Source organism: Diadema antillarum, unplaced genomic scaffold (assembly GCF_040938485.1).
Source record: "Diadema antillarum isolate AM-2024a unplaced genomic scaffold, OU_Dant_1.0 seq00000781_RagTag, whole genome shotgun sequence".
NCBI lineage: Eukaryota > Metazoa > Echinodermata > Echinoidea > Diadematoida > Diadematidae > Diadema > Diadema antillarum.
In genome coordinates, this window is record NW_027271669.1 from 799180 (window position 1) to 943358 (window position 144179).

At 38.2% G+C, this 144179-nt stretch overlaps 4 protein-coding genes and 1 pseudogene across 4 annotated transcripts; 2 read left to right on the plus strand and 3 right to left on the minus strand.

The window, feature by feature from the left end:
- Positions 1 to 4552: 4552 nt before the first annotated feature.
- Positions 4553 to 10872, plus strand: LOC139739066 (uncharacterized; annotated as a pseudogene).
- An 11017-nt stretch (positions 10873 to 21889) lies between these two features.
- Positions 21890 to 31344, minus strand: LOC139739068 (cytochrome P450 2C16-like). Its single transcript, XM_071649680.1, has 6 exons — positions 31339 to 31344; positions 27484 to 27664; positions 25911 to 26111; positions 24960 to 25681; positions 23174 to 23414; positions 21890 to 22098 (listed from the first exon to the last, which is right to left on the minus strand). Exons 1-6 carry the CDS (start codon positions 31342 to 31344, stop codon positions 21890 to 21892), a joined length of 1560 nt encoding a protein of 519 aa, XP_071505781.1.
- An 8584-nt stretch (positions 31345 to 39928) lies between these two features.
- LOC139739046 (FMR1-interacting protein NUFIP1-like) lies at positions 39929 to 89154 on the minus strand. The gene is made up of 4 exons (XM_071649659.1): positions 88961 to 89154; positions 63842 to 64018; positions 49403 to 49602; positions 39929 to 40036 (listed from the first exon to the last, which is right to left on the minus strand). Exons 1-4 carry the CDS (start codon positions 89127 to 89129, stop codon positions 39935 to 39937), a joined length of 648 nt encoding a protein of 215 aa, XP_071505760.1. The 5' UTR covers positions 89130 to 89154; the 3' UTR covers positions 39929 to 39934.
- Positions 89155 to 89824: 670 nt separating this feature from the next.
- LOC139739047 (uncharacterized) lies at positions 89825 to 95681 on the minus strand. Its single transcript, XM_071649660.1, has 5 exons — positions 95190 to 95681; positions 93358 to 93480; positions 92565 to 92707; positions 91213 to 91305; positions 89825 to 89942 (listed from the first exon to the last, which is right to left on the minus strand). The coding sequence occupies exons 1-5, from the start codon at positions 95679 to 95681 to the stop codon at positions 89825 to 89827; spliced, it is 969 nt and encodes a 322-aa protein (XP_071505761.1).
- A 352-nt stretch (positions 95682 to 96033) lies between these two features.
- On the plus strand, positions 96034 to 118702 carry LOC139739048 (homocysteine S-methyltransferase YbgG-like). Its single transcript, XM_071649661.1, has 8 exons — positions 96034 to 96150; positions 96826 to 96893; positions 97137 to 97182; positions 114186 to 114314; positions 115160 to 115261; positions 116065 to 116226; positions 117983 to 118191; positions 118555 to 118702. The coding sequence occupies exons 1-8, from the start codon at positions 96088 to 96090 to the stop codon at positions 118700 to 118702; spliced, it is 927 nt and encodes a 308-aa protein (XP_071505762.1). The 5' UTR covers positions 96034 to 96087.
- Positions 118703 to 144179: the final 25477 nt, after the last annotated feature.

Here is a 144179-nt window from a genome sequence, read left to right on the forward strand (position 1 = left end):
GTACAGAGGAAGAGAGAGAAAGAGAGAGAGAGAGAGAGTAAGGGGGAGATGTACGTCATTTCCTGTTGTTCGTATCATCTTTATTTGAATGTATATACCTGTAGCAGAGAGCGATTTCCGGTAAACGTGTTTCAAAGACTATTAAATTTTACTAGCCGTCTGAAGCCTCAGATATTTATTATGTATGACAGTTTGCCATCAGTCAATTATCTCTGCGTGCAGATTACCCATTCAAAACTTGTGTTTGTTTCAGCAATTATAATAACGTCAAATTTGACAGATTCGTAGTTCTAAAATGAGACATAATCATCAAATTGTATGTTCCTAATCGCCGAAAATGATGAATGGAAAGAAAATGTAGCAATGCTTCTTTTGAGAAAAGATTCTTTGAAGCTAAGGGGTCTACTCAGGTGCACCGAATCATTTTTGATTGAATGATGAACAAAAAGATTTTACTCAACCCTCCGTTAACAAAAAGAAAATTTGAATTAACCCTTTGTCTTCAAATTTACAAAATTGTATAATCACTGTTCCTAGTTTCAAATATTGAAATCATACGTGTTGAAAATGAAATAAAATGAAATGAGATGAACGAAATGAAAGCTCAAACTTGCTGCACTTATAATTAGCATTCTATTCATGAATATTTCAAGGCATCAGATCCACTGTTGACTGTTTTCAACATTTCTGTGCCGTTTCCATGCACACTTTCACATTCCTCATGGATGAAAATGGGAAAACCAACAAAAAACGGAAAATGGCCATCTCATGTGTACTGTTAAAAGCAGCATTCATATAAATGTGAATTTATAAGATAGAAAAAGGAGCGATTTTGTCAGGAAATAACCCATCGAATCCCACATCTATCGAGTTGATCCAAAACTCATATTTAAGACCTATGTGTCAACCTGTGTGATTTTTGTTGTGGGCCCTGCGACGCTATATATGTAAATTATGTGCGTGTATGTGTGTGTATGTGTGTGTGCAGTGTTTTTTTTTTTTAATGCTGCAAGTAAAACGAGCCTTCGTCGTTATCAAAAACAAAAGGAACTTAAGCTGTATACCAATATCGTAGAAAACAGAAATTAGAAACATGTGTTGGAAATGAACAGAATTGCTATATAGTTCTTTTGATTGGTTTATTGAAGAGCTGTTGAAATGGTTTCACTTTTTGCCGTTTTGCTCGTGCAGAGCTACTGTGGAATTATTGCTTGAGCGAAGAATCATGTCAATCGATTTTAAACCAAGTTGTCATTAAACGGAAACACCAACGCATCCCGTAGAACATTAATGGCCCTCTTATCTAATCACCAGTCAATATTGATATTTATAGTTTTTGGAATCGGGGTTTTAATTACTGCTTGACAATAACAAACACAGCAGAATGGAGTGACAACCCCCCCCCCCCACACACACACACATACGCACACTTCTCATATACACATTCATTCAAGCACACACTCCAGTCTTCACTGACACACTTTACATAATACTATGCACAAAGTGAACACACAGATCTACAAATCATGGTGCTAATGCAGATGGTAAGGAGTGAAAATCCACTTAAGCGAGATCAATACAACATTGCCCAGTCGATAGTGAAATACTTCAAAATGTATCTCTGCCTACAACACAGCACCACACAGTGATTGGCCAATTGCGCCTCACTCCGGCAAGGCCAACTCAGATGAGTCCGCAGAAATTAGGTAAAGCGATCCTTACACACGCAACCAACTCACAAGCCGCCGTTGAGAGATCTAACGAATGTAAGTTGATTTATAGGCGATATCGTTCTGACCCTTGAGTTGTTGGGGGTATACATACAGAGTGCATTTCTAGTGCCCTTATTTCATTAGCATGCAGGGATTTTGTCCATGGCGTTGCGGGTGCTTGTGTTCACGCTTCGATGCGAACGACATGTTTGACGCTGAGGTTGTGTAGTACAGCATTTTACAGGTGACAGTGTTTCTTCAGCGGCATAGCATCTTATATTTCACTCATTTAATGCGCCCTTCTGTTGGTGCAACAAAGTGACCAAGGATCAAACAAAGGAATGTCGTAATGTTGCAAGACTTGACGCGAGCTTCCAGTCGTACCATCGTGATGACTGTACATTTGTCGAGGATTGCTTTGCAGGAATAACAAATCACTGTGAAAGAGGTGGGTATTTACCAAATAGGCTTATAGATTCAACGCTTTCAGTGTTCAACAAATTCCCGCTGCATAATTATAAAACACCATTACTGTGAATGAGCCGTAAAACTTGACCTGCTCCGTCGAAAAATTTCGAAATACCCAAATAATTTGCACAGGATCCACTAGGTTCTCGCAGGAGATTGATTAACCCTGTCGGTGCCGGGGACTTTGGGCAGTGTGTACAAAGATATGGGGGTTTCTGTACTAATTGTCACTCATAGCACACAGAGGGTTAATACAGAGATTAAGTACATGACATGGACGAAGAGGCAATATATGAGTACTCTGAATGTTGCATTTACTGCACGGTTGCAGAGAACGTGGATGGGGGAGGGGGAAGGAGGGGTATAATACTAAGCTGGATTAATGTGACGCCAGATGATCAGCGGTAGATGATTAATATAGAAACCCAGAAGAAAGGGAGGATATAAGGAGGGGGAGGAGGATGTGAAGATGAGGGAGAAATAAGAGATAGAAGACGTAATGTCCTTCCAATGCAGGAAGAAGTGAATGATTTTTCACGTGGGTTGTGAAAGAACGTTTTGGCCATGGAGGCATCAGACTCTATGCGCACACACGCCTTGCACACAAACGCAGTAGCTGTATACCAGCGAAACGCCTGTACGGTGCGGTGACTGGTTACCATGACAACTGTCTGCCATTATCCTTGGTAAAGGGGAAGATCGTCTTTCCTCCGAAACGACGTCAAATTTAATTTGCCATTAGAAGTCTTTCCTGGGCAGGCCCCCGTCATGCTATCGATGCTCCAAGCTTTGTTTCGCCAGATTCCTGCCAGGAAAAGAAAGATAAAAATGAAAGAAAAAGGAAATTAAGTGTTCTATGATTACAGAGAGAGGATGCAACATGACGTTGTGTTTCTTGTTGCATTACAAATGGGCGAAATACTTTCCGTATAAAGCCACATGGCTTACATCCTCACATTCAATCTGTACACAAGTCATTTCCTAAACCAAACTACTGGCATGACTGATAAGTTTGTGTACAACTACATTCTGTTGCCACAGTACTACTGACACGACTTAGCAAATTGTTGTATGTTTGATTCTGTATACATGTGTGTATGCGTATGTGTGTGTGTCTGCGAATGTGTGTATATATGTGATTGAGTTCTTCGAGAAGTCATGTGATTATCGAACATGTCATTAACTCTTTTGACTTAAACAAACTGGACTTGCATTTAGATCATCGAACAACTGAAGAAGTTTTTGGTGACCTAAAGGCGAAAGTTCTTCATGCACAGCTAAAGGCTTTTGAATATGGCACTTTATTGGCTGTTACTGTGGTGTCGTGATATGGGTGTCCACATACAGCGTCCTATATGTTCCATCAACAGGTATATATATATATATATATATATATATATATATATATATATATATGAAGAGTTTGTTCGCAAAAACCGATAAGTCTATATTTGCCAAATGGAGATATTTGCGATTAAAGGTCAAGAAAAGTAAGGAGAATAATAATTAAATTTTTGTTTCCTTTGACCATCACTTCAAATATGTACCTTTATATGTAGTGGCCAATATCTCATTTAAAAGGTATTATTTTGTACTTTATGACAGTGACCGTACTTCAAAATCTTCAAAAATGGACTTATCGGTTTTTGCAAACAAACTCTTCATATATATATATATATATATATATATATATATATATATATGTGTGTATATATCACATATATATATATAGAGAGAGAGAGAGAGAGAGAGAGAGAGAGAGGGAGGAGAGAGATAAATAATAGTGCTTATTGTTATAATATCATGTATCCATCATATTATACCCATATTTTGTGTTTGTTCGCCTGTTGTTGTTTCATTAATTCCCTTGGTCTTGTGTTACCTTAATACTTTGTTATTAACAATGCTTGTACATGACACACTTCAAAACTCAGTTAAACCAAATCAAATCAAAGTGTCAGTTGCAAAATGATATATTCTCATTTGAGAATTTATGAAAAAGAAAGTGAATGCCTAAGTTATTGTTCAAGATATCCTTAAAGTTGTAGGTTTATTGTTTAACCTTCTTCATCATACATTTTAATGTCACTATCAGTATTTTGTTGATTACTTTATGAATTGGTGTGTTCGTAATAATGCTTTCTTATTCTGTCTTTCCACTCTTATTTTTTTATTCTTCCCAATGATTTGCAGCCAATTTGTACAAAAAAAAAAGTTTATGAAAAATATTTTGGTAGTCTCTATTAATAACTTTTATTTAGTAAAAATGAATCCATACATGAGTTTGTCCATAAGTAAAAACATTCTCTTTTCATCGCATTTTTCTTTCAGATTCTTCGTGATATCTCTGTTGGATAAGTTCACACTTGACGGGAATGTGGGGTGTACTCGAACGATGTCCATACGTCGCTTTACCCACTAGTCTGACTGTCCTTCGACGGTGCGACTAAATCTACAGACACCTCCACACGGGACAAATAGGCAGCACGCCACGGTAAAGCGAGTGCACGTACCGATATACTTGATCACTCTATAACCAGTCTTTTGACGGCGTCTTAAGATGATTATGAGTAGTCGCCAAGCGAGGTCAAGTAACATCGTTATAACGGAGAAAACAACCGGCGATCCCATCTCCACCTTCTGCGGCGAATGTCTCCAAAACGGCTTGGTTTCCCGCCTACAGGTTCTTGCGATGTTACGCGCCGATTGAAGCCAATCAGCCAAAGCCGCCTTAAAGGCTTGATTTAACGCCACAACCTTCATTAAGGATTTCTATGTTAGAGCTTGTTGGATGGCGCAAAGAATGTGTCTTCACTCACGCTCTGGCCTCTCGGAATAACTCTATTTCGTGTATGAAAAGCAGGATGTATGAACCAGTGAGCAGATATGATAAGTGTGCATTTAGATTGCATCTAGGTTGATTCTTGGACTCTGTTCTGAGCCATGGTAGCGAAGATTCACGATACGTTTCAAGTCATGTGATCATGAAAGTGGGCTTTCCTTGGACCCACGTCATCATGTTGGTATGCCATCTCGTCGCCTTACACTCCCTGCCCCTCACGAATGCCAACCTCATGTACAACCCCCAGATAGACGTCAGGTTATGTGGCCGTGGAGGGCGCCTATCTTGGATCTGCGATCCTTTCTCCGTTCTTTCAAGAACAGACGGTGAGACTCTTTGGCATAGATTTTGTTATAAGTAACTAACAGATTTTGCTCCGTTCATCTCTCTCTCTCTTTCTCTCTTCCTCTCCTAGCACTCTCTTCAACAGTCTTGCATACACGCATAATATCTTTCTCTCTCACACACACACTGCTAACTTGTTTCTGTCAGACTGTTATCATTGACAGATTGATAATGAATTATCAGTCAATTTACTGACAGTTATGACTGACTGTGTTTTTATGAAAAGGGATTTAGCCCCCTCTGCAAGGAGGTCTTCACCATCAAAAAAAAAAAAAAAGCCGTTTCGTCAGGTTCTCGTAAACAATGGTTCCATTCCGTTGTCAGTGTTTAACTGTAAGGGATCCCTCTTTGTTTCAGACAAAATAAAGCCCAGGAGGCATTGATAACTGTATATCCATCCTAACATTAAGGCTTTGTATACCCCCCCCCCCCATGCTATATGCTTGTTAATCGTCCAGGAGACACAGTGCAAGGGGTATGTGTGTCTCCACATAACACTATTTTTGTTGTTTTTAATGTGTTTTCGTTGTAGTTGTCGAAATGTTTAAAACGAGAATGAATAGTATAGGTTTTCCCGGCCAATTTCGCACTTTTGTCAGTCCATTTGATAGAAGGTTCTTTCAAGTTAGCAAAAGCACCTCGTTACCGCACAGTCTGTCATTCAAAATTGCAACTCACGCTTTCAATTTAGCATTTCGATCGATGAAATTTGCACATGCGGCTTTCAAATCCGTGAAAAGGGCATTCAAATTGGCTTGTACTCTACGTTCATTCAAATTCGCCACCATTCGCCGAAAAGGTATACTTGAGTCATTCAATTTCGCGAATGGGCAGTCAAATTCCGAACATTTTAATGCAAATCAACGTCATGTTATTTATTATTTTTTTGAATTGGTGAGAACATTTAAATGTGTGCATTTCTATGTGATTTTTTGTTTCATCCATCCCTTTTTGACCCGATATAACTCGAGTTTGTTGTTCCGTGACTCCCCTTTTCTTTCATACATATAGGCCTACATGTACCAATACTACAGATTAACTTCATCTTCTTACAGTCATGACAGCACAAGTTAGATACAGACGTATATTTCAAGAAGACAGAGAAAGAATTATAGGAACATTTGATGATCATAACCTTGACTCAATAAGCACATCGAAAAAAAAGAAGCTGTTGCCAAAACCTCCAAAATGAACACGAAAATATGAAGTGTATTATGATACTTACAAAACAATAACTATGTTTTATAAAGTAAAGAAAGAACCATAGCATAAACATGTTTGCTAAATTGACTGCAAAAGATGTTATTGGATAGAACGAGAGCAGCATATACGTGATCACGTGATCATATCATTCTAAATTTAATGAACGAATAACGAAATGGTGCTTGTTTTACGAATTTAAATCGAAAAAGTGTTAATTAGAATGAGGTTAAATGTAATTTGAATGCTCAAAAATGAATTTGAATGAAGAGATCATAAAATTGAAATACCGAACATGTCATCTACGCTAAATTTTCCTAAATTGAATAAAGAATTGGACTGACAAAAGTGCGAAATTGGCCGGGAAAACCTAGAATACATGTTGGTATCTTCCGTTTGTTGCCCGTAACTATTCTCAAACCGAGACATTTTTTCGTCTGTTTTTCTCCCCAATTTATCTGCAGCCGATAAGTTGGACCGAACACTCGAGGAGATACAGTCGGAAACACAATGTGCTTGTGACGCTGTGGAATACAAGTGTAACACCACATCAAAGGGGTACACCATATCCATCGCCATACTGCCTTACCTACCGCACTCCAGGCAGTGAGCAAACCGATAATATTTGCCTTTGTCTCTGCTTGCCCTTTCTGTGGTCTCCGTATTTAACCTACCTCCTGTCACCATCTTCACCCCCATCCCCACCCCATCCCCCACCCCATCCCCACCCCATCCCCACCCCATCCCCATCCCCACCCCATCCCCACCCCGTCCCCCACCCCAAAAATGAAAAGAGTAATAGCGAGGTGTCTTCCAATTTCTTGTTTCTCTATCATAGCCAAATTACGAAAAAAAAAATCATAAATGCATGTGTTTTTTTTTTTTCTGGAAAATGTCCAAGTGAACGATTACTTCTACTGGTATTGAATGTGAAATTTATTCTTTGCTGAAGTATATCAGTTGCAGGACAGGAAGTAAAATTAAACCAAAATAGATGGATAGATGGATATTCCACTATTAAATGATACCAGCAAAGTTTAATGAATCTTACAGTGTCCCATGTTTTAATAGTGACATCAATATCTGGCGAGACCAATATAGTGATATTTTTTACTGCCATTTTTTTGTACTTCGGATTTCCCCTATCAACTATCACGTAATAATGGCTACTTACACTATACTACAATGATCTATAATTGTGATGGATTCGATTAAGGCATTTTGATTTCATTAAAAAGAGAGATTTGATGAAAATTTTTGTATTATGCATAGACTTGTGAGCTGATAATAATCTTAATCCCTTCAAATTAACACAATTATATTGTTGTGACAGATATCATCGTGAAAACATGTACAAGTCTAAAATCCCATTACGTCTTGTGTCAGATTGTTATAAAATCTCTGTCATTTTGCCGTCTTGTTTTGCGCTCTTTGTAGCGGACATACAATGAATTTAATGTGTTGCTCTTTGAAATAACGAAATATATGCAGCCATGTAGTGTATTTTTCCTTTAGATCAGTTCCATTCTTTTTTTTTGGTCTTACTTCACCTTTATCTATCTTTGTCTGGAATGCAAACTCCACCTTAAAGCAATATCACCACCCATGTCAACGGTAATCGCGTTGTCTGTAGCGCAGGGGTAATCGTTATTTTCCTTCTCGTTCTGTTACGTGGTATGAGCATATTGGTAATTCGAGCATGGTTCCAGTGCAATCGCTGCATCCGCCCGACACGAAATGCATTCGGCTTTCTGTCGTCAGAGAAATGTCACAGCTCACAATGGACAAACTGCATAATATACCAGCCTACAGCTAGGCTTTATCTACGAATAAGTAAGGGGCCCTGGCCGGTGATTTCTTCTCTTGCTATGAAGTGAAAGTGAGGAAAAGCGCCACGCGTTGTTATGACAACGAGAAAGGCTAAGATTCTCATTATCTGCGTGGGAGAGCTAAATATCTCCGGAGTATATCTTCAAGCAGCTTAAAGGTCGGCTCGTGCAGTGATACAAGGCGGAAATGTATTTTAAAGAAAAAAGAAGAGTCACTGAAAAATCCATATTTAGAAATTAGCATATTTTTTTAAAACAGAAATTGGCATGTTTTTGAGACATTGATTCGACAGATCGTCGTGTGAGAAATAATGCCAGTTTACAAAGCTCATAACGTTTAAATCATGCACCTTAATGTTTTTGCAAACGATAATAACCAATGAGTCTGTTTTGTTTTTGTTTTTTGTTTTGTTTTTGCTGTCTTTTCTAATGAAATCGGAATTACGCAAGACCAGTTGATGGACATTAGTCACGTGGACGGTTAAGGGTAGACTGATCATTACCACCAAAAAAAAATCAACAAATATATATACACATTATTTCTTACATGAGAAACGTTTGCCTCAGAGCAAAATGTCATAATATTTACGTAGTTTGATTTGGACACTTTATAAGTCACTCTCCACTATTATAGGGTATCAGTTATCATGTGTCCAGACATTATCTTGAAGAGAGTAATATTCGCTTTGTATACCTCAGTCATGTAACTATGTGTTACACAAGTATATGCTACTGTTTATGAAAAAGAGCCTTTTAAAGCATAATTCAGAAGTATGATATCTAGTGGAGAGGTAGAGTTGAAAGGAATGTGAACTATTTTTAATCTTGTCTGATTTTGATGCTTTTTTTTCTCCCTTGCCACTTTTGTCACGTGACAGGGATCCTGTGACGGCGGAAAACTATGCGGATTATCTTCGGAGATACGTCTGGCGCTTTGGAAAGTGCGGAGATGACGTTGTCATAGTGTTATCGAAACGTGAGAAGCAGGTAGGTTATCTAAACCACTTTGGCGGAAGAATCGCCCACTTTAAACTGCACTGAGTTAGGGTTGCTGTGAATATGCCAAACAATTTTCGCCTGTCGTCTATCTTCACTCACGCAAAGACAAAATAACATTATCTTTTCTGCAGAATATAACATAAAGAAAATGTTAACAACTCTTGACTCTTGAAACAATTCGACGATTTTTCTCTAACTTTATCAGATTGTTCGCTAATATTTCTGCATTAATTGAATCCCTTAAACTTCCCCTTTAAACGGAAAATCCTAAAAAGATCTTACTCGTCATTTTAGTCCATGTGTTCTTGATTGAATGACCCGGAATTGGCTTCCATATAGACGGTTATGAATTGTTATAATTTACCTTTTTAATAAATGTACTATCGCACAACGAGACATCATAAACAAACAATTTATCTTTTTGCCTCGTATTATTATTCCGTAAATGTATGCTAAAAAATGAGATACGATTTTTGGCACCATGAGTTTTCAATGCTGACAACAGCAACGACAAAAATGATACACTAGTTCAAAGCTTGCGAGTTATTTTAATTTGTCCGAGAATAATCGGAGTTGACATTGAATCCCCGCATCTTTGCTTCACGATCTTGTTTTACTTTCCATTGAATGATCTATCTTGATAGTACATTGATAGTAAAGCTTAATCTTACATTGTAAGACAATTATTATTATCAGCCCCAAAGCTGCATTTTCCATTTACTCATCACTTGCTCATAAACCAAATCTAACTAACGAAAGCATTCACCGATACAGTCAGAAAATTTGCCGAACCTTATCATTTTGCAGCGACCTGGCGCGAATTAGACTTTGAATAAGTGTGATTGAAAAAAAAAAAGATAGAAGTCGGTCTGTCTATAACATCTATTGTGTTCATTGTGTTTGCATGATTTTCATTAGTGAGACCAGTCATGTCTAACTACTGGTTTTAGGGTCTTGTAGTGAATTGGTTAAACTGAACAAAACAGACATTCCCTCTTTCATCGTGGTGGTAGTCTTTTCAAAGTCATTGTTGAGAAATTTCGGAGATATGTTAGCATGGTTCTACGTTTTTGAGAAATAACATGTTTCAAACTGAACTGTACGTTTCTTTGTTCTATTAAATAAAATGCTGAATACATTTCCACCTGTACAGTAGCAGTTGAAGGATTTTTTTCCTGTCCACTTTGTTCACAGGTTTATGCTTCCGTGGGACCCACGGCAGCTCTCAAACTGAAGTCGCTCATCGTCAACGACATCTACTCGGGACTCGAGACAGTTTTTTTTCGACAACGGCGAGTTCTGCACGGGGTCTATCTTACATGCTGGAGAGTTTTTCAGCGAGGCTTTCGCAGCGACCTATGAAGTCACGCCAGATTTTTCCCGTGTGGGCCCGTTTGTCCAGATGGCGATAGGCGCCCCTCTTTTGTCCTCACGTGTTTTCTGCAGCATGTACCTGTGCCGGAAGCTGTATTCATAGCAAACGGCAGCCTGTCGGGTGCAGCCGGCTGGGAGGACAGCCGTCGCCTGAGCTTTTTTTTTTTCCTCCCTCATATTAATTGAAAAATGCTACGAAAGTCGTCTGACCTTTTCGTAATTGACGGGGAAAAAAACTCGACGTTGCCCTGAGCGCTGAGGCGAGAATCGTTTTTCCATCCGCGTAAAACGGTGTGTCATAGCACCGCTGTTTTCTAGCGATGCGTAAACCATGACAACGCTCCACAGCACCTGAGCTTCGCCCCCATTTCAGGGCGCTGGCACAATTACTGCAATTCCCTGTGAAACTTAAGCCAGGGAGAGAAACGTCAGTACTGATTGATTTAGATTTTGCTGTCGTTTGTTGCTTTTTTTTTTTTATTATTCTTATTTCGGCTTTCATGTCAAAAAAAGAGAGAAAAACTTGATTTTCATAATCGTCGGCATGTCAAGAATTCTCCCTACAGGTGCACGCCTACAAAAAACGCGATGATCGTGTTTTATTACTCCAATTAATTATTATGTATGGTGCCCTGCAACACAGTTTAACCGGGTTGTCGTTTATCACTGGTATACTGACGTTTTAGTTAGGCGTGAATGAGTTTCCGTGGGTGAAACTGGAGTGGTCAAGGATCGCGCCCTCTTTTCCAGGCTGTGTGTTTTGAAAACCACCTGCAATCGTGTGTGGATGAAACGTTTCCTCGACATAAAAACCCACGAACGACAGTGTCCATCGGAAGTGGTCTTCGAGCAAGACTAGTCTTCAATCAAAAAACTGGGGGCAGATATCACGTGGAAACATGTTTTACTGTGCACCGTACACAGCCTGGGTGATTAGGCTATGCAAACAGTTTTCTTAAAACAAGCAAAACAAACAAAACATTGCTTTTCCAGGCGATTGCGACGCTCATGATGATGGTGTGATATTAAAACTGATTGTTCCTGCATCTTCTCTTGTTCCTGTTTTCTCTTCCCTCGTGCTCCCTACCCCTGCTCCTCGCTCCTCCTCCTCTGTTCTCCTCATCCTGTTCCTTCTCTTCCTCCTCTTTCCTCCTCCTTTTTCCCCTCCTCCTTTTCCTCCTCCTCTTTCCCCTCCTTCATCTCCTCTTCTTTTTCTCTTTCTTTTTCCTACGTGAGGTCTATAAGTAATTGCTGCATGGAGAGGCAATGCTGTCGTTTCAAAAAGAACCGCATGTTGTGAAACTTATTACGTGGCCTTTCGAAAAAATACTTAGTATTCATTTTTACAGATCACTTCTAGAGAGAAAGAGAAAAAGACAAAAGTATTAATCATGGTCCTGGAGAAACTAACAATGATACAAGCTGACCTCTTTTCTATTTTACATTCCACACACCGTAGAGGGCCCATATCAGCACTGTAAATAAAAGTCTTACACGAGCTTTGCGTGCAATAACCATGATGTGCCGAAAATTATTCAGTGGCCGCACAAAAAAAAAAATAAAATATTTGACTTTATATACATAAAAATTGTACGTTGAAAAAGGGGCTAACGACCCTTGCGGAATGTGACCCCTACTTACATACACCATGCCATCAGTACTTTAAAAAGGTACGAATACACATTTCGAAAATATGTTTTGAATAGCGTGTTCAAGGGAAACTACCATTTTTATTGAAAACTTAATTTTAAAAAACTAACAAAAATAAGTTTCGTCAATTACCGAATGAAAATACAGATATATGGTAAACGACACAGTTATGATAACACATCACACGCAGAAACTGGCGTTGGGTATAGGAGACGTCTTTTTAGTTAACTAAAGACGTGAGCAATAGAAATCTGAAAGTGATGCTATTGTATTCTGCCAGTGAATACGCACTGTGGTTGAAAACGTTTTTCCATCTCATAACCACAGTATAGGCCCCTAAGGATTCTACCTCTGCAAGTGAGCACTCTAAAAAACAATCTCCCTTCATAGAAAAATTACAGTATTGACAATAGATCATGCGCAAAGCTCTACAAACGTGCACGCACACGCACGTGCGCAGGGGCCCCGTACGCGTCCACAACATCCGTGTCGTGCTGTTTTCTGATGCTTTGTGGTTGAGAGTCCACTATTCATTGTCTTGAGTACGACATACTAGTATGAATCGCTTTTACAAAAATCTTCCCCGCATTTGATTAGACTGTAACCTGGTTTAACAGATGGAGAAACTCGGCATTCAGCGAAGAGATCTGAAAGTGCATCCATTGATCTTTTGGGCTAATGAGAAAAATTAAGCGTAAATGCCGGTAATGGAGTTAGCAGGGGAGTTTCGAGAGAATATCGTAACTTTTCACGTATGAAAGTCCAGTACACGTTAAAAGCTGTAAGCTTATCTATCGACACTATCGCATATACATTATTCTGATCTTGAAACAACACATATATATTTAGCAAAAACATAAAACAAAGTCTTAAGAACATTTGTAATAACAGGGGACAGATTCAAATTGTGTTTTGATATAAAACACAGCAATGATGACTTTTGCGTGTATCTCGTGAGGTAGATTGTGGAAGCGTTATTAAAGAGCACCTAATTTTGTATAATACCTGCAAGTCCAAACGAGGAATAAATTAACTACAGTCATGTAGTCCTACTTTGCAGGATTAATCAACAAGAGGGAGCGAGGAGACTATGTTGAATCATGCATCGTCCTGGTACAATCCACCGCAGTACTTTACGGGGATTATTGTGTGAGAAAGGGATAGGGGAGGTTGTCAGTTACATCTTTCTTATTCTCTCTACATAGCAGAGGAACGGTTCATTTAGCCAAGACAAAAAGTTTCAATCATTCAGCACTCAAAGAACTGAGTATTGTTATGGTTTGGTTTCACGTGCTTTTTCACTGTTTTTAGAAAGCCCAAAGTGTTGGTTGTGTTGATCAATCGACGTCTGCTTTTATTTTTTTCTACTTGATGTTTCTGCAAAATGTGCAAGCACATCTATTTATTTATTTATCTATTTATTTATTACTGTTTTTGTCTTGTTTTGTTTTTTGGTGCCATGGGGAAGGAAATGTACGAGCAAGTGCATCATTGTTAACTAATTATGAGTGGCACTATGTTTAGGTCTACTTCGGCGGAACTTATGCAGTTCATTATCTGCGAATCGACTGCATTAGAGGATAAGGAAATAACTTCGTGTGAATTGAATAAGTGCTCGCAAATTCTGCCTGTTTAGTCAAGAGTAATTGAGAGCTTCATAGAAGTATAGGCTGACGTACTATGGGGTAAAATGTAAGTACGGTTATAGTGAACGGGCGAAGCAATGTGTGCTGTGTCCAGGGTTTATTTGTGTCAGATTGTGGACGACTTTCCCTGGCTAGTCAGCAATGACGACGTTAAAAGTTCGTAGCGATTTCAGAACTGACTGACTGGAGAACTTAATTTGTTTGGATCAACCGTTTATATGTACGTCATGTGCAGTTGCCTTCGGGCAGTCACATACATCGGCGATCTTCGCTTACGAGACGCAAGAGGGCGACAGACTGCTGAAGTGTTTGGCTCGCTGACTACAGTGAAGCTGGGATGTTTCGTTATCACATGATACTTATTTCACTTCATGGTTTTGACCATTTTTATTGAGCATTCTTAGTCACGATCGTTTTTAAAGTGGAAACTTTAAAGCACTGCGTTTTTAAGAGTGTTGTTTCACAGGTCGACGTGCTGAAAACGTTCCGTTTTGAAACAATGTAGGACGTCATCTTCAACACATCGACATAAAACGGACATTTTCAATTGTCGGGTAGTACATGAACACTATATCTTCCATCAATCTGGACCAAATTAGTGTAGTTACCTCGTTGGTTGTGACACATATTTTCTTTCTTTTCTGCCAACAGTCGGGAAAACAAACAGACAAACAAACAATCAAACGCACTGAGTGCTACGTTACGACTGTTTTAATGGCAAGTTGCGAAAGCGAATTTTGACTTTTACTTTTTCATATAGGCACAAAGCGCACCTAAGCTTTCAACAGTTAATACAATTGAAGGGGTCGGCGCAATATAGTGCTAATCCACACTTTTGTCAAAATTGAGTTACATGCATTTTCATAATCCTTATCCTTCACTCTTACCTCTATGAAAATATCATATTTGAATTCAACCAATAAGATGTTAAAAATGCATGCATTCATGTTTTCTTAATGTTCAATGTATAGACTTTCCAAACATTCAACAGCGATTATCTCAAAATGACTATTGTGTGGGTGAGCACTATATTGCACCGACCCCTTTAATTTTTGAACTCGAATTCATGTAGTATATATTAGAAATTATGCAGCATAATAAATTAGTGTCTGTACATTTCATTACTCATGGAAATACAACGAATTATCTTTTTTTCACGAATGTAAAGGTCTGTGTTATTTCTTCTCAACGAGATGAATGATGTCCAATTTATTAAGCACCATTGTTTTAAAAGTGGAAGAATATGTAACTGTATAATTATTATTATGTAAAGCTAACAAATGCGAATGTGAAAGAATAAGCCATGAAAGAATAAGCTAAGCACATTGAGATGTTGGTTGTTATTGTCAGAACATGGATTATGTAACATGAATGTTTTTATGAGGCGTTTTAATAATCACCAAGAAAATGGCTCATCATATTATGGCTTATAGTTGACTGTGCCATGAAAGTACCGTGTGTAAGACTGAGTTGAAATCATTCGGCAAAGCAGTTCTCGTTTGCATCATGTTTTGAAATACGTAACTGTAACTAAGCAGAGCTTGCGGATCGATGACTACGATCCACAGACTAGCATGAGGAGCTTTGTCACAAGAGGTGGTAGAAAACGAAATGACGCCACTGATTGTTAATTACTACAATCATGTCATTCCACATTGACCCCTGACCTCAAACCTTTGCGTCAAGTCGAGTCCGGTACTCCTTTTCGCGAGGGGAACAATTCGTGTCGAGACTGAAGTCGAGAACATTTTGGATTGTCTGGTACAGTCTATTGATGTGGTATAATATTTGTATCGTCATAATAATTGTGGCATTATGCCAATCTGTGGTATTAAAAAAAATTTGGATAGAACCCCGCATCCGTACATGTGTTGTCGAATATGTGTATGCCTTTTCGTTGTTTTTATTTGATTTTTGATGGTATGTTTTGAAGTTCTACAAGTTAGGTTTTTTTTTTTTCATCTCTTTCGCTGTTTGTTAGTCCGTTGATGTTGTTGCTCCTGATATAAAGACAAACGTATGACATGTAAAAAGTGCAAATGCACAAGTGAGGAAGACAGGTCATTACCAGTATTTAAACAAATTATTTGCAAATTCATCTTCGATTTTGTGGTTCCATCTGATTGTTTTATTTGTGTGCTTGTGTGTGCGGGCTAATTTTTGGCAAGGTGAAGTCTTTGTAGACTTTGAGAAGCGTTGCATAAGACGCGTACGCACAGAGCGTACATCCTCTGTCAGATTGCACTCTTTATGGTCGCAAAAAAAGCAAGCAAACCAACAAACAAATAACAGCAACATAAAAATACATATGTATTATACTATTAGAAACTCCCAGAGTCTCATACACACCGCCTGTCTGTGAACAAGTGTCTTACCATAGATAGGAAAACATGTAAAGCTACCGAGTATCAGGAGTACCGGCAGTGATATGATGGGCTCTGGATTTGTCTGTAAAGATCTTGGGTTCGAACCCCTCGTGGGTTCATCCTTGGACAAGGTCCTTCTTGACCCAGGTGTTTATACAAATGAACAGCTCTCTGGTAATGTTGGGGAATAGTAATAAAGACAGAACCCTCTGGAAGAGCAGTATTAACATCAAAGAGGCTACCACCCTGGATAAATAGGACCTTATTATTATCCTCATTACTTAGCATGACTTTTGTAACCATTGTAGAGTTCAACATTTCTACATGAAGGAGCTTACCATGTAATTTCCCAGAAGTCGCGAGTGAAATTGCAGAGAAAAAAAAATACAAACACGTGTATTGATTACTGACGGAGATAAATTGACTTTGTGTAACTTGTAGTGATTTATTTCATTCTTTTGAATTACAACGTAATGAGTTATTATACACATTTGCATTCAGTTGTAACTGGACGCGGTACAGTTTATGCAGTAGTATTCATGTCCGGCGGAAGGAAAGGAAAGCAAAGGAATACATAAGGTATCACCACTTTGGCCCCCCTCCCCACTTTTAAAAACGCTCCGCCGGCCCTGGTATATTTTGTCACGACGAAATCTGTTGTAAGCCTTTTCTGAACGAACTGATCTCTGATGCAAGAAACGTTATTCGAAGCAAGTCACACTCTAATGATTTATAGGATATTCACACTACGCACCCGATCCGTGTACTTAGTTAAATATGATTAATTTGTTGTTTCCTAATTGTTGTAATCAAATTGTTTTAAGTTTCTTCTTGTCAATATTCATGCCACTTATTGAAAAGAGGATTCAAATTATGTAGTGAATTTAATGAAGTTGGTAACGTTAAAATTCGAGACTTCTTTTTCATGATTCGGTCAGAAAACCTTTGCTCATTCTCATTATCTTTTCTCCCTCCATGTCCTATTTGCCTTCATCTTTCTTCTGTCGCCGTTTCTTCTTCTGCTCATGGTAACCTCCCTGCACAGTGGTACACTGAATAAGGTACTAGACTAATCTTTCGAATCCTGTCCGTACATTCCTGGACAAGATGCCATACGCCAAAATTAAGTGCGGATTTTGATTGGGTGCAGATAGGTGGGTTGTTGTGATGGCATGGTTCCCAAAAGATTAGTGAGATGTCATCCGAGATAAAGAATGTCACTTCATTGCAATTCTTCTGTTTTATTGTAAGTGTTATGATGTGAGATATTCGTTTAATTAACAACTCTTTCTATGCCTGCTTTTTCCCTTCCTTGATAACTTCTGCCTGTTTGTTTTACAAAGTTGTGTCAAAATAGAAAGATGACTCTATAAAGACTGTGTACTAGGACAGAATTTCACTGTGCAATCCTGAAGATATTGTATTGTCTTCTTTTTTTTTAAAGAAAAAGAATGGTCGTATTGGTAAAAACATTGCTCTGCTCAGCAAACTGAAGCGCTGCACGTAAATAATCATTCTTCGTGTGAACTAATTGTTCATCATTGTACGTTCTTTGAATATTATTGTTCTTCAGTTTGTAGTCAGAAAATATACAGATATAATTTATCTTCATTTTCATTTTATTCTTTAGATATTTTCCATTTTGATGTTTGTGATATTGTGGAAGAATGTAACTCCTTAGTTATGGGTATGACTTCTTTCTTTTTTCATTGGAAAACAGTCTCGTATTCGATTTTTACGCCATGGTCGCATGAATAAAACGATGTAAAAAATGTCACTATAAGGACATATGTTACTGGATTTTCACGTAGCAATTAAACTCATTTTTTTGTCAAACATTTTTAAGTCATGTTTTATTTTGTCGGTATTACATTAAGAGAGAGAGAGAGAGAGAGAGAGAGAGAGAGAGGCTAACTATTATACACAATTGCACACACACACACACACACACACACACACACACACACACACTCAATAAAATAAAAAGTAAAAGTCACTGTTTGTTGGATTTTAAACACTTTTTAGTCATTTGATTAATTTGCATCACTTTGATCCAGCTTATCAACTCTATCAAAGGGAAGATCCCGGGCAAAGGTCTTATCTCAATATGCCTAAGTACTTAAAGCGACACATTGCCAGCTCAGATCCTTGTTATGCATTTATTTGTCTATCAAACTAATACTTTTGTGCGAATCCGGGCAATTAGCCCCAGAGGGCAATAACCTCCCGGCTAAATACTGGTTAGTGGTAAGGTTAGAGTAAAGATTAGGGTTAGCGTTAGGTTTAGGGTTAGGAGTTTGGGTTAGGGTTAGGATTATCTTCAGGATTAGGATTAGGATTACGGCCAGGGGAAGGGTCCGGGGTAATTGTCCATGGGGTAATTGCCCTAGACCCCTTTTGTGGTATATCGCGGGGAAAAAACTCTGAAGAAATATTATTCTTTTTTATCCGTAATATCTTGTTGATAAAGATATAATAGCTTTTATTGATAAATTACATAGTAATCATTAATAACATATCAAAAAGATGCCTATCGATCCAAATAAGCAATGAATATTCGTACAGTTAGAAGATGCTGCCATGAACATACATATACACGTAAACAAACGTATTTTGTTGGTATTATGATGTCATCAATAGAAAAATAAAAAAAGACCGACCTTATGATAAATGTTCCTTGAATACAATCTAGCCTGAATATGTATGCTTTCTGAATACAAAGTAATTTGCTGCAAAGGTTTTCTAATAGATGAAATTACGCACAACTTTAAATGACATAATTAAAATTTTCATATGATATCAATGATACTTATTTGTAAGTATGGATGGGAGGGGTTTCCTCTAAAGTTTGAATACAACGATGACCGGTCGTCATTTTGATCCGTTGACTCTGTACATAACAACCACTTACAAAGAGATATTCAGGTACAATTTCCTGTCATACAACACTCTATCCCTGCATTTGGGTTGTGTGTGTACAGTTTGTGACCAATGATGCCCAATGATAAAATACCACGAGTATAAATAGAAATAATTATTTATATGATAAATAATTTTGCTTTAAAAAGCAAATGGAACCAATAGACGATGCGGCGGAGATACATGCATATTCAAATAAAACATGACACGACGGAAAGAAGAATAAATAGGTAATACGTAGCCCAGGAGCACGAAATCAAGAAAAAATCCGATGAATACACGATTTGAATATTAATGAGAAGGAACACTTCTATCTGTAGGGCCTAAAAAGCTGAGAAGTAATAGAACAGGACCGGGTACACAGTAAATGCAAAGGTAATAGTTTTCTCATGAATTAAGCAAAATGTATAGGTAAAATCTTGAAGAAAATGAAAATGTAATAACATAAAAAATGATGACAAAAGTTACTCTGGCTGACGATGAGCAATTATCAGCACCAGTCATAATTTAGCATGGGCAGTGAAAATAACTTGCGTTCATTGTGAGTACACATCATACGAGTAATAAAATATCCATAGATTGTAAAGAAAGTTTGTGCAATCTATATCCCCAGCTATAATGGGCTAGTGGAGCTCGGCATTTCACATAAGACTACAGCGTCAGGGTATCAGTATTAAGCGCTATATAAGTGTTATTCATTATAATTATTATTATAAAAATCGCCTGTAAAAACATGCTTACTGCGTTTGAAGTGTAACACTGATCATGAAAATCGATATTTTTAAAGCCGATAATTCAGGCTTTCTTACGCAATTCTCACCATCTAATGTTTATCTCTTTAAAAATCGAACATTCCAGTAAAGACATGAGGAAAGAAAACATAAACATGAATCATGGTGAAGAATACACCATCAAAGTTTGACAATCTTGTGTTTACAATAGTAGGGGTGATGTACCACCCCCCCCCCCCCTCCCTTCAGCTGGTCACTCCCCTCGCAGAGAATGTCTCATTCGCACTTTCTGTTCAATGTTGGCAACTCTGTGTGTTCTTACGTTTGCACCTGTAGCACTAAAAGAGTTAAGGCAACAGTACAAAATATGAAGAGTTTGTTCGCAAAAACCGATAAGTCCATTTTTTAAGATTTTGAAGTACGGTCTCCGCTATCATAAAGTATAAAATAGTACCTTTTAAATGATAATATTGGTCACTACATATAAAGGTACATTTCTGAACTTATGGCCAAAAGAAGTAGATATTTTCTTTTTATTCTCTTTATTTTTCTTGACCTTTAATCGCAAATATCTCCATTTCGCAAATGTGGACTTATCGGTTTTTGCGAACAAACTCTTCATATGCTAACAAAAACAATCGATGCAGCGACTCCTCGTTTAATTACACACCTTTATAAGCGGCAAAGTCGTACACCTGAAAGCATAAAACGTATACACGAATAGTAACTGGTACTTTATCTACAATGAGGTAACAATGAAAGATATCTTCTGTTTCATTTTTTTTTTTTTTTTGGGGGGGGGGATTAGGGAGGGGTTAATACGGCCGGCGAAACGGGGGGGGGGGGCATACACATAGGGTGTAACCACTTTGCCCCCTTTTTCACCCCGGAAATGGCACCGAAAAACTAGAATGTGGTTAAGTTTTTTGCCGATTGCACGTGGCGTGATACCCGGAAGTGCAGCAGAAGTTGCGCTGAAGGCCTTTTTTAATTTTGCTTGTTACAGATGAACCCAGAAGTGGCACCAGAAATATAAACTGCCCCCCCCCCCCCACACACACACACTTTGAAAACGTTATTTTTTTACGACAAACGAACAAGAACAAGCAAATATCATAATTGAGATATGATCGCATCACCTGTACGGCCTGAAATTTTATTTTTTCCTCGACTTACCATATGCGGGATGATCTTTGTCTCTGACACTGTTCATTATTATAACCTAATATTATCTTACTGAACTTTCTCCTGTAGCTAACAAGTGAAATAGTACTGATCAAAAGACTGTCTCTGAGTAATTGAATCAACACTTCATGTCAACTCTTAAACATACACTCATACACACACACACGCATACACACATACAAACACACGCATATAGACAAAAAATATAAAATTATCTTCAAATACAGTGAGAAAGAGGGGGAGAGATACAGTTTATATATCCTGCCATTTACATTTCCAACATGAAGATGATATACAGCATCCAATACGACTCTGCCACAATTTATCATTAACGCTGCTGAGGTTAATTTTTACTGTCATTTAGTCATTTATGACTGTGATAAAAAAACGGAATTTGAGTACTTAAATATCAGTCTTCAAATTTTTTTTTGACTTCCCGAAAATGTAATGAACGTGCAGAATTGACAATCTTAAATTGATGTTCGCCGTAACGAATTGACGTGGCATTTTCAGGCAGGGAAAACAGACGTGAAAAGCAAGAATTTACAGTGAGGTTTACAATTTGGGGCAAGAGGGGGGTGAGTGCATTCTTTGTTCGTTAATCATCTTCATAATAATTATCATTAAGTTTCACTGCTGAGTCGTGAGGACGATCGCTTCTTGAAGGACACTTTGTAGTGATGCGGAATTCTTGTCATGCCGCCATTTTGAGCCTCGATGGGAGGTGCCGGGGCGTCTGGAGGGAAGACTAGGTCGTAGTTCTGTAAGATGTTGGTGAAAAAAAGGAAGAGTTCCATTCTTGCAAGCCTTTCTCCCAGACAGTTGCGCTTACCTTGAAGAGAAATATAAAGAGAATTAAAGATATAGATTATGTACATCTTCACAGCACGATGTGCACATACAACACGACACGTTGTTACTCAACTTTTATTCAACATGTGTTCGATCTCATTTCACAACGTGTCCGACTATGTGTTGGCCTTTAATATAGCAAGTACAAGTCATAAACCCAAAGGCATCGACTTGACGATCACTTAATTCAATGTCGTGAGTGTCATTATCATTGAAATGCACTGTGTAATACCCGTTTCTAAGAGATTTTATCTTTCTCATCGGTCACTCGTCAGGAGCACTTTCTGCTTCCAAACACCTATCAAATTGTATCAGATCGCAGTCGGACAAATCCGACTTGTGTTGGTCGACTATCAGGTTAGTGTCAGACGAGTCGGGCTTGATCCAATGAGGCGAGATCGTCCGATGAAGGGACTAAGCCCAGCGGACGCCATTTCCAGTCGCCAGTCCAGTCAGTGTCGGATAAGTGTCGAGTCAATCCGATATGACTGTATTAGACGTGTGTTGTGCGACAACGGGCGTGTCCAGCCGACGTCCTGTGATAGCCTGTTGAGTTACCGGCGATTAAACAGTCATCAGACAGGTTTACTTTAGTCTAGATTCTAGGGCTCTTCAGGCAATGGTATAACCCTTGGTGCGAATCTCTGGAGCTTGTCGGATCAGATTTCATCGGAACTCATCTGAACGCTGACAATAAGGTATGTGCAGTTTGGGGATCGGGTGAGCCTCCGATGCTCAGTGGAATTGGGGTCTTGACACAATCGTTCGTGTTTCAGAGTCGGGCCATTTTATCAATGAGAAATAATTTCATTTAGGGATAGCGCCATCTATTGGGCACACCATAAAGTGTGCCAATTTAGGTGCGCGTCAATACAGTACGGTTAATGAAGGTCCTGCATGAGATTGTGTATCTGAAGAATGGTACAATGCACATTATCGAAATCAATTAACGTGATTAAGGTATACAGAGTTCTTTAATTGCATCTTTAAATAAAATGTACTACAAAACAGCAAACACCATTTTTCATTTCAGTATTACCATTGAAGGTGCTTACCAATACTAAAAGAAATGAGCTCCTCGCGAGGTTGGAACTCTCCTTGGCCATTGAGAAACCTTTCCGGCTTGAAAGAAAGGGGGTCAGACCATGTTTCCGGGTCAAATGAGCAGTACTCATAATTGAGCATGACCCAGGTGTCCGGCTCTATCAGATGTCCAGCTACTTTCATATCCGATGTCGAGGAGCGAATTGAAGAGATGGCGACACTAGCATAACGGATGGCCTCTTCTAAAGTTGCCTGAGGGGAGGGAGTGGGGTGGTAGGAAAATGACAAGGCATGATATTGTAAGAACAAAGTCTTTTGTTGTCGTGATTAAAGTCTGATATCTCTACTAAACTCTTCGCTAGGAAACAAATCTTAGTACCTTGTTAGCACCTGTTCAAGAATTAAAAAAAAGCACAAAAGTGCGACTGCTGTCCTTTCATTATCTGACCTTGTTGGTATAATTATGTCACTGAAGTAGATACAACAGAGATTATGAAGCTGAAGTACTCTTGCTAGTTATAACAGTACTCAGACAGCCTGAGTGTGAGCGCCTACAATCCGCCATTAAGTTTAGCATACCAAGTTTACCAAGTTCATACATGTATTCTCTTTCTTTCGGTCCGATGCGTTAACTGCCAATAAACTCAGAGCGCAGTGTTTAAACTGATTTTAATGACTTCAGGACAGAATGGTAGTGTCATTTTATGCAATGGTGCATGACTTTCATGTAATAAATGTTCTCCTTTGTCTGTTGGCGCCTTTTAATAATGGTCTCGGTAACATGACTTTGATGTTTCTTCCGTAATACTGATGACATTTATTGGAATGTAAACCCCGGGCTACTACGGTTTTCCTTAACAACTATGTTCTACACGATTCATTCACTTGAGGTCACGTTGAATAATCAAAAGACAAAGGAAACGGATTTCTAGTCATCAAAGACTTCTAAAGGAAAGGTCTTGTGGCAGTCATGTGCTTAGTCACTTGAGACACATGTTACTGTGCACGTTACTTTGAAGTTGATCACGTGATTACAGCAACTATTAAGAAAGCTTAAAAGTGTCGACGAATGACATGCAAACTACTGTATGGGTTCGAAAGCCGGATTTTGACTTAGTGTTTGAAGACCTATCATTGTGACTTTCGAATATCACCCGTTCTTTTCTTCATCAAAAAAGTTTTGTTTTTTCTTCGTTAGCAGTAATACAAAGTCTAATACAGCAAAACCTAATGATACTTGGCGTGGACGGACTTGATGTAAGAGATGTACTCGTATATCATGTATATCATCGTGAATATTGTACATCACGTGATGTGAAGGTTTGATGCATGTAGCCAAAGTTTAACCCAATATATAGCAGAAGAAGAGTGCATCTCAATAAGTATCCCACGTAGATCATTTTGGTGCCACCGAGCCTGAGACTTTTTGCATTGTACACTGTACATTACTTAAGTTTAAATAATGCAACAAACTCCTATCTTATCTTCATAAGATAGCACCGTTGAATACAGGATTGATTTGATGTTACTATTCATGGATATCTGAATTTATATTGACTGAACCATTGAGCTTTTCTTATTGACATTAGTATCATTGTTATCATAACCAATGTTCCTCTCTTTTATCTCTCGTACTGTGCAAATCAGAAAGACAATCTGTAAAAGGAAATGGAGCTTTTTATATTAACAATAAAGGAGACGGGCCGGAAAAGGGTAAAGCAGAATGTGTTTGCTTGAGTAGCTTTTTTTTTTTTTTTTCTAAAGAGAAGTGAAGAATGAAGACTGTTGTTTACTAACCATTGTATATGGCATGCTCTGTCTGTCAGACATCGCTGCGTATCCATTCTGTCCAATCACTGCATCAGCTTCCTCGTGTAGTCTCTCCTGGACTTCCGGGTGGGACGCCACCAACAGGATGGCCCAGTACAGTACGTTAGCCGTAGTCTCGAAGCCAGCCATAAACAGGTCGTTGACGACAAACTCAAGATTGGATTTAGTAAAGATGTAGTTCTCGGTTGGGTCCTTCGCAGTCCTCCTTACCTCGATCAGGTAGACGTCGATTACATCACGAGGATTCTCAGGGTCGAGAGTCTCATCATGCTCCTTAATTTGCTCTCGGAAAAACTCCATGAGCTTGTCCATCTTGGAGTAAAAACCTTTGTATGAACATCCAGGTAAATAGTGCAAGCCTGGAACGAGACTGCTAACGGCGGCGTACTCGATTGCGCGCAGGCTCCCGTGCACGAGCTGCAAAAGATGAATGAAGTGAGAGTCTTCATAGTCGTACTGCTTGGCGAAGACCACTCCATTCATGACGTTGGCGACGCTGGCCTGAAGAGTTTGCAGCGGATCACAGGGCTCCTCATCGAAGGTCTTGTGGAGGTAGTCAACCAGGTGATCGGCCTGTGATGCGACAACGCCTTCGAAGCATTGTCGATTGACGCCAAAGTGCTTCAGGGCTTGGATGACGAATGAGCGGGTTTTCTTCCAGTAGTCGGTGTATTGAGAGCCGATAACACCTGGATAGAAAGGTGTTTGAAGATGCAGTTTGTTAAACCACGTAAAACACCATTTATCACAACATAGAAGTACTGATTTGAAAGAGGAATAAACATCCTCCTAAAAAGAACACCAACAACAGTAAACACTTAAAACCAAACCAATTAATAGTAAGATTTGTTGCACGTCCTAATTTATGGCTAGAAATCAATTACCTACATGTCGAAAAACACAAACTGGAAATCTCACCCCGTCCTTTGAAGTAGTCATCGAGCGCGGGTAACGATCCCCTATTGCTGAGTAGATGACCGTCCAACAGGGCGTCTTTCATGACGGGGTAGGTGTTGAGCACCAGCACTGGTCTCGATCCCATATACATGGTAAAGGCCGTACCGTACTTCTCCACCAGACCGGCGAGGTACTTTGAGCCACTCCCCGCTAGAATCATGCCTGCGGAGTGAAGTGACGTAATAGTTGAAGTGGCGCTCAGTGGCATCATCATCACATACTCCCACTTGTTCACAGTGCAACTAGTGAGGTGTTTCTTCTCACCTCCCAACAGCACTCATATTCTGTGGAAACAGGTGGAACTTTCGTGACCCATAACTTTCCTCTTTTTACGTCCGACATCGATTAAAGAAAAAGTACCATTCCGTTCATGTCAGTCTTGATGTGGACTGGAATCGCATATAACAACAATATTGATAATTTCATGGTACTTTTATTCTTTAAAAGTTATAGCTTTTACATATTTAACACTACCTCGTATAATCTTGCAACGAATGTATTAATGACTGAGTGCAGCTACGGGAATAGTACTGTTTATACAGATAAAGTGCATATGAGAAAATAAAGATTAAGGAAAAGTATGTTGTCGTAGATGTTGAAAAACCCCTCTGTATTTGAAATAACAATTGTATTTCTTTTTGTACAAATAGAGTTTAGAATTATTCCTAGAATTAGAAAGATAGCCATTAGCTTTATAAAGTCTGTGTCTCATAGAGAATCAGAGAAATCCCAAATTATCGTGTAATTAGCGATAGACATGTTTCTTCTCATATTTCCCTTGATACATTCAAAAAACAACTACATGAATATACAAAATAATTATGAATATAGTGTGCGTAACCGGATGGAGTTTAGACCATTCTTTTTTTTTTTCACTCATCAACTCACAGTCAAAATATCTCAGCAATACCGATTTTCTTCTGTATTTGAAATTCAGTGTCACATGCCCTTATTTCTTGTTTTTTATGTCGTAATCTAAGGCCTTGTAGATATTTTTTTTTCCTTTTTCTTCTTTTGTGTCTGAAACAAGCTATCATGGTGCTTATACCTTGTTTCTGGTTCTTTGCATATTATGTGATGTATATCCTTGTCATACTGTATGTATAATGTTTATATTTTTAACCTGTATGTGTGGACCCCTCTGAAAACCAGCCTTTGGCTGACGAGGGTGTTCCACCCCATGAGTGGAAAATAAAAATTGAATTGAATTGAATTGAATTGAATAGAAATGGACAACGTTGAAGATGAAAAATAAGAAATAAGAAATAGAAACTAAGATTCAATACCAAAACACAAACTAAAAGAGCAGAAAATGACGTTCATAACTGAGAAGAAATGAAACTTAGAAATTTCCACTAAGAAAACAAAAATTAGAAATTAAATGAAAGAAAATAATAATAGTAACGAAGGAAAATAAGTACAGGAGATGAAAGGGAGGTGGTAAAAAAGAATAAGGAAAGTAAGATAAAAAAAGAATAAGAAGTAAGAAAATAGAAATGGGAATTAAGAAACAAGCCGTAAGAAATGATCTTACCGGGAATGTTTCCAAGCAGAGGCCAGCCCGGTGGGCCAGGAGGGAGTGAGTACACCGCTGACGGGTTCCCCGCGGTCTTCTTCAACGTACGCCGATTGAACACCAACGCCGCCAGGAGAGCAAGAGCCACCGCGGCAGTGCCGGCCGTAACGTAGGAGAAATCCGTACTCCCTACGGGGCTCTGAAATGCACACATAGATATACCCATCAGCATTTCCATGATAAAAGTCGATGTGAAGAAAGCAAAATCAATCAAAATCAGATTTTCCGCAGCTGCTAAGCTACAGAATGGTTTCACCTTTTTTTTTTTTTGAAAAAAATACCAATAGACATTAGTTGTGGCAATACAATTCGTATATGGAGATAGGTTAGCAATGACAGATTGCATGAGGAGGTTTGCTGTGGCCGTATCTCCTTTGATGTATCGATGGCATCACTGAAGTCAAGGGAATACTGAGGCAGGGTAAGGTATATACATTATCTATCTATCTATATACCTTTATCTCTATCAATATCTACATAATCATCTATATCCAACAATAGATGTAGATGAATAGATAGATAGCTAGATATATAGTTAAACAGATAGATAGGTAGATAAATAGATAGATAGATAGATAATTAGATATAGATGGATATATTAAAATATACGTTGTGCAGTAGGCCCTACAAAAAAAACCCACAATATGATTATAGACACATTGCATTTTTTAGATGTTCCATTGTTAGCATTATCATTAGCAATATCATTATTGCTATCATTGTTAGCAATATCATATTTTTTTAAAGCGCCAAGTCTCTGCTTTTATTTTCCGTTGTTTTTTTATCTTTCTTTAGCAAAATGTGTTTCGTATATTAAGATTAAGAGTTTTATGAGTAGATTTATAATTGGTGTTATAGATAGGGCCTCATACACATCACGCTGCGCTTATGATGACGGTCCCCTGTATTGATTTCTCCTTTGTTCATAAATACAGTATGCCTTAATATGTTGTTTTGATTCATATGTTATTACAGACTGATGTTATGAAAATGACATTACTTGTATTGATTTGTATGTTCAACTCCCTTTTTTTTCTTTGCATACTCTGTATCACGTTGTTTTCATTTGTTATTGAATTTGGAGAAAGAAAATGCAGAAATGAACCAAACAAACCAACTTTTCTATCCGTCATTATGTTTTTGCACCTTTATCTCTCTGCCTCAAAGAAGATGAAAACAAACTATAACGCCTTATATATAGATCCATTTTAACAATCATAATAATAATAACAATAACAATGCGTTCTGATTATACAGAGAATGGTACAGTAAAGTCTCTATACGCACATTATCATAAATATACCAGTGATAACAGTTGCAAAATACATGTACTACAAATGATAAAACACTGCGATAAATTACAAAAATATTGATCAAATGAATGTGTTTTGAGTCTAGTTCTGAAAGTGTCTTGAGTTAGTGCATGAATGAAGGGGTATTTGATGTGCATGAGTTGTGAATCTCTCATACAAGGTACCTCCATTTTATGTCCTATCAGAGGGACAGAGTGATTCGCCTCTTGCTAGAGGGGACGGTATGATTATACACAACATTACTCAGTCCAGGTTCGGGTTCGAACCCGGGTCCTTAGGATCGTGAGGAAGACGCGCTACCGACTGAGCCAACTCACCGCCCTAATAATTGCTGAATTGTATTGTATTGCATTTAATTCGTCTTTTTTTAACAAATCAATGAGAAGTCCGACATTCTCACCTATCTTGCAAAACAAAAACAAATCCCATTTCATTAATGTATACTTTCCTTCCATACTTTCTGAATGGCTGATGATTGAAAAGATAACACATGGAGATCCAGCATCGACTGTTATAAGGGGTACTGATCATACGTGTATTTCTTGATCCTAAAACTTTATAGTGTCATCTTCACATTAAAATAGTAATTGCATGACGAATGTCCAAAGTACAATAGCTAGGGATCATCGCCTCTGCTAGCATGGATAGCACAAACTTCAGCACGTTCACCAAAGTTGAAATCACCCAATACACTTTTCGATAATCAATGTTTAGTCTATATTTATACTCTTTAGTCTATTACTGTTTTGCTGCGAGAGGATCATTTTCTGTGCATGTGTTTTCGTCGAAGTAACTTAAAAAAGACAAACTTGTCAGTGTTTAACAGATATTTAGCCCAAGGGTGAGATGTGTGGACACAGGACGCTGCAATATGAAGTACATAAATGATAATGTACTTTATGTATTGGCCTCGCCTGTTGTCCCTCCGTGCACGTGCTCGAGAAAATACCGGTAATCGCTATCAGCTATGAATTGAAGGAAAAGCACTCACACAAACACACATCCATCGGTCTCACAGGCATACACGTGCGAATATAATTTCACAAAGGGTAAGGAATGCTAACATAAACACTAATAACATTGACAAATACGCACTTTGCCCTCTGAATTTCAACGAGCCAAGTACGGCCCGATCACTGCTGATAGTATTCCACAGCGAGCAATCAGAACAAGACCTAGTCGTGTCTGCATGGATTAGACCCAAGTGTCAAGATAGCATACTTTTGTCTCAAATGATTATATAACCGACATCACACCTATGAAAATTCAGCTTTGATACTAGCGGTATCATTGCTCTCCCCCCCCCCCCCCCCATTCTCCCGCCGCGCTTATTCATAATTAGGCCTGCGATACTATGCAATTGAGCAATTTTGTGCATCATGTAAGGTTATCAATGCCGGTGGCAATCGTGGTTGATGGTATAAAATTGAATGTTCTAAATAGATTTAGGGCTTTTATGTATGTTTATTTGCACAATATTTATTTATTTGTTATTGTACCTTGAGAAACTATACTGAAATACAACCTGACCCTTATCAACATAAAAAACGTTAGTAATGTGGACCAATGTAAAAGTATCATCCACTGATTGTGTTTATGACTTTTATCAGATTCAAAGTAATTATGACAGAGCTTTAATCAGATTCTGGAAGGCGACAATTTTGGAGAATCATCTGAAGCGAAAGAGACGTTCACTGCAAATGGACATCCTTCTCTATTGATTAATCGACAATGACAGACACCGTAGGAGCTTCTAACATCACACGTTGACAAAATATTTTTTTCTTGATCACAAATTTTCGACCATTCTTTATGTTTGCTTCGATCAACTGGTTGTGTCGTATTAAGTTGAGGTGAGTTTAGTTGTAATTATTTCCTCTTTGTTCATCTACCGCAGGAAAATCACAGTCAATAATACAAGATTTGTTACAGATAGAATAATATAATTCAAGATTTGGCTTCAAGTACGAAATTGAGAAAGTTTGTAGGTTTTAAGGAGTAAATTCAATGCAATACTATGTACGAAAATAATACTTTTTGTATCTGAAACGAAGACCAAAACGTGGTGAAACGTGATTCAAATGCGAAGATTGAAACGTTTAGGTTCCCTCTCCCGCGAAAAAGCGAACTGGAACGAAACTCTGAGTCAAATATTTTATTAAGCCAAATGAATCGTTACAACAACGAATAATCGAAGAAACAAAAATCAAAAGCTCTCTTTTAGCTTTCCGTATGCCTTCATTTAAAAATCAATGTGGATGTCAGACATAATTAAATTAGGGTTTGCGGGTATACAAGTCCTTGATGAGGTTAATGAACATTCATCTGACTAGCTTTGTATGAAATTGCGATGTGATTTACATAAACAAAATATGAGAGGATTAGTGTCTTTATCGCACAATAGTCTTCTTTGGTAATTGAATTCTTGTGAGAAAGATCTTAATTGAGTGCACGAGTGAGTATTAAAGTGAAATGATCATCTCAACAACCCAATTCTTACCTCCATTATGCCGTTTTCTGGGCGAGTTATGGACATGGATGACAGGTAATGATTCGAGAAAGGGCGAGAGAGGAAGAGCAGATCAGATCTCTTATCAATCGAATAATTGGGAGAGCCAATGTCATCTGAGTGAAGTGCTGCCAATCCACTTGGATCTCGAGGGATCAAACCCTGGATTACTCTCAATGCTCAAATTTTGGTGCGATATACCTTAATATACACGTATCACCATACATTTGGGAACGCGGTTGATTCTGTGCTACAATCATGGCTTGGATGCAATATTTTTAACAGAGCACGATGCTATTGTTCCGCTTTGTTAACGTTTTGCAACTGCCCTGCGTAATCGACCATTTGGATTGCACAACAGGGTTAGCTTGTTGAATATTCATACAGAACAGTTTGATCCTCCAGTGAATGAGTCTGGAAGCCACGCCCCTGATCGTCTGAACCAATCAGAAGTCGACTTCACGTGGGGCACTCGAAAGGTGCACAAACGCAGAATCAATAACAATCGTACTATATTCTCGTGTGATAGCATCTATTACGTGATCTTCTCAATGCCATTTGTGTTTTGGTCTCAAAAAGGTGAAAGATAAGGTCACAGACCTTTTCTTTGCTATGACGGTCGCTTGGGAGCCTTTTGCATTACGTTGAATAGAAGTTCGCTGAGCCTCGTCGGCGTACATTGTGTGCGAATCCCACATCATGTCTAAAGTTACAGACGAATCAAAAGAAAGAGGGTACAGGCATTGGGAATCAAGGGTTCATCTCACCTTTTTCATACATGCAGGCGCTATTTATAAGGATTATAAAACTACACGTACCTTGAAAAACAAATGCCATGTCTTTTGTTTGTAATAGCTAAAGTGTTAGGGACTATGACATCCCATTCCCCTTCTCATCCCCCCTCTCTCTGAATGACATAAAATCGTTCTCCCTATCAAAAAACAAACACCCAAACACACAAACAATCTAGACAATGTGCTTTAGAACAGCTCGATATTCATGACAATCAATTAAGCATCAATCGTGGACTGTAGTTTCCTCTACAGAACTGCGGAATAGACAAAAAAAAATCCCTTCCTTGTCCAGAGGGCGCTGCTAGGAGGCTGGAACCAGCTGGTGATCCCAAGACTGAGATCCGTGCATGGATGGACTTATCCTCAGAGCCACATTAGCTAATCAAGGGTGAGATCTCAAGTCGAGCTCATCAGGGAGAGACCTCATTTCTAGCTCATCTGGCAGAGACTTCATTTCCAGCCCATCAGGAAAATATCTCATCTATAGCTTGTCAGAACGAGACCTCATTTTTAGCTCATCAGGGAAGAGATATCATAGTTCATCAAGACGAGACCTCACTTCGAACTCAGAGCGAGACTTCATTTCCAGCTCATCAGGAAAATACCTCAAATCTAGCTCATCAGGGAAAGACCTCATTTCTCGCTCGTCAGGACGAGATCTCATTTCTACCTCATCACTGACGGACCTCATTTCTAGCTCATCAGGACGTGTCCTCATTTCTAACTCTTCAGAGCGTGATCTCATTTCTAGCTCACGGAGAGACCTCATTACTAGCTTATCACTGAGGGACCTCATTTCTGACTCTTCAGAGTGCGATCTCATTTCTAGCTCATCAGTACAAGTCCTCATTTATAACTTTTCAGAGTGCAATCTCATATCTAGCTCATCAGCACGAGTCCTCATTTCTTGCTTATCAGAGAGAGAGAGAGAGAGAGAGAGAGAGAACTCATTTCTACTCAGCAAGGAGAGGCCTTTTTTCCAGCCCTTCAGGAAAATACCTCATTTATAGCTCGTCAGAACGAGACCTCATTTTTAGCTCATCAGGGAAGAGACATCATAGTTCATCAAGACGAGACCTTACTTCGAACTCAGCAGGACGAGACTTCATTTCCAGCTCATCAGGAAAATATCTCAAATCTAGCTCATCAGGGAAAGACCTCATTTCAAGCTCATCAGGACGAGTCCTCATTTCTAACTCTTCAGAGTGCGATCTCATTTCTACTCATCAGGACAAGTCCTCATTTCTTGCTTATCAGAGAGAGACCTCATTTCTGTCTCATCAGTTAAAGACCTCACTTCTAGCTCCTCAGAGTGTTACGTCATTTCTAGCTCATCGGGGAGGTGGATCATTTCTAGCTCATCGGGAAAGACCTCACTTTTAGCTCATCTATAGGGAGACCTTATTTCTTGCTCATCAGAGAGAGAGGCCTCATTTCTAGCTCATCAGGACGAGTCCTCACTTCTCACTCTTCAGAACACGATCTCATTTTCAAGCTCAGCAGGGAGAGACCTCATTTCTAGCTCATTAGGGCGAATTCTCATTTTTAATTTCTCAGAGCGCGATCTCATTTCTAGCTCAGGAGGGCGAGAACTCATTTCAGCTCATCTGGGAAAGTCCTCATTTCTAGCTCCTCAGTGAGACACTTATCTAGGTCATCAGGGATCAAGACCTAATTCCTAGCCCATCAGGGAGAGAGATTATTTCTAGCTCACCAGGACGAGTTCTCATTTCTAGCTCCTCAGAGCGCGATCTCATTTCTAGCTTAGCAGGGAGAGAACTCATTTCTAGCTCAGCGGGGAGAGAATTCAATCATTTCTAGCTCAACAGGGAGAGACCTAATTTTAAGCGCATCAGGGAAAGACCTCATTTCTAGCTCATATCAGGGTGAGATCTCATTTGTAGCTCATTAGGGCCCCCATTTCATAAGAAGTTATGATAACAACTCTTGCTAGAATGGCAATTGTCATTGTCAAGAATCCAGCTTCCTGACTGGCTGTTGCTATAGGAAGATGCCATTTCAGCTAGAGTTGCTTGAAATGGGCCCAGGCAAGTCCACGGTTCTAGCTCATCAGGGAGAATTTATAGCTCCAGGGAGATACCCCATTTCTACCTTGTCAGGGGTTACCTCAAGTCTTCATCACGGAAAGACCTCATTTCTAGTTCATCACAGAGAGACCTCTTTTCTAGCTCATCAAGGTGAGATCTTATTTCTAGCTCATAAGGACAAGTCCTCTTCAGAGCACAATCTCATTTCAAGCTCATCAGGACAGGACCTCTTCTAGCTCATCACGGAGGGGCTTAAGTTATAGCTCATTAAGGAAGATATCTCATCTGTAGCAGCTGCTCAAAAGGACGAGTCCTCATTTCTAGCTCATCACGGAGGGACCTCATTTCTATCGCTTTTTTTTTAGCTCACAAAATAATGTGTTTCACTTTTTTGGCCCTTCTTTTGATCACAAATGATAGGTTTCACTTTTTTGTCTTTGTTTCGTCTCTCATGCTAAAGTGATGTGTGGCGTCGTTATGGCAAGATATCGAACTGTTTTGTTTGTTTGTTTTTTCTATGATGTTTGCACGTTCACTTTGCTTGATTTGTTACATCTTTTTGTATTTCTAGATGTTTGTTTGTTCACTTAATTTGATGACTATATTATGCAATCAATTGCATCATATGTCTCACTTTGAGATAATCACTTTTTTTTTCATTACAAGTTGATTTTGAATAGATCATGTACACTTCTTTTATGTTTAAAGCATGGTGAACGAGAAAAAAAGGACGATATTCCTAAACAAGGTGATTTATACATTTCTGGAAAGCGTAAGTCTCTAGGAATATGAATAATTAACTTTCACAAGGTAAAAACGTCTCAAGAACGATGGAGAGACGGTGTTTTGAGACCCTTTTCAGACCACCTGAACCCGATCTGGCGGCAAAATTTTGGTGACCAAAATTATGACGTCACGAAATGTGCGCTGTGCTACGCACTCCATCCACACAGTGGGCTCCGTCCATGGAGGGCCGTTGCGGACGTGGTTCGTTTGGGGCATACGTATGGAGAGGCAGTTGCATACGTATGCCCGTTTCCATGTATGTCCCAAACGAGTTGTGTCCGCGGCGGCCTTCCATATCCGTCGCCTCTCCCTCGTTTCTTCAACCACCCCAACTTTGCCACTATCACTATCAGTGTCATTGTCACTGTCATCACTCAATTCACTTTCGATATCAAACTCAGTCTTTCCGTACAATATAAGGTAAAAACTGGCCGTTTTAATGTCTCATCCGTGAAAGCAGATGCGTCTAAAGACAGGCCAGATATTGCATCCGCTCACCAAGAAATACGTGCTTTATGAATGGCGGCTTCAATGTCCCGCTGCACTCTCAAAGGGTTTTGTTAATTTCGTGACGTCATATTTTAGGGCTCGAAAAAGACGGCTGTTCCCGGAGCGAATATCGGTGAAGCAAATCAGTCAGTTTTAACTCGCGATATCTCAGTGGCGCCAATATCTTTTAATAAGCCACATTAAAAATCTGTTTTTAGGAGACATTTCCCTCTGCTTTGACACCGTCTTTTATATGATTTTCTTGATTTTAATGTCTCGTTCACCATACTTTAATGGATGGATACATGGGTATTCTGAAATGCTTATACAGAGCAAGGTTACTTCTCTAATTTCTGTCTCTGTCTATTTTCTCTTTCCTCCAACCCCCCCCCCCTCTCTCCCCCTCTCTCCCTGAGCAAGTATTGTATTTTGATGGTAACTTCAGAGTTAGAGTGTGAAGCCCTGTTTTAACAGATCTTACCCCGACAACGTCAGGGCAACGTCCAGCAAACAAAATCCCATGTCTCGAGATCTACTACATGTAAGCCCCACGCCTCAGGAGTCTTTCTCACGCTCACGTATGGCAAGCCTCTTTGTACGCCTCATATACCCCCCCCCCCCCCCCCTTCCACCCAAAAAAGACCAACAACGACAAAAAATCTTTGAAGGCTTCCGTGGTGGTAGAACGTTGGGTGGTAGAAGGCTTCTGGAGTGTGTGGGGGCCCTTTTCAGGGCCACTCACATACTCCATAAAGAATACGTGGTGCACCGTGAAGCTTTCTACCACCCAACGACAAAAAACAAACGAACACATACACAAACACACACACAAATGGATTTTTAACCATCCATAGAGTCAACTTTGGGGACAACCTTTATTTCATCAGAACAGGTGAAAATAGCAAAGTTACAACGCTGTAAACTGTGTAATTTACAGCTCCAAAATGCTAAAGCTCCTTAATGTTGGGGGGGGGGGGGGGGGGGAGACAACGTCCCTCTCACATCTCAGACTCGCTTGGTCTCTTGAATGGTGTTGATGCGCTGCACAATCTCACGCCCAGTCTGTTGCGCGCTCTATGGCCTTGACATTGCTGTAGTTGAGGCACTCTAAACCAAGGAGGTATTATAAGTGAAAGTTGTCCTAGGCTTGGTAATTCCAACTTGATCTAACCAAACAGTGCTGTGAGAGCACACACATCACACACACACACACACACACACAGAGGCATACACAAATAATCACTGGTATTATCAGCATTTGTCATCAATAACTTTTTTTATTTGACATCATGGAAAATTCTTAGAGCGTGTAATGTAACAATTTTAACAATGTCGTGCACCCATCACGTGGACTGAAAACCCATTCCCCACGTGACTGAGTTCATTTTATCAGAGCAAATATGTCATGCATATCCCATGATTCAATATCATCTTAATACAACTGTCTGCATTTGACAAACCATCAATTTCCACTCTTTTTGTTTTAATAAATATGACTGTTGCATGCAGGCGCCTTGAATATTACTAGTGGACATTCTAAGCTGAAGATATTTCTCAAAAATGACATTTTTAACTGAAGTATAGTGAACTATTTGACCTCGACCTTTGACATGCTATCATTAGGCATATCATGATCATGGAAAAAGAAAGAGAAAATTTAATGTTAATCCATTTTACCCTGTCCATCACCTCCATCAATACTGGATATTTCTCACCAAGGTAATGACTGTAACAAATAACCTTTATTTGTGTTTTTTCTTTCTTTTTTGAGAAAGTATAACAACTTTAGCACCATAGACAAAATAACTGCAGTGAAATAAATGTCTGTTCATATCTATACACTTTGTGGGAAATACAATTACCACTGGATATATGGAATTGTATACAAAATGTATGTGTGTGTGCGTGGAATACAAACATGTATACTGTAAAACAAGGAATGTTAGCATGCATTTTAATTTTGCGAGCAGCAACATTAGCGAAATTAAAATGCACACAAAAGTTCTCGCCTACATGATATGCATTGAATGCCAGTGGCAAGTCGCGAAAAATTTCATGCTATGAGAAAGGCTGTAGGCTACAATTTGCGAAATTTTCATGCCGTATGTCGTGTTTTAAAGAATATACACACACACACACATGTACATTGCATCAATTGACAAAAAAAAAAAGACTAATTATCTACTTCAAGTTTGACTTTTATGAGGTGGAGATTGTAGTTGATCTTAATTGGAAAAAAAAGTAATCTTCACAGAACATTGAGAAATTTGAAAGGCTATACGATCACTGCCTCACCTTTACAATTGAGATAATGAGCAATATCATAGTTTCCTAAAAACAGTTGAAACCTTAAAATTCCATTTTAAACATGTGAGCTGTAAAGAATAATAATAATAAAAAATCTGCATTATGTCGAAGTCTGGCAAATCTAATGCTAGTAGGTCATAAGCAGCATTAACACTAGCAAAACTTCACACAGTTTAAGTTCTTGGAAGCTTTGCCAGTGCGAAAGTATAACTGTGGGAAGTGGGAAGTAACATCTGTAAACTAGGTAAATTTCCCTATTCCCACAAATCTTCTCAAAGTTTGTGCAGTCTGGATGCAAATGACAGAAACTTTTACGGAGTTATGACCCTTTTATTGCAGTGACTCCAAAGTGTGTCTTTATTGTGATGTTTGTGTGAATATTGTTATTTCACAATCATAAGGTGTCTCAGACAGCATGACCTTTCTTCTGTGTTGCGCATGCGCACACTGACCCACACTTCATGAGCTGAAATTTCAAGAATGTTGACTGCCACAGTGAACAAACAAGCAAAGTTCCAAGGAGCTCTTGAGAAGATTTGCTAGAGTAACTGCGGCTGGTGTGAAGAACTTCATGGACTGTGCATCCATCAAAGTAAATACATTAAATTGCTAACTTTTATTTGTTTTAAAATGTAATGGTACAATCACCCCATTCTTGTCATACAAAAAGCATGGAGGACAAGCATGTACCCACATAATTTACATTAAAAATAATCAAAAGCAATAAATATGAATGGAATCTCTGTAGCATGATATTAAATGCCCTGATGCTTATTAATGACTGGGCATCAGATGTTATATTACAATCACTCCATCCTGCATTGCTCATGACTATTAAATAAATGCAACTTGAATCCTGCAATTCTTTACAGCAAGATTGAGAAAGGTCTTTTAAAGAATACCTGCCAAGACTGTCGAAGGGAAATTATCTTTCCAGCAAGTTTCACATGGCATACACGTATCACTTTCCGACTAGAAACTTTTACCAGCATAGGTAGTAATAAAAAGGATATTGGTTCAAAGTTTGCAGTTTGACAAACTGACTGTTAACAAAAAAAAAATTAAAACATAACATCATCTTTAAAGGGCCTCAATTTGCATGAAATGTCTAACATTGCTATACTTTTTTTTTCCATACTATTTCCGTAAAGTGGAAGACTAATGAAAATTTGAAGAAATAATGCCTAAGAGAGTGGTTTCCATGGCTTCTGTGAAACTGTTTGGATCAATACAGAAAAACAATAAATACTGCATTGATCCTCAAAAGTCGGTATTTCAGCTCAAGAGATGTACAGTGTATGAGAAAATGTACGTCATGTAGATGACAGAAATCTTTCAATAAAGCCAAACTCCCACTGATTTGTAAAAAGCAACACAATATTCTTTTTATTTTCTGACAAGAAATCAAATTAAACTCTGAGCTCTCATATACCTGATCAAATCACTTTATCATCTTGTATCCATGGTAACTAAAGAGGTAGGAGCAAAGTGTGTGAGGATATCTATATCTAAACTGGCATCCAATTCTTCATGCTGGTGGTTGGAGACATGGCTGTTCCCCTCACTTCTTGCTTCTCTACCATATGTCCAAAAAAAATTACAATGGGACCCTCCACAGTGATAACTTTAAAAATCGAGAATCAATCCAAATACAATTTCAGGGTATGAAACAATAACTTATTACCCACATCTTACAGACAACCCCATCCGATTTGCTTCAGTGGTCAAAGAGATATGCAAGGAGTTTGTAGAGCATATCAAGAATCCCTTCCCTCCAAGTTCTGTCCATTGTGCTCACACATTTTGCAGTTCCAAGAGCATCCAAGTGCCTAACTTGGAATAATCAGACCCGTGACATGCATTACAATGATCCACATTTCTCTGTGACCACTCAACCAATTGAACAGAGTTTTCTGCATAATAATATATAGCTGAGATGTTATACTTCAAGACAATAAAGGAGCATTTAGACGGTTAAATCATATCGGAAATTATCAATGTGAAAAATCCGATTGTATTTTTTTTTTTTTTGGGGGGGGGGGGGGGGCAGACTGTATGTACCCAAGGAGCAAACGAGACAAGGAAGTCCACATTGCTATGTGAAGCAGTACACTGATTACATCTTTACCCATCTAGCAATGGAATATGGGAGTTTTCCTCTCGTCATGTATCTGCCTTGGTGCCTTGGAAGAAGCCGTTTTTGACGATGTACCGGACACACTGGAGAATGGTGTTCCTCTCTCTACGAATCTCTGGAGCCAACAACTTAAGAGAGAGAGGAGAAATTTGTCCATCAGAAAAGAAATTTATCATTACAAATAGGTCAGACAAGAGAGGACAATAATCAGAATTAATCATACAACACCTACAAAGAATGTAGCTATCTGATTGGTTGATTGTCCATCACGTGACCTTCAATTAAAAGTACCATTGCACGCTGTCTCTGTCAGCTATGCAATTTTTGGAGGCAAAAACAGATATCCCATGGCTGATATCACCATTTTAAACTGACTCCCGTGTTAAACTCACAATTGACTCAAAGTTTTTGTTCCATCGCACGGCTCTGATGTCACCGTAAACAAACATTTGCCGCACTCTCAACATTAGTGTGCTTACAAGTGCATATTTTGTCACTTAGTTTTATGAACAACATCAACTGATCGGTTTCACATACGTGTACACAGCTAAGTGTGTGCTATTCAGTTGCCTATCAAGTAAAATGGTTGCCATTTCTGTGCTAATTATTCAAGAATCTGTGTGGACCACATCTGTTGACGTCTGAGGTGTTGCATTAAACAAATGGTGTATGGTCTTTACTCATGCAATGGAACAAGATCTCACACTTTGTTAAAGATGATGTGCACCATTCAACTCGGCTCACCTCGTGCAAATAATTTGTACCACTGAACTCATGACCATTCACTAATGTAAACAAGGCAAGTGCCATAATGTGTCTCTCCCATTTGCATACAATTTCTTGTACGCGAATGGGATATAACAGATTAAAAAAAAGAGATATAACAGATAAAAGGAGATATAAAAGGGTAAAAATTTATGACAAAAAAGAAACGTGCCATAAAAACTTAACATTGGGCCATTAAAGTTTGCTGACCCCTGCCTGTGACCTTTGACCTTGTGGTGACTGTCCACTCCCCAAGGGACATCTACCATCCAAGTTTGGTCACAAATGGAGTTATGGATCAAAAGTTATGACCCATAATAAAAATGCGCCGTAAAAACTTAACATTGGTCTCTGAAAGTTTGTTGAAACCTGCTTGTAACCTTTGACCTTGTGGTGATCATCCACTCCCCAAGGGACATCTACCATCCAAGTTTAGTCACAAATGGACCTATGGATCAAAAGTTATGACCCATAATAGAAATGCGCCATAAAAACTTAACTTTGGGCTGTAAAAGTTCATTGAAACCTGCTTGTGACCTTAGACCTCGTGGTGACCATCCACTCCCCAAGGGACATCTACCATCCAAGTTTAGTCACAAATGGAGTTATGGATCAAAAGTTATGACCCATAATAGAAACGTGCCATAAAAACTTAACATTGGGCTCTAAAATTTTGTTGACCCCTGCTTGTGACCTTTGACCTTGTGGTGATCATCCACTCCCCAAGGGACATCTACCATCCAAGTTTAGTCACAAATGGAGTTATGGATCAAAAGTTATCACCCATAATAGAAACGCGCCATAAAACTTAACATTGGGCTCTAAAAGTTCATTGAAACCTGCCTGTGACCTTTTACCTTGTGGTGACCATCCACTCCCCAAGGGACATCTACTATCCAAGTTCAGTCACAAATGGACCTATGGAACAATAGTTATGACCCATAATAGAAACGCGCCATAAAAACTTAACATTGGGCCCTAAAGTTCATTGACCCCTGCCTGTGAGCTTTGTCCTTGAGGTGACCTTCATATATAATAAAATGTGAAACTTTGCATGACCCCTCTTCCCTCGAAGTTTGATTGCAATTGAAGCCCAGAGTAAAGAGTTATTGAAGTTTTTGTAGCGTTACGGACAGACGACGGACGGACGGACGGACGACAGACGGATGGACGGACAGACGCCGCAGGCAATCCCTTTAGTCTCCCCTCACCTCCGGTGGGCTCGACAAAAAGTGGACATTTTCGCAGAACCAGAAGTCAGCGCGAAAACAATAAACAGGCAGATATTTTTGCATGTCACATGTTCCACTATTAAATGTCTTGATTCTGTATAATTTACAACATAAAAAATTTTTCTCACTAAGCCAAGCGTGAAAAATTACTGGCACGAAATAATCACTCTTACAGTATTTGTAAACTATCACATTTCCTGTGCTATAGAATTGAAAGAATGAAAATTTTGGCATTGTAAAAGGAAAGTGAATTGGTTCACTAGAAAAAGTTACACAAGATACCCTAGACTAAATGCAAATGATTTAGCATGGGAAAAATGAAACCTTATGGCCCATGTGCTTGGGTAAGTCTTCACTCAATATAACCATGGACACATACAGAGATATAATGAGTGAGACAGACAGACAGACAGACAGAATGACATACATACACACAGACAGACACAAAGAAACATGATGATTCTGGAACAGACAAATATTGAACAAATAAGGAAGGCAAACATTGTTGGTGTTTTGGTTCAGTAGGTTAGCAATGCATGCTGTTCATTATCCTATTGCCAAGCAGAAGGTTTGGTACAGACATTCAATTCTATTCAATTGTAGGGAAAATGACTTTTTATTATGTCACTGATGAGTTTGTTTTGATTTCTGTTTTTGTTTTTTGACCAGACCCTGACTCTGTTGTGTTTACTTTCCTATTGACTGCTCAACTGGAATCAAGAACACTTGAAACTTTGATTTGTTCAGTGAGTCAGTGGGAAATGCCTTTCATTAGCTCTAGGTTAAGTACGAATGAAATAACCGCAAAGTGATTGATTACCCTGCTATGTAATCATAGATTTGCTTTGCTCGAAAAAGTGACAATACATTCTAAAGTAGGGTGAGGACATTAACTGCCTCACACCGCACGTGACTGCGTCATACTCACATAATTGTCCTTGTAATGTGGCACAGTATGCGATCACGTGAGATTTTTTTTATCATTTTTCTTTTTAGTTGATCTGTGTCGCCTTGTATCATCTCTTGATTTTGTCACAATTTTTTCTTTCTTTCTTTTTTTCTTTTTATTTCTTTATGCCGCATTTTTTGTGAAGAGCATACACTTTAAGTGTCACCTTGTTTCTTAACCAGTTGAGGATGGACTGATTCTGCTACAACAGGCATTTCCCATAGACACCTGCCTGAGTATACTTGGGACTAGTCCTCAACGGGTTAAGTTGAAACTTCTGTCATTTATTGCTTTTTATGACTTCTGGATGACATGGTTACAATTTCAGTCTGGTAACTGTTGCCTGATGAACATATACGTCAGTTTGCAAAATCACGTAAGTGTGTACATCTTCATTACTAAACATAATTTTTCAATGAAACTTGGCAGGCATACGTGTTTATTTCATACAATGATTGATTATACAGTGCTCACAAAGAATTGCCCGGATGCACACCACATGTGGATACGTGCGTGTCAAAATTCAGTAACGCTCCAAATGACCTACAAATCATCTAGAATATGTTTCAGGCCTTTTTTTTTTTCTTCTTTTTTTTTTGGCACTGTAAAGATTTTGCAGGGGCATGTCATATTTGCTTTTTTACACTGACATAAAACAAAAATGAAATTTTGTGCATGTTATCAGTTTGCAGTATCACGGAAAATATAAGCACCAATTTCAAGTCTAGATCCTACTTGATACGACATCATACAGGCCTGTGAGGGTTGAAATTCCACATACATGTGCATCAATGATGACATACTGTAGAAATGTACAGAGAAAAAAAAATTGCATATACCAGAATCTAGCTGAGAATCATAGCTTCCTCAACAATTTCAGCTACAAATGTTTATAGATAATTATATGGTAAAATTGTTTGAAATTATTGAAATATCAGTTACTTGAATTACCATGGTAAAATTTTTTGAAATTATTGAAATATCAGTTACTTGAATTACCATGGTAAAAGAAATGAAATCATATGTTAAAATGCCGAGTTCTGGTTGTGAATTCTATAATGTACAATTTGAAGTCAAACATATAGGTTACTTGATGCAATGGATTGGATATTAAGAAGAATCTTTTTTTTTTTCTGGAGACAGGCCCAAAGTTCGATGATCTTCATCAAAATACAGATAAAGGGCAATGTACGCATGTCCAGCACACCAAGTGATTGCATGAAAAGTGCAAGCATCTAACTTGATTGCAGACCAGTCAAATTGGTCTGCAAATGTGTCTTTACAAATGAAGCAAAAACCATGCTTAGATGTGTAGATTATCCAATCCCAAACCCACCATTCACAGTCTAACACAAATGCATTTCCCCCCTTCTAATTTTGATGCAATAACATTTTATTGTTTATTTCTTTACTGCAATCTGTTTCCTAATACTCCTCTTTGATGCTCCTTCCAGTAAAAACACTATTCTGTTCCTAAAATTATTCAAACAAATGGTGGAGTTGATAACTCCCAAACCATCTTGCTTCTAACCTTTTCATACACCCCCTCTTCCACCCCCTCCCCCACCCCCATGGTATCATGTAATTTTCTCTAGGTCAACCAACCTTTGCAGGTATTCAACCCTGGAAAGTGGGTCACTAGTGGAGTAGTCATATTTGCTTTCTTTCTTTGTTGGTTTTTTAAACTGATTCCCTCCAAGATTCCAAAATTGCCATAGATTTTGTACAGGCCCCATCAGGCTTCTGTGGCAAAGTGGTTAAACTGGACTGCATCAGGTTTATGCCATGTCTTTGTGGCATGTGAATGTGTGGCATCTTGATTTACTGAATCTTGTGTAACTTAAATGCTAATACAAATGTACATTATCTGTATTTCCGTGATAACACATCTGACCTGTGCTTTCTTTTTTATTCTAAATCATGCAATGTTTTAACAATTTTTGCATCACATGTTGACCTGAAAACATGTGTTGTTCATTTTTATATCTTGTCAATTCTTTACTAACTGGTGTGTGTTGTTGTTCTCTATTGTTTCCAAAAACCAAAATGGTAAATAAAAGATAATGAATTACAGTTAGTCATCTGTGGTAAAATATGCCAACTTATGACAAGAATCGCCAGCCTTATCAACATATCTGGCTTATCAATGCAACTACCAGTACATGGAATTGCAATTACCCATAGCAACAACCAGACATGCTTTGATCTGGGCCCCGTTGCTAGAAACTTTGCGTTTAAACGCAACTTGCAACTGATTGTCACTGGCCAATCAAAATCATTGTTGCATGCATGCCTTCTTAATAGGGCAGACCATGAGCCAATCAGAATGGTTGTTTCAAAATTAGCAATTATTTGCAATTGATTGCAACTTTCTTGCAACGGGGCCCTGATCTCATAAAGTTGCATTGATTACATTGTTGCCAAGTTTCCCCATATGTCCTTTAAATACATTAACAAGAGCCCCAACATGAATATGTTGCAAGTTAGTGTATACCTCATGTTTTTTCCCCCTTGTACAACTGTATGATAACCTACTGAGAACGGGTCCCGAGTATACTCCGGCAAGCGTCTATAAGAAATGAATGTTGTTGCAAAATCAGTCCGTCCTCAACGGGTTAAACACACTATGACTGTTATAATGGGCTATTTCATGTAAAGATTTTGATATAGTTGATGGGGTGTGGGGTAGAAGACCTACAGGTCGTGGAAAATTAAGTTTACATTTTCCTGCCCATGGCAGCCCTGTTTCTTATGTCACATTGTAAGCTTGTTTTTCAGTTTCTGCTTTTTTGCTGTGTCATGATTTATCTTATTGTTTGTCATGCTGAATCAAATTTGATTTGTGTTTATCTATGTTGAGCCTACTCATTGTATTATGTCTGAAATGCTGAATAAATAAATAATAACAACATTCAGCTAAGAGATTAACTATCACAAACATTTAATTTCTGGTATAATCAAAATGTATTCTCTTTTTTTCTTTTTTTTTTAAGGGAGGGGGGAGGCAGTGTTGTGGCACAGAACAAATTAATTTTACCAGCTTTGCCCATATCTCTTCGAGTCTTCGCTCTGGCTCATCTATCACTACTTATTACCTAATCTTGATTTGGGGCACAGTTGCCTACAAAGTTCTCTTGTCTCTGGCATGCAGGTCGCATAACCTGTTACATGCACAAAGCAGCTCACAATTATAAAGAGATTGGCGCATTTCCAATGGCGGAACAGTTACCCGAAAATCAATTTCTATCACTCCTTTCATCGCATGACAGAGATCTCTTTCAGCCGTCATCACTGATGCCTGAACGCCAAAGGCAAGAATCTGCCGGTGTTCCGCAAGCCGTAATCCTTTCTTTGTGTGTGTATTTGAAAATATTCCCACTCATTGAGCTCAGCAAAGTTTGCTGAACGAAGTGTTTACGCCATTTACAGATCGTAAATGCGACAATGACAATGAGTAATGTGATTCAATCAGACAGGAACTACATGGAGGGGTGTCTGAGAAAGGCATGTATGAAAAACGAAAGGAATGATATCACTGAGAAAATCATCAAAAAGAGAGAATATCAAGGACCCTGGGGTAATTTGTTGGAAGAAATCTGATCACAATGTGCCTTTCCCATGGTCTTCCCTAAGGGTTTGTCATTTGCTACCTCTCTAGGGGCCCTCAAACAAATTATAATGTTTCATTCTTCACCTTTAGGGGTATCTATACATAACATAATATATTTGTTTTCGGAAAAGAGAGAGAAATGACAATCTAGAGGTTCCATTATTTCAGTCCTTAAATAGCCCTGTCCAACGGCCCCCCTTGAGGACTATACCTACAATGTATCTAATGTATCTGCATGTCAAAATCAAACATTTGTTAAAGGGTTCACAACTTGTCCTCCTTCCCACCAATGTTACCCTCTTGTAGGTCCAACAGGGCCACCTCTATCACTGCTATGTACAACTCATTAACATTTAAAAACATGTGATGCAAAAAAAGTAGCATTTGGAAATTTATACACAATTGGTCCCTGTCCCATGCCCCTGCCCCCACCCCCCCCCCCCAAACCGGGCCACCTGCGTAACTTGAACAACTTTATATCAATTTTCCCCTATGAATAATTCATCCCAAGCCAAAGGCTGATAATGCATTGCCAGAGAAGATGAAAATGTTTCTTTTCATAAAAGGCACCACCTAACTTGCCACCTTCTAAGGCACCAAAAGATGAAAATGTCTCTTTTGACAAAAGGCACCACCCTAACTTGCCACCTTCTAAGGCACCCAAAAGATGAAAATGTCTCTTTAGACAATAGGCACCACCTAACTTGCACCTTCTAAGGCACCTAAAGATGAAAATGTCTCCTTTGACAACAGGCACCACACTAACTTGTCACCTTCTAAGGTACACAAAGATCAAAATGTCTCTTTTGACAATAGGCACCACCCTAACTTGCCACCTTCTAAAGCATCCAAAGATCAAAATGTCTCTTTTGACAATAGGCACCACACTAACTTGTCACCTTCTAAGGTACACAAAGATCAAAATGTCTCTTTTGACAATAGGCACCACCCTAACTTGCCACCTTCTAAGCACACAAAAGATGAAAATGTCTCTTTTGACATTAGGCACCACGCTGACTTGCCACCTTCTAAGGTACCCAAAGATGAAAATGTTTCTTTTGACAATAGGCACCACCCTAACTTGCCACCTTCTAAGGCACCCAAAAGATGATAATGTCTCTTTTGACAATTGGCACCACGCTGACTTGCCACCTTCTAAGGTACCCAAAGATGAAAATATCTCTTTTGACATTAGGCACTGCACTTACTTGCCACCTTTAAGGCACCCAAAGATGAAAATGTTCTTTTGACTTAAGGCACCACCCTTTAGAACTTGCCACCTTCTAAACGACACCTACAGATGACAATATGTCTCTTTGGACATTATGAACCACCCTAACTTGTCACCTTCTAAGGCACCCAAAGATATGTCTCTTTTGACAATAGGCACCATACTAACTTGCCTCCTCTAAGGCACCACCACCCTAACCTGTCAACTTCTAAGGCACCCAAAGATATGTCTCTTTTAACAATAGTCACCACACTAACTTGCCTCCTGTAAGGCACCCAAAGATGAAAATGTCTCTTTTGACAATAGGCACCACACTAACTTGCCCAAAGATGAAAATGTCTCTTTTGACATAAGGCACCACCCTTTAGAACTTGCCACCTTCTAAGGCACCTAAAGATGACAATATGTCTCTTTGGACATTATGAACCACCCTAACTTGTCATCTTCTAAGGCACCCAAAGATATGTCTCTTTTGACAATAGGCACCATACTAACTTGCCTGAAGGCACCACCACCCTAACCTGTCAACTTCTAAGGCACCCAAAGATGAAAATGTCTCTTTTGACAATATGCACAACCATAACTTGCCACCTTCTAAGGCCCCAAAGATGGAAATGTCTTTTTTGATAATAGGCACCACCCTAACTTGCCACCATCTAAGGCCCAAAAGATGAAAATGTCTCTTTTGACAATTTGGCACCTCCCTAACTTGCCACCATCTGAGGTACCCAAGGATGGAAATGTCTCTTTTGACAATAGGCACCACACTAACTTGTCACCTTCTAAAGCACCCAAAGATCAAAATGTCTCTTTTGTATTCATTGCTACTAGAAAGAGGTTAAATTATTTGGAATTAGGCTTATTGTGATAAAGGTGGCACAGAACACTACAATACCAGTGCCCAGCAAAGAAAACAGCGCTTGAAAGGCATATTTAAGCTTTTAAAAGGAAAGGGCCATGGCATTTTCGAATTTGAGTTTGAAAAGCCCGCCTAGCAATGGTGAATGTGAATGAACAACAAATCGACTGGCATGGCAGTGCGGCTGAATGCGGGCAAGTGCATGAGAGACACAGCATTTTACCTTTTATTTGATAGATTGTCATTACTGTTGATGTTTTAAAGCAGATAATTCAAATGACATGGAAAAGCAATAAATTCAGTTTGCATTGGTATGGCATTTATCTCGGCTAAATATCAATACAATGCTCACCTAGGAAAATGTCACAAATATCAGGCATTTTCGGTAGGTTTCCAAAACAGAAGGGAGAATGGTGTTCTTCTTACTTTCATGTTGCAGAAATCTTTTTTTGTGAGTTTGGAAATTGTAATAATTGGGTTGGCTTAAACTATATTTATAATTTCATGAAAAATTATTCATGTTTAATATCTTTGAATGTATAGTTTAACTCCCCCTTCTCTTGGGTGGCTACTTACATCACTGTCATTGACATGCAAGCATCAACTCAGTCACAGGCCAACATCAGCTTTAATATTAATGTTTTACGTGTGGATGCATCTGATATTGTTTCTCTGTAAAAATGTGCTAAATCAAAATTCTACAGCTTTCATGTTTATCGACAGATTTTGATGAGACTTTCACCATTGTATTCATCTGATTTTAGTCTGCAAGATTCATGAAGTCCACTGATACATAGTGTGGAATGATACATTAATGAACAAAAGTAAATATTTGAACCTCTGCTTACCATCTCTAGCAGCGTTGATTTTCTTCTCTTGCTGGGAATGTGTGAAAGGGGAGCCTTTCTCCTCTTCTGGTTTCGTTGCTCCATCTTCCTTTCACTGAGGGTGTGTCCTCTGCTTTGAAGGTTATTGTGTTTATCCAAAACAACCTCCTTTGGTTTCGGCTGCTCTACGGTTTGGCTTGGGGTAACATCTGTGTTCGCTTCTAAAAAAGATAAGAACCAGGAGAAGAGAAAGGGATTAAAATGTTGTGCATATTGCCCATAAATAATTTCCTATTTTTGAAGGCTTACATGGCAGGAGAACATTAAGTGGGAGAAGGCTAGCAGTGCACCACATATTCTTCCTTGGGCTTGAGTAAATATGTGGCCCTAGTCAGGGCCACAGTATATGTGACCGTACACCTCAAAACGAACATAAAGTCGCACACATTGATTTTGCGTGAGGACTGAAAAAAAGTGAAATGGGTCAACCTAGCCGAACTTGACTTTTTCATATTTTCTGAAAGAGCAGGTCTTCTTCTACATTATGCTAAAATTTGGTATCATAAAATAGGCAGGAAAGTGTGTTTTTTAGCAGTTTATCTCGAACATTTTTGGTAGAATAGTGTGATTAGGTGTGTCTTTAGAATCCCTTTTTCATTTCTGAAAAACCTTGTCCACACTCTTCACTTTCAACTCTAATAACTTTTGAAAGGATAGTGCTACCGCTTTGAAAGTTGGCATTAATTATGGACAGAATGTGTTAATGAGGCATGCCTAATTTCAGTTTAATCTGATAATCTCTTCATTGTTGTTACTCTGGTGGTTTACTTCCTGTTTTTTGTCCCATTCATCGCGCAGCCAGCACGGTTTGGTAAAGATTAAGCGCTTGAATAGACACTGTATTTCAGAGCCTCTTTTCTCAGTTCACACTTTTCCTGAGTTTGTGCTTTCTTTCCAATATTTAGATAGGTTAGGAGAGTCCATTTGATTTGAGTTATACATCATTTTAAAGCTTAAAGTCTACTCTTTCAGAATATGGTCTTAACTAAAAATTCATGTCTGGCGACTTTTTGTTTGTTTTGAGGTGCAGGGTCACATATGTGACCGTGCATCACAAAACGAACAAAAAGTCGCACCCCTTGATTTCACGTGAGGACTCAAGAAAGGTGAAATGGGTCAACCGAGTCAATTTTGAGTTTTCCGTATTTTCTATAAGAGCTATTCTTCTTCTACATTATTCTTGAGTTTGGGATCTTAAATTGAAAGGGAAAGTGGGTTTTCAGCAGTTTTTCTACAACCCCTTTTTTGGTAGAGTATAAAATCAGGTTTTTCTTAGAGGCCCCATTAATTTCCTGAAAATCCTTTGCACCCTTTGCACTTTGAACTCTACTGTCTTTTGAAAGGATAATGCTACTGCTCTGAAAGTTGGCATTTATAATGGTCAAAATGTGGTTATAGACCATGCTCAATTTCAGCTTAATCTGATAATCCCTTAATGTTGGTGCTACAGTGGTTAGCATCATGTTTTTGTCCCATTCATGGCACAGGTAGCACAGCTTAGTAAAGATTAAGCACTTGAATAGACCCTGTACTTCAGAGCCTCTTTCTCAGTTCACCCTTTCCAGAGTGTGTGCTTTGTTTCCAATATCAATATGGGTTAGGAGAATCCATTTGAAGCGAGTTATACATCATTTTAAAGCTTAGAGTGTGCTCTTTACGAATCTGTCCTTAACTACAAATCCATGTCTGGCGACTTTTTGTTTGTTTTGTGGTGCAGGGTCACATATAACCAAGAAAGAATACTTGGTGCACCATTAGGCCTTCTCCAACTTCATTTCCCATCATTTGGTTTGCTTAGGTTCAGGACATCATCTTCGTATCAGGCCTTCCTAGTTTAGTTTAGTTTAGTTTAGTTTAGTTTAGTTTAGTTTAGTTTAGTTTAGTTTAGTTTAGTTTAGTTTAGTTTAGTTTAGTTTAGTTTAGTTTAGTTTAGTTTAGTTAAGTTTCTGTTTCTGTTCAATGCTGTCAATTATCCCATTCACACAATCAACTATTATTAGTTGCAAATATCTGGCTCTCATTTTAAATCACAATGCAAAAATCTTTTTTTGTTCTATGTGAGGAGACATAACAATTACATGAAGTTGTGAATTTTAAATGACGATCCACTAAAAATGTGCAACATTTCCTTATAATCATGATTATTTGCAGTATGAGGTGTGTATGTATGGTGGGCAAAATTGTTGCAATTTTTTTTTTATATGATGATGATGATGATCCACAGCATTTGTATGGCGCCATATATCTGTCACAGAAACATTCAAAGGCGCAGACTCCTCCAAGACAGTTAGCAATTAAATGTCTGGTGAAAAATGTGAGTCTTGAGTGAGGCTTTGAAGTGATCCAGTTTGTCAATTTCACGGAGGAAAGCTGGGAGGGAGTTCCATAGGCGAGGAGCAATAGAGGAAAACGCCCAGTCTCCGTATCCCTTGAGATGTGTGATGGGCACCTGGAGAGTGAGGCCAGATGAACGAAGGCCAGGGCGAGGCTGCCGTCGCTCAATTAGGGAAGACAGGTATCCTGGGGCCAGACCATGAATGGCCTTAAAAGTGAGAAGTAAGATCTTGAAATCAATTCTGTTCTTGATGGGAAGCCAATGCAGCTCAGCCAGGACAGAACAGGACAGCCAGGACAAAAATAAAAGGAGAGTGGGCGAGTCAGGCCAAAGTCAGATCTAACTTCCAGACTCACAAACATGCAGTTTGGCCTTACTTGCGATTCGAGCTGAGATCTTTCTTTGTGAACCAGTGCAATTTGGATCAGAAGGTTTTTCTTGCCTGTGTACAGTGTATGTGTAAACCAAAGCACTAAAAAGTGTGATTTGAATCATGATTTGACTAATGCTTCATGTGTGTGGATGGGCCTAACAATGGCATTTGGTACAAACTGGACATTGAGTAAGTTCAGACCACGGTGGCAGATTGTCGAGTACAAAGTCCCTTTTAGCCAGGGTCCACGGCCTTTTCAAGGGCATGATTATGGTTCTAGATAGATGCATCTCAACCTTTTCCAACCTGAGGCCAGCTTTGGCTCCTGCAAATCCTTTTTTTTTTTTCCCAAGGGCCAGTTATTAAATTGAATTTGAATGAAATTGAATCCAATTTTTGGCCAACTTCGTGGTCGCGCTTTGTGGTCTACTGGTTGAGAAGCACTGTTCTAGATCCTCTCTGATCTTAGCCTTATATCTTGAGACATTTGACCATAATGAATGAGCTAGCTGTATTCCAAGGAATAAATCTCCACCCCACTTTTCATGTGTATGAATATTTGCAATTTTCTTTCTTGAAGTATGTGTTTAGTTTTGGCATGGTTTTAGGCATGTTGCATGTTTTACTGGAAAGTTAAACACATCACAGCAGACAGCAAGCACATCTTTTGAACCACCATGCAAACCTCTTCAAGTGCCCAAATCCTAAATTGTGGGACTATGGACTATTGATATGAAATCCCAGTACTGATAAACAGTGCATTATGACAGCAAATCATAATAGGAAAGTGAAAACTACAGCCTTTGAAAAGTTTTAAAAAATCAGAAAAAAAAAATGAAATTAGGTTTCCTGAGAGAACACTTGCCTACATATCAAAAAGATTAAGAGCTGTATGGTGGAGATCTAGAAGCTGTAATATTTATTTCTAGAAGCTGACACAGGGACTTTAGGTCAAATGGTGACAATAACAGATTATGTAGTTACCTCTTGAAAGTAACAGCAAACTGTTTGCATACTACCAGTAAAGAACTGCATAATAAGTAGGGATTTTATTCAAGATGTGGCAAGAAAAAGATCTGTAACTTCTATGATATACGTGAGTCAACTGGTACAACACCAGCATTCAGCCGCTACAAGAGCTACAGCGGACACAGGGACTTTAGGTCAAATCCCAAATTGTGACAATAACAGATTAATGTTTGCCTCTTGAAAGTAACAGCAAACTGTTTGCTGTACTAGGAGTAAAGAACTGCATAATTAGTAGGGACTTTATTCAAGATGTGGTAGGAAAAAGATCTTTAACTTCTATGATATATATGAGTCAACTGGTACAACATCAGCATTCAGTCGCTACAAGAAGTTGTTCAACATGATTTTCCTCTTAATCATGATATTGATAACATAGTGAGAATACAAACAAACAAATGAAGCCAATTTCACATGATCTCCTGAATTCAGTTCTCAATTGAAAATTTGATGACCTAATTGTTGGCAACTAAGAAGGGTGTCTATGAAGGGTAGATGTTTAATGCTTGAAGGCTGTGAGGAAGGGGCACAGACAGAGTGATGATACTGCTTTTATTTGCTTCAATGAAATTCAAAGAATGTTTTATGTCTCCAGAGCTTTTTGCAAGATTGCATAAAAATGAGCACTTTGGCACCAATTCCTGGTCCTCTCCTACCCTCTGTCCCCCCCCCCCCCCCATCCCAAAGGGTGAGGAAAGGTACAGTGTAGGACATGAAACCTTTTCTCCAACCTGCCTCACACCATGGGTACTCTGAGTATTTGAGAAAGGTTGCTAGACCTTTGGGGAGGTTATGAAACATATTGCATGATTACTGCACACCGGAGCAGACAGACCATGGAAGAGGAGGCTGTAGGTAACCGACTTTTTTGTTCACACAGGCATTGTGTGCATTCAGGCAAATATATCCAGACTAAATCACACATCTGATCACAAAGAAAAAATTAATCAGCCTTCGGCAATTGTGAAAAAAGGGAAGCAAGGGAGATCTTGGGTTCAACACACACCTGGGCTTGACAATTTCACCTCAGGGACACTCACTACCATCAATGGCTTTATAGAATATTTCAACAACGACCAAACTTTCATGAATCAAATTTACCTTTTTACTGTATATCTGACTCTAAGTAAGGTAAAAATCACAAAGAAATGAAAAAACAAACAAACAAACAAGCAAATCATCATTTTACCAACCGTATCATATTTGTATCTTTCACTCATTTCTGCTTTGTCTCTTTTTTCTTTTCTTTTTTTTTTGGGGGGGGGGGGGGGAGGGTGGACCAAACGGGACTCATTTTGTACCACCCTTTTTAAATGGAACCTTTATTTCATTTGCCTATCAAGGCAAAAATATATGGTCCTCATGAAAGACACAATCTATCACTACATTTACAGTGTTCAAGCATGACTACATGACTGAAAACTAGAAATTTCGCTATGGCGACTGGTATGCCTCCGCCATAATGCATGATTCTCCTAATAGGTCTAGATAGTACATGTGGACAATGTGTGATTACATTTTCACAAAACTGGCAAAATATTGAAATGACAAGTTTGTCACAAATGTGTTGAATGTTCACCTTCCTTGACCTTGGTTTAATTGGATGAATAGGAGAGCATGTATCTGGGGATTTAAGGACTTTAACTTGACTTTGACCCATTCATACATTTATGCATCTCATGGAGTAATTTTCATGGTACCGGTATGGAGAAAAAGTGCAATTTCTGTACTGAATAGTAAATTGTTACCATGTTCATCTGGCCTTTGACCCTAAAATTCATAAGATAATCACTTTCAGGTAGAACATGCATAAATATGCAGTAAGTTTCACAATAAATTGAGCCACTTCCGAGATATGGAGGAAAAAGTTAGTTCAGCACTTTCACTTGATCTTTGACCTTTTGACCTTTGAGGCAAAAAGAAAAAAGAAAAAGAAAAAAAAACTCTCCAGAGAATTTCTATTAGGTTACAGACATGCATACACCAAGTGTTAAAAAAAAATAATAATCCTGCTGGCATTGCATGAACATGAGGGAAATAGTAAAATTTTGAAGTGTTGCACTTGACCTTTGACCCCTGACCTTTGACCCCATGAACCCCACATTCTCTAGATAATCACTGCCAGTCAGTACATGTATATATTATGTTCCATGAAGATACCTTGAACAATTTTCCAATTTACAGAGAAAAAAAAAGAAGTTTTAATACTTTTACTCGACCTTTTGACCTTTGACCTCATGACCCAAACTTTCACCAGAGAATCTAAATTGGGTAATACATGTATACACCAAGTTTCAAGAAAATATCTTCAGGCATTGCATAGATATGGTGGAAATAGTGAAATTTTATGTATTTGACCTTGACCTTTTGACCTTTGACCTTGAGCACGTGCACCGAAAAGTTGATAGGCACAACTTCACCCCATAATACACATACATGCCAAGTTTCATTAGGATACCTCAACAGGTTTTGATGGTTACCTTGTCCACAAAATTCATTACGGACGGATGGAAAGACGGACGGACGGACGGAAGGACGGACGGACGGACGGACGGACGGACGGACGGACGGACAACCCGAAAACATAATGCCTCCGGCACCACTTCGTGGCGGAGGCATAATGAGCTCTTTTAAAAATGTAAAAAGATCACAACTGCTGCTATATAATCAAACACACATGACAGAAAAAAGGAATCAGTGGAATTCAGACTTGTCATCCACTGCTTTCCAGGCAGCAACACTACCACCAGGTTGTCCCTGGTTACCAGCAGTGACAAGATGAACTTGGAACAAATACTCTGTTATCTACCGTCATCTACTGCCCATGCAATACATGACAGGTTGGAATCCCACTGGTTCCATTTGCTGTTGCGATCTTACAAATTAATTTGTACAGGGGTGGACAACTGATAAAAATTTCTTCTAAATAGCATATCTTCATCCCTCTGTATTCAATATTCTCTTTCCTTCGTTTCTTTTATCACAAATTACATTGACTAAGGCAATAATACTCATATGCCAACATGGGGATCAAAGTTCTTTGTGGAACTGAAGGTTCATACCACCTTTGGTTAAATCAACTAGTACTTGAACTTTAAACCGCTGAAGATGAGTCCCGATTATACTCAGGCAGGTGTCTATGGGAAATGCGTATAGTAGCAAAATCAGCCCGTCCTCAATGTTAACCTTTGCCTTTGGTTACCATATATATTTCTTCATCTAGGCACATTTGTATTAATTACAGTTAGTCATGTGAATGTTGCTGTGCTGTTGAAATCACACCTAATGCCTTATCCATAGATGTTAGCCTTTTAGGAATTTATAGCAGTGGTGGCTATTTACTCTTATTGCTTACCCTTTACTCCACTTAATATGTTAAAAGTTTATCACTCATATTATGCCTAACTCAAGATCGTTTTTTGTTTTGTTTATTCATTTTCCATCTGAGAAGATGGCTGGACAGCCCATATTCAGCTATGCTAAGCTGGTCTTCCGTAGGGTTCAATTGGACGTGAGGCGGGACCACTTCACTAGGTTAAAAATCCTGCCCTCTACGATGAATGAATGAAGCAGGATCTTTTACGTGCATGAGTTGTGACTCTCTCACACATGTTCATATGACAAAAAATGGACATTGGAAGCGTTTTACACACACCCATATCCGCATCAACATCCACACACGCACTCAATGTTTGTCTGCATATCATACTTTGGTCCAGTACAATAAGCAACAGACACACACTACAGCACACGTGCGGCATGTGAAGTGACTACAGAACGATGAAAAGGGCATGTGAACTTTATCAACAGGTTTTGCAATAAGTATGAGCTTTTTGAGCAGGTGACCTTTCAGAAGAGGTCTTCCTTTCAATACATACTATAGACTTTGAACACAAATGCACAAACACACACACATACACACACACACACATTTTAATTGTCTTTTCTTTGAAAAAGGATTCTCAGTGTCATCTTCCATTCACAGGCTATTCTGCCTGCTGGCATGTCAAGTCTCTGCCATTCAATTTTCTCTTCCTGTCGCTATTTTCCACTTTCAATCAAAGAGTACCACCAGGCACCAAGTTTGTTTGGGCTGTATGACAGATTATATACCACACATAAACAGAATATTCAACAACAACATCAACAACAATAATAACTACAACAACTACAACAACAACAACAACAACAACAACAATAGATCCTTACTGTCTCCACAAAACAACAAGAATTATGTGCAATCTTTTGCCAGCTTATGCTCTGTAATCGGTCCATGCAATCATGCCATCTAAATCGCTATATTGTGGCTGTCCTCTGTATGTACCCAGTCGTATCCATAGAGCATGAATGTCTGGTATCACAGCTAGTTTATACAGTACTGTATGATCATGTGCGTGATAGTCATGGTCAATGCCTTTTGCAGATGAAACCAACACTCTGCATTAGTGCTTCAAAATAGTTCTAAAATGTGAGCTAGGGATAGAAATAACTATTAAGAATGTCAAGATTTGAACAAGTAAAATCAATGTTTAGTAATGTTAGATATATAAAATGTGAACAATAGGCCTACAGTGTAGTTATGAAAAAATATTTCCAGACAAAACCATCTACAGTTACAGTTTAATGAGAAAAATATAGATATCTCCTTAATATATTTCAGGCTTTATTGCAAAATGTTATATGGTAGAATGTTTTGTGATAAAATTGAACTACACATATGCATCAAAGGTTATATCTTGAACATTTTTCAAATCACTCCTCCCACAGGTAAACAGGACCTTTAAAGCATTAAGTGTAACATTGTGCTGCCTGTCTTCCCTGTGTTACTTTAAGTACATAAACTCACAAGCGATAACTTCCATTCAAAACATCCTCTGATGAGAGTAATTTTTCACATCTTATTATCTAGAACTAGAGTACCAAGGTCTCTGATCAGTAGCTTCCGAGAAATGTTTAGATGTCAAACCCTGATTCTGAGTTCTGACTTTAAACTTTGTTCATCACCGTGTCAAATAATTACCGGTAGTAAACTTACTGAGAAGTTCCATGTTTTATTTGAAGTTTGTTCAAGAATTAGAACAACCAGAATTGCTTTTATCATAGACATCACCAAAATCAACAGTTTAGATGGAGTGACAAAATGGTACACCTGGCTTAATTCATGTAAATAAAGTGCATATCTTCCACAAATGAATATCTGAAGAAGGACAAACATGGTAGAATAGGCGTAAACTTTTTTTCTACCTCATTTTGTATTCTGTTGTGGGTACAAAGCACAATCATGATGAAATGTCAGGTTTTGTGAGTAGTTGTTCAACTCTCCGTCTTTAATACAGCACTCGTCTTGTCTTCCATCCTGAAACATGGCTAGTGGGCTCTAGCCATTTTAGTGGCCCTCAAAATAAATTAGAAGCAATAGGCCTTGGATGTACACGTATTATGAACCCATTGAAGACTAATTATACATGTAGTCCTGAGTTTCAGGCAGGTGTCTATGGGAAATGTGTGTTAAAGCAAAATCAGCGGATCCTCAAAGGGTTATTAAACATGCATTCAGATGAAAGTGCAGTCACAGAATCTATGCACCTTTCGTTGTAACATGCTTCAACTCGTAACAGCCAAAATTTATGTTCATGTTACGTGATTACTCAACATGGAGATACGGAACCACAGCACTTATTATTCGCAGAATCTCATTGTAAAATCAGCTTCATAACACTGAATTCTCTTTGTTTGTTACTGCAGTCGATCATTGAGAAGCCTTGAGTGCTCTCAGCAGTTTGAAGTCTGGAAGGGGAAGGACGAACTATAGGTGACAAGACCTTTGTGGTACAACACATCGCACACAGGCCCGTCAATGGATAGAGATTAACCAATCAGTATCACCATTGGTTGGAAGGAACAAAAATTGTTCTCAGTGAAAATGTATTAAAGTTGACAAACGCAAATTTAACACTGGAGGTCTGCGAGCATTTTAGTGAAATAAAGAAGTGGCTCGTGAATTTAGTGTATTTGCGCTGTAAAATACCTTCTGCAAGGATTTTAAGACATTATTACCTCCGCCAAGGGAAGGAGGTTATGTTTTTGTTACCGTTGGTTTGTTTGTTAGTTAGTTTGTTTGTTTGTCCATGTGCAAAATAACTCAAAAAGTTGTGCACGGATTTGGATGAAACTTGCAGCAAAGGTTGAGAATGACACAAGGAACAGATGATTAAATTTTGGTAGTGATCCAGAAATTTTTATGTATTTTATGAAGGATTTGCAATATTTTGGCAGGAAGGGTCAATGAACTTGGGAGTACAAGCTGCGCATTTTTGAGGTTTTCATACGCGCACTGAAGTGCATGCTCTAGCTTCTGAAAGGGCGAGGCCCGCGCGCAGCTGAGGGTTTATGACGTAACAAAGGCTTCTATATATTGGGAAATCAGATGATTTTTCAGCACGCATACGTATGGAAGAGCAAGATCATCATTGGAAAGTAGCTGCTTGGCGGAGGTCTGCGCTCTCAGAGTGCTTTTCTAGTATTTACCATTTGCAATTGAAACAAAAACCCAGTTTCAACACTTCAAAATAGTTCTAAAATGTGAGTTAGGGATAGAAACAACCAATGTAAAAATACTAGTCAGTATAATTGACGTTAAATATTGTTCAACAATATACAAAATGTGATCAACAGATACTATTTCTAGACAAAAACGTCTACAGTTATGGTTAATTGAGAAAAATTGTGACATCTCCTTATATTTTAAGCTTTACTGGGAAAATTCTATAGAGTAAAATGTTTTGTGTTAAATACTAATGACCTACACATGCATCAATTGTGACAATGCAATTTTTTTTTTTTAATCATTGCTCCCTAAACAGTACCTTTAACATATAATTGTGATGACAAACTTTGCAAAGTTCTTACTTGAACCTTCCTGTGCTTTGTTCACCAATATTGGCAGGCACGCTGGAGTGTTTTCCTTGTTAATAGACACAGATATCTCAATTCTTCAATGAAAAGAGATTACCCAATCTCTATTGTATTATCACGGCCTCCATGTTAGACTATCATGGCACATTGCTATACCTGAGTTGGCTTTACAACTACCGTACACAGTAAGTCAAGCTTTGATGGGTTCCTGAATAAAGATGAAAGAGCAAGCATGTAGAGCTATGTGACTGGCACATTAACCCGTAGAAGTCTGGTCCAGAGTATACTTGGGCAAGTGTCTATGGGAAGTGCGTGTTGTTAGCAAAATCAGTCTGTCTTCAACAGGTTAACGGTTAAATGGTGAAGCAGTTCTGTGTCCTAGCCTGTGTCGTCAAAGGGATAGTGTACTTTTGGTTGAGATGAGGCTTCAGGTTGTCAACTTTTTTTTTGTCAGATAATGGGAAACTTCTTATGAAATATGAAACAGCATGTAAAGAGCAATTCATTTTGTTAATAAAAATTGACTTTGAAATAGTTGTGACTTCCAAAAACAGAGAAATTGTGATTAAATCGTGGGAACCATGTTTCATTAGGACCACTTTGTTTCACTTTGTTTGGGAGATTTTTGAATTCCTCTTTAAATTGCTTGCTCTTTGATATTTCATAAATTGTTTCTAATCATTTCACAAAAAGTTAAAATTTGAATTCCCCATCTCAACCAAAACTATATGATCCCTTTTAACCCATTGAGGATGGACTGATTTTGCTACAACACGTATTTCCCATAGACACTTGCCCGAGTATACTCGGGACTCCTCCTCAATGAACTGAAATAAGCTTGGGGGTGTTTTACAGTGCAAAGTAGTTCTTGTCTGTGAGTTGGGTCACAAGGAAGGTTGACAGACCTTTGCAAAAGATAAATGGCAGGCATCACAGAATATGAGATGACCAATCACAGAAGTCAACAACAGATATGGCTAGTTAAGCATACCATCGAAAAGCAGGCAATAAATGCCACAGTACACTCTATGGCAAATCACGAATTACAATGAATGGACGGCTGTCTTTCTTCAGAGTTAAGTAATCCCTCATTTCAGTTTGGGGGAAAAAAGGGGGTTGGAAAGGTTGCAGGACCTTTTTCACAGGGTGAACTCTTCTTTCACAGCCACCATAAGGTCATCGCAGTCTGCCTACTCAACTAACTCCTACCCCATTTCTCTTCCCAGACTCCGCCCACAAAAAAAAAAATCCCAACAACAACAGCTCTCCTACTAAGCCACTCCCACTTGGTGTGGAGAATTAAGCTCCACCTCCCAAGCCTTTGCACTGGAGTATTCTGCCGACACCACACAGATATTAAGGTTTACCTCTGATATATGGCGTCAGCTGAATGGGTGCACTTTAATTTCATGCAGTAAAAAAAAACTTTTCATAAACATTCAATGCAGGCATTGTAGACAAGAACTTTTATGTGCATCTTAATTTTGTGAATCTTAATTTTGTGAATCTTGGCTCTCGCGAAACTAAAATGTACACGTACATTCCTCATTCTATGGTACAATGTATACACTTTACCAATTTACTAATTAGTATGATTAGATGCATGGCATTGTCATGTTTCACACTTCATATGATAGGAAACAGAACAAAATAAAAGTAAAATATTCCTTCATGTTCCTTCATGCATTTCTTTTTATTGATATAGACTTACAATGAGATCAATAAATTAATGCAACTTGTCGAATACTGCTGCTGCATTGTACCGTAAGCACTGCTGTGCACTCAGTGCCAGTGACAAGCGCAGCGCCGGCCAATGACATAATCATCTCTGGACCTGACTTAAAAGTTACAGTTCGCTGCAATGATGTCTCATAATGGTTGAAGGTGTTTTTGTTTTGAGTGAGGTTTGGCACTGAAAATACATGAAAACATTAAAAGACAAATGTAAGCCAGTCAGTGTCCAGATAACAGAGAATCCAGATAGTCAAAGTACTATTTTAATACAGATAACAAAATATATTTTCAGGGAAACATACAAGTTGTGTATTATACCTTCAAAAAGGTGCATTGATCTACGTATGATATCCTGGACATCACTTTTTATACATATATGGCTAAAAAAAAAATATATGAATATGTTCCATTATTCTATAATAATTCATCTATTTTTTTTTTCAGATTACCTGTAAAAATACCCCCAAAACCCTTCAAAACCAAGATTCTGTCAATGATATCATCTGTCAATTACTGGTAAAATTTAATAAAAGACAGTTGGTATTAAAATGCACCTTCCCATAGACTGACATGCAGTTACTTCTCAGCAATGTCTTTTGTTTATCATAATTATTAGTGTACACAACACTGCATAAAGAATGAGTAACAGCTTTTCTTGCTAATGCCTAATGGGAATTTGCATGCATGAACATTATCAGGTTGTTCAGCACACTAAAAAATCACTGTAAAACTGGGACATTTTCAGTAGGTGCATAAAACTTTTGCAAATCCAGGAGCCAAGTGAGAGTAAACTGCACATGAAAGTTTTATCTACATAATGCAATGAATGTCAGGCGCTAACTACATTGTAGCACAAGTTTCATGCCTCGAAAAAGCCGTCAAGTCCAATTTGCAATTAGCATCATGCCCATAATGCTACTGGTTTTACAGTATCCCACAATGGTACAGCGATATCAAATCGTAATGCATTTCACGAGTCTGAATTTTCACTGGCGAAACATCGTGACATGAAAAAAAGGGTCAGAGCATCATTTTGAACCGTGATAACTAATCACCTTTCCATGTGAGTCTGAATGCTCGCTGACCATAAAACAGTTTGATTATTTGGGTGGGCTAAGCGTGAGCGCATAAAAAAGTTTACCTTATATTTCACTTGAGTTGCTTGTCAAAAAGTCATATTGCGCATTCTCCATGGATAATATGAGGGCCTGGCAGGGGTTAGCAGTAACCATATAGCAGTTTGTGTTGCGGAAAACTGTGCATCTATACATTTTTTTTTTTTGAAATTGGTTGAGATATGTGTCTGACCCATCTGTAGGCTATACAATAAACATTTCACATTTCTTTATCAAGTTTTGGTATAAACATTTTGTGTCTGAAAAGAAGGCACTATACATATATGTCAACATCATTTTGCTTGGCCTAGAAAACATATATCACACAATGTACAAATTCAATGAATATCCATTTTTACAAACAGTTTCCCTTCAGTGTTCTGACAGATTTTAAGTCTAGTTCTATTTTTGTTTGTCGTTAAGATAGCGTATTGTTCAAAATAAGTGGCAAAAAAATATCAACAAATTGACTCTGTGGATCTCATGATTCTTTGAAGAAAGTAATTATTACATCCTCGTCCATCAACTATGGTCTACAGCAAAATTTGATCATGAATATTATTCATACAAAATGCATGACATGTTATGATACCAAGGGTGTGTTTCATAAAGCTGTTCTTCAAGTTACGAATGACTTATGAACGACTGGTGATCAGTTCTTGTGCTGAATTATTGAAATTCTGATGAGTACAACACATCAGAACTGATGACCAGTTGTTCTCAAGTTGTTCGCAACTCTAAGAAAAGTTTTGTAAAACACCCCCAGGGCCCTGTTTTATGAATAGTTATAATTGATAATATTGATTTCTATCATAAGTCTATGGCAGCCTGTGTGGTAAGGAAACTTTCAATTGATTATATCTTTTGATAAAGCAGGACCCTGAACAGGTAGACCAACTCACCTTTGCCTGTACTCTCTGTATCACTGTCCTCACTGCTGTCTGAGTTGTAAGACATGGCTAGGCTTCCCAGGGCTCCTACTGTACCCTTTGGGGCCACCTCAATGGCAGGATTGACAGCATTCTGGTTCTCACGACAGACACCTTGGCTCAAAGTGGGATCTTCATCACCAGAACCTTCTGAGAAACATTGTTGAAAAGAACATAGAGACATTTTTGTCATTTGGGGTATGATTATCTAACAATTATTTACGAAAATGAGAATAGTGGTATAATAGTAACTTTATTGTGCAATAGTAAATATTTTAAATATATTTTTGTGTATATGTTAATGCATTCATGCTGATTTATGTAAATTGTTATATAATATGCACTTTGCTTATTTTTTTTTATTTTGTATTGTCATTGTAAATAATGTAAATATAGTGCTATGTAGTATTGCTGTATTACTTTCCTAGTTCTGTTATCTTTTTTTCAAAAAGCAAATTATCCATGCAATCAGAGACTCCAACCCCAAGCACATTCTGGAGATTCTTCCGCCTGAAACCCCTAGCAAATGGGAGACTCCAACTTGATGTGCACAAAGCGCACATCAAGTTGTGTGTAGTCCCTTGCGGTCTCGAGGGTTCCAGATGCTCTCTTGCGCTATCTAAGGCTTATTTTTCAAACTACAATGAAATTAATTAAGAAATCATTTCAAGTGGGAGAAACTGAATCTCAAGTGGGAGAACGAAAGATTCTGCAAAAATGGGCTTTCAGCGGGAGATCTCCCATCGAAAGTGGGAGTCGGAGTCTCTGTGCAATTATAGCTCTTTTTTCACTGCTTTCCTGGGTTGGGCTGATTTCAAGGAAACTTTCTTTCTTCTTTGAATTGGCTGTTTCAATTCAGCTTTACTCATACACCATGACTTCTATATTCACTATAAATACTCTGTACTTTGTCATGATAGTGTTTATCATTTCCATTTTTGATATACTCATGTAAAACAAATTCAAGACATCAATTCAAAATTTGAAGCATATCACATCAATGACGTATCTGTAGTTTGTGATGTAAAGTACATTATAGTTTTGTATAGCAAGAGATCCTACAGCACAGTATACATCTGTCTAGTTTCTGGAAATAAATACATATATGTAGTGTTTGAAATTTGAGTGCAATTATCATTAGCATTATTGTTGTCAGCTTAGCAGACTAACAAGTTCATGGCAACTTATGTGATGCCACGTAGGACTAATATTTACACAGTATACACACAGAAAGACACACTTGACCTACACAGCAAGTTTTATGTGATCAATGGTAAACCACAAAGTTTTTTCTAAAAAGAAAAATCTTTTGTTAAATTTTTCATGCAGTGCAGGAGGCCCAGTAAAGAGGAAGCGTGTTACGGATGATGGAATCCTCATCAAAGTCACAGATCCATTGGCGCAGCCGACACAAAAGATACCTCTGGTATAATGGCATAGTTTTTCACTTGAGTTGTGTTCGGCGCTCTGCCCGCACAATACAAGATATAAATGGGGCTGCCACAATATCACACTGCCTCCGATCAGTCCCTTTGTACCAAGCCAGACCAATGGAGCAATCGATGACATAAGACTTGAACAGAGCCATAAAGCATTCAACTGCTCCATTCTAGGGACAGCTCCAAAGGTGAAAGAAAGGATAATACTAAAAAAAAAGGGTCTTTCTAAAGAAATACTACGAATTGCTCAATGCTTATAATGCCATAAAATCATACACAAACACACACACACACACACACATACATAAACACCAAGCTTTATCATATTTTTGCACACTGTGAACTCTTGGTTGTTTTCGGGGTCAGAGAAGTCACAGAGATGGCATACATTTATTGGAAGGAAAAAAGGGTGAAAAGGAAATATTGGCATCATATGAACCAAGAGCTTCAATATTGCTAGTTGGCTATCCCTCATAATGCATTATCCTTTACCTAGTGATTTTTTTTCTCTCCCTTCAAAAGTTAACCAAAGAAACTGTAGAGAGAGGATCAACACATACGATGACGTTTTCATCAACTAAAAAGCCAGCATGGTAACTCCAACAATCACCTGTGCAATCTGGTGCTTTGATGCCCCTTTCTGCAACCGCAGTCCTATGTAGTACAAGCAATGGCAGACGCATAGCATTGCGATTATGGCTGTACTGCAAAGCGAGGCACTCGTGCGGACAAATGGCACAATAGAAACTACCTAGCATGAAGCCCGCGAAAATATTCCTGAATACATTTCCACGCAAAACACACTGTTCTCAACGGGTACACACCCTGAACATGTCCAGCAACGCATATGATAGTTAGCTTCCAATAGGATGTTAAATAACAAATTTATGTTCCCAATGTGCTTTATAAAGTGCTTTATAACTAGACAAATACAGTGTACATCTACAACAAATAGAATGGGAGGGCTATATCTACGGTAATAACTTCCAGATGAATATCTCTGGAATAAATGAACTGAGCAAATATCTGTGCAACATAAAATATGACACCTAACACCCTAAACAAAATATGTTTCAGGACAAATATCACCCAGACATACTAAACAGGATAGTTATCCCTACTGCAAAGAAACTAGGTGTTAAGTCTATATCTAGGTGCAAAGAAAAAAACAGATGACATACTGGACAATTAGACAACAAACACAGAATCATTCTAACTACTGTATATTTATCCGGTGTTATTTGACCTAGGAACATATGTCCAGTCTATGGCCCTAATATTTCTATGACAACTTTTTCTACGGATACTTGTTTGAAATAATGTATTCACACAGTTTCAGGAATATTCTTTCGATTTCATTTTCCCCAGGGATGTTTTCCCGGTTGGTTGTATTTCAGTGTTTTTAATTTTATGCATTGAATAGAAATAGTTTTTCCCTGGCTCTAAAATGGATGACAATGATGATATATGAACTATCTGAGTCTTTTTTTTTTCTTTTTAAAGAATGCATTTCAACAAACCTAGCAAAATCTAGGTTTAGGCAGGTCAAGTGTTGCACATCATCATCGACAACATAGTTTAGTTTCATGTCTTTCAATATATACACTGCTCAACAGCATAACACATATCATACAATACCTAATTAGAATGTAGCTATTCGATTGGTCGATTGCCCATCATGTGACTTAAAGTTAAAAGTTCCATCGCACGCTGTGGCTATCAGCCGCGCAATTTTGTTTGAGCAAAAATGGATAGCGCATGGCTGACATCACCCATTCCCATTGACTCCAGTGTTAAACTCACGATTGAGACGAAGTTTTTGTTCCATAGCATGGCTCTGATGTCACAATAAACAAACATTTGCCATGCGCACTCAACAATTACAAGCACGCTTACAAGCGCATACTTTTGTCACTCATTTTGTGAACAACTTCAACCGATCAGCTTCGCTTACGTACGTATGTACACGGTGACTGTTACTGCGCAGCTTCTCATTCGTCTTTTGCGGAAAATGGTTGCCATTTCTGTGCTAAATTCAAGAATCTGTGTGGACCACATAATTCTGTTGACGTTAGAGGTGTTGTATACTGTAAAAGTGGAAATTTTCGTGGTGTTGAAATTTTCACACATTTCGCGCAACCAGAAACTGCGAAAAAAAAGCACACGAATATTTTTGCTAGCCATTATGTTCCTAGGTGCGTGATGTCTTGATTCCACGGAATTAAAAACACACGAAACTCTTCTTACCCTGTCAAGCGCGAAAAATTAGTCGCGCGAAAATATCCACTTCTACAGTATAGCAAATAGCGTATGGTCTTTACTCGTGCAATGGAACAAGATTTCGCACTCGTTGAAAGATGAGGCGCACTATTCAACTCGGCTTCGCCTCGTTGAATAGAGCGCCTCTATCTTTCACCTCGTGCAAAATCTTGTACCATTGCACTGGTGACCATTCACTATTTGTATACTGCGAAATTGTTAACATATTGAATGAGTATTTTACAACTTACAATGACTTCTAATCAAAATCCTCATGATACATTTAAAAAAATGTAGAATGTATATTCAATACCTAATCTATAAGCATGTTTACTTTTGTTAGTGTTGAAGGGTGTCAAAGTGTGTGAAACATGATATCTGAAAATAAACTCTATATGATCGTATGTCAGTGTTCCTTGCTCAATACATTACAATGGACAAAAGAGCTATATCAGATCCTTATTTGTAGACACAGTAGTGACACATGTAAATATAGTTGGTCTTTAAAAAAAATCCGCATTTTAAACTTCCCCTAATCTGATTTATCATCATGGCACCTGCGGCTGTACAAGCTAAATGCTTTTATGCAGACCCCATCATATTTTTCGCATCATGAGCACAGTTTAATTCGCATGTATACAGACCTTGTGTTTATACCAAATCAAACTTCTGTACATTCCGATGAAGTCTCATCTAAATTATGTTTTGTATAATTTTCATATTCATATACTTTATTGTGATCTATGTGAGAAATATGAAAATAAATTGAAATGAAAAAAATGAAACGAAATGAGGAGAATTTAATATATGGTAAGAAGTGACAAAAGAGCCATGGAAACATGTTTTGCTTCAGGTGTGCCCCAACGTTGTATGCCCGTGCCTTGGAGACCAATTTGATGCATTTTAATATCAAGACAAGCTTGAAGATGACCAACATAAATTCACTAGTGCAATGTGTTGTAGACTTTTGACCACATCTTTTGTCATTTCTGCCAACTGAAGGTTCATTTCTGTCGACAGAATGTACTCCTCAGATGCAAAGTTTTGTAGAGAGCTGTTTCAAAGCATGACTAAAACATGGAGGGAAAATGGAAGCGATCGACAACACTGCGAGAATTTTCATTACACGCACCAAGACACGTGTACGTATCCTTAACATGCTCTTTGTCTGTGCATACTGCAGTTTGCGAAAAGGGGCCCGACAGCCTATGCTTACAACACGTCACCACATCCAATGCATTCACACAAAAGAGTGAACATTTACATATTTCCTGCTCTTGTACTGGTCACAAGCATTCATAATACATCTGTTCTTTGATTGGACAGTTCCACACCAAATACATATGGATGTGCATGCAGTAGAGAGTAAATGCCTCTTGCTGAAAAGGGCACCAGTGAAAAAAAAAAGAAAAAAAAATGGGCTGGGATCTGGCAGATGGCCTGCTTTTTAGAATGTGGCCTGCTTTTTAGAATGTGGCCGGCTTTTTAGAATGTCGCCTTGCATAGTTTGCATAGTATGAAGTTGTTTCTCTAGAGTGTACAGTGTACATGGAATGATACACTAACATTGCATTCTACATCAAATTGAAGCTCAGAGTGCCACAAATCCACAACTAAATATAATAAAAATATAATTTTTCATGACTTTTGACTAATTTCGACAAAGTGTGGCACATACAAGTATCAGGTAGTGAATGTGATAATATGTGCTTTGTGTAATATATATGTGGAATTTGTGGCACATGTTGTACAATGCAGTTTGTGCGATATATGTGGCAGACGAAGGATGGAAAGATATGAAAACTCTTTCATCAAATTTTGTAAACTAGAAATCACTTTGAGAGCGCAGACCTCCGCCAAGCATGCAGCTCACTTCCACCACTGTCTTGTTCTTCCATAGAGATATCAGCAATTTCCACCCATACATACAAGTGTACTTATAGCATTGTGTGCTGAAAGTCGCCCGATTTCCCAATATAGCAGCCTTTGTTACGTCATAAACCCTCAGCTGCACGGCGCGCCTCGCCCTTGCAGAAACTAGAGCACGCACTTTAGTGCAGGCATGCAAACCTCAAATACGCGCAGCCTGAACTCCCAAGTTCATTGACCCTACCTGCCAAAATATAAAAAATCCTTCATAAATTCCCCCAAAATTCTCAGATCACTACCAAAATGTAATCATCTGTTACTTGTATCATTCTAAACCATTCCTGCAAGTATCATTTAAATCCGTTCACTACTTCTAGAGTTATTTTGCACACGGACAAACTAACTAACTAACTACACAAAAAAACCAACGGTAATGAAAACATATCCTCCTCCCTTGGCGGAGGTAACTAGTAAAGACTGCAATGTGGACACCTTGCATTTTAAGGCAGTGGTCTTTAACTCTTTATGTGCCAAGTTTGCATGTTCGACTCAGTCGACGGCGTGCCAAGTTTGCATATTCTGCTCAAACCCACAAACCCATCCAAACCAATCGATAAATAGCCAAATGCCACAGTACCGTATGTCCCCCAAAAAATTACAACGTAGCACTAAGTAGCACTTAGACAGGTCGATCATATTGGGTGTTATCAATTTGAAAATCTGATTGTAATTTTTGGGGCGACTTACTGCAGTATGTCCCCCAAAAATTACAATCAAATTTTTGCATTGATAACACCCAATATGATTAATTCTTTTAAATGCTACTTCAGGGTCTTAAAATATAACATTTTAGCTCTACTTTGCAGAAAACCCCATTCAATTTGGTTAAGCTGTCACAGAGAAATGTGGATTGTTGTAAAGCATGTCACGAGTCTGATTCTTCCAATTTTAGCAATTCAATGCTCTTGTGTGTGAATAATAGACAGAATTTGGACGGAAGAGATTCCCAACATCCTCTACAAAATTCCTCATTTCTCTTTGACCACTAAAGCAAATCGAATGGGGTTTTCTGTAAGATGTGGGCAATGAGTTATAGTTTCATACCCTGAATTTGTATTTAGATTGATTCACTATTTGTAAAGATATCATTGCGGAGGGCCCCGTTGTAATTTTCTTGGGGGACATAGTGTATGACAGCGTTTCTCGCAATTCCGTTCCTGTCACATGTAGCTTGCATTTTACATGGTGATTGACTATCAAGCCATGTTTCCCACTGGATTTGTGAGTAAATTCTAAGTTTCTGCCACTGTTTTGTGTGCAAAAGTCATGCCTCTACAATAATGTAGCTACTGGTCATTTGAATGAAAAGCAATCAAAGATTTGTCAGACAATTTATATCAGAGCAAAGCTTGGCATTCACTCTAGGCCTACAACTTTGCTCACTACATGTCCAGGTTAACAAAAGTCAATAAGAGTTACAAATACTTGAAAAAAAAAAGAATGTTTTCGAACCTACAGCATGACTACATTGCTGTCTCAGAATAAAGTGGCACACAGGGGGTTTCCACAATGGCACATACAGAGTTGGTGGATTAGATAGGATAGGGTAGGCCTAGTTTGACTTGAAGTGGGGTATAGATAGGATAGGGTAGGCCTAGTTTGACTTGAGCTGGGGTATAGCTAGGCTAGGGTAGGCCTAGTTTGATGTGAGATGGGGTATAGATAGGATAGGGTAGGTCTAGTTTGACTTGAAGTGGGGTATAGATAGGATAGGGTAGGCCTAGTTTGACTTAAAGTGGGGTATAGATAGGATAGGGTATAGATAGGATAGGGTAGGCCTAGTTTGACTTGAGGTGGGTATAGATAGGATAGGGTAGGCCTGGTTTGACTTCAGGCGGGGTATACAGATAGGATAGGGAAGGGAGGTAGAATGAGGCTTGAGGTTAAGCAGAAAAGATGTCTTTAAATCACTTTTTTATATATATATTTCTGGTATCAATGCTTGCAACAGCAGTGTAATATGCAATTCTCCCTCCCCCTCCCCCCCCCCCCCCACACACAAATGCACAAAAATAATTTGTCAAACAACATGATACAAGCAAGCATCAACTGTATGATATCAAACTACAGAGAATGCAGCCTAAAATCATCTGCCAAACATTCCTGAAATTAATAATGTTTTCACAATTATAGCAATTTGGTATTGAATGAGAATGCCCCTTCTGTTTTCTTGAATTCTTCGTCCATATCTACGTGATATTATAAAAATCTCTTGCAAGATAATCAGAAAAATGGCAAGAAACTAATCTAGATGAAATGCTGCCTGATGAGCCCAAATTCACAGCACAATCAGAAATTCTAGCCATTCATTGGCATAATGCATATGAGCATACAGCATTTTGCGGTATGTGGTAAACATGGGTTTTAACCTTCGCATCGTGGTGGATGCCTCAAACTACGGCCTGTAATCTACTCTTTACTGCATTTGTGCAAATTGCAGCTTGCAGCTTGTACACTGTGTACAACTGTATGTCAACTTATTGGCTCACAATTCGACCAACCAATAAGCGGCAAATTTAATGGACATGCAAATTTATGCAATACAAAGGTACTGTACAGTACATACACATTTTTAACTCGTCAATATATATGGCAAAAGAAAGATGATGTCTGCCGGAAGATAAGCCAGAGCTATGAGTACTCCTAAACAGCAAAGGTGGTGCCATAGTCTGCACTTTTTTTAGCCTCTTTTCATAATTCTCCACTTTATGTAAGCATTTATAAAACGCATACAATTTTTGCTCTCAGCGTGCCTCGGTAGATGCATATCTACAGAAATGTAGACATTTATATACAATGTGTCATGACACAAACAGTCAACTCTGCATAAACCAACGGCACGTGTGTCAAATATTCGGGCTTCAGTACTGTCAAGATCTATCGACATGGAGTTGACCGTATATGAATAATGTCTGCCATTACAAAGACATTCCTTCAGGAGATCTTTAATGTTGTTTGACCCATTGAGGACGGACTGATTTTGCTACAACATGCATTTCACATACTTAGACACTTGCCCAAGTATACTCGTGTGAGTATACTTGGGACTCGTCCTCAACAGTTTTGATATTTTTGTGTCCTCATAATTTTACACCCAGTAGAGAAATGTCCAAATATTTTAGGCTATGTGCACAGATTCAAAACAGCGACAGAACAGATGAAGTAAACTTAAGGTAGTTTCTGAACAAAGTACTGTAAATGTACATGTAGAAATTTTTGTGGTACATTAATTTTCACATATTTCAAGCTACTTTTGGCTAGGACAAATTCTTAATCCAGTGAAAATGTCTTCACAATTTTATCTGCACATTTTAAATGGGTTGAAAAATGCACAGCATAAATTCAAGGACCTGCGAAAATGTTTTGAGCTGACCAGCGCCAATAATCAATGAGCGTGTTTCTACTGAGCGACGAAAATTCGAGGTGATACCAGCCGATGTGTGGTGATACCGGCTGATGCCGGCCGATACCGGCCGATGCGTGGTGACACCTCGAATTTTTCCTCAGTAGAAACAGATCGGGTAGTGGCCGATGCCGGCTGATGCGAGGTGCTCCGTCGTCCATCTATTGAGGTGGTCGATGCGTGGTGACGCGAAGGACGATTCTCAGTAGAAACACACCGGGTAGCGAAATTCGTGGTGTATCGGACGTCTAGAATTTCTCCCCGCGCTTTTCAATCGATTTATCACACACACTCCTTCGACACGTGTACAAAATACATGTGTACACACAGCCACCGTGTTCGCATCATGCTTTGTTTGTACCAACTCGCTTGTGTACGTGTTATAGGCCCTATACATTACGTTACATGTGAATTGTGGCATTCATCGTCTATTGTTCGCGTGATTAACGGCCTAACTTATTGCATTACTAAGCCCTCATCACTTACTTTGATTTGCTTTGATTTAACACCGCGTTATTTCGTTTTATATTGTCTCGAATCGCGAGAGTACCACATTAGTATGTCGCAGCCTTGAGAAAATCTCAACAGCCCCCTCGATCGCGCGTGACCCAGTCTGTGACTTAAAAATACCTGACTTCCGGAATCGCCGCATTTGCATGTCACCTTTGCATCACCTCGTATTTTATCGCTCAGTAGAAACAGCTCGAGTGGTCGTAAAATACGAGGTGCTGCATTGGACAAAATTCCTGGCGATGCCAGGGATGTGAGGTGCTCTCAGTAGAAACACGCTCAATCGCGCGAAAATATTGATGTTTACAGTAAATGCTAGAACTCTACAAGCTCTTCCTGTGTTTTATGGTAATATGTACCGTCTCTGGGTCATTCCATGGGGTTGGGTCTTCTCTAGATTTTCATGTTGTGTAGGGAATAAAAGTCATATTCTGAAAAATTTATCAAACAATTGTCCGTGGTTTGCAGTTATTCTTGGAGAGAAATGTGTGAAGAATTATTTGATGAAAAAAAAAACAAGCCTGTGTACAAATGTATTTTGTCTATGACTGTTTTACTAATGATGTCCCATGGTTTTTTGTGGTTTATGTTGTGACATAAATATATGCCATTTTCATGGCAATGTAAAACAGGAATATACAACCTTTCAGCATTATGCCTATCATAATTAAGAGAGGCAAGGTGACTTCTACAAAGACTATAAGGCACATAAACATTTGTAACAAAATAAGAACACCAGAGCATCTTCAAGCAACCTCATACCTATGTTACAAACGATGTCCATGGCAATTTTTGTTGTAACATAGGTATAGCATGGTTTTACATAGTTTACACTTCCAATCATAATATGATTAGAAACTTTATTTCTATAATGAGATTTATATTTCAGGAGTATTCTTATCCAAAAATTAGCATCAAAATCCTCCAAATAAACGAGAAAATACGGAACGTATCACTGTACTTCAGTGCGATGTCCGGCCTCTTCGTGTAACGTAGGTAAGGAAAGACGCGTCTCGCGATAAAAAGAAGAGCTACTAACATCAGCAATCATATTCATGTCACTGGCAGTCCTCCCCCAATGGCAGAAAAACTACTCACAGCCAATATACACCTACCTGGACAGCACAAGATCTGTTTTTCTGCCGTTGTCCATGTAACGTAGGTACAGGAGTTTTAATGTTTCTGATGTCAATTGGTAAGCTTTTACGCTATTTTACGAAAATAATAACATTTGTCATATTCTGTAATTCTATTAGAGGAAAAAAAACGACATCTAAACCTCTGAACTGGCCAAAAATACTGTGGACGATGATACTGTAGTCCCACATACTGAGATATTTGTTACAGGTTCATGTTCATAATTTTGATTGCCAAATTTTCCGTCCATGCCGGTCTCTGCAAAAGGAGCATACAACTGTATATTCCTCTCTTAGAAAACCATACAAAAGTATATCAGTGTATCTTCACTGCAATATTAAATTGTTTTACCTCCCGATTATTGTGAATTTTTGGACCCTTTTGTCATTAGGTATCTACCAAGGTAGACGTGCTAGAGTTAGTATTAATCACTATATACTAGTTGGAAAACGTAGATGTCCAGACTGCATCTGAACTAGAGAAATAGAGTTTGCCTTATTTTGCTGGTGATATTGAGGGAACTAGGAGCTGTGAAATTCTTTCTCTTTAACAGATTTACTTCGAAAATGTCAATGTTTTCCTTCCAAGATTTCACCGACTTGTTAGATGCTCTGATGAAGTTGTTAACATTTCACAAGGATTCACCATTTCCATTCCATGTTCACCCACTGTGAAGTCTCAAAGCTAAAATGCCAGTGTCCTATTTAGTTTGGGTGGGTAGTGGGTAGGAAAGGCTTCAATAAAATTATGAACCCCAATCAAAATTGGACTATTATTGCTCTACACTATCATTCAAAAAGAGGGCGACAATTTCGATGGGGGATGAATATAAAATAGGGCCTAGTATTATTTTGGGAGTCTATTAAGGACCATAACCGTAAACGTAACCCTGACCCTAGCCCTAACCTTAGCTAGGACACTGAAGGCAGCGACCTGCCCTTCCTACAGTGTAGCTTGCATCTGAAAACAAGTTTTTAGCATAGAGTATGAAAATGATATTTTCCTATGTTTTACATGCTATATTATTATTATTAATATTTACATCATTTTAAGCATAACCCATTTTTTTTTTCAATTTTGGTGGGAGGTACACATGGAACTCTAGCTAATGGGTATGCCAAGAGGTAGAAATGTAAGCAAAATTGTTAAAATTATTTAATTTCATTCATAAACACACAGACACATCAACAGGAATATATAGTCAACCCCGACAAAAATTTTCTTTTAATTTTTTAGTTCTATTTCTCTTTACACCTTTTGTTCAGTTTTTTGATGAATCTGCCATGGCTCCTCCTCTACCACCGCTACGTGTTAAACTACATGAAAGAGTGAAAAGGACACATCCACAGCACTCCACAAACAGAGAGGAAGCCGACAAAGCAACACCCAAGAAGAGCGAATGTAACAAACTAGACAAGAAGAAAACTGCACAGAGGGAAAATGGACTGAAGAAAAACAAAAATCGAGGGCTAAATGGACATTGGACAAAAGAGCAGAAATTAATTTCAAACAAAGAACATGGAAAAGACAAGAAGACTTGTCTGATTTCTCTTTATTAGTTTTCTTAGTTAGTTGACAACTAGTTGATGATGTTGTTAGTGTATATTAGGTCAAATTGTGTAAAGCTTCACTTTCTTCTCCTTCTTCTCATGAAGTCTGCCTTCTTTCATATCAGAGTTACAAAGAATTGAAGTCTGTGTAACATAGGTATTGTTCCACAGGTGTGCAGTAGATATAATTCCAAAGAACTGTTACAATAGTGTTATTTGTGGGAACATACATAAAGTCTATATGTGTAGGTTTTAACATCTCACACCACAATAAAGGAAATCAGTTGATATGTCGTAGTGTACCTATGTTACAAAGACATACTGTCCGTGTAACATAGGTAGTACACCGTGGGCGAGGTTGTTGTCTGAAAACCCCTGATTATAACAATAAAATCATGTTTTCACTTGAATACCCATACAAATCACTTGCTTCAATTGTGGTGCTTTTAAGAATATTGTCATTGTATCACTCTTGATGAAAAAGTTAAACCTTTGATTGAAATTGTTAATGGTTTGTAGAAAAAAACATGTTAATAAAAGTGGCTTGCAGTTGACATCAGAACATACAATCTTACTAATAATGATCTCATGCGCCTGTTACATAACATGTTGATGTGCTATGGACGAAAAAAACGTGGATATGTTCATTGTTATCATTTCAGAACACAAAATGATGAAGGATGTCAACAAATGAAGTCCGTGTAACATAGGTATTTTGCCATACCTGTTTACCCATGCTGACTGAAAGTGTGCGAAGTAATAAACAGATTTCTAGTGGAATATGTTGAAGAATGGGAGTAACAAATCAGGGGGGAAAAGGAAATTTCAATTTGCCCAACTTGAATTTTCAACTCGTATGTCACAATTTCAGTCCCAACCCCATGGAATTGCCCCTCTCTCTGTATCAGCATATTGCTAACCATCTACACAGCTTTGCTTCTAAATCTAATGTGAAGACTAACGCATTGATATCTAGGTCTTTTTCAAGTTGCCAGATCTCTCATTCTTACAACTACAGTTCAAAATCCCTGCCCTGAAAGCAACAAGAATGAAAATAAACAAAAAAGTACACATTACGCCAAACCTCCTACACATGACAAACAGAATCACTTGCTCAAGAAAGAAAAATGAAAAGAAAAATGAAAAGAAAAAAGTGACATTTTTGCATTTTCACTTGACCTTCAACCCCATGGCCTAAAATTTCCCCGAGAGAATCTTCATCTATTACTACATGTTTACAGATTAGTTTCTTAGAAAATACTTTCACACATTGCAGAGATTTACTACATGGGAAAATTGCGAAATTTTACGGATGTAAACTCAACATTTGACCTTTTGAGCATGCGCACCCAAAAGTTGATACGCACAGCTCTGTCTACTCAATATGCCATGTTTCATTTGGACACCTAAATTAGTTATTTAGTTACACCATACACAAAATCGATTACGGATGGACAAAAGGACTCAGACTTACAACCCGAAAACACAACACGTACGGTAACACTTCCTGGCGGAGGCATAAAAAAGACTGGCACAATGAGACAGACAAACATCAACAAAAATACATTCCTAACATTCCAAACCTGGAAAAAAAATCCTTGACAACATGGTTACACAGTTCCTAGAAAATTGTGATTTACGCTATTATGCCAATCCCTGAACTAGCAATAGGTACATTGCACTTTGGGGAGTACCCCATTGTTTACTCCCACAATGTCATTTGTACCCCCACAGTGCCTGACTAAATGAGGCAAAAGATGGAACTCCCACAATGTACCCCTTGCTCATCCAGCTCCACTAACATGGTGCCCATATCCATGACTCTGATACAATATGCCTGATGTGTGTCAACATCAAGTACAATGTACCAAGGTCTAAACTACATTATATACCTCATATATAGAATCCTCTCATCTGATTGGTTAAAAGGGGAGTCATGAAAATAGCTGTGCCCCATTCTTGATCAAAATGACGTCATGATTTACTGTGCCCAGGGCACAGTTAATCAACTGTACCCTGTAAATACGTTTGGAGACAGTCGCAACCAAACTCTTTGGTCGCAACCCCGTACACATAGATCACTCATATGTACGCACCAATAATACGACCGCCGCGCTGTCGATCAGCATTGATTACGAATGCTACGGTATCTATATTTCGGAATCTATATTTTCGGTATATAAAACAAATAATGACAGCTTGATATTCGGGGCACAGTTTAAATTATGTAGGCCCTCGGTGATGTGAAAACCATAACTATAACCTTAGCTTCGCTTCGGGCATAGTTACAAATGTATGGTTTTCACATCACCTTGGGCCCATAATTTTAACTGTGCCCCTCATAGCAGTCATTATTTGTATACTATTAGTCTATGTCACAGATCACTGCTTGATGTACACGTAAGAATGTTAGAGATGCTACAGGGTGGGGGGGGGGGGGGGGGGGGGACAGGGGGAGGAGCATTCCAAATTCCTGAAATCTATGTGCTAGTGCAGCAAGCGAGGGGAAAGGTGTGTCCCCTCCCCCCCCCCCCCCCCCCCACATCTGTGAGGAGCTTTCCTTCTTCTTCTTGGAATTGCAATGTAGAACTGTGTGTTCTGCTGCATACTTCAAATGGTATTTTTACACAGTTCTGCAGATGTTTTTTTCTATGTTGGAGTATTGGGTACTCATTGCCATAATGCCTTTGCTTTTTATACAAGATATATTATGACAGGACGAATAAAAGGTGAAATTAATAGAAAATCCTTTGGTCTAACTCGCAAGCATCAGGCTTTGTAAAAGTATCAATTACTGTATTCGCCCGCAAGAAGGCCCCAGTGCCGGATAAGCCACATCCCGACTTTGGTGATGAAAAATAAAACAAAACAAAATCAAAGGGGTTTTGTTGTGATCAAGACTTTATTACTTTTTTACATTATATTTCTGAGAATTTTTTCCATTCTCCATCTTTCCAAGGCCTTTCTAATTATGTTTGTCTTATACTAAGTTTTTTTACGGTTGATGCAAACTTTGTGTCAGGATTTTGAATGATATTTCTGGGTGTAGGACTCTAATGTGAGGAATGACCGAGAGTGTGTACACTCACACACACTTTTCAATAGCCTGGTGTCTTCATTCACACACACTGTAGTATTAAATAGCAGATTAATGCACAACTAGTGCCGTCGTGTGTGATATGTGCAGGATTGCAATTGCTACAGTGGTTATGCACACCATCATGCAATCGTGCTGTGCTTTCATTTTTACACTTTGGAAAGACTGTCATTTGCTTGTGTAGGCGTATAGACCTTACCCCGACTTTACTGCCTTTTTTTTTTGTGTCTGCGAAAAATAGTGCGGCCTTATTGCCAGCGAATACGGTATACACTGTAACATATATCATGTATACACCATATCTATCTTTAACCCATTGAGGACAAGTCCTGAGTATGCTCAGGCAAATGTCTACGGAAAATGCGTGCTGTAGCAAAATCAAACCGTCTTCAACAGGTTAATAGTACTATCTCAATCTGTGAAGTCTGGTCTCCTGTCCTTCTATAGAGTGGACACAGGCGAAACTCAAATAACAAAATCCAGGCAATATTACACAGATGTGTTCCAGTACTATGAGCAAGTACAAAAGACATCTGAAGCGTGAATGGAATTTTAAAAAAAGGAAGAAAAGAAGAAAGGACTGCACCTGGGATGCAATACCACAAAAGAATCAAATATCAAAGGATTTTTTTTTTTTTTTTTAATATGATTTTTCCTTTCCATCATTGGAATTTTTTTCACTGTTTTGGCTTGATGCTTTTTCACAAAGGCTATTCTTCTATTGATAACAGATGAGAAAAATGCTTGTGCAATACTTGCCCTCTTCAACAAAGAAAATTATGTCATCGAAAAGATTGTCAGCACAAAGCAGACATTATCAATTTATTACACTCACCTCCTAGTCGAGGATAAAGCAAGGCGGCGCGTAAAGTAAGCAGACCGCCTTTCCATGCAGCACAGAAATGCATACCAAGTATACACAATTCTCGGCATCACCAGTACCTAGGTGCCGTGCGCAGAGCTCCATTTCAGATGCATTATGGGATAGCTCAGGGGACAAACTTGCCCCAGTTTTGGCTGCAAATGCACTCTGGTCACGTTCTGTCTTTATCCAGGGGTATTCTTCGTTGAAGATTTCTTCACTTTCTATCATGTGACCAGCACATTGAAGCCTTGCAGTTGTGAACCACGACTCTATTGACTGCAAATCAGTAAAATTTAGAAACTTTTAACTATTTTTAAGCTGAATTATAGCGAGGAAAAAAGGAGTAACAACGTAACAGCAGATAGATAACTTCACTGAATCGTATGGGAACTGTGACGCACGCAAGATAACCAGAAGCGACAATGGCACTGAGGAATATCCCACAGTGCATCTGTGACACCGCTCTTTAGCGTGCACAGAAGTTTTCTGTGCATTGGCACTACTGAGAATTATGATAACAGCGACAAAACGTTTCGAGGAAAAAGCTGGAAAATTTTTTTGTCGAAGTTTCATCGATAAAACATTATGTACCACTCCAAAACGAATCTCTCTCTTCATTTGGTTGACTGGGTTAAAACCTTCTGTGGTATTGGTTGTGCAGTAAAAAGGACTGTTCCAACCATACAAACCATGTTGAAAACTCGTACAAAGTAGATGTTGATGCACAGTGTACTACACACAGCACAGAATAAGCCCCCAAAAAAAAAACAAAACAAAACAAAACAAAACAAAACAAAACTGGAACTCGTAAAGAGTCACTAAAAACAGGGTAGGTTAGAAAAAAAAAAAGAATAAATTGCTGTATTGGAGTTACGGGTCACTGAAAAATAGGGTAGGTAAGACTGATTCTATTCTTCTTTTAAATGAGCATGATGAGCTACAAGTATGCATGGGTTTCAGCTATACACGATAACCAGCAATGCGGGTGTGGATATCATCCAAACAGGTAGCACTGTGTGTATGCTCACCAAAATAATAATAGAAAAGGAAATTAACCCATTAACCCTAAAAAGGCTGGGGGGGGGGGGGGAGGTTGAATCAACCCCCCTCGACATTTTTCCGCTGTGCAAAATTTTTTGATCGCGCCGTTCGCTGACTTTTTACTTTCAAGTCTTGCACATCATTTGACACCATTTTTACGAAAATTGCGCATACCGTTAAGACACTGCATGACCTTTTATACATGCCTGTCAGTCCAAAAATGGTTCAAAAACATGATTTTGTGTATAAAGTCTAGGTGAATGGTGCTCTCTCACCTTATTCATAAAGATACCATGATTATTTTCACTTTCATAGGCTGAAATCAATTAATTTTAGCATAATCATGCTTGAAATAGGTTCTGTCATAAATTTTACGAAAAAAAAAGATAAAAGGTTGAAAAACAAACAAATACATAAGAATTTCATAAAACAATAATATACATAAGAAATAAATTTTGATACCAGATTTTTTTTCTCGAGTACATTGTTAGGAAATCAGTGCTACAAAGAATGTTATCACCAAAAATTAGGATTCTAGGAGCTCTACTTTCTGATTTAGAGCAAAATGTATGATTTTATGCATATATTAGCATAATCAATTAATATATTAGTAAAAATTTCCATCTCTTTTTGTATAGTTTGGTAGATTATATCACAGGTAACGCATGTGCCAATTTTCCTATGGCGATTGTGCGATCGACAGCCGAGATCTCGGGGGTGGGGGTTAAATCAACCCTCCCCATGTCACAGAACACCCCCAAAATTCCTGCCTGGTTAGGGTTAAGGATGAACTGATTTTGCTCCAACATGTCCATGTATTCCCCATAGACATCTGCCAGAGTATACTCGACACTTGTCCTCAACGAGTTATGGTCTTGTCAAGAGTGCTCATGCACATGTATTTTATGGCAGGAAAATAGCTGACAGTTCTGTATGCAACACTTCAAAGTCAGCAACGGATCAAGGGGGAGCGCACCGGGTGCACCCCCCCCCCCTTTATTTTTTGGATAAAACAAAAGAAATAAAAAGAAAAAAATATGGGGAAGGGGTGCGTGCACCCCCCTCTCTTTAATTTTGCAAAGGTGCCCCCTCTTTATGGAAATCCTGGATCTGCCCGTGAAGGTAGTGTACAAGCATGTTTGATTGTAAAGGCAGCATGATCACATGAGATATCAATAGCAAAAAAAAAACAAAAACAAAACAAGAGATCCAGGGGTCTTGCGCTCACCTGTATTGAAAATTCATCTTCCACACATTCTTGCAGACTATTACCCAAGAAGAACATCGCAAACCTGGGGAGCTTTGGGGGATCTCCAGGAGGGCATGGTGTCTATTTGTATTTTCTATCATACTGGCAATAACACCTGCCAAGTATGTAGAAAATTTGATCATGCATTTCAAAAAGAAGATCAAAATGTGACAACTGGCTTCCAATTTGGTCCCAGCCCCAAAGGGGCCATCCCTGGATCCATGCAAAAGCTTGAAAATGCATTCACTTATATACATTGTACTTTTAGCAGAGTATTAGAAAATGTTCTCAAACATTCTAAATTTGGGGTGGGGGGGGGTGGTGGTACCCATTATTTTTGAGCAAATTAGGACCCCCTCACCCTAGGAATATAACTTGCGAAGTTTGTTGAATATCCATCATGGAGTTTTCAAGACGAGGCTGGAAGTGTGACAATTAGGCCCCGATTTGCTCACCCCCCCCCCCCCCCCCCATCCTGAGGAGGGTGCCAATCAGACCAATCGCAAACAAACTTGAAGTTGCAGTCACAAATCTACTTACCCATAGCACTAAACTCAGCTTTATTACTTATGGTTCTGGAGAATAAGATTTTTAACAGTTCCTTTGGTCGCTTTGGGCCCAGCCTAGGGGTGTCCACAGGAGGGCATAGTGCTCTTTGAAAAAGAAAAAAGATCCTATTTATCATGTTTTTTTATTCAATTTCATTGTCTCGTTTTAATGCTACAATTGTACTTAGAAATGGCAGTAATACATATGTGTTTATTCTATTGATATTATTATCATCACCATCATCATCCCAGGAATGCTACTTGCCATATCTGGTGAAAATCTGTCTCAGGGTTTTTCCAAATAACAGACGAATGATTTCAATAACTATATAAAGGCCAAAAAGAAAAAAGAAATATATATATATATATATATATATATATATATTTATTTTTTTTTCTTTTGGGGGGGGGGGGTGCAGCTACTTTTTAGATTATACTACTATAAACTTGCTAGACTGCGTCACAAAGCCGCTGTAACCATCCCACAGTGTCACGGCCTGGGTTGTCAATGGGAGGAGGGTCCCCAGGAAGTCCAAGTCTGGATGGGGTCCTCAGTCTGCTCTGCAGGGTGTTTCATAAAGATGTTCTTAAAAGTTACAAACGACTTAAAGAACGACTGGTGATCAATTCTGATGTGCTATACTTATCAGAATTTCAATAATTCAGCACAAGAAGTGATCACCAGACGTTCTTAAGTCATTCGTAACTTTAAGATCAGCTTTATGAAACAGCCCCCTGAATCATTATGCATGCAAGCTGCTGACAGAGGCAGGCCCCATCGGTGCATGTTGGCGACAAAATGGCCGACTCCAGTGCGAAAGCGATTTAGGGTTACCCACTCTCTGCGAGGGAGATCAGCTCCTAATGGGGTGTTTGTGCTAGGATGGACTGTGAGCTGTACAGACTTAGCTGTCTCTTGCTGTCTGTTGAACTCGGAGCTATATGTGACCCGCTCCAACAAAAGGATCCTAAAGTCGCTGACGGGTAAGCCAAGAACATCAAGTTCGAAATCAGATCATCAAAATCCGTTAAAAAGTTCAGATTTCTGTTTTTGACATAATTTTGTAGTCCAGTGTATCTTCTATCATCTGCTGAAATTTTGAAGCTAAATGATCAAAGGAAAAGCAAGAAAATAGCATTTTTCTGGGCCATGAATTTTTGACTTTCGACGGAACAGAAACGTGTCCAAAGATTTTGGATTTAGCGCCGCAGCAAGACTCCGCCCCTAGCAACGAGGGAATGATCTCATTGGTCAGTGCATGGAACCCTGGTTACTGATTGGTCATGCGTAGACCGCTGGCGCTAAGCTTGAATGAACATCGCCGAGGTTGCTTGGAGCGTACCTTCAATTGTCAAACGATGAAAACTGTCTTGCTTCCCCTTGATCACGATAGCGTCGGAAGGAAAACTTTAAAGGCGGTTTTCTCGAAACGCTGATTTCTTAAACCCCTTGACATGCGCTAATAAAATCACCAATATCTCCGCAACCAAGTACTTTTATGTGTCATGTTGTACATGACATTAAAGTGGAAGAGTAAGGGAATAATGTCATGTCATTTTCAGAAAATTGTCTTCCTCCGACTTTCGGATCCTTTTGTTGCAGCGAGTTACATATATCATCTTCCACTTGATAAATAGCTTTCTTACATCGTAGTTGTGGACTCAAGTGTCTAATGTCCACATGGTGAGCCCTGGTAACTGCACCAACAGACCTCTGATGACCCAGGTGAATGACAACACCACAGACTACTGCTACTATTAATCTTCTAATAGAATGATGCAATAACTCTTTGCGGGCTGTTTCTTTTTGTTTTTTGGTTGTGACATCAACAAGCTGTGGATGAATTCCTGCAAATCTCAGAATTTAATTGACTGAAAAATTTGTTAGTTACTTCAGTTTGTGTTTATATCTGTGTCTAAATGAATGTACATTGTATGTCTACATAAATATGAGTTTAAATAGCTTTGTGTGTGTCTACATCTGTGTGCTTTTGCATGTTTGTGTCTGTTTTAAATTGCTTAAATTGCTTGGACACTATTGATGATTGCGATGCCTATACAGGCTTGTCTGCCCAGACCAACACAACCACCATCAAGCCATACCTGAGTGGTGCCTTGTTGAGTTCCCTATCAGCCACAAGTCAACTTCAGCTCAAAACTAGAGAAACTCACGGCACCCAGGCAGGGACTTAATGAAAGACCCGGGCTCTCCTACCAGCTATTGACCTATTTTAAGATATCACTATGGGGAAAAAAAAAGAAAACTTGATGAAAGGAGCATGCTGAGCAGCACCTCGTATACTGTAAAATTGGAATTTTTTGTGGAGTTGAAATTTCGAGCATTTCGCGCCACCAGAAACTAGTGGGAAAATGAAAGCGCACAAATATTTTTGCTTGCCATATGTTCCTGTAGTTGATGTCTTGATGATGCGGAATTTTAAAAATGCAAAACTCATCTTACCTGGCCAAGCGTGAAAAATCAGTCAAACAAAAATATCAAATTTTACATCAATCAGTGGTCGCCAGGCAAATTAAGACACAGCATGAAACTAAGCAGACGCTGCCCTTAACCAGCCAATTTTGAACGGTCTATACGGTGATTGACCAATTTCCCAGCAGAGACGGGGCAGCAACCATTCATCAGGCTTTACTGTAGTGGTTTTGACTTTTTTGGCCTTATAGATTGCTCCATGACCACTGCTTGAATTGGTCAGTGTCTACAGTGTGTCTCTAAAAAAAGTAAACCCAAATTGAACGGCAAATTTTCAGAAAACTATGAAATATTTACACATTATTTTTTCATGGTTAGATAGTCCAATAAGTCCTCTGTCCAATGATACCACGTAGGTTATGTAACTCTCATGCATGACTGAGCATGATTCAACTTAGTGAATGGGTGTGAAATCATCACTGTGGCAAGTTCCGTGATCAGTCATACTTTCTCACGTTGTACCAGATGGCTCTTTTTGTTGTAGGCTGCCTGTCGGGGAACTGCACCCGAAAAGCCTCTTGAACTTCCACGAAACTTCTTGTTTCCTGGTATCGAGTTACCAGGAATACTCTCTGCTCAATTGTCAATTGTACCATGTTTGGAAAGCATGTGAAGTGTGAATGTGTCAGGAACAACCTTTGCTGAAGTTGTCATGTAATCATAGGCCTAACATGTGACAAAATTTAACTTCAAATATGCCCTGAATGCATGACAATGGCAAGAAATAACTTGCCACAGTGATGATTTCACACCCATTCACTAAGTTGAATCATGCTCAGTCATGCATGAGAATTACATAACCTACGTGGTATCATTGGATAGAGGACTTATTGGACTATCTAACCATGAAAAGATAATGTGCAAATATTTTATAGTTTTCTGAAAATTTGCTGTTGAAGTTGGGTTTACTTTTTTTAGAGACACACTGTACATGGCACATGGGGAGGGGGTTAATTCTAGTTTGGGCATCAAAAAGTTTTGGAGGCAGTGGGTAGGTATCCCAGAATCCAAGAATAGAAGCAAAACTTCAGCAGCAATCAAGCAATGCCCTAAACACCAGTGGTGCGGACAGATATTGGCCAAACACTCACCACCTGGTTGCTGAATGGGCTAATTTGGGCAGTTGTGACCATAGCTAAACCAAGGCTCAACAGAAGCAGTGGCCTGGTGGTCCAGGGCCACCAAAAATAGATGTAGGGCCACCAGAAATAGATGTTGGGCCACCGCTTTTTTAAGAAGAGATATGTTTTGGTGGCCAAATCGGGCCACTCAATTTCATTGTCAGGCCACCAAAAGAAAATGTTAGTATCAGGCCTTGGCTAAAACATTGAGTTTCCAAGTCATAAAACAAAATGATGTGAAATGAGTAGTATCTACTGAGACTAGCAGTGAGCTATGTCTGAAAAATTCTGGACTTATTGATGTTGTTTCACTATTTCAGCCATCTCACCAGGGGAATATATCCATACAAACTGTGCAATATACTGCGCCTATGAAGGCTTTTAACAACAGGCAGTGTTCATAGAGACACTGCTGACAGTCTGCTCTGTATGTTTAGATTCTGCAGAATGGTCAACTAAAACATATAGTGGCATTGACAAGATCATAGAGCTAATTCCATGTTGTTAAACTAGAAATGTCGCTATGGCGACTGGTATGCCTCCGCCGTACTGCATGATTCTCCTAATAGGTCTATAGTACATGTGGACAATGTGTGATTACATTTTCACAAAATTGGCAAAATATTAAAATGACATGTTTGTCACAAATGTATCGAATGTTTACCTTCCTTGACCTATGTTTAATTGGATGAATAGGAGAGCATGTACTTTAACTTCGACTTTGACCCTTTTATAAGTTTACGCACTTGAGTAATTTTCAAGGTATGGAGAAAAAGTGCAATTTCTGTATTGAACAGTAAATTGTTACCATTTTCATCTGGCCTTTGATTCATAAGAGAATCACTGTCAGGCAGAACATACATAAATATGTACTAAGCTTAATAGATTACTTGAGCCGCTTCCGAGATATGGAGAAAGTAGTAAGTTCAGCACTTTCACTTGATATTTGACCTTTTGACCTTTGACCTTCTTGGCAAAAAAAAATCCCAGAGAATCTCTAGTGGGTAATTGTATGCATACATTAAGTTTAAAAAAAATAATCCTGCTGGCATTGCATAAATATAAGGAAAATAGTAAAATTTCGAAGTATTGCCCTTGACCTTTGACCCCTGACTTTTGACCCAATGAACCCCAAATTCCCTAGCTAACTACTGCCAGTCAGTACATGCATGCATACTTTGTTCCATAAAGATACTTTGAACAATTTCCAAGATACAGAGAAAAAAGTGAAATTTTCACATTTTACTTGACCTTTTGACCTTTGACCTTTTGACCTCACGACCCCAAACTTTCACCAAAGAATCTTAATTGGGTAATACATGTATACACTAAGTTTCAAGAAAATATCTTCATGCATTTCATAGATATGGGGGAAATAGTGCAATTTTAAGCATTTGACCTTGACCTTTTGACCTTTGACCTTGAGCATATGCACCCAAAAGTTGATAGGCACAACTTCACCCCCTAATACACATACATGCCAAGTTTCATTAGGATACCTCAAAAGGTTTTGATAGTTACCCTGTCCACAAAATTCATTACGGACGGACGGAAGGACGGACGGACGGACGGACGGACAACCCGAAAACATAATGCCTCCGGCACCACTTCGTGGCGGAGGCATAAAAAGAAGGTAACTGATCTGTCAGGACTTGGCTATTAATGAGGAAGACCTCTGTTGTTTCTGTGTTTTCACAGGTGAGGTAAATTACTGAAAAGGTACCATGTCTAGAGGGCAGCAGATAGAATCCATTAAACACACACACACACACACACATCCACACTTCTTGAATGTATTGTCTGATTTCCGAAATCAAGTTTGCATTTGTTCAACCCACATTGTTGTTTAGAGACAACAATGTGGGTTGCCTGGGGTGTTTGCCTATTTCAAAAGAAAACAGGCACAGATGATCCAAACTCATATTGGTCTACAAACTGTTGAGATACTGTAAATGCAGCAGGTCACTTTGTGCCATACTTCTTGTTGGCCACTTTTTGTGTGTGAGTGTAAATCAGTTACTCCTCCACTACACATTTTTTCCATATATTCTTTGCTATAATCAGTTTTTAAGGGGATGCCAAGCCATATTCTCCTCTGCCCCTAGTAACAAGAATTGTATTCATTTGGTGGAAACTGACTAATTTCAAAATCTGTCAAACCTGACTGATATCAGCAAATATAACTTACTTGATTTCAAACATCAAAAACCCTTTTTGTACCAGGTGTTCTTTACAAAGTTTCCACAAAAAACAGAGCTTTGCTAAAAGCAAGTGGACATCCTGCTCTTCTGTTATCACCAACATTTCTTTCTGTGGCTAAATGTTCCTTTATACAGGTTCCTACAACTAGTCAGTACTTGGAAGCACTTTACATCTCACACAAATTTGGTTTTTTTTTATAGAAGTCATCTTTCATCTGACAGACAAAGAATGAGTCTGACCCAACAAATTACCATTTTCGGCCAGAAGTGAGAGGGGATCGCAGTCCGGATGGTCATCATTGTCCTTGGTGTGCTGGTCAGCAGGTCTGACCTGGTCATCTCTTGTCTCATCCGTGCCATCCCTGGCTGAGGACGTCTTGGTATCAGACAAGGATGAGGTGTGATGACTTGTGTCCTCCATCTTCCACTTTTTGGTAGGAATCTCATCTTCCATCTCCACTTGGTTTGAGGACTGGATGGGTACCTGGTAGTAATAAGAATAGAGACTGCTGGTTGATGATTCAAAAGCTGCACTTGGGGAATGAAAACAAGACTCTACCCCAAATACTAGTCCACTAACACTTGAATAATTGAAATAATTGAAGCTTTATGAGTTCCTTATGCTGAGTTTCTGATATAACTTAAACACAAAAAACATTGCAGATAACATTACACTATGACAACAAATTTTGTGTCATAACACTGATGTTAAATATGTTGAACATATCTGAAAAAAGAGAGTCATTTACAATGAAATATTTTAAAATCATCAGAACATAGTGAGGCATTTACCATTCTGCATTTATTGGAAGCAATAAGTTATGACAAAAGTGCTTCATCAAGGTGGGTGGTGTTTGATTAATAACAATAATGTCTATATATGATAAGTTCCTTAAAGCCTCCTCCTCCTCCTCCTTTGCCAACTTCTCAACTTGCCCTTGCTAGTTGTTGTTGTTGTTAATGTGTGTATATGAGTCTTGTTGATAGTTCATCTGTACTCTAGTTTTAACCCGTTGAGGACGAGTCCCGAGTATACTTGGGCAGGTGTCTATGGGAAATGCGTGTTGGAGCAAAATCAGTCCGTCCTCAACGGATTAAAGTTGTTGTTGGATTTTTTCACATTACCTCAGAGCTGACCCGTCCAGGATGTTGCCTCTGACCCCAATGTTGACCTCTGCCCCTTCCTCGACCCCTCTGACCTCGACCCCTCTGTCCTCGTCCCCTCTTCATTTTGCTGAACAGAATCAGACATTGTGAAGCACTTGAGCGGTTGAAATAATATTGGAGATTCCATTTCCAAAGACAAACTGGAGGGACTTATAACCTCCAAATATAGCTTTTATAATTCTGACTTTAGAACATTCTGAATATTTCTAACAATAAAAATCATCATCTGTTCTATCACATACAGTTGTAGGTACAACTGTAAGTCATTGAAAGTAAATCAACTTCAAGTTTTTCATGGAGGATAAATTACACAGCATCACCATCAAGCTGGACAAGATGCGAAACAACACGAGACTCAGTGAGCACAGACTTCTGCCAAGCTGGCAACTCATTTCCACCCATACACCCATACAATTTCCAAATATAGAAGCTTTTTGCTTACATCATCAGCTTCCAACTGTACACTGCCTTGCCCAAGCAGAGCACACGCTTAAGTGCATGTACGTATGTAAACCTCCAGTACACCCAGCTAGAACTCCAAAGTTCATTGACCATTAGTAATACATGTAGTGTATATGCCAAAAGACAAAAAAATCCTTCAGAAACCCATAAAGAATTCCCGGATCACTACTAAAATCTAATAATCTGTTCTTTGTGTCATTATCAACATTTCCTGCAAGTTTAATTCAAATCTGTTCTCAACTTTCTGAGTAATTTTGCAAACAGACAAACCAACGTTGATGATCACTTAATGTTTTCCTTTCTTGGCCGAGGTACATAGTAATTGTATATGCATCTCAATACATTTGCAATCTCATGCTTGCAGTACAGTACTTATCCAATTGCATGCCCTAATTTATCACATATGGCTTCCATCAGATACCATTTCTTGAAACCAAAGAATTCTTCCACAGGAAAACTTCTACAAGAATGACCTGCTAATTAGAGAACATGTATTACAATATGCCATCGTGCAATCACATCTATCAAACCATTGACTGATATTTGACTAGCCCCACAAAGTATTCTTCCATGTCATTTTGGTTTACTGCTAATAGACAAAGCATTGTTGTTTACATTAATTTATGAATGCTGTTCAAGCTCTGGTCTGGCAAGTGAGCTGCAGTCCATACCAGATCCAACCCTGCTACCGAGTCATCCCACAATGCATCTAAAATAAGGCTGGATAGGAAGGCGTTCGTGTACTGGTAGTACCCTGAATTCTAAGAATTTGCCCGTCTCTGCATATGGCAATTCAGACCTTTGTTTTCTAGTGGCTTGTCAATAAATATACATGCAGGAATCAGTCCAAAATGAAATTCTTTTTTGTGGCTCACCCAAACTCTTTCGTCTCCAAGACATCACCTCGCGCCCTCTTCTCTTCCTCTTGCTCTCGCTTTCTGGCAATGTTGGCAGCTGTTGGAAAATTCCTTGTGGAGAGGGTAAAAAATCATTTAAATTAAACATGAAGTAACGCAAGTACATCTTACACGATTTGTAAGTTGCTTTTCATATTTTTCATATTTTTTCATATTCATTCATAATATTTCTCAGTAACTTGCTTTTCACATTTTTCATCAAGAGCAGCAAGATGGCTCAGTAGGCAGTGCATATACACGTATGTGCCTTGCAATCGAATGGCTCGGGTTTGGGTGCTGGTTTGAATCCAAGTGAGTCTTACTGAGCAATGTTGTGTGTTATCATGCCTCCCCCTGTCATTAGCAGAGGCTAAAATCTCTGTCCCTTGGATAGGACATAAAAGAAGGTCCCATGTGTGAGAAAGTCACAACTCATACTCATAAAGAATCCTGCTCCATTCATTCATCGCAAAGAGCAGGGTGCTTAACCCGGGGAAGTGGTCCATCCCATGTACTCACAACTGGACCATTTGGAATACCAGCTAGTGCAGCTGAATATGAGCTATCCAGCCATCTTGTCAGATGGAAAATGAAAACAAAAAAGAATCATATTTACAAGCTTTTTGGACATTGACAGTGAGATCAAAGACATCATAAGCTATACTAATTCCTAAAATGAATGAATACTATCAAACTCTTGGGAGAATGGAATAATTCAACCAACTTGACTCTATCATGACACTGAGTCACACCTCATAATCTGTATGCAAACAGAAAATTATTTTGGTCATTGTGTTTGGATGTTATGCATACTAAAGCACACAGTTACTGTACCAGTACAAATTTTTGAGGTCTGCTTGTACATACCCATTTTTACTCCTCTTTAATAATAATAATAATAATAATAATAATAATAATAATAATAATAATAATAATAATAATAATAATAATGATAATGAAAATAATAATAATCTCTGTGGAAGAACATTATAATAATAATGAAAATAATAATAACAATAATAATAATAATAATAATGATAATAATATTAATAATTAACATTTATATAGTGCTTAATACAGTTTCTAAGCACCATACATATATTACTCCCAAAACATAATCTTATATTCAACGTAACTACAAAAACTCTACAATAATTTACATTACATAATATACTTCAGCAATAATGAAGTACTAAAATTAGCATACGTAATAGACATAAAAAAAGAAATGTCTTTAAAAAGACATTTGGTTGCATTACATTGCAGAAGGCGAGATGATGATCTTTATATTCTCATAATTACAAAGGAATGAACAAGATGTAATGTCTTACCTTTTTCTATCTTCTCTCCATTTCTTGATATCTTCTGGTGTATCCAACCACTTGACAGTCTTAGCACCAGGACCATGCTGCATTTTGAAGTGTACCTTCACAACCTTGGGGTGACCGAAAAATCTGCAGTCTTTTGCCTTGCACTGTAACAATATGTTGATGAAACGATGATAAAAGATGGGTAAATCAAGCAACACAACAGTGAGGTTTGTTTAATCTGACAGAAATTTGTTGTGAAGTGTGAAAGTTTTATATCTTTGCATTTGCAATTATAATCTCAATATGTTCTCCGCCTTGATGTAGGCTTTTAAAATTGTAATTAACCTTAAAGCCATGTAAACTTTTAGTTGTAAAATCATATCTGTAATATTAACTGACAGTTGTAAATTTGTATTCATATCAGTAAAGCCCCTCTAACATCCAATTCTAGACCTGTGAAATCCTGTTTCATGATGAAAATTGTCGCATCCAGCCACTTTTAAAGGCAGACTCTCATTCAAACACACTTGAGACAAGAATGCTACAATCCATGAATATGGTAGATGTGAATATACACATATCTGCATATATTTGTTTTTAAATTTTCTTTTTGAAGTTAAAGTCTTATCATGAATCAAATCAATTTACATGTATTGATCTGTTCTAACTGTACAACTCTACCTCCCCCCCCCCCCCCCCCCCTCTCTCTCTCTCTCTCAAGCAGTCTCTCACAAACTATTGTTTTTTAAAATCATTTGTAAGTACATCTCCTAGGAAGAAGAGTTTATCCTGGAAGAGAAAGTGAGTTACATACTTGGACATGTTCTGCCACATGGGCCTGAAACTGCTCTTCAGATTTGAAGCCTCTGTCACAGACATCACAGTAATGGGAGTAGTCAACTTCTTTTGGCTCTTTGGTCGTCTTCTGCTTGCCATTCTGTGTGGGGTGGGAAAAGTCTAGATGGTAGTATTGGGCCATCACATTAGAAATCCAGCATTAACATGTTTTGGCTCAGTCACAAATACCATCAAGAACTGCTACGAACGCTGCACAGTTTGTATGTACATGATTTTTAGACAATTTCATAAGATCTTCTTAAGAAGGCCATACGAAACCAGCATTTGTAGACCGCACTTACATGTAGATCATTCGTGTTTGTAGCCTGGGAGATGGTCTTGTCCAAGATCTTTTGAACTTCGTATGAAACCCTCTCTTCATAAGGCGGCCGAAAGAACTCCAGAATTTGTACGAATAGTGACATTCATACGAACGCATCATTTGTGCAAACCTTTGTGATTGTAGCTTTTCAGAATGTTCCTCCATCAACAAAGCCATTAGAAATAGGAACTTAGTAGACTAATTTCTGCTAAACAGTTCTTGTACAGAGAGTTCACATGTGCATATGAGTTAGCTACCCATGTCAGAACCTCACAATTTTCCATTGATCATGTGAAAAAAATGAAGAAAATTCAATGTTTCTGTCATTGAATTCTGAAATATGATGTCATTCTTGGTAGAATAACTTCAGAATAGTAATCAGTTAGATATACCGTAGTTATGGGTAAACTCGGCCTAGCGGATAAAGTCGGCCCCCAGCGCGCGCAGTACAACTACTTGTACTGCGCGCGCTGGGGGCCGACTTTACCCGCTAGGTTGAGTTTACCCATAACTACATTACCAGGATTTAAGCCTCGGGCAAAACTGCTTAAATGGTTGAATGAAAAACTGGAAATTTCAAAATCTTACGTACAAACTACAAGGCAAGTTGTGAGGGGATGACATGCTCCCTTTGCTATTTGCATTCATATATTGAACAAATAAATTGAATTGAATTGAATTGAATTGAATTGAATTGAATTGAATTGAATTGAAATTGAATTGAATTGAATTGAATTGAAATATTGACTGTTCAAGAACTGTTTCATGATAAATAAGCAAAACTTCAAAAATGTCCTAACTTCCTTATACTTTTCACACAATTTTCACTGCTGAACTCGTAATACTTTACTCTTTCTTATCAGACTAACTTATATTTGGACTGGATTTCCCCTTTGATAGAAAACATCAGTAAAAATTTAAAAATTGAAAAACCTATTTAAAAAAAATTTATAAAAGTTTTGGTGCCATCATTTAGTATTTACTGAATAAGGAGACTAGTAATTGTATTTAGTGTACACTTCATGACATCATTCACACACAATACAATACAAAGAAAATGTCTTTTTACTTTTCTAGCCGCATGGTGAAATGGCACTTGACTTAAACTCTTTCACTAACCAGAGGAAAGCAGGAGGAATAATACAATGTCAATAACAAGTCACTGGAATATGTATCTTTCATGAAAAATGAAATTTTGTGGAATCTAGTTGTTGCCCATAACTGATCACTTCATAAGACATAGACTAGTCTAAGTAAAGTAGTGTGTACTAGAAGTGACCCTATCCGCCCCGGCGTCATATCCAGAGATGACGGCACCCAAAATATAAAATTTTAAAAATCCATGGTGAACAAATTATTGAATTGTCAGAGTTTTCCCAAACTTTCACTGACGTGTTCTAGTATACTCTACTGTACGATATTGCTGCCTTCACTCAATCCAGATTTTGGTTTGGGTTTCCTTTTTTAGACTATTGAACTCAGCTCACCTGCTTCTTCTGAACTTGAGATTTAGGAAAAGGATGCTGCTGATTATGAGGGCGGTTGGGTCCTTCAAATCTCTGACGTCTCTGAATGCCGTCATGTTCTCCATGCAGTGGACCACCATGGGGAAATCGTGGCCCGTTCATGTGCAATGGTTGATTATTATAGTTCTGGTGGTGGTGGTATATTATATTTGGTGGAGCGCCTCCACAAGATCCACCGCGGGCACCGGCACCTCTCGTTCGTAGCGGTTGCCCATGATGTATGCCCGGGCTCGGTCCCCGACGATGCGATGGCGGTCCCCCGTAAGGAGGCTGCTGTTGTTGCGGCGGCATGCTTCCTCGAGGCCCGATGATGTGCCTTGGAGGGGACGCATGAAAATGGTGACCTGGAGGCCTTAGAAAATCCCGTGGCCCTTGAGGATACTGGCCATCATTGCCTGGAAACCTTGGGTGGAAGTGTCGAGGAGGAGGGTGAAAGTTATGTGGAAAGCGCATCGTGGACGATTGACATTACAAGTGTATCACAGAAACATGTGTTCAATGTTGATCCACGCGCCGATCTGCGATATGATTGAATGGTTGTAATTCAGTATGGTATCTGCAAAACAAAAATTTAACGAAAAAACAAAACAAGTGTAGACTACTAGTAAAGATCTTCCCATCTATAATTATGCCCTTCTAATTGCTTTTTTACGCCATGGTTCAGTTGCAAGTGAAGAAATTAATTGAGCGGTCAGATGGGCAAAAGAGACTGAATATCGTCGGGGATTTTTTTTTTCTTCTTTTTTTTTCTTGCCACCACCATATCGCAATAGGGTTCGCAATACAACACAGGCCCAAAGAACTCTTACACAGGCCTCGGCGCCTATTTTTGCCTACAAAAGTGCCGCGAATACCTAAGATGAAGGTTATAGATGGTGGGCTCAGCACTGAGCTCGAGCGGATAGGATACCCTCTTGATTGGGTAAGACGTGAAAACTTTCCATGCATCACGGAGCTTATCAAGTCAAGCTGTGACCGTTTTGGTACGGCAGGCCAACACTACAGTATAAATGCCTCTTTCGAGGGTGCCACACCCCCGTCATGTCCCCAGCGCTTCCCCGCATGTCCGGTGTGAATCTCCGTTGGTTCACTCTGGCACGTGCACGATGCCGTATTTCAGGCCATGGGCTGCGAAAAGTTTTTTCAGGGTGGGGAGGGGGGGGGGGGGGGGATGCTTGCCTGCGCTGCGGGATGGGGGACAAGGTCAATGCTGTATAATTCTGTTTCTGTATCATTTTTGTCAAGTTCGATGCGAGTGCTAGTGCTGAGATAGCACTGCGAGCGAGCTGCACTAGCTAGCACTATAGCAGTTAATACTTGTAGCACGGAAATCAGTCCGATGTAATACACCTAGAACTAGAAGTAGAATTAACTGACAGTGACGTGTCTATAGGATTTATTGTTCATCATTATGTTATATATTCATAGACAACCCTGGTTCATACTAAATTTAAATCCTATGAATCATTAAGTCATATACATGCAGGTTCTACTTGATAATAGTAAGTTCATATCCACAGGCCACAGCACAGACGTTGGTACATGAATTAATGAATTCTATTAATTTAATCATTCATAATTTTACATTTTATTTCAGGATGACCCACTCTGGACAAGTAGGTCGTTGTTGACCGACCCTGATATCCTCAAGAAAGCTCACCTGAGGTAAATATCTTATGTTATAAAATCCTCTGTGTCAACTTTTGTCTGAATGCCTTCACATGATTGATGGAAAGTTAATTACTGGTAGTAGATAATAGATTACAATGATTTTTGCCATTTTGTAAATTATCATACAAATGTGTTTTATGCTTTGGATTATTTGCTAGATTTATATGATGTATCTTTATCTCAAAATAGGCTCTGAATTTTTCACATTTTGTCTAATCAACTCTTTTGTTATGTCAGTTTTCTAGAGCATGGTGCAGACATCATTTTGACAGCCACATATCAGGTGAATATCAGAAAATGTTGTTTATTGTTAAAGCTCCTGTCTAATCTTTTGTTTCTTTTTTTAATACCTTTGAATGTTTTTTAAACAGGTAAAATGGTGACATAAAAATGCAGTGAATCACCATTATACTAGTCACCCATCATTCATGATGACTCAGACAATTATATTTCAACCAGCAAAAAGACAGATTATTCTTCCTTTGAAAGACTATTTAATTTTGTATTGGAAAATCCTTAAAGCCTGATATCTAATCTTCTGAACAATGCATTTTATTTGTGAATTATGTATGTCATGATGATTAACTTTGCAATGTGCAGTAGAGTATTATTACATGCTAGAAGCTGCGCAATATAAATGTCCTTTATTATTATTTATTATTTGGATCTGCTATTACTATTATCAAATTTTTATTGTTATTATTATTGTTATTATCATTATTATCATTATTATTATTATCTTGGGATCTGTGAGGGATGAAGAACTAAATTGTGGCAATGTCATCACCATTTTTTTTTTATGATGACTTCGATTTTTCTTTCCCTTTGGGCTATTTTGTTCATATAAAAAGGTAGTGCTATTGTTTGTCCACATTAACCAAATATATTCTCTCTCAACTCCAGTACATAGCAAATTTCATTAAAAAATATGTTTATCTTTATGTCATCTTTACTCAAAAGAACTTGCAAGCTAGATTGAGCCTATCATTTCATTACATGGAAGGGCTGACTAATTTCATGTTGTAATATGTGACCGTGCACCTCAAAACAAACAAAAAGTCGACAGACATGAATTTTTAGTTAATACCATATTCTGTTTTGTTCATATAGAAAGGTAGTGCTATTGTTTGTGCACATTAACCAAATACATGTAATATATTCTCTCTCAACTCCAGTACATAGCAAATTTCATTAAAAATATGTTTATCTTTATGTCATCTTTACTCAAACGAACTTGCAAGCTAGATTGAGCCTATCATTTCATTACATGGAAGGGCTGACTAATTTCATGTTGTAATATGTGACCATGCACCTCAAAACAAACAAAAAGTCGACAGACATGAATTTTTAGTTAATACCATATTCTGAAACAGCAGACTCTAAGCTTTAAAATGATGTATAACTCAAATCAAATGGACTCTCCTAACCTATCTAAATATTGGAAAGAAAGCACAAACTCAGGAAAAGTGTGAACTCAGAAAAGAGGCTCTAAAGTACAGTGTCTATTCAAGCGTTTAATCTTTACCAAACCGTGCTGGCTGTGCGATGAATAGGACAAAAAACAGGAAGTAAACCACCAGAGTAACAACAATGAAGGGATTATCAGATTAAACTGAAATTAAGCATGCCTCATTAACACATTCTGTCCATAATTAATGCCAACTTTCAAAGCAGTAGCACTATCCTTTCAAAAGTTATTAGAGTTGAAAGTGAAGAGTGTGGACAAGGTTTTTCAGAAATGAAAAAGGGATTCTAAAGACACACCTAATCACACTTATCTACCAAAAATGTTCGAGATAAACTGCTAAAAAACACACTTTCCTGCCCATTTTATGATACCAAATTTTAGCATAATGTAAAAGAAGACCCGCTCTTTCAGAAAATATGAAAAAGTCAAGTTCGGCTAGGTTGACCCATTTCACTTATTTTCAGTCCTCACGCAAAATCAGTGTGTGCGACTTTATGTTCGTTTTGAGGTGCACGGTCACATATGATATCTTAGAGTATCAAAATCAATGGACAAAATTAAGAGTTCTTTTTGAGTCACATATTTCAAGTTAAGGTCCAAATTCAGGGCCTTAAACAATAGTTTATATTTAGTCTGCCCCTGTGAACTTGAGCCACTACATTTTTGCTTCTAGCAACTGCATGTACATATACCAGGTACATGTAGTTCCAGTGCTCCATTCTGCAATATACAGTGCCGACCGCGGGAAACGTCACGAAAACCCCTAGGGCAAATGCGGGAAGCCCTTTCGTCCGGGCGTACTAGGTAATACGCGGGCGTTTGGACGCGTACAGACGAGGGAAGTCGCCCGCACTTTCACGCTCGTCTAAACACCCGCATTTGCCCGAGCGCTCCAGCGCGGAATTAATGATATGAAAATCAAACTCTCCCGTCAACCATCGGCTACATGAAGGAAATTAGCTGAAATCGATCCGCGAAAATCTTTTGAAAAGTATCAGTAATTTGCCGGATGTTTGCTTTTACGTTCGAAAGTAAAATAATAACCATAACATTCAGCTCCCGAATATGCTAAAGCAAATGTCGAATGATCCCATTGACGTTTGGAAATGAATAACAATAATACTCCGTACGATGATTAAATAAATGTCGGATGTTTGCTTTTACTTTCGGAAGTAAATAGCAATAACATTCATCTCCGGAAGATGCTAAAATAAATGTCGGATCTTTGCTTTGACGTTCGGAAATGAATAACAATAATATTCAACTCTGTACGATGATAAAAATAAATGCCGGATGTTTGCTTTTACGTTCAAAAGTAAATAACAATAACATTCAGCTCCGGAAGATGCTAAAATAAATGTCGGATCTTTGCTTTGACGTTCGGAAATGAATAACAATAATATTCAACTCTGTACGATGATAAAAATAAATGCCGGATGTTTGCTTTTACGTTCAAAAGTAAATAACAATAACATTCAGCTCCGGAAGATGCTAAAATAAATGTCGGATCTTTGCTTTGACGTTCGGAAATGAATAACAATAATATTCAACTCTGTACGATGATAAAAATAAATGCCGGATGTTTGCTTTTACGTTCAAAAGTAAATAACAATAACATTCAGCTCCGGAAGATGCTAAAATAAATGTCGAATGATCCCTTTGATGTTCGGAAATTAATAACACTATCCCACTCCGTATGATGATTAAACAGATGTCGGGTGTTTGCTTTTACTTTCGAAAGTAAATAGCAATAACATTTGGCTCCGGAAGATGCCCAGAAAATGGCAGATGATTGCTTTTTACGTTTGGAGGTGAATAGCAGTAACAGTCTGCTCCATATAATAAAATAAATGTCGGATATTTGCTATTACATTTCGAAATGAAGAACAGTAACATTCAGCTGCGTTTGATGGTAAAGTAAATGTCTGATGTCTGCCTTGACGTTCAAAATGAAAAAACAGTAACATTCGGCTCCGTACGATGCTAAAATGATTGTCGGATGTTTGCTTTTAAATTTGGAAATGAATAACGGTAATGTTCTGCTCCGAACGATGCTAAAATAAATAACAGATTGTTGCTTTTACATTTGGAACTGATTAACGGTATCAATCGGCTCAGTTAGATGCTAAAATAAATAGCGGATGTTTGCTTTCACGTTTGGAAATGAAAAAGGATAACATTCAGCTCCGTAAGATGCTAAAATGAATGTCGGTTGTTTGCTTTAACATTTGAAAATGATTAACGGTAACATTCGGCTCCGTAAGGTGTCAAAATACTAGTAAATGTTGGATGATTGCTTTTGCGATCAGAAATGAATAACGGTAACTTTAGCCTCTTTACAATTGTAAAACAAATGTCGGATAAATCAGATAATTTTGCTTAACATTCGACGTCGTGCGATACCAAGTTGATTGCATAAACCTTCGACACTTCGTTGCTGCTCAATTTTATTTGATCTCGACATTATGGACGCTATACCTATTTGATTTAATTGTCCTTATTTTATCAACTTTCGACATCAGCCGCAACTTTATAGTTTTCTCGATCACTAACGTCGGACGGTATGACCTAATCAACTTTGGACATTGGTCGCTATTTAATAATTTCATCAACCTTACACATCGGTAGCTATTATTCCGATGTTCGTTATTCCGAAGGCTCTCTAGTCCGAAGATTCGTTATTCAGAAGGTATATTGTTCCGTTAATTTCATTTTCGGATTCATGAATCTTCAGAATAACGAACCTTCGGAATAACGCCACAAACGTTCGAATTAACGAACCTGTAGGTTTAGGGAATTTGTGTGTTTCGAATTTAACGACCCTTCGGAATTACGAACCTTCGGAATATTACGAACAGCACCCATCCGATTATCAACCTTCGACATCGATCGCTGCTTACTGATTTTATCAACCTTCGACGTTGACCGTAAATAACGTATTTGATTGACACTTTCGACGTCGATCGCTGCACATTAGATTGGCAAACCGTCGAAGTGTCGATCGCTGCCTATTTATTTACTGGTTCCCCAATTTCTGACTTAGTTACTGATTTAATCTACCTTCAACATCGGTCGGTCATTATATTGTAAGTGGCCACTTATTGTCTCGAGCTTGATATTTCCCAATGGCGTCCACGTCTACACACACACACATAAAAAGAAAGAAAAAGATCTGAGTCTTAAAGGTCTAACGAGGCGTGAAAGTCCTTGTGTGATGCTTTTAATTGTGTCATTCACAATAGTGTCACGGTCCCTAAGATGGATGAAAGAGGCGCAGATCTTAAGAAGCCACTTGAGTTGAAGTTTAACACCGTCTGTCTATTCTTAAAGTACACGATTTGTAGGGGGGAAAAAAAGACAAAGAGAGGGAGAAAACAAAGAAAACGTAGGAGAGAGAGAAGGGTATGGCGAAACCACCAGAGTGGCATTATGTAATCAACAAAGCTGCGTTTAACTTCACTCGAGTCCCCGAGAAGTGGTACTACACGTGCATGCATAATGTTTATCTTGGATACATGTACTGTAGGTACCCTTCTCTCCTTTCATGATAAATTGTTTATACGTATCACATAACTATGTCAATGCATGTTTACGTCGCAATTTGTCCAATCGGGGTTTTCCCTCTTTAAGGAGTGCTTGCTTTCCAAGAAAAAAAAAGAAGGATGAAATTAATGATTATGAGCAAAACTGAATGCATTTAAGCAGCGGAATCGCGCTACATCAATAGCACTCCAAAATCTTCGAGTGATCCCGGAGGTCACTCCGAGTGAAAATGAACATTTTCACTCAAAATTCACTCCAATTTCACTCTAAATTGACTCCGTTTTAAATGTATCCACCCCTTCAAGTGTGAATGTTTTCATTTTTTTTTTTAGAGAGAAAGAGAGAGAGAGAGAGAGTAGGCCTACTGTGCATTGGAATACGAATCTCTGCTGTGCAGCGATATTATGATCGCTATAAAAACGATCAGTTCGATGAGCAAAGCACGTGCTTGCCCTGCCAGCAGTGAGTGCGCCATGTGGTTCCAACATACTCATCTTGTGTGCCCAGCGTGTTTTTATCACAGAACTCTTGTGTGTGGAGTTCTGTCGTTTTTACGTTATGGTCAATTCATGACGTGTGAGTGCTTCGACTTGACGCCTGTGAGATTGACAGGTGCCGTTTACGAGAATAAAAACTGTCAGTAGTGACTATCAATCCCAAAATCAGTTGCTATATAATAATCAGACTAATTACTTAAATGTAGAGTTACATGTAGTTACATGTATTTCGAATGACAATGCGCACATCCCCTTTATCATCACACTTTTGATACGGCGGACAGAAGGCCGTTAAATTTCATTTCAATGATTCGATACAATCATAGCTTTTAAAAGGTCCAATTAAACAAATTGGATATGAAATCACGGTTACAGCTCGTTATTCCGAAGGTTCGTTAGTAAGGTTCTTTAGTCCGAAGGTTTGTTAATCCGAAAATGAAATAAGGTTCGTTATTCCGAAGGTTCGTTAATCCGAAAATGAAACAAAGCTCGACTTACTTCGAAGGTTCGTTACGGACCCTATATCATTTCGGATCCTATATCATTTCGGATCAACGAACCTTCGAGATAACGAACCCTATTTCATTTTCGGATTAACGAACCTTCGGAATGACGAACCCTATGTCATTTTTGGATTAACGAACCTTCGAAATAACGCCGCAAATGTTCGAATTAACGAACCTTTTTTCGTTTTCGGATTTAACGAACCTCTATGGTTTAGGGAATTTATGTGTTTCGGATAAACGAACCTTCGGAATAACGAACCTTCGGAATAACGAACAGCACCCGAAATCACAACGTCTTTATCTTGTTAAGATATAAGACAAAAAAAAAAGGTCCCTCAGTTCATGAACTTGCAATGTTTCTTTATTGCGTGTGTTTCTAGCTTGTATTTGGCACTCACGGAATGAATGCGCGTACAGTATATGGTAGGCTACATACTCGTGCTCTTGTTGTTGCTGAACATTTCCCCTTCACAGTGATTGTGTGGCATGATCGTTCAGTATGTTCAGATGGTGTTAGTGCGTTGATTAAAATGTTACCACAATAGATGCACGTGTGCTATAACAACGATCTGAGGTCTTTGCTACGCGCTGCTTTCTTGTTTACAAACATGGAATCTTGGTGAACTTAATTCACTATCGTCCCCATGCTAACATGCAAAAGAAGAAAACGCTTTTGTTCTTGTTTATGTGTACCATGCAGTGAACAGAAGGTAGACCTGTAAACTGTGCCTCTAGGCCCTATAGCTGTAGTTTGCACTTTGACGGATTGTCACTGCTCGTCTACTATTCGAAGCGAAATGAAAATCAAACTAGAGATCTCGTGCTGTATACTTTCTCGTACTGTGTACTATATACCATATTTAAAATGCAATTTGTGGTAGTACTTGTCAACGCTGTGTTTTTGGCTCAAACTTTTCTCTCTCAAACTTACTTGGTTACGCAGGGGCGGATCCAGGGAGGATCGCAACCGGCGCCCGCCCCCCCCCCCCTTTATTATTATTTTTTTTTTGTTGTTGAAACAAAAGAAATGTTAAAAAAAAAAAAAAAAAATGGGGGAGGGGTGCGTGCGCCCCCCTTTAATTTTGTAAACGCGCCCCCACTTTACGGAATTCCTGGATCCGCCCCTGTTACGGGATAATACCTATCAGAATTGTGATTTTGGTGCAAGCTGCATGGCAGTATTGATTTTGAGACACTTCTATGGTCCGTCAGCACCTGATTCTCTTTATGTGACGATGTGCACGTGAAAAGCATTCAAACTTTCCCATGTTTTTGCTCTTGCGTTAAAGGCGTATTAATTCACCACGTACATGAAACAAAACCCCCATAGTTCTGAAATGTGAGTTATAGGGATAGAAACAACCGCTGGAAAAAAAAATGAATCCGTATGATCGAAAATACAGTACACTATGTGAACGGTTACAGTTTGCTATTCCGAAGGTTCGTTAATCCGAAAATATGAGGTTTGTAACTTGTTATTCCAAAGGTTCATTTATCAAAAAATGAAATAAGGTTCGTTATGCCGAAGGTTCGTTAATCCGAAAATGAAACAAAGGTCCTAATTCCGAAGGTTCTTTACAATCTATAAGAGAAATACTGATATCTCCTTATATTCTAGGCTTTATTACAAAAAATTATGTAGGATGCTTTGCACAACGGACCTATTATGCATCACATGTGATATCTAAAACATCTTTTAAATCACTGCTCCCAAAGGTAAACATATGACCTTTGTGTATCTACTCGTTTGTGTGTATGTGTGTGCGTGTGTGTGTGTGTGGGGGGGGGGAATAGTTTCCTCCTTCTTCTTCTTTTTTGTTAGAGTTTATCTTAGTTGATCTTGATACAGTGTACCTCTTTCGGTGCGCCCTTTCTCTTGTTATGTCACTTCATCTGTTTCTACATTTTGAAGCAAAGTAATTTGTTCAAGCATTGTGTATGTCCTCGTAACCGTAATGTGTCATTTTGCTGCGATGAGTTGGTTCTAGTAGGCCCTATTATCGCTGTGAGATGTAATTTTTGTAATAACGTGTTGAGAATAACAGATTTTTGTTTCTGAACGAAAGGAAAATGACGGAATTGTTTTGATAACCAATGTGGATGACGTGTTGAGAATTCTGATTCCTGTTTCTGAACGAAAGGAAAATGACGGAATTATTATTTTGATAACCAATGTGGATGACTACCTTCTATAAGTGATTTTGGTGTGAAAAGAGAGTTTGCTCAAAGAAACGCTTCTCATGAATGGTCAACGAAACAAAATACATCATACAATGCAACGTGACTCGCGTGCATTTAGCAAACGAAATGTCTAGACCTTTAAGTTCAAGTAAAATGCATAAAACACAGAATAAGAAAGCAGACAAACTAACAAATATGGAATTAATGACCGCAGACGTAACGTAGGAAAACCTGACACCTATGCTTGAAGAAATTCCCACAAAAGCAGAGCGCAAGATAAAAGAATACATGTGCGTAGTCCATACAGGTCGTGATGCGCTCGGTCGAAATGCGTATGTCGCAGTAAACGAAATTTTAGGCATGTCTACACATGTATATATAAATACTTGAATTCTACATACATTGTATAGTTTTATCTTTACAATAATATATAAAACAACCCCTTTCCGCATCCCTAGAAGTCATAAAAGAAAAAAAAAAAAAAGAAAATCGCCCTTAAAGTTCAGGTTATGTTCAAGCTCACAACCCGTTCCCCCCCCCCCCCCCCCCATGATGCAACAGTCCTGCTTAGCGACGGCGTTAACGCTTCATCGCACACACATAAATGGCGACAGCTTGGGTGTGTGAGAAAATTCATTCTTAAATGGATGCACCCCCATGGCACTCAGGATTATCACTGACCCTCCTATGCCTTTTGTCTATCCACCCTCCTGCTTTAATCCCCCTCCCTTCACCTGTTGGCCTCCTTGCCCATGACCTCCCATCCTCTCCTTTTGTTTTCTTTGTTCCGTGTCCCTAGCCTGTCCCTGACTGTTCGTGTTGTGTGAACTTCTTTATAATGTGATTGCTTTCCCTGCCTGATTATCATTTTGCCTCTGACGAAGATTCTTCTGGAATCAAAAGCTCAGGCCCCTTTAGAGTATAGACTCCATTTTACTCCTTTGGCACGCCACTGATATTCGATAAGCAGTTTTCAGCATTTTTGTGTTTGTTTCTTTTGTTTTTGTTTTGTTTTGTTTTGTTTTGTTTTTGCTACAGATAATTAGCCAATCACAAGACAGATATAATTCGATTCTAACCAATACCAAAATACGGTTGCCTGAATGTAAACTTTGGTGTGTTTGTGTTGTGTGTCGGCTGCAGTGTAGTTTGAAACAACAGAAACAGAAAAAAAGAAAGAGGCACGCAATGTGTGCTATATACGAAAAGCCTCATTTACCGAGAAAGTTGATCGCTTCCATTCTCCTCCCATGGCATGTTGTTGTCAATGGAAGCTAAAGAGAATGCTTTTAGCAAGTATACCAGTACCTAAAGAGGACCTGAGGAACCCGTTGTTTTGAATGCTGTGCTCGGTACGAGTTCAAAACGCAGTCGAAGTTATCAGAATGCCATTATAATAGAACTGATAGCTCTATAGAAAACTTGTTTAGGTCAGTAAAGGTTGCTGTAATGCAATCTTTGTGGAATTGACTCATTACATCTGAGCATTTTGAAAAACGTGTAGAGTACTTTCGTTTTGCATATAAATGTTAAGAAATAGTTTGAACTATGAAAATAAAAAAGTATGGTTACTTCAACGATGTTGAATAGTTCGATTAGCCGTGATGCATAAAGTGAATTCATGAATTCATCTGACTAATCCTTACCGATTGATGATCACTTCTATAAGCCAACAGTTAAGCTGAACTGCTTTGGAGTGATAAGACAGGTAAACGATGAAAACTTGGTACATGTTGTATGCTATTATAATTATTATAAAATCCTGTAGCCAGAACTGATTTTACGATCATCTTTAACCTTTCAGAAAGTTCCAGTTTTCAACTTAAATAGTAGCGATAGCTTGTAAGAGTAAATTAGCATCCCTCTGACTATTTTTGGTCAATATGCATACTCTTAACCCTATTCTAACTGGGTGGGGGGGGGGGGGGGGTCAAATGGGTCAAATTGACCCCCCCCCCACGTTTCGCGTCACGATTCTGCAACGCGCAAAGATTTTGCCGCGTCGTTTCACAACTTTTTTCATTGAAGTCTTCCGCATATTTTGAGACCAAATTTGCGACGTCTGAGTACACCGTTCTGAAGTTACGTAATGTTATGCAAATGCATGTCAACCGGAAAACAGCTCAAATTCATGATATCGTGTGCAAATTGAATGTAAATTGTGTTTTGGGGGTTAAATTGATATAAATTATAGTATTTCATCTTTGAACCATTGAAATTAATCAATTCTATATAGTATAGATAAGCCTGAAAAAGTGCCTGCAACAAATTTTGAAAAACAACAGAAAACACAAGGTCGAACAATCAATAAAATACATAAGAAATTAACAAAACAATAAAAAACAAAAGAAATTGGTTTTGACTGTGCTTTATTTTTAAATGAAAATTGGTTTATATGTCTTGAGGAATTTTGACACAAAAATTTAGCAATACTTCAGTCTTTTTTATGGAGTTATAGGTGAAAATATGATTTCATGCACAACTTTGCATAATCAATTTATTAAAAATAGAAAGGTAATATTTTTCTATTGTATGACCATGTAATCTTGTAGTTGACATCCAGCTCTATCTTCAGGAAAAATTTCGCAGCGATCGCGCGATCGGTGGCCGAGATCTGAAGGGGGGGGGGGGGGGGTCACCCCCAGTAAAAACTCCTCCCAGTTAGAATAGGGTTAAGCCAGCTGGACAGAGCGATCAATGGGCGCGATTATCACCACGCGTGGTTAACCTAAACAATGCTCGGCCGGCTTGTTCGGTTTCAGTGTTGTTTATTTCCCCCTTTTAAAAACGAAGGTTCCTTAGTCCAGCCATTGTTTTCGCTTCCTGCTCAAGACATTGAACAGTTCAGCAAAGCTGAAGTTTAGATCACTAAACGGCGACGTGAACTCATGATGATAATAGGACTTAGATCACAGCCGAAAGTGCGCTCCTTCATTACTCTAGAATGAGAAAGAATACCCTGTCTGTGTTCAAAGTTGGGTTACGGACGATGAAAAAAAAAAAAGGTTTGAATCATGAATTGTCGGATGACGTCGGCAGATTGATGATATAAATATTAGCGTATCATGGGAAAGATTAAGTAATGATGAGCCCAATGATATCGCAGGGGTCCAAACTAATTTTTATTTTTGACCACCAAAATCATTGATTTCTATTTTTTTTTTTGGTGGCCAAAAAAATCAAGAAAAACATAGGAAAAACTAAATCGGTCCTACTAAAAACAATTATTAAGCATTACTGACGTGACAGGTACCCATGTCTAAAATAAATGAATACAAAAGTAGATCATCTCAATCACCATTATTCTGAATTCTAAGATTTAGCAAATAGGCTTATAGATAATTATAAAAGTTGATGCCTATGCTATTAGGTAGTCATAGCTTACTTTTGGGATGAGAAAGTGGGAGCATTTCCAGATTGTTTGTTTTAGCATTGTAAAGAGCCGAAAGTTACCGCTATTCATTTCTGATTGTAAAAGCAATCATCCAACATTTACTGTAGTATGTTAGAACCTTACGGAGCCGAATATTACCGTTAATCATTTTCAAATACACTGTATAAAAGCAAACAACCGACATTCATTTTAGCATCTTATGGAGCTGAATGTTACCCTTATTGATTTCCGAATGTGAAGCAAACATCCTCTATTTATTTAAGCATCATACTGAGCCTATGTATACCATTAATCATTTTCAAATGTGAAAGCAAATTGTACCAGAGCTGCCAACCGTTCCGAAAAATTCGTATACGAAAAATCGAAGGGAATACGACAATATGAAAACGTCCTTAGAAAGTACGAATTCACAGTGGGGCAAAATAATGGGTAAAAATATAGCAAACGCACGTCGCATGTGCCATGTTATCTGTATTCAGCTGGGATATCGATGCAACGCGTACGCACCGTATGTGGAAAGCGCTGAATAGAAAAATGTGCGCACACGCATATCGCTGCTTGCGTACTGTGTACACCGAACAGAACTTCGCGCGCGTGAATCCCTGTCGCCTACGGACCCTGGATGTTTACATGGATCGCCGTGGTATCCCAATTAGCCAGCTGCCACTACAGTACCGTATGAGGCGGGGTGAAAGCGTCCCGTTGTGCAATGTCTGCTTCTTTTTCTCTTCTTTTCATCCTCTTGTCCCTTGCCTCCCAAGTACGAAATGATTTTTAAAGTGTTGTCTGTTTTTTTTTATAACGCTATTGCATCATTTTCTGCGAGGAAGTTGTAGAGGTGAGTTTCTGTTCGTGTATTGATGACTGATGTGCACTGCCCTCTGCAGTATATGTGCAGGTGAAAAGCGTTCGAACTTTCTTTCCAGAGTATCGTGGAAACTCGATTATTTCTAGGCCTATTAAAGGAGATCTCATATAACAGAATACTTATAACAAACTATTTTCCCGTCAAAATGAATCAATTTCCTTTGTTTTGTATCGTTTATTGACTTGATCCCATAGGATCTCGTCGCAATACCGAGTTTTATATGTGTGTTTATTTTCGCGTAGCTTTCGGTGCTGCAAAACTTTTGCTAGGGCCTAAGCTTACTACTAAACTTCGTTTTATTTCCGTCGTTTCTCACACCTCGTTTAGTACGATTTCTTACATTTTATATCACTTTGTATGTTCCCTTTATACTTTGAAGTATTTAAACGTAATTCTCTTAGTGTCTCGCACTGTTATTTTCGTAACGGCGATTTCTCCGCTTCGCTGCAATCGAAGCGACGGAGTTTGATCCCAGTCGCTTCGATGTGCTATTTGCTGTCTTTTCTAAATGTTTGTGTTGTTGGGAGGTGTTGATACTTTGTATTTATTATTGAGTTTCCTAGGTATTTATCTCGAGGGATTATGCGTGTTTCTTAATGTTGATCATAGGAAAAGGCTAAAATGATCTTGAGTGATGTCTGATAGTGATGATAACTATGCTGGTGACTGGTGTAAAAAGACGGCTTCCTGTGAATGCTCAGCGTACGTGACGTTTGTTTTATTTCCCTTTCCCCCTTACTCTTCTTTCCCCTCTCAAGAATGATTAAAAAAAAAAGAAATTACGTACACCTCACAACAAAACGAACCATGTGCTATAGCAACTTTCGTAAAGTTAAATCTAAATGTTCAATATCAGCAAAGAATAAGGCGAAAACACGAATGACAATAAATAAAAGCGAAGAGATTGTGTATGCAGTCTCTTCGGCTCGAAGAAACTTGACACCCCACCCCTCTCCCTTGTGGAAATTTCCACAAAAGCTGGTGCCACACCCAGGTGCGTGCCAGACGAAAGAATGCGCGCATTGGAATAAACAGCGTGTAAGTATCCTGGAAATATCGATGGAAGAACCAGCTCATTAGTTGAATTAAAGGAAAAATTCCAAAGATATCATGGTTCTATGTCTATAGCCTTTCTTTTGGCGCATCGTAGGGAACATCGAAGAGTCGATTATAGTGTACTTGATCGAATATCTAATGTTCCCTGAACAATAACAAAAGGATTGATTATTTAGTCAATTAAAAATGCAATCACAGAAATACATGAAAGGTCTCGTATGCCCAGACAAATTCACTACGAGAAGGTCCAATGAGATGCAGTCATCACCTGGTTAGACAGCAAAATACAACGTGTAATGACAATTAATTTCAGTTCACGCGCATCAAAACTGCTTATTACTTTTCAAAGTTTTGGCTATCAACATTCGTTCGTGGGTGTATTTTGTTTGTTTGTTTGTTTGTTTTGTGTGTTTTTCCCTCGTGAAAGACGTAATGATTTCTTCATATCGAACGTAAATTGCATGTTTACCGTAAACAAGCCATTCAGCTCAGCTCAGCTATGGCGCATTCGATCCATCGAACTTGCAGTAACCTCTTATAGGCAGGAGCACATGGCGCATTCATTTAAACTTGAAAATGAAGCCACGTGTTTGCACCACATCGGCGCTTCCACACACAGCGCGGCATTTTGCGATCATCGTTATAGCAGACTTTCCGATTCCAGTCAGGGGAAAAGGAATCGGAATACTTCGAAAAATACTGATGTTTAAAATCCAATAAAATGAAAAAAGCCTGAAAACAACGCATGATTATGTTTTGATAGTACATAATTGGAAACACAGAACAGAGTTTTGCATCCGCTCACACAGAAGCTCTCTTGAGAAGATCAAGCATTCCCCGTCCCCTGCTAGAAAATGGAAGCTTCCATAATCAGCCCAGAAAGATTTTGGAGGTACAAACTTGCACTTGTACACATTGAGAGAAAGCAATCAATCAACGCTGAACATTGCGTAGTTTAGAATCTTTATCGTGCTGGTGACCAGCTGGATGCTTCGGCATGTGTCATAACGTTATGTTTAGAGCCTGTAGGCCTCATAGCAAAAAGAGGGAGATTGAAAAAAATACGAATTCTGGTGGAAAATACGAATTTTGGAGCTGCTGAGTACTAATTTGTGCTTCGAAAGGTTGGCAGCTCTGTCGTATACGGAGCAGAATTTAACAGTTAGTCATTTCCAAATATAAAAGCAAACATCCGACATCTATTTTATCATCGTACGGAGCCGAATGTCACTGTTGTCCACTTGCGAAAGTGAAATGAGTCATCTGACAATTATTTCATCATATCGTACGGGGCCGAATTTTGAACGTCAAGGCAGACATCAGACAGTTTTGTGTGTGTGTGTGTGTTTTGTTTTGTTTTTGTTTTGTTTTTTACCATCAAACGCAGCCAAATGTTACTATTCATTTCGAAATGTAATACACATGTAGCAAATATCCGACATTTATTTTAGCATAGTACGGAACAGAATGTAACTGCTATTCACTTCCAAACGTAAAAGCAATCATGTGACATTAATCATTTTGGCATCTTCCGGAGCCGAATGTTATTGCTATTTATTTGCGAAAGTACATAGCAATATAAATTATAAGCAAGCATCCGACATTTATTTAAACATCGTACGGAGTTGAATATTATTATCATTCATTTCTGAAAGTCGAAGGGAGCTGATTGTTATTGTTATATTTCGAACGTAAAACCGAATATCAGACATTTATTTTATCATCGTATATACGGAGTTATTTTGGTTATTCATTTCCAAACGTCACAACAAACATGCGTTATTTATTTTAGCATCTTCCGGAGCTGAATGTTGTTGATATTTACTCTTGAACATAAAAGCAAACATCAGACATTTATGTTATCATATACACGGAGTTGAATATCATTGTGTTCATTTCCGAACCATCGAACGCAGCTGAATGTATACTGTTATTCATTTCGAAATTTAAAAGCGAACATCCGACAGTTATTTTAGCATCGTATGGAGCAGAACATTACTGCTATTCACTTCTGAACGCAAAATCGTATATACGGAGTTGAATATTTTTGTTATTAATTTCCGAACGTCACAGCAAACATTCGACATTTATTTTAGCATCTTCCGGAGCTGAATGTTATTGCCATTTACTCTTGAACATAAAGGCAAACATCAGACATTTATGTTATCATCGTATACACGGAGTTGAATATTATTGTGTTCATTTCCGAACCATCGAACGCAGGTGAATGTTACTGTTATTCATTTCGAAATTTAAAAGCGAACATCCGACAGTTATTTTAGCATCGTATGGAGCAGAATATTACTGCTATTCACTTCCGAACGTAAAAGCAATCATCTGACATCTATTTTGTCATCTTCCGGAGCCGAATGCTATTGCTATTTACTTTCGAAAGTACAGGCAATCATCCGTCATTCATTTTATTATCGTAAGAAGTTGAATATTTTTGTTATTTATTTCCGAACGTCAAAGGGATCATTCGACATTTACTTTAGCATCTTCGGGAGCTGAATGTTATTGCTATTTACTTCCGAACGTAAAAGCAAACATCAGATATACATTGTATATTTTATAAACGTAGATACGGAGTTGAATGTCATTGTTATTCATTTCCGAACATCAAAGCAATCATTGAACATTAATTTTACCACCGAACGCACCTGAATGTTACTGTTATTCATTTCGAAATCTAAAAGCAAACATCCAACAGTTATTTTAGCATCGTATGGAGCAGAATATTACTGCTATTCACTTCCAAACGTAAAAGCAATCATCTGACATTTATGTTAGCATTTTCCGAAGCCGAATGTTATTGCTATTTATTTTCGAAAGTAAAAGCAAATATCCGTCTTTTATTTTATCATCGTACGGAGTTGAATATTTTTGTTATTCATTTCCGAACGTCAAAGGGATCATTCGACATATAGCCTACTCAAGCATCTTCCGGAGCTGAATGTTATTGCTATTTACTTTCGAACGTAAGAGCAAACATCCGGCATTTATCTTATCGTCTTACGGAGTTGAATATTATCATTCACTTCCGAACGCCAAAGCAAACATTCGGTATTTATTCCAGTATCATACGGAGTCAAATGTCACCGTGATTCATTTCTAAAATCAAAAGTAAACATGCGACATTCATTTTTGCGTCTCACGGAGCCGACTGTTACCGCTGTTCATTTTCAAAAGTAAAGGCAAACATCCGACTTTTTTTGTAGCCCGATTGGGCCACCGAATTTTCAGCAATGAAATTTTGGTGGCGCAGGTCGTTAAAAGTCGTGAATAGCGAGATGATCGTAACCGATGTCGATATGTTCTAATAATTATTGATACTTGAGTGATGAACGCATGTGCACAACTTCCGCAGGTGTACTTCTTTAGAAAGTAGCGAACAATCAAGGCAGTGGACATCAGAGTGTGATTAAATCGAAAAGAAGCCCCTGAAATCGGAATTTGATGAAAATGGGCAAAGTCGGAACTCCATGAAATGTATTTTGATTGAGCGGTCAAAATAAAGCTTAACGGGAATGTGCCCTTGAATACCCTCGTCCACCCTCGTCCACCCTCGTCCAACCCGCGTCAATCGAGACGCAAATTCCCGAGGATGGATTATCCGTGCGGGCGGATGGACTCGTCCACTGAACGCGTATACCCGCGGGTACCCGCGGGGATACGCGTCAGTGGCCTCGTCCAGATCGCGGAAAAGCGTGACGTTTCCCGCGGTCGGCACTGTAATGCTACTTTCATTCATTCATTCATTTCTGCTCCACAAGGTCAGTAAGGATCTGTTAGAACAAGAAGCTCACATGGGAGCAGAAGACTTCCATAAGCTAGTGAAGCTAGCTGGCCAGGTTGCTAGGGAAGCAGCTGATGAATTCTGGGAACAAAACTCTGACAAAGGTGTGACTTAAAGACACAAAAATGATTACAGTATCATGATATGATATGAAAGTGTGTACAATTGACTGTCACTTGCTATGCCATGGGATATTTAGTCCATTCATCCTCACCAACCCTCCCCCTTGTCCCAAATAAAGACAAATAAGGAAAAGGCAAACAAACCATGTTGACTATGATGAAAATGTGGGTACTTCCACAGTAAAAGGGTACAGTTCAGGAATGTGGAGGTGTTTGTTTTTCCAATGAGCATTGCCCCCCCCCCCCCCCCCCCCCCAATGATCTTTAAAAACACTTAAATGAGAGTCAGCTTTGCCTTAAAATTGCTTTATACAATCAATCTTTTAGAATGTATTTAGGCAGTACAAGAATTGAAATGGTGTTCAACTTTTGCAGGGTATCTATATGACTGAAAATAAAATGGCTTACACAATGAACACACAACAATGGATCTCCCTCTTGGAGTACATACAAGCTCTGTTTAGTGCAATGAAGGGTTGAAAGCACTTTTAAGATGCACTATGTGCATCAGAGTGTAGAGAGGATATGATGGTACACAATTGGGCACTTCTGTTTTGGCCAAGTGAAATACAGCATTACAGAGGAGTGAAAAATGTACATGTTGGACGTTGGGAACCTCGGTGATTCAACGGATTGTTCTTATACTTTATGCTATTCAAATCATAGCAGTATAGCACACTTCACTTAGGATTAAACTCATAATGTGAAATCATCCGTGCAAGTCATAATAGATCTCAAGGCACATTCATATTGACTTACAGCTCCATATCTTTTTCGATGATGTATTTTGTTTTGCTTATTGTCTTTCTTTTCTTTTTTTAATACAGAGAGAAATAAGCCGATGATTGCAGGATCTGTAGGGCCGTATGGGGCATGTCTGCATGACTTTTCAGAGTACCATGGAAGATATGTGGATGGTATGACAAAAGAAGTGAGTTGTTCCTCAGGAATGCCATGATTAAAGATGATTTAAAGTGAAGGAGGGCCTGCTGCTGGATATAGCTAATGAATGGCAAGAAAGATATTAATGTACTGCCTGTATACAGTGCAATGTTTAGCATGTCAAAGGTGGTGATGGCATGTCATCCTCAAATGTAAGCTTGGTCCTAATTTCTTTGTTTCATAAGTTCTATGATGTACTTTGTCAAAATTAGTGAAAAAATGTTCCTTGAAATATCTCTGGAGTACAATCTGTATATCATGAATGGAAGAGAAAACAAAGACTAGCTCCCTCTTATTTGTGTATTTAGAACTGGTAGTCTGTAGGAAGACGAGAGGAGAAATAACTCAGCATTTTTCCCCTCACAAAGAGATTCCTTGACTTAAGGTACAAGGGAATTCCATTACAGTTTTGTTTTGTTAGGAGTGGACGAAAGCTAGCCAGCAAGTCACTAAAGGTTGGTAGAAGCCTAAATCTCCTATAATTGTACAATCTCCCCAACTGATGAAAGTTTTCTGCATCAGTTTTTGTTTTGTGTTTGTGTTATGGTAACTTATAGTATTGCTGTTATCTTACTCCTGTTAACCCCAAGGGAGTGATTATATGTGATAAACTCAGATTGTGAGCATTCAATAACATTTGAATCTTGGAAACCATAGTGATTTTATATTTGTTGATTCTTAGCTTTGACAAAAGCTTACAAATGACGTCATTGATGTTATAGTCTCTAGTAGTTCCAGATGTAGTTTAAGATCTTAGTCTGTGTCTCAGACCCTCCACTGTCACCCCTGCAGACTCTGATGAATTGGCACAGACCCAGAGTCAGAGCACTTGTAGAGGGAGGAGTTGACTTGGTTGCTATAGAGACCATCCCGTCCATCCAAGAGGCCTCGGCTCTCTTGACCCTTCTGGAGGAGTTTCCTAGTCTGAAGGGCTGGATGTCATTTTCTTGCAAGGTGAAGAGACAATCAGATTGTGTAGGAGAATCACAATGTTTATATCACTCACCAGCTAAGTCTTGTTAGTGGTTTGTGTATGAGTATAAGGGTAGTGTATTCAGGTCAATGTACCTTCAACTGATGGAAAGAAGTAGTCAAAAAGTCCAAATATTAAGAATATGATGTTACAGATTGATTCAAAGAGTCACTGACACTTATTAGTTTAAAGGGGATGGCTAGTATCTGATCAGTGGGAATCAGTGGGAATGCTGGGGATGATTGTTCCAGTCCTTGTGGGATTCATTTTAGAGTATGTCACAAGGGCGTTGCCCACGGAAAACTACCATGACTACAACACAGTGCACGATGACTCGTGAGATACTTTCAACTAAATCAGTTTAATGTGTAGTTGATCTTGTCAAACCAGGAAACAAGTCAAATGAAAAAAAAAGGCAAAATGAGCAAAAGAATTATTTCCACATACGGGATGCTCCTTACACTACTGCGACCCGCACACACTACAAAACTATACGGTTAACCCAGCCCAAAAACCAGTAATGAATTAGTAAAATACTTCAACCCGCGCGCGGAACGTTCCTGTGGTATAGATGAGAAGAAAACCCGATGACGGCTGTGTGTGAGCTCGGCGAGGTCGACGAGGTCGTCGCGGGCGCGGTGCGTCCGGCGAGATGCAGTAGTCTGCAGAGTCCCCCTGTGAGGGTACCAGTCCAACCACGGCGCCTACCGGCGTGCGTCTGCTGGCTTTATAGGGAGCAGAGTCAGTGACGTCCGAGACGGTGACATGGCTTTCGGTGGTGGTATACCAGAGGAGACATGGGGCTGCCGGTCCGGCGGCGTCACCTTTCACGACAGATGCGCCCGGGTCTGGCGTCTCCTATGCGGGGATGTATTGAAGCTTGCTCGTGTTGGTCCGGGGGTGCACAGTGGGAAGCCTTCTGACGAGACTAGCCTGCCAGCCTGAATTGCTTGCCAGTGGGAAGTCCTCGGCTCCTCTCTATGTCGCTCTCCCTCTCTCTCTCTCGTGCACAGCTCTGCCCCGTCCACACGGAAGAGCGCTACTGGCTCCACCACTCCTCTCAACTGGTATGATGTAAACTGCCCAGATTGTGTGTTTGGACCTTCCACAACACCTCAGTCAGCTTACCGCGCCAAAATTTTATCCAATCCCCAGGCCAACTGCCCCCATATCCTAGCAACACAATAACATTTACTTCAGTCCCTCAGTATTTTACCTCTCACCTACTGCTTCCCCGGTGCAAGCCATTCCAGCCTGCTCGACACAGGTGTGCCGCTCGCATAAACAAAATACCAATCCCGGGGAGTTAAGGCAAGAGTGACAGAGTACATTATATCTATTGTTGTGTGAAAATTATTTGCTTCAGAATGGTCTCATATTCAAGAAATGTGCAGGTCAATTTTAACGATCGCCCCGTCACTGTACAGGCATGCATATTTGCAGGTAAGGAGGTATACAAATTTTGAATGATGAAGTGGAGACAGAATATTACACATCATACCTTTTGTTTTCTGTGGCATGAATTGGGCATTGCCTTTCAAGGGCATTTTGATTTATAATCAATTTTATTAGTTCCATGTCTCGTAACCACATGGACCTATCTTTAATGCAGAACATTTACCTGTGTTTGAAAGATCAAGGCGGGAGTAATGAAACATAGCAGAAGATAATGTTGTTTAGAATGGTTTCCTAGTGAAGGAGGCTGAATTATACTTTTTGCTCTCTGTCTTCAAACAGGATAAGACTCACATTGGTCATGGAGAAACATTTGCTGAAGCAGCTAACCTAGCCAGCAAGCATTCTCAGATAATGGCCGTTGGAGCCAACTGTCTACCAGCAGAAAATGTGACGAGTTTACTACGGAGTGTCTCAGCATGTGGCCTTGAGAAACCCTTGATCGTTTACCCAAATTCACCTGGTGATCAGTGGACTGGTGATGCCAAAAAGTAAGACAAGATGTAGTGTGTGTGTCGTTGTATATATGTGTTATATCCCTATTGTGAGTTGTTGTGATCTATACTTTTTCTGATTGGTCAATTACTGGAGACAAACCTAATGAAAGTCTGAAAAGATGCAACCGAATACAGAAGTAATGACTATAAATAGGGCAAAACTTTTTGAATTTTATTGTTTTCTCTGTCAAACTAAATATGAAAACTATAACAAACTACAATGTAACTTGGGTGCATGATGACATTGAGATTTAGATGTGCATGACATGTTCTTCTTTTTTTTTTTGTCTCTACTGTTATGAATTGCAGGATCTGATTTTAACATACTCCTTCTCTTTGCTATTCTTTCTTTGTTAGTTTATGTGGTAAAGCTACAGTCTTCGAGTTAGATACCATGGTACCAGAATGGATCGAGGCAGGGGCGAGGTACATTGGGGGCTGCTGCGGGATGGCAGCTCCTGATATCGCACATCTCTCAAAAATCATCCGGAGCCATTCAAGGTGACGCTTGGTACAGAAGCCAATCTTCTACCTCACAGACACACGTTGATATAACGTGTTTTGAGCACCGTTCAAGATGACGCTAGGTAGAGATGCTGATCTTACACCTCGAAGACTAAAGCTGATATGATGTGTTTTGCGCCACACTCAAAAGATGATGCTTGGTGCAGATGCTGATCTTGTGCTTTGCAAACGCCTGCTGACATGATGTGTTTTGAGTACCATTCAAGATGACGTTGGGTACAGATGCGGAGCTTGCACTTTGCAGACCCACGCTGATATGACGTGTCTTTGGCGCCATGAAAAATATATATGCCTTTTAGTTACCGAAAAAGAGACAGACCGTATGTGTTAAAGGTGGAACATTAGAATGATTATGAATGAACACGAGTATGGAACTTTTATTTTATGAGGTGATTGTATGTTATGACTTTGTAATTTTATGCCATGATTTTACCATGTAAAAAAGTGCAGTTTCATTGCATGATCATTTCATTCTGGTAAGAATTTCTATCGTTCCATATAACTCAGCAAGTCTACATGAATGTTAAAAACATTTTTTTTTAAATGTTGCCTCATTCATAAAGTCAAATTTCATGTTGGAAAAATCTACTCTTTGTAGAAAAGCAGAGACCTTTCAAGCTGAGAAGGAACAGTGAGTTCAAGGTTGTCTACTGTTTATAGGCTATCAGCTCAGTGAGAACAAAAAAAAATTAATTCCAACAACAGTCACTTTCCTTGTATTGTCAATCATACACACACACACACACACACACACACACAAACACACAAGCACACAAGCAAGGAAGTAAAAAGGTATTTTGCCATTTACTCAGCTAATAGATTCCCATAAGTTTCTCATTTTGATGCATTTTTTTGACAATATTTTTGATGTTTCTTGTATTTCCATACTGTTCAGATTAGAGATTATTCAGGGAATACTTTTTTATGCTTCTATGTTCAAAATATAATGGTGCCAAATATGGAGCGATGCATACATGTACTGTACTAATACATTTACACAGTATGGTGTCCTTACTGCAATACTTCCTTTTAAAGAAGGTCTATCTTTCGATGAATAATGATTCATTTAAGAAAAAAAACAACAACTTAGCAGGTGAGCATGGAGGATAAAAAGTGAATGTGGTCAAAATCAATACACCTGTATTGTCTTATTTTGGAGATTCAGTTGATATTGAATAATATATCATTCCTTATAGTATAGTTCAGGTCTTATGTTCACTTTCTTTCAACCATATCCTTCTCTTATGGAAAAACAAAATGTTTGGTCTTGTAGATACTGGAAGATGTTCTTTTGTTATAAGTTAAGTATGGAATTGTGTAGTTGATTACCAAAATAGGATCAGAAAAGTCATAAAGTTACAATGAGAAATATGCAATGTGTTTCAACTGGATAAATAATCACTGTTAATTATTGTTTGATCCTTGATTATGGACATGCTTTTTCTGCGCTGAAAATCTGCTACACACAAAAATATTTTGAGGACTTTGTGATGTAAGAACAAAAGTTTGCTTTTGAAATACATATATACAGGGTAACATCTTTCCATGTGAACTATTGGTTAAGAGGATTTTATTGTCCCCGCCGAACGAGTTCGAGCAGGGGACTATGAAACGGGCTCCGTACGTGTGTGTGTCCGTCCGTCCGTGTGTCCGTCCGTGTGTCCGTCCGTGTGTCCGTGTGTGATCAAAATCTTCAATTTGCTACTTCTCTGTCATTTATGAGCCAATTTTGATTCTGTTTGCTTTATATGATAGCACTACATGGGAGCTTTGAAACTTCTACACAGAATTTCAGTCGTGACCTTTGACCTTGACCTTTGACCTATATTGTACATTTTGCTACAAAATGCTACTCCTACGCCATTTCTAACCCGATTTCGATTCCGTTTGCTTTATATGATGGCACTAGGTGAGGGCTTCAAAACTTCTACACAGAATTTTGACCTTTGACTTCTTTGACCTTTGACCTTGATTTTTGACCTACTGTATATTGTACATTTTGCTACAAAATGCTACTCCTTCGCCATTTCTAACCCGATTTCGATTCCGTTTGCTTTATGTGATGGCACTAGGTGAGGGCTTCAAAACTTGTACACAGAATTTTGACCTTTGCCTTCTTTGACCTTTGACCTTGATTTTTGACCTATATTGTACATTTTGCTACAAAATGCTACTCCTTCGCCATTTCTAACCCGATTTCGATTCCGTTTGCTTTATGTGATGGCACTAGGTGAGGGCTTCAAAACTTCTACACAGAATTTTGACCTTTGCCTTCTTTGACCTTTGACCTTGATTTTTGACCTGTATTGTACATTGGCTACAAAATGCTACTCCTTCGCCATTTCTAACCCGATTTCGATTCCGTTTGCTTTATGTGATGGCACTAGGTGAGGGCTTCAAAACTTTACACAGAATTTTGACCTTTGCCTTCTTTGACCTTTGACCTTGATTTTTGACCTGTATTGTACATTGGCTATAAAATGCTACTCCTTCGCCATTTCTAACCCGATTTCGATTCCGTTTGCTTTATGTGATGGCACTAGGTGAGGGCTTCAAAACTTTTACACAGAATTTTGACCTTTGACTTCTTTGACCTTTGACCTTGATTTTTTACCTATATTGCACATTTTGCTACAAAATGCTACTTCCGGCGGGGACATATATTACGCACTGCGTAATTTCTACTTTTCCTTGTTTGTATTGATGCCAGTAATGATACCACTATTCAATAGTACATTGTACACAAAGACAAATAATGTTTTTATCAATGTCAGAAGCAAAAGTTTGAAGCAGTCTATTTCTACTGAGTAGAAAATGCTGATACAGCATTGTGATATAGCAAAACGTCTGATATGATGAGAATAAACTTGAGAATGATGAGAATAATGTTATCACATTATGGTATCCGAGGAAAGGCCTTGGAGTGGTTCAGGAGTTGCCTTTCTAGCCGAAAGCAATTTGTGTATGTTAACGGACATACATCAGTCATGCAAAATGTCAATTGTGGAGTGCCTCAAGGAAGTTCGCTTGGCCCTCTTTTATTTATCCTTTACATTAACGGCATGCCGAATTCATCAAGTATTCTTTCCTTTCTATTATTTGCTGATGATTCTAATGTTTTTTTATCACATTCTGATCCTAACATGTTAATCGATGTTTTAAATGTTGAATTGGATAAATTACTTCAATGGATAAGAGCAAATAAATTGTCAATAAATATCAAAAAAACTAAATGTATGATTTTTAGTAACTCTTTGGAAAATGTACCAAGGAATGTTTATCTGAATGACACAGTTATTGAAGAAGTCTTTTCAATCAAATTTTTAGGTTTGATTATTGACCGTAAACTCACTTGGAATTTACATATTGATTCCATAAGCCGTATTTTTTCAAGAAATATAGGTGTTATAAATAAAGTTAAATTCTATTTACCCAAAAACGCTCTTTTAATGTTATATTCATCTTTGATTTTACCTTATTTGAATTATGGTATACTCGCCTAAGGAAACACACATTCTTCTCATTTGGAAAGACTACTTTTGTTACAGAAGAAAGCTCTTCGTATTATTTGCAATGATTCATGGAGAAGTCACATTGATGTCTTATTTCAAGAAAACAAAATCGTAAAGGTAAAGGATTTGTATTTTCTACACCTCGGACAATTCATGTACAAACTTATCAATAATTCTCTCCCATTTGTGTTTGAGTCCATGTTCACTAAAAATAGAACTGTTCATCTGTATCCTACCCGGCAATCCAACTCATTTCATTTGCCATTAACTAGGACTATGTTTGCTAAATCTATATTTTCTTTTACTGGCCCCAAATTCTGGAACTCTCTCGATGATAGTATGAAACAAGTTCTAAGTTTAAATACATTTACATTCAAATTGAAGAAGTTGTTCATAAATTCCTATATAGTTGAATGAGTTTTATTTTAGATACCCTTAATTTTGAGCTTCCTTTTTTTATTCGTTATACTCATTCTTTTCTTTAATCTATTCCTTCCTACATTATGTACATATACCTCGGCGATCCATCGCACCATGTGCCTCGCGTGTGCTGGTATAGACCCTTCGTCTCTTCTCCTTTCTCGCCTTTTCCTGTCCTCTTGTCTCTTTCTGTTTCTTCCTTCAAAATAATTTCCTCTTTTCCTCCTTTTCCTTCACTGTGTTTTGTTTTTTCTCTCTCTATCTTTCTCTTTACAAGAGAGGTTGCTTGTGTTTGTTTGTTTATTTATTTATTTGTATAGGACTGTATGTGTTGTGCACCGTTTATGTCCAGCTAATTGCCTTTCGATGCTATTTAGTCTTTTTGTCCACGAGGAGACTGCAAAATACAAGCTTAGCTTTTTAGCATGTCTCCTCCATTTCCTGCAACTTTAGTTTTGATTCAATATTCTCTTGCTTTTTTTTTTCATGCGTAGTATTGTTAACTTCACGTATTTTTCTTTGTTACTACATTGTATTGATGTTGTGTTATTTTGTGTATGAAAATGTTGTTGGAAATGAAATAAATGAAATGAAATGAAACTTGTTGGTGCAATGACATATACATTAACTATTTTGATATGTTTTCCCAGTATTGCTCTTTGTTACAGTTAAAGAACCTTGATGTGATAAATGAAATTTCCTGATCCCGATTGAATTTCCAATAAAGATCATGATTTGTATGGTTAGAGACAAGCTTACAATAATATCCAATAACCAAGAAATGATAATGACATTGTAAAGTTGAACACAGCTTTAACCTCATCAAGATCATGACCAGTAAATGTAATTGTATATGTACATATATATATATATATATATATATATATATATATTATAAATACATATATATATATATACAGATAGTGTACCTGTGTATTCATTATAAAGTTACAAGACAGTGTAGATATATATATACACTTGTAACTGTTTATACTGAATATACAGTCGTATATATATGTATAAATATATATATATATATATATATATATATATATACATTGTATTATGTATGCATCTATATTATTAAGATACAAACATGTTTGTAAAATAGGAATAAAATAACATTTGAATTTTAATAATGTAGTGATATCTGTTTTTGTTCAATGGTACAAAGTAATTGCGAATTACAACTTTATCGTGTAGGATAAGGGTGAAATTCATTGTTTCTTAACATGGTAAATGCACAGGAGAGATGTATGTACACTGTTTATATACACATGATGCACTATGTGATACTCTGAGGTACCGTCATAACCCAGGTACGGCGTTATATGGCACCATCTCGTGTTCATAAGATGTAAATACACACCATCATGGAGATCAAAATTTAGCAGTCGCGGTGATAATGATCCCATTGCCAATTTAGGACTGTTATGGAGATTTTGATGGTGATTAAATGGATAAATATACATTTTTATGACTTTGTCCAAACATGTTGTAGTGTGTTTGGTGAGTGCTGATGTTATGCTTCTGCACTGCTGAGCTCGTTGTTGCAATGAAATAAAGCACTAGAAATTACTTTCACTCATTTTACGTAATCCAAGGTACAGCGATCAGAAAAAAAAATCGACAAAACTGCTGAATTCAATTTGGTACCCCAGGCTGAATATGTATATGCATATATATATGTATGTATATATATATATATATATATATATCCATATATATGCATATATATGTATATATATCCATATATTATATATATATATGTATATATATATATATATATATATATGCATATATATATATATATATATATATATAGACTGCGAGAAGGGGTCTCGACCATTTACAGCACCAGTGTAGCTCCTTCATTATTTATATTCAGTGCGAGAATCGTTATATACAGCCCTGATGAAGGTCCTAACGAGACCGAAAGCTCGGCAATAAACACGCACGTTGATCGATTAGCTACGTCCACGATTGCTCTTCTTCTCGCACAGTATATACATATATATATATATATATATATATATATATACATGTATATACATATATATGATATATATATACACACTAAGAAATCAGGGTTCAAAATTGAACCTCTAGGCGTGATGCAATAGCAGCACCCCTTTTCCCTCAAAATTTGAACCCCTGTCTAGGGTTCAATTTTGAACCCCATAAAAATGAACCCTCTGAATTCAAAACTGAACCTCAAGGTTTATTTTTTATGGGGTTCAAAATTGAAAAATTGAAAATTGAAAATTGAAAATCATAAAAATGAACCCTCTGAGTTCAAAACTGAACCTCAAGGTTTATTTTTTTTGCACCCAGGCAGGTTAAAAATTGAACCTCTGAAGGATACATTGTTCAACCTCAAGGTTGTAAAAAGGTTCATTCTTCCACCCAAAAGGGTTGATTCTTGAACTTTTCAGATATCAAAATTGAACCCTTTGCGGTGCATCTACGCTCCCTGGTTTTTATTTTTTCCTCCTTAATGGGTTACATATATACTTTATAAAGTCATAAAGTATATATGTAACCCATTAAGGAGGAAAAAATAAAAACCAGGGAGCGTAGATGCACCGCAAAGGGTTCAATTTAGAATACATGCATGTATTAAATAGACATATATATATATACAATATTACATACAATATGTATATATATTATATATATTATATATCCTGCTGAAATAATGGAGATGTTCAAGCTTAAAGTACAGCACAGTGTTCAGAGTTGTTCAATCAAACCCATACTTCTTAGCAATGCCAACACATACTCCTTAACAATGCCACCACCAATTCATTGTACATGCTGCTCATACTTCATGTTTGGTACACACTTTGCACAGAGAAATTAAAACATATCTGCATCACAGATGATTACATTTCATGTTTGTTTAATAAAGTCTTGGGATGATAAAAAACGAGGAAAATTAAATAAAGAGAAATTCCCCATTTTCGTACATTATCTAAGTACAGTTCATCATTTGGTAGATACAAACTTGTCACTTTCATTTGTCAAGATGGATGCATTTTTGCATTCACACAAAAATGCACATGTATTAATTTCATAGGCTAGGTTTTCATCATTCAAAACAAAGAATTAAGTCAAATCAAGATTTTGCATTACAATGTAATACATGTACAATTAAGAAAGGTAAATACAATACGTGTACATAATATATACTCATATAGTAATGGAATACAATGTATATTTAAATTTTGTAAATAAGGGAAAACAATATTCCCTGATGAAAAAAAAAAATGTATCAAACATCTGTCATTATATTATCATTACATCATTTAAATTCCCTATAAGAATTTCTTTATGACAAAAAATAAACCTAAAAATCTCTCCCAGCAGAAAAAAAATGAAACATTTGCAATCCATGTGCGTTGTGCAAAAAGAACACTTTTATCATCTAAAGAAAGCAGAGCTGTTAATTCCAGATGTTGCATTTGCAAGCAGTTACAACACAGTGAATTCAGGTAAAAAAATAAAACAGTTGAATAAAAGGTATACATGTACATTACAAAACCTTCATGGTTAGTTTCCACATGCATAGAAGGAAACAAAATGGCCACAGTACTTTCCAGCTACATGTATATATGCAAATGAACGAAAATACTTCATAAATTAAAGATTAATATCTGGAGACCTTCAAAAAAGAAGGATCATTGACAAGTAATCAAAGCACAGTACACAAATATTGGTAGGATTTCCGTGAACACATCTTTACATGGCTAATGTTTACATACTATAATTGTAAAGGTTAGTATCCTCACCTGTTACATAACAGAAGGAAAAGAAGGATACCAAGTTTGCTGAAACTGCAATAAAATGAATAATCAACACCACTAATACACACACACATGCAAATTGTGACAAGCAAAAAAGGAAAAAGGACCCCCCCCCCCCTCCTTCCTCTACCAGCATCCAATTAACCCAAATATGGGGATATGTCTATTCCATCGATATAGGGATGGCATTTGTAACTAGAATCACATTGTACGAGATATGATAGAAGAGAGAGGAACACTCAGAGATAATAGTAGGATAGCATAGGCAGGATAGGAGAGGCATAAAACAGGAAGGTACAGGAATTGTCCAGCTTTATACAGAAAGCTTGAATGATACCACTGTACTACAGTGTAATTCTCAGTGCTGGCTCAAGGCTAAAATTCATCTTCCACCCAAAACATCAAAATGCAGCTTATATTCATAAGCAAGAATGACAAGAAAACCAAACTACTCTAGCTGCAAGAATTTCTATAACAACCTCGAGGATGATAGTACAGTACAAAGTGTCAGCATACAAAACAATACATTTTTTTTTAGTGTTTTAGTCATTTAGGCAGAGGATGATACACAATGCAAAGCAGATACAAGTATTAACTCATCACGATACAAGTAGCCACAGGGTTGTAGCTCTACAGTGATTTCTTTAAAATCATTCGATGAAGTGTTCTTCACAATACAATATTACCTGCCAGTATACTACACTGATTTTATGAAGACTGTTTCAGACTGTAGTTGATTGCCCTGGACAAAGGTTTCATCATGGATGCATCTGTAGAACTGAGTGAAGTTGTAGCGATTCATTCCACGAAGACAGCTGAAGAAGGTGCCTCAGTCATGCAGAATACCTGGGGGAAAACAACAACAACAACAAAAGTGTTACACTCTCCTCTGTATAGTGATGCAAAAATGTACAATATATCATACATTTATTGAGAAGATTAATTTCTGGGAGGAAGGAAAACACCAAATTGAACATTTCTATGGGTTGCACTTTCCTGACAAATCACAAGTACAACACACTCTACACACCCTCTTAAGCTTAAATTTGATTGTAGGGTAACAATCTCAAAACAATGCTATACTACATGTACAATGTAATTCTAGAACTTTAATAGACCATACACTCTACACTGAAAATTTGAAAATGCTCTGCCATCTGGATGAAATATATACCAATGAAGAACAGGTGAAGTCAAAATTACTTGTGAGGGCCATCAACCCTCTCCATTAAAAAGGTCATACTGATCATGTACAGAGTTTTCACATTCAATGCAAAAATGCTGATTAACCTTGAACTGGGAACAACTGTTGATTGAGAGAAGAGAGATGACCAGTCCAGTCGTATACTAGTACTGGGACAAACGTCTTGTCCAGGATCATCCTCCTTTTATGTTGATGCAGTGACTGCATCAGCAATTCGGTACGGCGTATTTGGCCCAGTATACACTGGACTCCTGTTACAATGAGGTCCTCAGGGCCTACAGTTTTCTTTCGTTTTATCAAAGTTTTGTTGCAACCAAACAAGTAAACAATAAAGCAACCAAACAAGTAAACAATAAAGCAACAAATGTAGAGCCAATAACATTATGGCCTCAATTTCAATTTTGTTGTAACGTTATTTATCAGAACAGGAGTGCACTGTGTGTATGTATAAAGACTGATGCATCAAAGAGTTCCATAAATAATACATCTGAACATACAATGCAAAAAAAAAAAAAAATGAGACACAGCAGTCTCGTGATAAACTCACAGTATTGTTCTTTGGCAGATCCAGTACAGGTCAGTTGCAGGTTAGGTGGCAGCGACATATGGCAGCAGACTTTTCCGGACTTTGCGAAATGTTGGCAAGGTTTCTTTCTTCCTTGGCGTTGTAGTGTTGCGATTCCTGCGTTAAATCTATTAAGCACATGTACAAAAGTAAACCGAATACATGGTATGTCATCTTTGATAATCCAACTAAAAAACAACAGTAATGTAGAACTGTGCACGAAAGAATTGGATGCTATATACATGGCCACAGGAACCAGGGGGACTCGGGCCCCTAATTTTTCGGCACAATACAAAGGAAAACATTATAATTGTCCCCACTTCGGGTCCCCATCCCCCCACCCCCAACTTTCTTTACCCGAAAGTGTGTAAGTGGCACTAGAAAGAAATACATGTAGATAAAAACCTGGAAGTGTGAGCACCATAAGGATCTGTATTTGCGCTGAATACTTTTTTGTTTTGTTTTGTTTTTTGCCTGTAAGCTGAAACCTGGAAGTGTCACCAGAAGTTGCATTCAAGGCCTTTTTTCTTTGCTTGTTAGCTCATGAAACTAGGAAGTGCCCCCCCCCCACTTTTGAAAACCTTCCGCCAACAGTGATACAAAGACTCTGCATGGCATACTGCAATTAATCTTACAAGATTAACCATTCGATCTTTGCAACTCTTACAGATAATTAATGCTGCATTTGCAACATTCATAAGAAAACAGTTTTTATATCAAAGGGAGCAAAAGTGCATTTTCATGGCCTGCAGAGAAAACTCACCTTTGCCTTGGTGTCACAAGTAGAGAAGAAGCTTTGACATCAGGTTTCATACCGAGAATACTCCCAGGGAGTAGGATGCAGTTCAGCGCAGCATAGTCCATAATGAAACAAACAACATCCTTCATTTGCTGTAAGGACAAGGATGCTTCAAACACCTTTGACCTGAAGAAAGAAAGAAAGAAAGGGGAAAAAGAAAGAAACTTGCAATGGTAACACAGAAATTTGAATTTATATTGAACTGTTCATGTGCAGTAGGCCCTATAACAAATCTGCAGGTAACAGTGCCTTCAATGCGATACAAAGCATAAGGGTCTGAGTAACGTACATTTGTTGTACCGGTACGGGTACCAATTGTAACCTCAAATTTACCACCACCCACCAGTTTAATGTGTAGATGAATGATGTCTGCACAGCGCATGGTGATGTCCATAGGCTATTATATAGATTGCCCACACTTAATACAATGTACTAGTCTGCTACATGACGTACAACGCTGCTGGCAACTTGTATTTTCACTTCGAAATCAGTATAATCATGATCGACTGTTGTTCACCATGTCCATAGATATAAAGTTTGGGCCATAAAGTTTATACATGTACTGTAGATCTACTTGAAATATCTTTTTTTTTTTTTTTCTTTTCTTTTTTGATAATTAGTACCGGTATCATCAGCTTCACACCCTTGCCACACTGACACAGCTAGTCGGCCACTATATACGGTACAAGAAACTTTATTATACCAGTATAGGATTTTACTGTACTCAGTCTGCACTACTGTGGTACTTGGTACTGACTGCGGCACTGTGCAACCAAACCCAAGTAAGAAGGAATTTCTTTCACACTGATGATTACTAGCTGTACCTCCTCTGCCTTAGTACAGTTTGATGCACATTCTCTCATTCAGTGTTTCAATCACCGGTATCCGTATCATGTGTGTCACCGCCGACCGCGACTCTCACACAGCTTATTATGCAGACTGTATCAGGGGCATGCAGATATGACTAGTGACAGTGCGCGATCGATTCTTAGTCCCATACACAGTTGTACACTGTGGGAGCCCGAACGCTTCGAGTTCGGGCAGGTCGCAGCAGTTAATAGCCTACTGACTCTGTAGACTGTCTCGATAAGTACATGCAATAGAAGACGAAACAGTATCACAAATCACTATACATTAAACTACCATTAAATTAAACAATGCAAACTGTTTTGCCTTATTTCTTGTCGATAGTCTCACTCAGAATGCGTGAGACTTGGTAACTCTGCTAAATGGCAGTAGCAAGCAGTAGTAACCGTGAAGAGGCCCGTATTACTTCCCATTTATAGGTCATATGATTTTGCATGTACAGTGTATTAATACACGCGTGAACGTGGTAACAAAGAACGGCACGACAAACGATTGAAATTAGGCCTATTACCGAAGAATTGAAGGATCTAGCCGTACAGAAGCAACCCAAATATGTCATGATTTACAAAGTGATCATTTACTCACCTTAGTCTTGTATAAATCAGCAAGTCTTGCAACGAAAAAGCCCCGCTTCAATGCAATTGCACGGGAGTTCTAGAACGAAATGGAAGCAGCGTTGCCAGGTCCAAACTGAGCAAAATCACCAAAAGCCTTGTAAAAAATCACCAAAAGCCATAAAAAAATCACCAAATTTGGAATAGCGTAGGTAAGGCTTCAAATTCAAGACAAAATTATGTCACTAAACCTTTACCAAAAACACTCTGCGCGACTCTCGGTGCAACTTTCGGCGCGCCGTAGTCACACACACTAGATGCATTTGTACGACGTGTATGGATATATGAGTGTTTGTGTGTGTCGAGTGACAAAAAAGGGGCACATGTTATGTTTCTACAGGAAATATGGGTAAAACTTTGGGCAAAATGCATTTTTGTTTTCAATTAGTGTGATTATTTTTCATTGGTCCAAAAATCACCAAAAAGTAACCAAAAATCACCAGATTTTGATTTGGTTACCAGGCTAAAATTTTGTCACCAAACAACATCAAAAATCACCAAATTTCACCCTTTTTGGTTCCCGAAATCACCATCTGGCAACACTGAATGGAAGTGAACTGTCGCGACGCTTTGCTTTGTGACACGTATACACATACTGTACAGTAGCTAGCTCGCTGTATGCCTCGATCGTCTTCTCTGATGTGAGTGATTGGTTAATTTCCGGGATTGGCGTGTTAGTCTTTGCTCACGTACTGTTTATGAAACTGGCACGAACAAAAAATGCTATTTCATTTTATCAAACACCAACAAACATCTTTATATTGATTGATTTGCAATCCTAAAGATGAACATCATCCACAATTCAAATCACTACTGATACTGCATTACAAATCATAACATGTTTGAACGCAACACTATGATCTAGGTTTTTGTAGCAGACTAACTCTTCTATTTGGAGACGTTCAAAAATTAAACTTTCTCAAAGGTGAACCCCATTCGGAGTAAATAGCACCCATAGAAGTTAAATATTCAACCCTAGTCCACGCAAGGGTGCATTGGGTCAAATTCAACCCCAAATTGAACCCTGATTTCTTAGTGTGTATATATATATATATATAGATATATATATATATATATATATGTATATATATATATATATATATATATACACACACTTGGTGATTCTATCCTTCTATGAAGAGTGCTCGATATCCTCAAAGGAAGAGCTTTAGACAGAAGTATTGGAACAAGTTCACTCGGTTTACAGCAGGTTCATCCGTATTTATTGCTACTCGGGAGTTTCATGCCACCTCCATGAGGCGCAATCGTCAGGCGATTGCCTGACGATTGCGCCTCATGGAGGTGGCATGAAACTCCGAGTAGCAATAAATACGGATGAACCTGCTGTCAACCGAGTGAACTTGTTCCAATACTTCTATATAATTAAATTATATTTGTATATTTATATGCATACAACGTTGCAAAGAAGCTGCAGCAAAGAAGGGAAAATTGACCAGAAATAAATGATAAATATCAGTGGATGTGTATGAGTGTGTATTTGTCAAGACTCGGCAAAACAGTTCTTGTACAGTGGATATGCAAATGAGTGAGCTAACCATGTCATACCCTCACAATTTTCCACTGATCGTGTGCACCAAAAAAAGAAAAAAAAATGAAAATTCAATGTTTGTGTCATTAAAGTCTGAAACATGACATTATTCCTATAGTTGAATAACTTCAGAATAGTGATCATTTAGATATATATGAGGATTTGAGCCTCGGACATGATTGCATTTGAATGAAAAACTGGAAATTTCAAAAATGTATGTACAAACTGTTTGGTAAGTTGTGAGGGAATGACACGCTCACTTTGCCATTTGCATATTCATAATATTGACTGCTCAATAACTGTTTTCCCCAAAAATAGCGAAATTTCAAAATATCATAACTTCCATATTTTTAATCCAATTTCGATCAAGTTTATATCATTAAACTCATAATATTTTACTCTTTCTTATCAGTCTAACATAATATATTTGGACTGGATTTCCCCTTTAAACAAGGCACCTTGGCGACTTAACAAGGCGCCTTGGTGAGTTTGTACAAGTCGCCTTCTCGCCTTCTTGGCCGCAACAAGGCGCCTTGGCGAGTCAGTGCAAGTCGTCTTCTCGCCTTCTCATCTTAAATAAGGCTCCTTGACGTGTCTGTATAAGTCGCCTTCTCGCCTTCTCGTCTCAAACAAGGCGCTTTGACGATTTTTTTGAAAGTCGCCTTCTCGTCTTGTCATCTTAAACAAAGCGCCTTGGCGGCGACTTTGCACAAGTCGCCTTCACGCCTCGTCGTCTTAAACAAGGTATTTTGGTGAGTTTGTACGAGTCGCCTTTGAGCCTTCTTATCTGAAACAAGGCGCCTCGGCGAATTTGTACAAGCTGCCTTCTCGCCTTTTCGTCTAAAGTAAGGCGCCTTGGCGACTTTATACAAGTCGCCTTCTCACCTTGTCATCTTAAACAAAGTGCCTTGGCGACTTTGACAAAGTCGCCTTCTCCCCTCGTCGCAGTTTACCTTTGGGAGCAGTAATTTGAAAAACAAATGTTCAAGATATCACTTAAATTGATTCACATGTGTAGTTCACTTGTATCACAAAATATCCTACCGTATTTTTTTTTTGCAATAAAGCCTGAAATATAAGGAAATATCACCTTTTTTTTCCATCAAACCATAACTGTAGACGGTTTAGTCTGAAAGCATTTTTATTATAACTATAGTTGTTCACATTTTATATATTCAACAATACTTAACATAGATTATACTGGAACAAATTTTTAGAGTGGTTGTTTCAATCAAGAACTATTTTGAAGCACTAATGCTGGGTTTCTGTTTCATCTGCAAATGGTAAATTAATCTTTTAAGCAAGGCGCCTTGTCGCCTTTTTGGCCGAAACAAGGCGCCTTATTTAGCGAGTTAAACAACTGGCCTTGGCGCTGCACGTGAAGCTTCCGTATATAAGCCTCTGTACTGATGTCAGTCAAAACACATTGCAGAGCCCGAATGAATGCTATTCTACTCTCCTACATGTAGGCATGCATGTACAGCATATCGTCTTTCAACAGCAACAACAACAACAACCACAGCAACAGCAACAACAACAACAACAACAAACAACATACGACAACAATCTAATGCATTGCTTCAGCATTTTTGGGAAAACTTATTTCGTCGAAAATTTGCATTCAAAATATGTATTCTAAAACCCAAAATGCATATCTCTCGGATAGGACACAGGAGTCAACTCTTGATATCACAAATTGAAAGAATAGATATAATTATTGTTTTAGTTTGTATTTTCAACTACTAGTAGTCCTTGTATCTTGTAACAGATTTCATGTCAATTGGAGGTTGTTTGTTACCATACATTGAGGTGGGTGCAATCATGGCAATTGTGACATAGTTGTATATCATAGCAATATTCTGGACGAAACCGATTTCGTTACCCTTATGTAAAGGATTTGAGTTCAAACAGAGTTATGTTTAGGTTATGGGGGGATGGATCATGGAATACCCACATTACACGTGCTAACTAGTAGCCACATAACAAGATCTCAGTAGTAGACTCTTTCGGTAGTGAAATAAGAAAAATGAAATAGGTTCATTATTCCTAAAGGTCGTTAATCTATTACATCAAATATGAATTGTTATGCGGAAGGACGTGTGATAGCCTGAAAATGAAATAAGGTTCTTTATTTCGAAGGTTCGTTAATCCGGAAATGAAACAAGGTTTGTTGCTCCAGTGATTCGTTAATCCGAAAATGTAGTACGGTTCGTTCATCCCAGCATAAGGTTTATCAATCCCAAAATGAATGTCCGTTTAATCAGAACTTAAACAATCTAATGAGAAGCCGGGACTGTAGGGAGGGGGGTAATATAATATAAAGTAATACAAAGTAATGTAAATAACGCTTACATGAGTACATAATTATCAAAAGGAACTTTGAATCACGTAAGTTTCAAGAAAACATGAATACAATTATGATAATGATATTAACTCTGGTTTGGATGAATAAACAAGTAAGCAAAACAATCTTAATCTATAACTCTACATGGAAAAGAGGAATTCACAAGAAAAGCATAGCTTGTTAAATTTGTGAATTAGGCTACGGTCACAACCCCCAAAATCAGCCTGCTCGGGGACCGGTCGGCGAGTTTTTATTTATTTATTTATATATTTATTTATTTATTTATTTCTAATCTTTTGTCAGGGTAGTCCATTCACCAATAAATAGTGGTCTTCCATGGAGCCCTGAATAATATTGATGAACATATGTACATTACATAGCAAAACGTATATACAGAAGATGACATAATACAGTGTAGATACATACCAGCATACTGTACATTGCAAAGTAACATAAAAAGTACATGCCACAGCAAGAGTTCACCAGAATGCCGAAATAACAATTAAAAACGCTATTATACAGGAATGATAAAGCCCAGAATGAATTTCGTGTGTTACTTACAAATAGCAACTTTGCTTAAACAATCTCTTAAATGAATATATGGAAGAAGCTGATCTAATTGAATGATCTAGCCTGTTCCATTCAAGTACAGAGGATACGATTGGGCTGCACTTGTGACAATCAGAGCGAAATCTTGGCACACATAGATTTCCACTGTCTATTAGCCTTGTATGATGTTCATGTACATCACTAGGCTTAACTAAGTGCACCTGAAGGTACGAAGGTGCTAAGTTATGGACGCATTTATATATCATCATAACGCGGCTGAAATCAAAACGTTTGTCTAGTGTCATCCATTTAAGACTTTTGAATAAATCAGCCGACGGTGTGTCATATGTTTTGTCCAAAATTATTCTTGCTGCCCTCTTTTGAATTTTTTCTAGCTTAGTTGTATGGTATTGAAATCTGTTTGACCAAACTACAGAACAGTAATCAAATTGTGGTAACACTAGACTATTATAAAGTAATTTTAGGGATTGTTGGGGCAAAAAGGCCTTCGCTCTCTTTATCATGCACTTTTTTTGGGTACGTTTACATACATTTTCGATTTGTTTAGACCATTTCAGTTCTTCATCTATCAAAACACCTAAACATTTAGTGAACTGAACTCTTTTAATCCGACTACCATCTAATGAAATACTGAAATTTTCAATTTTCCCGAGATTTCATTTCATTTTCATTTCATTTCATTTATTTCATTTCCAACAACATTTTCAAACACAAAATAACACAACATCAATGCAATGTAGTAACAAAGAAAAATACGTGAAGTTGACAATACTACGCATCACAAAAGCAAAGTAAACAATGAAAATTGAATTGAAACTAAAGTTGCAGGAAATGGAGGAGACATGCTAAAAAGCTAAGCTTGTATTTTGCAGTCTCCTCGTGGACAAAAAGACTAAATAACATCAAAAAGCAATTAGCTAGACATAATATATCGGTGTACAACACAACAGACCTATACATATAAACAAACAAACAAACAAACAGACGGACAAGCAAACACAAGCAACCTCTCTTGTAAAGAGAAAGATAAGAGAGAAAAAAAACAAAACACAGTAAAGGAAAAAGAGGAAAAGAGGAAACTATTTTGAAAGAAGAAACAGAAAGAGACAAGAGGACAGGGAAAGGCGAGAAAGGAGAAGAGATGAAGGGTCTATACCAGCACACGCGAGGCACATGATGCGGTGGATCACCGAGGTATATGTACATAATGTAGGAAAGGAATAGATAAAAGAAAAGAGTGAATATAACGAATATAAAAGAGAGCTCAGAATTAAGGCTAATTGAAATATAACTCATTCAACTATATAAGAATTTATGAATAACTTCTTCAGTTTAAATGTGAATGTGTTTAAACTTAGAACTTGCTTCATACTATTATCGAGAGTGTTCCAAAATTTGGGGCCAGTAAAAGAAAACATGGATTTAGCAAACATAGTCCTAGTTAATGGCAAATGAAATGAGTTGGATTGCCGGGTAGGATAAAAATGAACAGATCTATTTTTAGTGAACATGGACTCAAACACAAATGGGAGAGAATTATTGGTAAGTTTGTACATGAATTGTCCTAGGTGTAACAAATACAAGTCCTTAACTTTTAAGATTTTGTTTTCATGGAATAACACATCAGTATGACTTCTCCACGATTCATTGCAAATAATGCGAAGAGCTTTTTTCTGTAACAAAAGTAGTCTTTCCAAATGAGAAGAATGTGTGTTTCCCCAGGCGAGTATACCATAATTCAAATAAGGTAAAATCAGAGATGAATATAACATTAAAAGAACATTTTTGGGTAAACAAAATTTAACTTTGTTTATAACACCTATATTTCTTGAGATGATACGGCTTATGGAATCAATATGTAAATTCCAAGTAAGTTTACGGTCAATAATCAAACCTAGGAATTTGATTGAAGAAACTTCTTCAATAACTGTATCATTCAGATATACATTTCTAGGTACATTTTCTAAAGAGTTACTAAAAATCATACATTTAGTTTTTTTAATATTTATGGACAATTTATTTGCTCTTATCCATTGAAGTAATTTATCCAATTCAACATTTAAAACATCAATTAGCATATTAGGATCAGAATGTGACAAAAAAACATTAGAATCATCAGCAAATAATAGAAAGGAAAGAATACTTGATGAATTCGGCATGTCGTTAATGTAAAGGATGAATAAAAGAGGTCCAAGCAAACTTCCTTGAGGCACTCCACAATTAACATTTTGCATGACAGATGTATGCCCATTAACATAAACAAATTGCTTACGGTTAGAAAGGTAACTTCTAAACCACTTCAAGGCCTTTCCTCGGATACCATAATATGATAATTTATAAAAAAGTATATTGTGGTCAATGGTATCAAAGGCCTTGGAGTAGTCCAGGAAAACGCCGATTGTATGATGAAATTGATCAATAGCTTTTGAAACTTTATCTAAAAAGGTAAGTATTGCGTGGGAGGTGTTGTGGTTTTGCCGGAAACCAAACTGATAATCAGAAATCATTTTATGAATATCCAAAAACTTCAATAATCTAAAATGAACAACTTTTTCAAGTAATTTCGAAATAGAAGTCAACAAAGATATAGGTCGATAATTGCAAACATCTTCCCTATCCCCATTTTTATAAATAGGAATTACTTTAGAAATTTTCATATCCTCAGGGACAACTCCGTTACACAAAGACAAATTAAAGACGTGTACTAATGGATCAACAATAAAATTGATAATATTTTTCAAAAGAACATTATCAATACTGTCATGCCCGGCACTTTTCTTGTTTTTCAAATTCTGAACAATATCTAACAATTCATTTCTCTCTAAAGGAACAAAAAACAGTGAGTTAGGATTACGAGTTTGTAAAAAATCAAAAAAATTCTTTTGACTATCCGGAACATTGTGAGCAAGATTATTGCCAATTTGTGAAAAATACTGATTAAAAATATTTGAAATGGATGTAGCATCATCGATAATCAAATTGTTATGTTTGATTGTGGTAATACGCGGTTTCTCCGTATTTTTATTAATAGCTGTATTAATAATTTTCCACGTATTTTGAATATCATGTTTAAACAAAGATAACTGATTAATAAAATATTTACGTTTCTCGCATCGTATTACTTGCGTGAGAACATTCTTATATGAAGTATATTTATAATGAGATTGCTGAGTGCGTTTAAGTTTATCAACATAATACAAATTATTCTTACGGTTAATCGATCGCAACAAAGATTTAGATATCCAAGGCAGCCTAGGATATGTTTTGTAATTATTACATTTTTTTCTAACAATGGGAACATGTTTATCCAAAATGGAAATTAACCTTTGCATAAACAAATCATAAGATTCAGTTGGATCCTCTTTATAATAAACATCAGTCCAGTCCACTCTGTTTAGCTCGTCTTGTAACCTAACTATATTGTCAGGTGTTATTTTCCGGAAATTTACCATAGGAGGCTTTAAAGAAATTCTACGGTTAAGGGGTACATAAGTGAAGATAGGATAATGGTCAGGTAAATCTGATAAAATAATTCCAGAGACAGGTAAAGGGCTGATGTTACAAAATATATTGTCGATAAGTGTTGCAGAATGATTGGTAACACGAGTTGGTTTTGTTATAAGCGGTAAAAAAGACGAGGAAGTCATTATATCCAGAAAATTTTGGGCATTGTTTAAAATCTGAAACTTTGACAAATCAACATTAAAATCTCCCATAATAAAACAATCTTTATTATTAAAAGTTGGGTTTGATAATAAGGATTGTACGTAATCAAAGAAATCATAGATATTTGAATTAGGAGGCCTATATAATACTGACACAATTATATTCTTTGAATAAGGGACCTCAATTTCAATAACAAGTGAATCAACAATTTCACTCATACAGTTCAATTCATCATGAATAACATAATCCAGATTTTGTTTTACATATAAGGCAACGCCTCCGCCCATTCTCTGATTTCTACTATTATGTATGAAATCATAACCTGGAAGTGAGAACATAGAAGTAGAACCCTGAGTGGTCCATGTTTCACTAAGACCTATTACATTAAAAAAGGATCCATGAGTGCCATCCATAAATAAGCGAAAATTATCAAAATTATGATTCAAACTCCTTATATTCAGATGCATTAAAGACAGATCATTGTCACAATCATTACCTTCAACGAAAGATTTGATATTGTTAATAGTGAAATATTCTGAACTTGGATATTGTTCATTGTTATTCTGACAAAAATTAACACTATCCTCATAAAAATTAAAAGGTAACTGATAATCTTTACTAGAGGGGTCATTATTAGCCTGTGTTTCCGTGTTATTACTGAACATTTCAAAGAACTCATCACTGTTTAATGAATGAAAGGCAAAGTCTTCGACTCGCATCATCTAGGAGTCAGAAAGAAATAGGACGTACTCGGTGCCATCGAGCGCCAGTGTGCGTTCGAGCATGCATGGCAGAGACCCCAGGAGGATGAGATAAGAGAGAGCATAAAAGAATGTAAGAGGACGAGAAGGAGGAGGAAGGAACAGAAAAAGTGGTAGAAGTAGAAATAAGAAAGAAAACGTAAATACCGGAGAATTACAAGAGAGCAAAGGACAAACAGTAGACAAGAACAAGACAAACACCACAAAAAACACATACCTATCGACTCATGACCAAGGTACATTTCCGAAAAACTAAACCCAATCATCGCTCTCCCTGCCCCCCCCCCCCCCTCCCCGAGAAAAGTATGTCAAAACTGGTCAGGCAAGATAGACTCCGAATAATGCATTTACAATCCTTTTTGTGAGTACAGTATTCAGTTAGTGCACTGGATGAAAGTTGCCAGTGAACCCGATGTTACACTTGCTCGTATGGGCTAGGCTGAAGCTTTTCATTGATCGAGCCTCGTCACGCCACGCTACTCCGTCACCCAACACACAAACTTGACGAGAATGCGTTCACTGGTGCATGTATTGTAAACCTTCGGTATATGTGACAGTTATTGTTCCATCTCAAAACTGAACAAGATCAAAGCGTTCGTTACCAGTACATTGTCAAATATATCGTTAGATTTCAGTGCATCTGGGCAGGGGTTCACCGAACCACGCCCCTCTGTCATTTACATCTCAGTTCACACATTATCATATTAACGAAGTCTCATTACGAACACACTATACAGAAACTTGTCCAATTGTTAATTTCTGAGTTCAATGCCTGTACCAAAGTAACAATGATATATTCCCGGGCGGATCCAGAAATTTGCGACAATAAAAGGGGGTGCATGCACCCCTCCCCCGTTTTCTTTTTCTGTCTTTTGTTTTAACAAAGTATGAATGGGGGGGGGGGGGGGTGCGCCCAGTGCAGTCTTCTCTGGATCCGCCATTGTATTCGGAAGTCATCTGCCCGTGACATAGGTTGTCCAGTGCTCCTATAGAGCATAGTCAAATAAGATGACATTGTTATAGAAAACAAGAACAAGAACAAAGCTATTCTCAAGGACCTCATACTATAGAGGACTATTTTCCACAAATATACATAACATTTTAGTAAAGATGTGCAACTCAAATAACTCGAAGCACACCCAGCCAACACAACCGATTGGAATCAAACATTAACAAGTATTTTAAATTCAAACCCTCAGTTCTTTGTTGTTTATAACGTAATAAAATTACTGAATAAAACGTATTTATTTCAAAACTATCGAACAGTGTGTGAAAAAAAGAACAACAACAGCTTTCTCAAAATTGTTCTCAAAGCTTTACTGAATGTCTAGCAATAACCCCAGGTGGATCAATGGCAATGCACAACTGCAATACACAAAGGCCTAGTGAAATATAAAAAGAAAGATCAACAGCAACATCAGGCCATTCTTTTCAAAATATTCAAATAAAAGGTATGGTCCCTGTAGTCATGATATCTACATAAAAGGATAACAAATACGAGACCTGTGTTTATTGGCTTCAACTTGACTTCCGAAATGCTATGCTTATTTGAGGCCATTGAAGTTGTCATTGGAGCAGTGAACTCTCGATACATCCGAATTGTCAAATAGCCTAAGACCGCCTAAATAATCACACATAAATGAAAGGCAGTCGGTCTTACGTGATAATGATTTGAACATGAACAGTAAATGTAAGAGAGAGAGAAAAAAAAGAGAGAAAAAAAAAAGAGAAGGAGCCAAGCCTGAAAGTCTCAAGAGAATAGAGAGTGAATACTCTGAGCCCTAAGAATACACAAACAAACTTAGAGTTCATGATGTTGGTATATAAAGACAAAACGAACTAGAGGGATTCTTTTCTACACTCTTGCCACGGGGCTTATCGGGCAGTGAACTCTCAATTATATGACAATAATCACAAAGAAAATCGAGTGCGCTGAAGTGCGCTGAAGTGTAAGGCGGTCAAACCTTACGTAATAAATCAGCATTTAATAGATGTAGTACATACGCAATGAACGAGTAAAATGAACTGAACCAAGCCCAAGAAGCCTGGAATTCTCAAGCGCTTGGAGAAAGAATGCTCGGAGCGCCAGTAATAATATGCACATAAACAAATTTATAGTTGTTGTTGCAGGTACACAGAGGAAAGAACGAAAAAAGCACAAGAAATTCCCTTTCCATATTTGTCATGGAACTCACAGGGCAGCGAACTCTCAAATACCGCATTAACAAAAAGAAGAAGAAAAGAGAAAAACAAAATCCAGTGCACTGAACTGAAAGGCGGTCGGTTTTACGTAATAAATCGAAATTAGATGTTGAACATGGAGCATAACGTCGGGCGCAAGACCTCGCATCAACAAAATGTCATATGTTCAGGAGAGCCAGAAAAACATGGTGGCCAAAGCACTAGAGTGAATGGGAAAGCCTTTCACTTGACCTGCCGTGGTGGCTTCAATTTTTGGAGTAAAACAGTTGGAATTGAAACCGGACATTACTTAACCCATGCATTATCTGACCATTAATCCAGAAGAGTCATTTTCACCAAAATTTCAGATGCGAGGTCCCGTCACCGCAGCGGCGATACCCCCCCCCCCCCCCCCCGGAAGTCTAAGGCTCATGAGAAGAAAGTGCTTAAGCTCGAAGCGTCAATAATACGCATTAACAAACTTGGGGATCTAGTTGTCTTAACTAAAGACCTATAGGGAGAGAGAGAGAGAGAGAAAAAAAAAGAAAGTACACGAAAACCACTTTGACCACGACACCCATGTTCGCAGTGCACTGTAATTAAAGGCGGTCGGTCTTACGTAATAAGAGTTTGAACATGAACATTAAATGAAAAAAAAAGGAATAAAGCAGCAGTGTCTGAAAGTCTTAGGCGAATAAAAAGTGAATGGTCGAGGTGCTAAGAATACTCATAGACAGGGATTTACGTATATAAAGAAAAAACAAACAAACAACTAGAGGGATTCCTTTCTACAATTGCCATGGGGCTTATAGAGCAACGAACTCTCGATTACCACCTTGCTTGACCTGGAATAATAATACTAGTAATAATACAAATTCTAGTGCACTGATCTGTAAGGCGGTTAATCTTACGTAATAAGTCAGAGTTAGATGTAATACATGAGCAATAAACAAATAAAATGTGTTGAACCATGCCTGGAAGTCTCAAGCTCATGTAGAAAGAATGCTCGGAGCGCCAGGAATACACATAAACACTTTGGAGTTGTTGCTGTAGGTATATCAATAGAAGAAAAGAAGAAACTAGGCATATTCCTTCTGCTAATTACCATGGAACCTATGGGACAGCGAACTCTCAAATACCGCTTTAACCAAATAGAAGACTGTTGGTAAGAAAAAGAAAAAAAATCCAATCCACTGGACGGAAAGGTGGTCAGTCTTACGTAATAAATCACAATTATTAGATGGTGAACATGTGCTTGGAGTTCTTTTAAAGGAAAAATCCTTGAAAGAAGAGAAAAAAAGAAAGAAAAAAGGAAAGGTTCTTTTACATACAGAGTCATGTGTGGTCACATCGTTGCAGGCAACGTCAAAAACATGACTTGAATTCTATTAAATAACAATTATGCATTTGAAAATCAGAATCCATTGGGCTATCAATCAAATGACATTTTTTTTCAATATATTATGCAAAAAATCTTATCGAAAGATGTCACTTCTTAAGGGGATAATTTCGCGGAAGAAGAAAAAGAAGAAGAAAAAAAAAGGCCAAAAAAGCAAATCAAATTCCTCGATGTTACATTACCGTAACAGAACTAAACAAGGGAATCAAGGCAACAGTAAAAAGGAAAAGAAATTCAGTACCAAAAGCCGATATGTCGTAGGTTATCAGAGTATATGGCTTTGGCCGATGTGTGAGAAAAGGGCAAATAATCAGAAATCCAATTAAACATATATTTTATTGTAAGGAAGTTATATTTTTAGTGTTGAAATAAAATTTGGTGGTCAGAACACATTCAACAAAATTATCAATTATTTCCATGTATATTTTAAAACTCATTACTGTCAACACTAAAACCTACGTACTGACAGTTATCATGGTGAATCACGATAACGACATGACTATTCACTCCATGACGCATCAATACATGAGCCCAATTTTTCACAGATTAAATAGTTCAGAGAAATTGTGAGGCGTTGGCAAAGAAAATAGTTACCTGATCAACACCATTCGATATCTGTTAAACTCAAAATAGAACAGAACATGGCGTCCATCGACTATCTTCACTCCGCTTAAATAGTTGGTGCTGGCGTTGGACTTTACCGAAGGCTACTCCTCCTAGACAGTTTGGCGGGTGACGATATTGTAGATGTTCCTTACTCTATGATCCTCACAATTTATGCTTCCAATCAATGCACAGCGAAAAACAAAGAAAAATAGAAGAAAAAAAGCACAAGAAACGCACTGAAATCCATGGTACCATTGCCTCTGCGGCTTACACACTTCCAAATAATTCCGGAAAATTAATGTAGCTAAAGTAAGACCTTAGCTGTTTCCGCTTCCATCGACTTCCATCCCTCCACTGGCGCTGTCTCCGGCTTTGTTGGTTGAATTGGCGGACGGCCTGCCGAACGGTCGGCCTGTGGCGATGGATGATCCCTTCCCCTGGCTGCCCCATCTCTCAACGAATTCCTTTTGGTCGGATACTGGTAGGTGGACACGGTCTACAAAAAGTTTCCATGGCTCTGATTTGGAGAAATAAGCCAGCTTGCCCGCCGAGCGAGCCGTTCTCAGGGCTTCTAGCTGTGGTTGCCTCTCACGT

Bases quoted from the DNA above. Each gene is read 5' to 3' on its own strand.
- LOC139739068 (XM_071649680.1), bottom strand. The intron at 26,112-27,483 runs GTAAGATCATTT...TTCACTCCGCAG, and splicing joins TCTGCTTGGAAACATTCCCG to GCATGATTCTAGCGGGGAGT. The intron at 22,099-23,173 runs GTAAGCACCTTC...TTTCTCTTCAAG, and splicing joins GCTCATTTCTTTTAGTATTG to GTAAGCGCAACTGTCTGGGA.
- LOC139739046 (XM_071649659.1), bottom strand. From the start codon at position 89,129: ATGGAGGACACAAGTCATCACACCTCATCCTTGTCTGATACCAAGACG. The intron at 49,603-63,841 runs GTGAGTTGGTCT...TATCTTTTTTAG, and splicing joins TACAGAGAGTACAGGCAAAG to AAGCGAACACAGATGTTACC. The intron at 40,037-49,402 runs GTAAGCAGAGGT...CTCTCTCTTAAG, and splicing joins AATCAACGCTGCTAGAGATG to TTGTTGGCTCCAGAGATTCG.
- LOC139739047 (XM_071649660.1), bottom strand. From the start codon at position 95,681: ATGCGCTTTCCACATAACTTTCACCCTCCTCCTCGACACTTCCACCCA. The intron at 93,481-95,189 runs GTGAGCTGAGTT...CACCCCACACAG, and splicing joins CTCAAGTTCAGAAGAAGCAG to AATGGCAAGCAGAAGACGAC. The intron at 89,943-91,212 runs GTGAGCCACAAA...GATTCTGTTCAG, and splicing joins TTGGAGACGAAAGAGTTTGG to CAAAATGAAGAGGGGACGAG.
- LOC139739048 (XM_071649661.1), top strand. From the start codon at position 96,088: ATGAAGGTTATAGATGGTGGGCTCAGCACTGAGCTCGAGCGGATAGGA. The intron at 96,894-97,136 runs GTAAATATCTTA...TTGTTATGTCAG, and splicing joins CTCAAGAAAGCTCACCTGAG to TTTTCTAGAGCATGGTGCAG. The intron at 115,262-116,064 runs GTGAGTTGTTCC...TCACCCCTGCAG, and splicing joins TGGATGGTATGACAAAAGAA to ACTCTGATGAATTGGCACAG.